Source organism: Petromyzon marinus, unplaced genomic scaffold (genome assembly GCF_048934315.1).
Source record: "Petromyzon marinus isolate PM22_M1 ecotype Great Lakes invasive population unplaced genomic scaffold, UKy_Petmar_22M1.pri1.0 PM_G_Scaffold_2, whole genome shotgun sequence".
NCBI lineage: Eukaryota > Metazoa > Chordata > Hyperoartia > Petromyzontiformes > Petromyzontidae > Petromyzon > Petromyzon marinus.
Window position 1 is genome coordinate 3,107,405 of NW_027422761.1, and position 144,179 is coordinate 3,251,583.

The 144,179-nt window shown below is 47.8% G+C and overlaps 5 protein-coding genes across 5 annotated transcripts; 2 read left to right on the forward strand and 3 right to left on the reverse strand.

Moving 5' to 3' along the window:
- Positions 1 to 14,224: 14,224 nt before the first annotated feature.
- On the reverse strand, positions 14,225 to 19,620 carry LOC142912353 (uncharacterized). The gene is made up of 5 exons (XM_076060522.1): positions 19,578 to 19,620; positions 15,815 to 16,768; positions 14,990 to 15,134; positions 14,490 to 14,715; positions 14,225 to 14,378 (listed from the first exon to the last, which is right to left on the reverse strand). Exons 2-5 carry the CDS (start codon positions 16,745 to 16,747, stop codon positions 14,225 to 14,227), a joined length of 1,458 nt encoding a protein of 485 aa, XP_075916637.1. The 5' UTR covers positions 16,748 to 16,768; positions 19,578 to 19,620.
- A 2,059-nt stretch (positions 19,621 to 21,679) lies between these two features.
- Positions 21,680 to 33,026, reverse strand: LOC142912354 (3'-5' RNA helicase YTHDC2-like). Its single transcript, XM_076060523.1, has 8 exons — positions 32,938 to 33,026; positions 27,418 to 27,567; positions 26,493 to 26,695; positions 26,119 to 26,285; positions 24,138 to 24,243; positions 23,013 to 23,169; positions 22,262 to 22,497; positions 21,680 to 21,736 (listed from the first exon to the last, which is right to left on the reverse strand). The coding sequence occupies exons 2-8, from the start codon at positions 27,551 to 27,553 to the stop codon at positions 21,680 to 21,682; spliced, it is 1,062 nt and encodes a 353-aa protein (XP_075916638.1). The 5' UTR covers positions 27,554 to 27,567; positions 32,938 to 33,026.
- A 768-nt stretch (positions 33,027 to 33,794) lies between these two features.
- Positions 33,795 to 60,882, forward strand: LOC142912355 (TPR and ankyrin repeat-containing protein 1-like). Its single transcript, XM_076060524.1, has 15 exons — positions 33,795 to 34,035; positions 39,219 to 39,367; positions 41,647 to 41,761; positions 42,876 to 43,032; positions 43,838 to 43,962; positions 44,433 to 44,534; positions 47,680 to 47,815; positions 48,479 to 51,111; positions 53,110 to 53,350; positions 54,033 to 54,232; positions 55,454 to 55,591; positions 55,854 to 56,015; positions 58,682 to 58,958; positions 59,864 to 59,952; positions 60,718 to 60,882. The coding sequence occupies exons 1-15, from the start codon at positions 33,991 to 33,993 to the stop codon at positions 60,880 to 60,882; spliced, it is 4,734 nt and encodes a 1,577-aa protein (XP_075916639.1). The 5' UTR covers positions 33,795 to 33,990.
- On the forward strand, positions 59,694 to 74,586 carry LOC142912329 (TPR and ankyrin repeat-containing protein 1-like). The gene is made up of 8 exons (XM_076060494.1): positions 59,694 to 59,952; positions 60,718 to 60,821; positions 61,893 to 62,022; positions 62,904 to 62,971; positions 64,068 to 65,925; positions 67,325 to 68,471; positions 70,682 to 70,771; positions 71,197 to 74,586. Exons 3-8 carry the CDS (start codon positions 61,951 to 61,953, stop codon positions 71,328 to 71,330), a joined length of 3,369 nt encoding a protein of 1,122 aa, XP_075916609.1. The 5' UTR covers positions 59,694 to 59,952; positions 60,718 to 60,821; positions 61,893 to 61,950; the 3' UTR covers positions 71,331 to 74,586.
- A 39,913-nt stretch (positions 74,587 to 114,499) lies between these two features.
- On the reverse strand, positions 114,500 to 133,728 carry LOC142912356 (uncharacterized). Its single transcript, XM_076060525.1, has 2 exons — positions 133,625 to 133,728; positions 114,500 to 116,017 (listed from the first exon to the last, which is right to left on the reverse strand). The coding sequence occupies exons 1-2, from the start codon at positions 133,673 to 133,675 to the stop codon at positions 114,500 to 114,502; spliced, it is 1,569 nt and encodes a 522-aa protein (XP_075916640.1). The 5' UTR covers positions 133,676 to 133,728.
- Positions 133,729 to 144,179: the final 10,451 nt, after the last annotated feature.

Here is a 144,179-nt window from a genome sequence, read left to right on the forward strand (position 1 = left end):
TCGTCCCCGACTCCTCTTGATGTCGAGGGTAAATGGGCAAGGTTTAGGACTGTGACTCATGCAGCTGCAATGGCTGCTTTGGGTACGCGGTCCAGACCTCCCCAGACACCCTGGATGACAGAGGAGTTGTTCACGATGGTTGAGAAAAAGCGACAGGCCCACTGTCATCGGCTACAGAATCCCACGTCAGAGAATGAGGAGGCTTACCGCAGCCTTCGCTCGGAGGTTCGGAGAGCCGTGAGGCGCTGCAAGGATGGGTGGTGGTCGCGGGTTGCTGAGGAGATGGAGTCTGCCTCAGTGGCCCGTGATCACAAATCTCTATTTAACTCCATCAAAAAAGTAACCTGCAGCGCCACACCTATTACCATCATTAGGGGAAAAAACGGTGATCCAATTTCCGACCCCCAGGAACAGGTTCGCAGATTTGCTGAGCATTTCTGTGAGGTCCTGGGTGAGGGAAAATCCCTCAGCCAGGAAAACATCGTGGCACAAAGCGAGGATGACCCTGCTGAGGCTGCGGTGCCTCAAATATTGGATGAAGTCACCCCCTGTGAGTGGCTGGCTGAGGTGCCATCTGCTGAGGAAGTATTGAAGGCGATCCGGAGTCTGAGACCAGGAAAGGCAGCGGGCAGAGATGATCTCCCAAGCGAAATGCTGAGGGAGGGTGGCGTTTGTGCACAGACTGCCCTATATGACATCATAACAACAGTCTGGACCACGGGACGGGTTCCGCAGGATTGGAAGGATGCCCTGGTGGTCCGCCTTTTTAAGAAGGGGGACCGCACAGACTGTAACAACTACAGGGGCATCTCACTCCTCAGTGTGCCGGGAAAGGTCCTGGCAAGGATTATTCAGCATCGCCTTGCCAGGCACGCTGAGGAGAGGCTTGCGGAGCCCCAATGTGGTTTCAGGAAAGGGCGGTCCTGCACAGATGCCATATTTTCTGTCCGTCTGCTACAGCAGAGGTGTAGGGAATTCCAACAAGACCTACATCTCTGCTTTATTGACCTGGTCAAGGCCTATGATACCATCAGTAGGCCTGGGCTCTGGGTCGTTCTTCGTGCTTTTGGAGTACCTGACCCTCTGCTCACGATCATTAAGGACCTTCATGATGGTGAGCGGGCCCGGGTAAAACTACGTGGCCGGGAGTCAGAGCCATTCCCTGTACACCTTGGGGTGCGACAGGGATGTCCTCTGGCTCCCACATTATTTAACATCTATTTTGACCACGTAGTTCGTGAAGCCTTCAATAGCTGTACCGGGGGAATCTCCATATGGTACAGATATAATGGGAGGCTAATCGATGCCCGGGTGCGGTCAAGGGATGGCTCCCTATTGCTCAACCACGTTATGTATGCTGATGACTTGGTAATAGCTGCTCAGTCAGAGGAGGAGTTGGAGACGCTGCTGCTGAGACTGGAGCGTGCCACTAAGAGGTGGGGCCTTACCATCAGCCCCACCAAAACTAAGCACCTGCCTGGGTATTTTGTACCATCGGACACTCCACCCCCACAACTCCCAATCGGTGATGGGGCAGTTGTGGAGAGAGTGGAGAGTTTCCCATACCTGGGCAGTGTGCTTATGACTGGCTCCAGTTTAACAGCAGAGGTCTCACTCCGAATCAGTCGAGCGGCAATATCTTTTCATCGGTTGCGTAACGCTGTGTGGAAGCTACCTGGTCTGTCGCTCCGCACTAAGCTTCAGGTCTTCTCGGCCACGGTCATTCCCTCCCTTCTCTACGCTTGCGAAACGTGGACCCCCCTAATGGAACATCTTCGCCGGTTAGAAACATTTAGGCTGGCCTGCCTACGATCCATCCTGGGTTTAACCAGACTGGATTGTGTGAGGAGCTCACAAATCCTTGAAAGATCTGGGCAGGGTCCCATCGGTGAGCTCCTTCGGCAGGCAAGGCTGCGATGGCTGGGTCATGTAGCCCGCATGCCCAGCCACCGCATGCCGAAACAGCTTTTGTTTGGCCGGATTGAGGGGGCTGGGCGGGCGCGGCACGGGCTAGAGAAGAGATGGAGTGATGTGGTACAGGAGGACGTGGAGCTGAGTGGACTTGCCGATGACTGGTACCAGCGGTGTCAAGATCGGCCTCTGTGGAGGAGGCTCGTGAAGGATGCTACTGGGCAGTTGGAGGCAGTCGCCCTCCAACAACAACGGAGGGCGGAGGAGCGACGCTCACAACAGCGAGCGGAGCGCCGGGTGGCTAAAGCACAGCAGGTTGGCACAGTAGGGGGCACAGGTGGTGCATCAGCCAGTCATCTCAGTCAGTCGACCCGTGGCACCTGGGTCTGCCCCGTGACCTCCTGCCAGCGGGCGTTCGACACTTCACGTGGCCTCAGGGTGCACATAGCCTGGCACAAGCGTCGTGGTGACGTCACCGCCACTTAGTGGCGAATGGCGGTTGTTGTTGTTGTATGTAAGTGTCTGTATGTAAGTGTCTCAGTGTCTGTATGTAAGTGTCTTATGTTAGTGTCTCAGTGTCTGTATGTAAGTGTCTGTATGTAAGTGTCTGTATGTAAGTGTCTGTATGTAAGTGTCTGTATGTAAATGTCTCAGTGTCTGTATGTAAGTGTATGTAAGCGTCTGTATATAAGTGTCTATGTAAGTGTCTCAGTGTCTGTATGTAAGTGTCTGTATGTAAGTGTCTGTATGTAAGTGTCTTAGTGTCTGTATGTAAGTGTCTGTATGTAATTGTCTGTATGTAAGTGTCTGTATGTAAGTGTCTGTATGTAAGTGTCTTCGTGTCTGTATGTAAGTGTCTGTATGTAAGTGTCTGTATGTAAGTGTCTCAGCGTCTATATGTGTCTGTATGTAAGTGTCTGTATGTAAGTGTCTCAGTGTCTGTATGTAAGTGTCTGTATGTAAGCGTCTGTATGTAAGTGTCTATGTAAGTGTCTCAGTGTCTTTATGTAAGTGTCTGTATGTAAGTGTCTCAGTGTCTGTATGTAAGTGTCTCAGTGTCTGTATGTAAGTGTCTGTATGTAAGTGTCTCAGTGTCTGTATGTAAGTGTCTGTATGTAAGTGTCTCAGTGTCTGTATGGAAGTGTCTGTATGTAAGTGTCTCAGTGTCTGTATGTAAGTGTCTGTTTGTAAGTGTCTGTATGTAAGTGTCTGTATGTAAGTGTATGTATGTAAGTGTCTCAGTGTCTCTATGTAAGTGTCTGTATGTAAGTGTCTGTATGTAAGTGTCTTAGTGTCTGTATGTAAGTGTCTGTATGTAATTGTCTGTATGTAAGTGTCTTTATGTAAGAGTCTTATGTAAGTGTCTGTATGTAAGTGTCTAAGTGTCTGTATGTCAGTGTCTGTATGTAAGTGTCTAAGTGTCTGTATGTAAGGGTCTGTATGTAAGTGACTGTATGTAAGTGTCTGTATGTAAGTGTCTGTATGTAAGTGTCTTAGTGTCTGTATGTAAGTGTCTGTATGTAATTGTCTGTATGTAAGTGTCTTTATGTAAGAGTCTATATGTAAGTATCTGTATGTAAGTGTCTAAGTGTCTGTATGTAAGTGTCTTTATGTAAGAGTCTGTATGTAAGTGTCTGTATGTAAGTGTCTAAGTGTCTGTATGTAAGTGTCTGTATGTAAGTGTCTGTATGTAAGTGTCTGTATGTAAGTGTTTGTATGTAAGTGTCTATGTAAGTGTCTCAGTGTCTTTATGTAAGTGTCTGTATGTAAGTGTCTCAGTGTCTGTAAGTGTCTCAGTGTCTGTATGTAAGTGTCTGTATGTAAGTGTCTTAGTGTCTGTATGTAAGTGTCTGTATGTAATTGTCTGTATGTAAGTGTCTTTATGTAAGAGTCTGTATGTAAGTATCTGTATGTAAGTGTCTAAGTGTCTGTATGTAAGTGTCTTTATGTAAGAGTCTGTATGTAAGTGTCTGTATGTAAGTGTCTAAGTGTGTGTATGTAAGGGTCTGTATGTAAGTGTCTGTATGTAAGTGTCTGTATGTAAATGTCTCAGTGTCTGTATGTAAGTGTATGTAAGCGTCTGTATATAAGTGTCTATGTAAGTGTCTCAGTGTCTGTATGTGTCTGTATGTAAGTGTCTGTATGTAAGTGTCTTAGTGTCTGTATGTAAGTGTCTGTATGTAAGTGTATGTATGTAAGTGTCTGTATGTAAGTGTCTTCGTGTCTGTAGGTAAGTGTCTGTATGTAAGTGTCTGTATGTAAGTGTCTCAGTGTCTGTATGTAAGTGTCTGTATGTAAGTGTCTGTATGTAAGTGTATCAGTGTCTGTATGTAAGTGTCTGTATGTAAGTGTCTGTATGTAAGTGTCTGTATGTAAGTGTCTCAGTGTCTGTATGTAAGTGTCTTATGTTAGTGTCTCAGTGTCTGTATGTAAGTGTCTGTATGTAAGTGTCTGTATATAAGTGTCTGTATGTAAATGTCTCAGTGTCTGTATGTAAGTGTATGTAAGCGTCTGTATATAAGTGTCTATGTAAGTGTCTCAGTGTCTGTATGTAAGTGTCTTCGTGTCTGTATGTAAGTGTCTGTATGTAAGTGTCTGTATGTAAGTGTCTCAGCGTCTATATGTGTCTGTATGTAAGTGTCTGTATGTAAGTGTCTCAGTGTCTGTATGTAAGTGTCTGTATGTAAGCGTCTGTATGTAAGTGTCTATGTAAGTGTCTCAGTGTCCTTATGTAAGTGTCTGTATGTAAGTGTCTCAGTGTCTGTATGTAAGTGTCTCAGTGTCTGTATGTAAGTGCCTGTATGTAAGTGTCTCAGTGTCTGTCTGTAAGTGTCTGTATGTAAGTTTCTGTATGTAAGTGTCTGTATGTAAGTGTCTCAGTGTCTGTATGGAAGTGTCTGTATGTAAGTGTCTCAGTGTCTGTATGTAAGTGTCTGTTTGTAAGTGTATGTATGTAAGTGTCTGTATGTAAGTGTATGTATGTAAGTGTCTCAGTGTCTCTATGTAAGTGTCTGTATGTAAGTGTCTGTATGTAAGTGTCTTAGTGTCTGTATGTAAGTGTCTGTATGTAATTGTCTGTATGTAAGTGTCTTTATGTAAGAGTCTTATGTAAGTGTCTGTATGTAAGTGTCTAAGTGTCTGTATGTCAGTGTCTGTATGTAAGTGTCTAAGTGTCTGTATGTAAGGGTCTGTATGTAAGTGACTGTATGTAAGTGTCTGTATGTAAGTGTCTGTATGTAAGTGTCTTAGTGTCTGTATGTAAGTGTCTTATGTAATTGTCTGTATGTAAGTGTCTTTATGTAAGAGTCTGTATGTAAGTATCTGTATGTAAGTGTCTAAGTGTCTGTATGTAAGTGTCTTTATGTAAGAGTCTGTATGTAAGTGGCTGTATGTAAGTGTCTAAGTGTGTGTATGTAAGGGTCTGTATGTAAGTATCTGTATGTAAGTGTCTGTATGTAAGTGTCTGTATGTAAGTGTTTGTATGTAAGTGTCTATGTAAGTGTCTCAGTGTCTTTATGTAAGTGTCTGTATGTAAGTGTCTCAGTGTCTGTATGTAAGTGTCTCAGTGTCTGTATGTAAGTGTCTGTATGTAAGTGTCTCAGTGTTTGTATGTAAGTGTCTGTATGTAAGTTTCTGTATGTAAGTGTCTGTATGTAAGTGTCTGTATGTAATTGTCTGTATGTAAGTGTCTTTATGTAAGAGTCTGTATGTAAGTATCTGTATGTAAGTGTCTAAGTGTCTGTATGTAAGTGTCTTTATGTAAGAGTCTGTATGTAAGTGTCTGTATGTAAGTGTCTAAGTGTGTGTATGTAAGGGTCTGTATGTAAGTGTCTGTATGTAAGTGTCTGTATGTAAATGTCTCAGTGTCTGTATGTAAGTGTATGTAAGCGTCTGTATATAAGTGTCAATGTAAGTGTCTCAGTGTCTGTATGTAAGTGTCTGTATGTAAGTGTCTTATGTAAGTGTCTTAGTGTCTGTATGTAAGTGTCTGTATGTAATTGTCTGTATGTAAGTGTCTGTATGTAAGTGTCTGTATGTAAGTGTCTTCGTGTCTGTATGTAAGTGTCTGTATGTAAGTGTCTGTATGTAAGTGTCTCAGTGTCTGTATGTAAGTGTCTGTATGTAAGTGTCTGTATGTAAGTGTCTCAGTGTCTGTATGTAAGTGTCTGTATGTAAGTGTCTGTATGTAAGTGTCTCAGTGTCTGTATGTAAGTGTCTTATGTTAGTGTCTCAGTGTCTGTATGTAAGTGTCTGTATGTAAGTGTCTGTATGTAAGTGTCTGTATGTAAATGTCTCAGTGTCTGTATGTAAGTGTATGTAAGCGTCTGTATATAAGTGTCTATGTAAGTGTCTCAGTGTCTGTATGTAAGTGTCTGTATGTAAGTGTCTGTATGTAAGTGTCTTAGTGTCTGTATGTAAGTGTCTGTATGTAATTGTCTGTATGTAAGTGTCTGTATGTAAGTGTCTGTATGTAAGTGTCTTCGTGTCTGTATGTAAGTGTCTGTATGTAAGTGTCTGTATGTAAGTGTCTCAGCGTCTATATGTGTCTGTATGTAAGTGTCTGTATGTAAGTGTCTCAGTGTCTGTATGTAAGTGTCTGTATGTAAGCGTCTGTATGTAAGTGTCTATGTAAGTGTCTCAGTGTCTTTATGTAAGTGTCTGTATGTAAGTGTCTCAGTGTCTGTATGTAAGTGTCTCAGTGTCTGTATGTAAGTGTCTGTATGTAAGTGTCTCAGTGTCTGTATGTAAGTGTCTGTATGTAAGTTTCTGTATGTAAGTGTCTGTATGTAAGTGTCTCAGTGTCTGTATGGAAGTGTCTGTATGTAAGTGTCTCAGTGTCTGTATGTAAGTGTCTGTTTGTAAGTGTCTGTATGTAAGTGTCTGTATGTAAGTGTATGTATGTAAGTGTCTCAGTGTCTCTATGTAAGTGTCTGTATGTAAGTGTCTGTATGTAAGTGTCTTAGTGTCTGTATGTAAGTGTCTGTATGTAATTGTCTGTATGTAAGTGTCTTTATGTAAGAGTCTTATGTAAGTGTCTGTATGTAAGTGTCTAAGTGTCTGTATGTCAGTGTCTGTATGTAAGTGTCTAAGTGTCTGTATGTAAGGGTCTGTATGTAAGTGACTGTATGTAAGTGTCTGTATGTAAGTGTCTGTATGTAAGTGTCTTAGTGTCTGTATGTAAGTGTCTGTATGTAATTGTCTGTATGTAAGTGTCTTTATGTAAGAGTCTGTATGTAAGTATCTGTATGTAAGTGTCTAAGTGTCTGTATGCAAGTGTCTTTATGTAAGAGTCTGTATGTAAGTGTCTGTATGTAAGTGTCTAAGTGTGTGTATGTAAGGGTCTGTATGTAAGTGTCTGTATGTAAGTGTCTGTATGTAAGTGTCTGTATGTAAGTGTTTGTATGTAAGTGTCTATGTAAGTGTCTCAGCGTCTTTATGTAAGTGTCTGTATGTAAGTGTCTCAGTGTCTGTATGTAAGTGTCTCAGTGTCTGTATGTAAGTGTCTGTATGTAAGTGTCTCAGTGTCTGTATGTAAGTTTCTGTATGTAAGTGTCTGTATGTAAGTGTCTCAGTGTCTGTATGGAAGTGTCTATATGTAAGTGTCTCAGTGTCTGTATGTAAGTGTCTGTTTGTAAGTGTCTGTTTGTAAGTGTCTGTATGTAAGTGTCTGTATGTAAGTGTATGTATGTAAGTGTCTCAGTGTCTGTATGTAAGTGTATGTAAGCGTCTGTATGTAAGTGTCTATGTAAGTGTCTCAGTGTCTTTACGTAAGTGTCTGTATGTAAGTGTCTCAGTGTCTGTATGTAAGTGTCTCAGTGTCTGTATGTAAGTGTCTGTATGTAAGTGTCTCAGTGTCTGTATGTAAGTGTCTGTATGTAAGTTTCTGTATGTAAGTGTCTGTATGTAAGTGTCTCAGTGTCTGTATGGAAGTGTCTGTATGTAAGTGTCTCAGTGTCTGTATGTAAGTGTCTGTTTGTAAGTGTCTGTATGTAAGTGTCTGTATGATAGTGTATGTATGTAAGTGTCTCAGTGTCTGTATGTAAGTGTATGTAAGCATCTGTATGTAAGTGTCTATGTAAGTGTCTCAGTGTCTCTATGTAAGTGTCTGTATGTAAGTGTCTGTATGTAAGTGTCTTAGTGTCTGTATGTAAGTGTCTGTATGTAATTGTCTGCATGTAAGTGTCTTTATGTAAGAGTCTTATGTAAGTGTCTGTATGTAAGTGTCTAAGTGTCTGTATGTAAGTGTCTTTATGTAAGAGTCTGTATGTCAGTGTCTGTATGTAAGTGTCTAAGTGTCTGTATGTAAGGGTCTGTATGTAAGTGTCTGTATGTAAGTGTCTGTATGTAAGTGTCTGTATGTAAGTGTCTTAGTGTCTGTATGTAAGTGTCTGTATGTAATTGTCTGTATGTAAGTGTCTTTATGTAAGAGTCTGTATTTAAGTGTCTGTATGTAAGTGTCTGTATGTAAGTGTCTCAGTGTCTGTATGTAAGTGTCTGTATGTAAGTGTCTGTATGTAAGTGTCTGTATGTAAGTGTCTCAGTGTCTGAATGTAAGTGTCTGTATGTAAGTGTCTCAGTGTCTGTATGTAAGTGTTTGTATGTAAGTGTCTGTATGTAAGTGTCTGTATGTAAATGTCTCAGTGTCTGTATGTAAGTGTATGTAAGCGTCTGGATATAAGTGTCTATGTAAGTGTCTCAGTGTCTGTATGTAAGTGTCTGTATGTAAGTGTCTGTATGTAAGTGTCTTAGTGTCTGTATGTAAGTGTCTGTATGTAAGTGTCTGTATGTAAGTGTCTGTATGTAAGTGTCTTCGTGTCTGTATGTAAGTGTCTGTATGTAAGTGTCTGTATGTAAGTGTCTCAGCGTCTATATGTGTCTGTATGTAAGTGTCTGTATGTAAGTGTCTCAGTGTCTGTATGTAAGTGTCTGTATGTAAGCATCTGTATGTAAGTGTCTATGTAAGTGTCTCAGTGTCTTTATGTAAGTGTCTGTATGTAAGTGTCTCAGTGTCTGTATGTAAGTGTCTCAGTGTCTGTATGTAAGTGTCTGTATGTAAGTGTCTCAGTGTCTGTATGTAAGTGTCTGTATGTAAGTTTCTGTATGTAAGTGTCTGTATGTAAGTGTCTCAGTGTCTGTATGGAAGTGTCTGTATGTAAGTTTCTGTATGTAAGTGTCTGTATGTAAGTGTCTCAGTGTCTGTATGGAAGTGTCTGTATGTAAGTGTCTCAGTGTCTGTATGTAAGTGTATGTAAGCGTCTGTATGTAAGTGTCTATGTAAGTGTCTCAGTGTCTGTATGTAAGTGTCTGTATGTAAGTGTCTGTATGTAAGTGTCTTAGTGTCTGTATGTAAGTGTCTGTATGTAATTGTCTGTATGTAAGTGTCTTTATGTAAGAGTCTTATGTAAGTCTGTATGTAAGTGTCTAAGTGTCTGTATGTAAGTGTCTTTATGTAAGAGTCTGTATGTCAGTGTTTGTATGTAAGTGTCTAAGTGTCTGTATGTAAGGGTCTGTATGTAAGTGTCTCTATGTAAGTGTCTGTATGTAAGTGTGTGTATGTAAGTGTTTGTATGTAAGTGTCTGTATGTAAGTGTCTCAGTGTCTGTTTGTGTCAGTATGTAAGTGTCTGTATGTAAGTGTCTATGTAAGTGTCTGTATGTAAGTGCCTGTATGTAAGTGTGTGTATGTAAGTGTGTGTATGTAAGTGTCTGTATGTAAGTGTCTGTATGTAAGTGTCTCAGTATCTGTATGTAAATGTCTTTATGTAAGTGTCTGTATGTAAGTGTCTGTATGTAAGTGTCTGTATGTAAGTGTCTCAGTGTCTGAATGTAAGTGTCTGTATGTAAGTGTCTCAGTGTCTGTATGTAAGTGTTTGTATGTAAGTGTCTGTATGTAAGTGTCTGTATGTAAATGTCTCAGTGTCTGTATGTAAGTGTATGTAAGCGTCTGGATATAAGTGTCTATGTAAGTGTCTCAGTGTCTGTATGTAAGTGTCTGTATGTAAGTGTCTGTATGTAAGTGTCTTAGTGTCTGTATGTAAGTGTCTGTATGTAAGTGTCTGTATGTAAGTGTCTGTATGTAAGGGTCTTCGTGTCTGTATGTAAGTGTCTGTATGTAAGTGTCTGTATGTAAGTGTCTCAGCGTCTATATGTGTCTGTATGTAAGTGTCTGTATGTAAGTGTCTCAGTGTCTGTATGTAAGTGTCTGTATGTAAGCATCTGTATGTAAGTGTCTATGTAAGTGTCTCAGTGTCTTTATGTAAGTGTCTGTATGTAAGTGTCTCAGTGTCTGTATGTAAGTGTCTCAGTGTCTGTATGTAAGTGTCTGTATGTAAGTGTCTCAGTGTCTGTATGTAAGTGTCTGTATGTAAGTTTCTGTATGTAAGTGTCTGTATGTAAGTGTCTCAGTGTCTGTATGGAAGTGTCTGTATGTAAGTTTCTGTATGTAAGTGTCTGTATGTAAGTGTCTCAGTGTCTGTATGGAAGTGTCTGTATGTAAGTGTCTCAGTGTCTGTATGTAAGTGTATGTAAGCGTCTGTATGTAAGTGTCTATGTAAGTGTCTCAGTGTCTGTATGTAAGTGTCTGTATGTAAGTGTCTGTATGTAAGTGTCTTAGTGTCTGTATGTAAGTGTCTGTATGTAATTGTCTGTATGTAAGTGTCTTTATGTAAGAGTCTTATGTAAGTCTGTATGTAAGTGTCTAAGTGTCTGTATGTAAGTGTCTTTATGTAAGAGTCTGTATGTCAGTGTTTGTATGTAAGTGTCTAAGTGTCTGTATGTAAGGGTCTGTATGTAAGTGTCTCTATGTAAGTGTCTGTATGTAAGTGTGTGTATGTAAGTGTTTGTATGTAAGTGTCTGTATGTAAGTGTCTCAGTGTCTGTTTGTGTCAGTATGTAAGTGTCTGTATGTAAGTGTCTATGTAAGTGTCTGTATGTAAGTGCCTGTATGTAAGTGTGTGTATGTAAGTGTGTGTATGTAAGTGTCTGTATGTAAGTGTCTGTATGTAAGTGTCTCAGTATCTGTATGTAAATGTCTTTATGTAAGTGTCTGTATGTAAGTGTCTCAGTATCTGTATGTAAATGTCTTTATGTAAGTGTCTGTATGTAAGTGTCTCAGTGTCTGTATGTAAATGTCTGTATGTAAGTGTCTCAGTGTCTGTATGTAAGTGTCTGTATGTAAGCTTCTGTATGTAAGTGTTTGTATTTACGTGTCTCAGTGTCTGTAAGTAAATGTCTAAGTGTCTGTATGTAAGTGTCTGTATGTAAGTGTCTGTATGTTAAGTGTTTGTATGTAAATGTCTGTATGTGAATATCTCAGTATCTGTATGTAAGTGTCTGTATGTAAGTGTCTGTATGTAAGTGTCTCAGTGTCTGTATGTAAGTGTCTGTATGTAAGTGTCTGTAGGAGCCATCCCTTGACCGCACCCGGGCATCGATCAGCCTCCCATTATATCTGTACCATATGGAGATTCCCCCAGTACAGCTATTGAAGGCTTCACGAACTACGTGGTCAAAATAGATGTTATATAATGTGGGAGCCAGAGGACATCCCTGTCGCACCCCAAGGTGTACAGGGAATGGCTCTGACTCCCGGCCACGTAGTTTTACCCGGGCCCGCTCACCATCATGAAGGTCCTTAATGATCGTGAGCAGACGGTCAGGTACTCCAAAAGCACGAAGAACAACCCAGAGCCCAGGCCTACTGATGGTATCATAGGCCTTGACCAGGTCAATAAAGCAGAGATGTAGGTCTTGTTGGAATTCCCTACACCTCTGCTGTAGCAGACGGACAGAAAATATGGCATCTGTGCAGGACCGCCCTTTCCTGAAACCGCATTGGGGCTCCACAAGCCTCTCCTCAGCATGCCTGGCAAGGCGATGCTGAATAATCCTTGCCAGGACCTTTCCCGGCACACTGAGGAGTGAGATGCCCCTGTAGTTGTTACAGTCTGTGCGGTCCCCCTTCTTAAAGAGGGGGACGACCAGGGCATCCTTCCAATCCTGTAGAACCCGTCCAGCGGCCCAGACCGTTGTTATGATGTCATATAGGGCAGTCTGTGCACAAACGCCACCCTCCCTCAGCATTTCGCTTGGGAGATCATCTCTGCCCGCTGCCTTTCCTGGTCTCAGACTTCGGATCGCCTTCAGTACTTCCTCAACAGATGGCACCTCAGCCAGCCACTCACGGGGGGTGACTTCTTCCAATATTTGAGGCACCACAGCCTCAGCAGGGTCATCCTCACTTTGTGCCACGATGTTTTCCTGGCTGAGGGATTTTCCCTTCCCCAGGACCTCACAGAAATGCTCAGCAAATCTGCAAACCTGTTCCTGGGGGTCGGAGATTGGATCACCGTTTTTTCCCCTAATGATGGCAATAGGTGTGGCGCTGCAGGTTACTTTTTTTATGGAGTTAAATAGAGATTTGTGATCACGGGCCACTGAGGCAGACTCCATCTCCTCAGCAACCCGCGACCACCACCCATCCTTGCAGCGCCTCACGGCTCTCCGAACCTCCGAGCGAAGGCTGCGGTAAGCCTCCTCATTCTCTGACGTGGGATTCTGTAGCCGATGACAGTGGGCCTGTCACTTTTTCTCAACCATCCTGAACACCTCCTCTGTCAGCCAGGGTCTCTGTGGAGGTCTGGACCGCGTACCCAAAGCAGCCATTGCAGCTGCATGAGTCACAGTCCTAAACCTCGCCCATTTACCCTCGACATCAGGAGGAGTCGGGGACGATGCCAATCCCAGCCGCAAGCGATGATGAAATTCTCGCTTGCAACTTTCATCAGATAACTGAGACCAGGCCACTTTAGGTCGGAATGGGGTCCTGGGTGTACACCCACCACCGGAGTGGAAGAATGGCAGGCGCATCTTACAGATGACTAGTCGATGGTCAGAGGGCAGATCAGCTCCACGGTAGGTCCTGGTGTCAAGGACATAGGCTCGCATCCGCTGGTCCGTCACTATGTAGTCCAGCAGATGTTCTTGCTTGGACTCGGCATGCATCCATGATGTTGTGTGGATGCGCCGATGCCGGAACAGCGTGTTGGTAATTACAAGCCCATGGGCTGCACAAAAATCTATCAGCCTCTTACCGTTGTTATTGAGCTGATCTGGCCCATGCCCTCCAATCACTTCAGACCAGGTGCTAGCATCATGACCAACTCGGGCATTGAAGTCACCCAACAAGATGACTCTATCCCGAGGGGCCACTTTAGCCAGTATCTTTGACAGGAGGTCATAGAAGCCATCTGACTCATCGGCCTTGCCTGCATCCTTCCAGATGTTCGTCTTCAGTGGGGGCATACATAACCACGACCACCACTCCTTGCCTCTGGTTGATGGGAAGGCGAGCCCAAAGTAGCCTGGGGATTACAGCATCCCACACCTGACCGCCACACTCCCACGCCCCCTTCATTCTTTTGTTCAGAAGAAGAGCCACTCCCTGTTGTTTGGCAGTCTCCTGCCCCGAGTAAAGGACTGTCCACCCCTCATGGTGGCAGGAGCCAGAGCCGGTCCCCTGGACCTCCTGAATACCATAGAGATGCAGGCGGTACCGGTCCAGCTCCCAACAAAAGAATGGAAGCCTCTCCTCCGCAATGAGCGTTCGAACATTCCACGTGGCCATCCGTAGAGGCTTTTTGTTGTTTCTGAAGAAGCCCCGAGGATAAAGATTCAATCTCCTCGCTCCGCCAAATGGGGTTTGGCCAGGAGACGTCATAGACGCCCGTACCCCTGGTGCCTCCGGCACAAACTTAATAAATGCATTACCTCGTATTTTAGTGGTATTTAATTGAAAGTGGAGGGGTTACCAGTCCCTCGCACCGGTCCAAAGCCCCCTTTTGGCCATTGTGGTGGTAACAAATGCCATGAAGGGAAAGGCCAATCTAAATTGGCCCTCCCCCCACGGCACTGCCCACCACAATTTTGCCGTCCGGCACCTCAAGGAGGTAGGGGGTTGTTTTTGCCGGACAATACACACACGGACATACATACACATACACATACATCCACACACGTGTACATACATACACATACATAAACAAAGACCCTCCATATAGCCTCAACAGACTGTAGGGGCAAGTGCTGTTAGCGAGCACCTATGAAGAGACCGGAACGGCACACGAGGGGGTTGGTGGCAAGCACAACGCCCGACCACCTTTGTCTGCTCAGTGGCGATGTTTACACACCACACCAGGTACTCAATTGAGGCTGAGTACACCTAGGGGAGGCCCAGGACCATTTCAGATAATCTTCACCGGTGTTGGCCACGAGCGGGAATTGAACCCGGGTCGCCGGGTTCGTAGCGCTAACCACTACTTTACCACTACCCATCTTGGTGTGGGGGTCACCTGAGTCTCGATGTTGTGCCCTTTGAGTGCCGAGCGGATGAAGTGCAGCACGCAGTCCACCAGCCCCTCGCACTGCCGCATGCTCAGCCGCCTGTCCGGGTCTGCCAAGCTCAACTCCCTGCAACGTCACCGCCGTGACGTGAACCCTGACGTCCCCGTCACGTCAACCACGACATTCCCGTCGCGTCCACCGCAACGTCCCCGTCACGTCTGTCTCGGCGCGCCTTACCGCAGGCACGCCAAGGCGTTGCAGAACGCCGCGGAAGGCGAGGCGGGCGAGCTGAGTGAGGAGGGTGAGACGGGCGAGCTAGGTGAGGACGGTGAGGAGGGTTTGTCTCCAACGTTGCTCCTCCAGCCGCTCTCTGGCACCAGCACGAGCTCCACCAGCGCCGGGAGGCAGAGCTCCACCAGCGCAGCCCTCAGAGGCTCGTGGCACGACAGGTTCCACAGCGTGCCTGGGGTGGCGAGGGTGGGTGGGTGGTGAGTGTGAGTGGTGAGTGTGGGTGGTGAGCATGGCGAGAGTGGTGAGCCTGGTGAGAGTGGTGAGCCTGGTGAGAGTAGTGAGCGTGGTGAGAGTGGTGAGCGTGACGAGCGTGGCGAGCATGGGTGGTGAGTGTGGGTGGTGAGTGTGGGTGGTGAGCGTGGGTGGTGAGTGTGGGTGGCGAGAGTGGGTGGTGAGTGGTGAGTGTGGGTGGCGAGAGTGGGTGGTGAGTGTGGGTGGGTTGCTACCGGTGATCTTCTCCAGGGTGTGAGGGTTGTGAGTGCGTCCCAGCAGGCTGGCGAAGGCCGTGATGCCTCCATTGTTGCAGAGGGCCAATGCGCCAACATGGTTGGAGCTGAGGACTTGCAACACCTCACATGCATATGCACGCACCTGTGGGGGCACGGGGAGATGAGGAGATGCACAAACAACAACCGCCATACGCCACCAAGTGGCGGTGATGTCACCACGACGCTTGTGCCAGGCTATGTGCACCTTGAGGCCACGTGAAGTGTCGAACGCCCGCTGGCAGAAGGTCAAGGGACAGACCCAGGTGCCACGGGTCGACTGAGATGACTGGCTGATGCACCGCCTGTGCCCCCTCCTGTGCCAACCTGCTGTGCTTTAGCCACCCGGCGCTCCGCTCGTTGTTCTGAGCGTCGCTCCTCCGCCCTCCGTTGTTGTTGGAGGGCGACTGCCTCCAACTGCCCAGTAGCGTCCTTCACGAGCCTCCTCCACAGAGGCCGATTTTTACACCGCTGGTACCAGTCATCGGGAAGTCGACTCAGCTCCACATCCTCTTGTACCACGTCACTCCATCTCTTCTCTAGCCCGTGCCGCGCACAGACAAAGATACCCCGTATAGCCTTAACAGACTGTAGGGGCAAGTGCTGTTAGCGAGCGCCTTTAAAGGCCGGCACAGCACACGAGGGGGTGGGTGGCCAGCACCATGCCCGGCCGCCTTTGTCTCCCTAGCGGCGATGTTTACACATCCCTCCAGGTACTCATTTGAGGCTGAGTCGACCTACACACACACAGACACATATCCTTGTGCGCCCCACCCGTGGTCTCACCTGGTCGTCGTCCTCACGGTCAGTGAGCAGCGTGAGGAGTGAGCGCGGCGTCCCAGCCGCCCTCACCACTGCCACCGCCCACTCCTCGGGTTGCTCGCAACCACCACTGCCACCACGGCCACCACCCCCACCAACACCACCACCACCGCCACCACCACCAACACCACCACCCCCACCACCACCAACACCACCACCGCCACCAACACCACCACCGACAACACCACCACCACCAACACCACCGCCACCAACACCACCACCAATAACACCACCACCAACACCACCACCGCCACCACCCCCACCAACACCACCAACACCACCAACACCACCGCCACCACCGCCACCAACACCACCACCCCCACCACCACCAACACCACCAACACCACAGCCAGCGGCGGTGGTGTTGGTGGTGGTGCAGCAGCAGCAGCAGCGTCTGAGAGCGCCCAGGAAGCCGAGCCACCAGCGGCACAGCGGGGAGCTAAGCGGCAGTGCGGCAGTAGCAGCAGGGACAGCAGCAGGAGCAGCAGCAGGGACAGCAGGGGCAGCGGCGGCAGGGGCAGCAGGGGCAGCGGCGGCAGGGGCAGCAGCAGCAGGGACAGCAGCAGCAGGGGCAGCAACAGCAGGGGCAGCAGCAGCAGGGACAGCAGCAGGGACAGCAGGGACAGCAGCAGCAGGGACAGCAACAGCAGGGACAGCGGGGGCAGCAGGGGCAGCAGCAGCAGGGACAGCAGCAGGGGCAGCAGGGACAGCAGGGACAGCAGCAGCAGGGGCAGCAGCAGCAGGGACAGCAGGGGCAGCAACAGGGGCAGCAGGGACAGCGGGGGCAGCAGGGACAGCAGGGGCAGCAGCAGCAGGGACAGCAGGGGCAGCAACAGCAGCAGGGACAGCAGAAGGGTCAGGGCGCAGAGCGTGAGACAGGAAGGCCGCGTTGGCCATGGTGGTGACAAAGTCCTCGTCCTGGGGGGGAGGGAGGGGGAGTGGGGGAGTGGTGAGTGTACTAGTGGTGAGTGTACTAGTGGTGAGTGGTGAGTGTACTAGTGGTGAGTAGTGGTGAGTGTACTAGTGGTGAGTGTACTAGTGGTGAGTGGTGAGTGTACTAGTGGTGAGTAGTGGTGAGTGGTGAGTGTACTAGTGGTCAGTGTACTAGTGGTGAGTGGTGGGTGTACTAGTGGTGAGTAGTGGTGAGTGGTGAGTGTACTAGTGGTGAGTGTACTAGTGGTGAGTGTGCTAGTGGTGAGTGGTGAGTGTACTAGTGGTGAGTGTACTAGTGGTGAGTGTACTAGTGGTAAGTGTACTAGTGGTGAGTAGTGGTGAGTGGTGAGAGTACTAGTGGTGAGTGTACTAGTGGTGAGTAGTGGTGAGTGGTGAGTGTACTAGTGGTGAGTGTACTAGTGGTGAGTGGTGAGTAGTGGTGAGTGGTGGGTGTACTAGTGGTGAGTGTACTAGTGGTGAGTAATGGTGAGTGGTGAGTGTACTAGTGGTGAGTAGTGGTGAGTGTACTAGTGGTGAGTGGTGAGTAGTGGTGAGTGTTGAGTAGTGGTGAGTGTACTAGTGGTGAGTGTACTAGTGGTGAGTAGTGGTGAGTGTACTAGTGGTGAGTAGTGGTGAGTGGTGAGTAGTGGTGAGTGGTGAGTAGTGGTGAGTGTACTAGTGGTGAGTGTACTAGTGGTGAGTGTACTAGTGGTGAGTAGTGGTGAATGTATTAGTGGTGAGTGTACTAGTGGTGAGTGGTGAGTAGTGGTGAGTAGTGGTGAGTGTACTAGTGGTGAGTGGTGAGTAGTGGTGAGTGTTGAGTGTACTAGTGGTGAGTGTACTAGTGGTGGGTAGTGGTGAGTGGAGAGTAGTGGTGAGTGTACTAGTGGTGAGTGTACTAGTGGTGAGTGGTGAGTAGTGGTGAGTGTACTAGTGGTGAGTAGTGGTGAGTGTACTAGTGGTGAGTGGTGAGTGTACTAGTGGTGAGTAGTGGTGAGTGTACTAGTGGTGAGTGGTGAGTGTACTAGTGGTGAGTGTACTAGTGGTGAGTGTACTAGTGGTGAGTGTACTAGTGGTGAGTAGTGGTGAGTGGTGAGTAGTGGTGAGTGGTGAGTGTACTAGTGGTGAGTGGTGAGTGTACTAGTGGTGAGTAGTGGTGAGTGTACTAGTGGTGAGTAGTGGTGAGTGTACTAGTGGTGAGTGTACTAGTGGTGAGTGTACTAGTGGTAAGTAGTGGTGAGTGTTGAGTGTAAACTCACCAGGCGATGCTGAACCCCCCAAACCCGGATCCAACTCCACACGACGAACCGGTTCCAAACACAAGTCGACAAGGTATTGATTCAGACTCTAAGTCGATTTCTCATGCAATTCAATGAGCAATCGAATTCTAATACAACTCTTCAATCCGATTCCCCGTGCAAGTCAATAGGAGTCGATTCTTAATGCGTTTAAAAAGGAGTCGACTCCTCACGAAACAATGTTGAGAATCAATTTATACGGTGGCGTCACGGAGGTAAAATAAAACAAAATAAAATAAACAATTAAATCACGACGTTTCGGAGGCAACACAAGTCTCCTTCTTCAGGTGGAACAGACACAGCGGTGTACTAGTGGTGAGTGGTGAGTAGTGGTGAGTAGTGGTGAGTAGTGGTGAGTGGTGAGTGTACTAGTGGTGAGTGTACTAGTGGTGAGTGTACTAGTGGTGAGTAGTGGTGAGTAGTGGTGAGTGGTGAGTAGTGGTGAGTGGTGAGTGTACTAGTGGTGAGTAGTGGTGAGTGGTGGGTGTACTAGTGGTGAGTGTACTAGTGGTGAGTGTACTAGTGGTGAGTAGTGGTGAGTGTACTAGTGGTGAGTGTACTAGTGGTGAGTGGTGAGTAGTGGTGAGTGGTGAGTGTACTAGTGGTGAGTGTACTAGTGGTGAGTAGTGGTGAGTGGTGAGTAGTGGTGAGTGGTGAGTGTACTAGTGGTGAGTGTACTAGTGGTGAGTAGTGGTGAGTGGTGAGTAGTGGTGAGTGTACTAGTGGTGAGTGTACTAGTGGTGAGTAGTGGTGAGTGGTGAGTAGTGGTGAGTGGTGAGTGTACTAGTGGTGAGTGTACTAGTGGTGAGTGTACTAGTGGTGAGTAGTGGTGAGTAGTGAGTGTACTAGTGGTGAGTGGTGAGTGTACTAGTGGTGAGTGTACTAGTGGTGAGTAGTGGTGAGTGGTAGGTGTACTAGTGGTGAGTGTACTAGTGGTGAGTGTACTAGTGGTGAGTAGTGGTGAGTGTACTAGTGGTGGGTGTACTAGTGGTGAGTGTACTAGTGGTGAGTGTACTAGTGGTGAGTGTTGAGTAGTGGTGAGTAGTGGTGAGTGTACTAGTGGTGAGTGTACTAGTGGTGAGTGGTGAGTGTACTAGTGGTGAGTAGTGGTGAGTAGTGGTGAGTGTACTAGTGGCGAGTGGTGAGTAGTGGTGAGTGGTGAGTAGTGGTGAGTGTACTAGTGGTGAGTGTACTAGTGGTGAGTGTACTAGTGGTGAGTGTACTAGTGGTGAGTAGTGGTGAGTGTACTAGTGGTGAGTGGTGGTGAGTAGTGGTGAGTGTGCTAGTGGTGAGTGTTGAGTAGTGGTGAGTGTACTAGTGGTGAGTGGTAAGTGTGCTAGGGGTGAGTGTACTAGTGGTGAGTGGTGAGTGTACTAGTGGTGAGTGTACTAGTGGTGAGTAGTGGTGAGTGGTGAGTGTACTAGTGGTGAGTGTACTAGTGGTGAGTGTACTAGTGGTGAGTGGTGAGTAGTGGTGAGTGTTGAGTGTAAACTCACCAGGCGATGCTGAACCCCCCAGACCCGGATCCAACTCCACACGACGAACCGGTTCCAAACACAAGTCGACAAGGTATTGATTCAGACGCTAAGTCGATTGCTCATGCAATTCAATGAGCAATCGATTTCTAATACAACTCTACAATCCGATTCCCCGTGCAAGTCAATGGGAGTCGATTCTTAATGCGATTAAAAAGGAGTCGACTCCTCACGAAAGAATGAGAATCAATTTGTACGGTGGAGTCACGGAGGTAAAATAAAATAAAACAAAAGAAAACAATTAAATCACGACGTTTCGGAGGCAACACAAGTCTCCTTCTTCAGGTGGAACAGACACAGCGGAACATCAGTGTCAAGTGGACAGCTCAGTGACACAGAATTAGTAAAGTTGGACTACATGTTTATTTCTCGAAAGCATTTTGGCTGTAGACCAGTGTAACAAGTCAAAAATTTAACTGGAGGCTTTATTTCTTCCAGCACAGGACGCATGATATGGTAGCTGCAGTAAGCCACCCACCGCCGACACACACACACCCACGTGTATTTGTGGATGCACTAAGCCGACACACACACACACCTGTACTTGTGGATGCACTAAGCCAACACACACACACCCACCTGTACTTGTGGATGCACTAAGTCCGACACACACACACACACCTGTACTTGTGAATGCACTAAGTCCGACACACACACACACACCTGTACTTGTGGATGCACTAAGCCGACACACACACACACCTGTACTTGTGGATGCACTAAGCCAACACACACACACCCACCTGTACTTGTGGATGCACTAAGTCCGACACACACACACACCTGTACTTGTGGATGCGTGAAGTCCGACACACACACACCGACCCATCTGTACTGGTGGATGCACTAAGTCCGACACACACACACACCGACCCACCTGTACTTGTGGATGCACTAAGTCCGACACACACACACACCTGTACTTGTGGATGCACTAAGTCTGTGACACACACACCTGTACTTGTGGATGCACAACACGGACGACAGTTTATAAAACAACAACACACAACAATAACTATAACATTCACAGTGTTAATAATAATAACAACAACACGGACGACAGTTTATAAAACAACACACAACAATAACGACAACATTCACAGTGTTAATAATAATAACAACAACACGGACGACAGTTTATAAAACAACAACAACACACAACAATAACGACAACATTCACAGTGTTAATAATAATAACAACAACACGGACGACAGTTTATAAAACAACAACACACAACAATAACGACAACATTCACAGTGTTAATAATAATAACAACACGGACGACAGTTTATAAAACAACAACACACAACAATAACGACAACATTCACAGTGTTAATAATAATAACAACAACACGGACGACAGTTTATAAAACAACAACAACATACTACAATAACGATAACATTCACAGTGTTAATAATAATAACAACAACACGGACGACAGTTTATAAAACAACAACACACAACAATAACGACAACATTCACAGTGTTAATAATAATAACAACAACACGGACGACAGTTTATAAAACAACAACAACACACAACAATAACGACAACATTCACAGTGTTAATAATAATAACAACAACACGGACGACAGTTTATAAAACAACAACACACAACAATAACGATAACATTCACAGTGTTAATAATAATAACAACACGGACGACAGTTTATAAAACAACAACACACAACAATAACGACAACATTCACAGTGTTAATAATAATAACAACACGGACGACAGTTTATAAAACAACAACACACAACAATAACGACAACATTCACAGTGTTAATAATAATAACGACACGGACGACAGTTTATAAAACAACAACAACACACAACAATAACGACAACATTCACAGTGTTAATAATAATAACGACACGGACGACAGTTTATACAACAACAACAACACACAACAATAACGACAACATTCACAGTGTTAATAATAATAATAACGACACGGACGACAGTTTATAAAACAACAACAACACACAACAATAACGACAACATTCACAGTGTTAATAATAACAACACGGCTACTGTGGCGATGCGATTGCACAATCATGATGAAGAAGAAGAGCGACGGAAGAGCCCAGTTGACATTGGCTGATTGGATTCCTCCAATATGAACAAACACATTCTCCTGCGGAGGGAGCCGGTAGGAACGTTGGGTTGCTTGGTCAACGACCAGGGTCAACGGCGGCTCCGTGGTGTATTCCGCAAATATGCCCGACTGTGAGGGCGGGCACAAGCCGGCGTGAGTAGGTTAAACGTTGAGTTTTATAAGGGCACCACGGGGTGACCAGCCCCTGCCCCCCCGGCCCCACCCCTCCCACCCCCACCCCCAGCCCCACCCTCCCCACCCAGCCCCTCCCCACCCTCCCCTCCCCACCCAGCCCCACCCTCCCCTCCCCACCCAGCCCCACCCTCCCCACCCTCCCCACCCTCCCCACCCAGCCCCTTCCTCCCCACCCAGCCCCTCCCCACCCTCCCCTCCCTACCCAGCCCCTCCCTCCCTACCCAGCCCCTCCCCACCCTCCCCTCTCCACCCAGCCCCACCTCTCCCATTTTTGGATGCACGACGGACGGACACAACAACAATAATCCCCGTGTGGGCTGGTGGTGTAACCAGGAGGTTCCTACCACTATCAATATTCTCCTGATTCCGATACAGTTGGAGATCGCCGCCTCAACACAATGGGAGGCTCTCTCAAGCAATGCGGGGGGCGGGTGGGTGGTGGGGGGGGGTGGTTTTTGCCGGCTGTACGTACGTTGATCTTTCTCCTTCTGGCGTCTCTCCATCTCCTTAGACTTGTAACCAGTGGTGGGCAGGATGTCCTCCAGAAAGAACCGCTTCACCTCGAAAAGCCTCCCAGGCACTGGCCCACGGACGAGAGGCAACACGGCGTGCACACCGCCACGTCCAACATCGCCGTTGCGTTTGGCCCGCCGCCGCCACCGCCGCCGCCGACGCACGGTTAGATCGAGTGAATATAAATGTTGTGTCGTTAAACCTGCCACCACCCGACGCAGCAGCCGGTTAGCGAGGTTTGTCAAGTAAACAAAACGTGGCCAACGAGTTGCTAATTCGGCACACACCGGTGTGCTGGAGGAGTAAACCCACAACATTTACCGTTCGGTAATTACAACCGGCAAATGTCGCACTCCAATGGTAAATGTTGTGGGTTTACTCCTCCAACACAACGGTGCGCCGTGCTAGTAACGATATTTTGTTTTACGTGACAAAATCTTACAAATTGGCCGTCGGGTTTAACAACACATTTACATTGACGCGATCAAACCCAAAAAAACCTCTAATACATTATCGATAATATTGGTCGCGAAAGCCTACCGCTACGTGTTCAACCGACGGATGGATTTAGCCGTCTCTCACGTCTGACGACGGGGCAGCCGCCGAAGTACTCTGAAAAGAGTGAGACGTTGAGGGGGGCGCTCATCAGCACGACGCGGAGGTTGCACTGCCGCTCCAGAATGTCGCGCAGCTTGATGAGCAGGATGTCGCAGAAGCGGTCGCGTTCATGGATCTCGTCCTAGTGGATACATCACCGCCAACGCTGCCATCATCATCATCATCGTCAATGTAACCACCACCACCACCGCCATCATCACCATTGCCAATTTCGCCACCACCAGTTAACAAAAATCTATCATGACCAACTGACAAGACAAAGATCCCCCGTATAGCCTTAACAGACTCGTTGGGGCAAGTGCTGTAAGCGAGTAGCTCCTATGAAGGCAGGCACGGTACACAAGGGGGTGGGTGGCAAGCACCACTCTTTAAGAACCACCACCAATACCACCACCAGAACCAACACCAGCACTACCACCATCATCATCACCACCCGTAATCACCACCACCACCACAATTATCACTACCATCATCACCACCCTTAACCATCACCACCACCAGCAGAACCATCAATAACCACCACCCTTAGCAGCAGCAACAACACTACCAGCATCACCACCATCATCACCTTTAACCAACCAGTAGCAACAGCATCAGCACCAGCTTCATAACAATAATTAAACTTCACCATGTACATACAGTCCGTTGTCAATCCAATGATTGAGACACTAAAACCGAACAAAAACTCAGAAACCGGAACTGGCCACATCTTGGGTTAGACCGAATAAAATAAAATAAATTAAAATCACGACGTTTCGAGCGAGCGCACACACAAGGGTCCGTCAGCAGGTGGGACAACCACATCTACAGGCCTCGATAGCCTCTTGTGACAGCAGCAGCAGCCCTTTTGCCCACTTCAGCAATTCTTTCTTGCTGTGGTTGTTCCACCTGCTGACTGACGCTTGCGTGTGCGCGCGCCCGAAACGCCGTGATTTAATTCATTTCATTTTCTACCTACCACGGTGACTTTACCGAGAGAACCCAGGGGCGTGGACCCCTGCAGTCACGAAAACTTCAAATCTAGATTAGACTGAAAAGAAAACTTTTGAGCACCGGTGTGTGGTGGATCGACTGTAGCTCGGCACGTACCACGATGATGTGCGTCACGACGGTAGACGTGGCGCTGTCTCCGGCCATGAGGGTCCTCAGCAGCACGTCGTTGGTGCAGAACGTGAGGAGCGTCTTTGGCGAGACCCTGCGCGCAACGCCGCGTGCGGAACGCGACGGTATGAGGGATACTCTTTGGTTCTATTGGGTAAAGTCACCACGTAGCAGGTTAAAAATAAAATAACAAAAATCACGACGTTTCGGCCACAACACAAGCGGCCTTCATCAGGTGAAGGGACGAGACTGTCTGGAGGACAGCGCTGGAGTGAGAGAAGCCACGCTGAGATCACGACCTTTAATGAGGGATACTCTTTGGTTCTATTGGGTAAAGTCACCACGTAGGTAAAAAATAAAATAACAAAAATCACGACGTTTCGGCCACAACACAAGCGGCCTTCATCAGGTGAAGGGACGAGACTGTCTGGTAGGACAGCGCTGGAGTGAAAAAAGCCACGCTCAGATCACGACCTTTAAGCTGTGTGAGAAGAAAAACACTAAGCGCCTTGACAAAGGAATTATCATATAATTTAGCATTGAAATGGCTCATTGAAATAGCTAAGTTAAAGTATACACATCTGCAGAGGCACCCCTTGACAAAGGAATTAGCATAGAATTTAGCATTGAAATGGCTCATTGAAATAGCTAAGTTAAAGTGTACACATCCGCAGAGGCACCCCTTGACAAAGGAATTAGCATAGAATTTAGCATTGAAATGGCTCATTGAAATAGCTAAGTTAAAGTATACACATCCGCAGAGGTACCCCTTGACAAAGGAATTAGCATATAATTTAGCATTGAAATGGCTCATTGAAATAGCTAAGTTAAAGTATACACATCCGCAGAGGCACCCCTTGACAAAGGAATTAGCATAGAATTTAGCATTGAAATGGCTCATTGAAATAGCTAAGTTAAAGTATACACATCCGCAGAGGCACCCCTTGACAAAGGAATTAGCATAGAATTTAGCATTGAAATGGCTCATTGAAATAGCTAAGTTAAAGTATACACATCCGCAGAGGCACCCCTTGACAAAGGAATTAGCATAGAATTTAGCATTGAAATAGCTGAGTGATAAGCTGAGGTATAAGGGATCTCAAATACATACATGGTGTTTTCCTGTTAACCTAACATCTAGGTTGTCAGTCAATATTACGATTCGTAAATTTAACGTAGGTATGCAAGTTGAACTTCTTTCGCACCACCGTACGTAGCCAACCGTGCTCAATGGTCCAACGTGTGTGAAGTCCTCCCCCCACCAGCCGACACAGCCAAACCAATTAAATTACCACATGGTGGTAAAAGTGTTTCACTGTGCGCCCAACAAGATTGTTTCAGCTCACCACCGACAGTTGAGTTGAAGAACAATTCCATCAACACAAATTCAGCAATCGTATACAATGCCTATAAAGCGATATGCTAAATTTCCTTGTGACAATTGTTCTGCACCCCCACCCATACCCATGGCAAATTGTTGTTTGGCTTGCATCGTGCAGAGGAAGGATTTCACGACAGCTGTTTTTGTCAAGATAATTTCTTCGTTGCCTAACCAAAAATAAATGTGCCGTAAATATTGTTGCACCGGCTCGGTTTTCGTAGAGTTGTGTCACTGCAGAGCTCAGACAGGACGGAGAAACGCAAACCGAACACAACCCTAAAAATCACACAACTCAACGAAAGGACACGGCGCAGGGCAGGGAGAAACACGACAGGACACAGCGGTAAAAGTACACAATAACAAACGTATGTGTGCATGTGCGCGTGTGTACGTTGAACGTCTTTCACACCGTACGCAGCCGACCGCGCTAATCGTGGGGGCGCGACTAGCACAGTTGGAATGAAACGACGAGAAAAATTACAATAGCACACGGCCCAGAGGGAAAACACAACAACAACAACAAAAACAACAGAACACACACACACGCGCACGCGCGCACAACGGAAGCGCCAACACGCGTACACGCACTTGCTCTCCAACCGGATCTGGTAGCCGACGGTCTGGCCGACGCCCTCCCCTCGCTCCTCCGCCACCCTCTCGGCCGCGGCGACGGCAGAGATTCGGCGCGGCTGCGCGCAAATCACGCGGCACGGCGACCCCAGGCGGCTGCCCTCGTCCAGGATGTACTGAGGGATCTGCCGGGGGGGTGGGGGACGACACGGGCGGCGGCGCGCGCCGAGTGTTAAGCGGTGATCGGAGGCAGTCCTCAAGATCGCAATTCGGGGGTAAAAAATAAAATAATAATCCACGTTCACCCCGCTCGTCGTGGTGGTGGTCCTGGGGAAATGAGCCCGACATGCTGAATGAAGGAGCGCCGAGTTCTAGGACTGTGCTGCGAGCACCTGCGTGGTTTTGCCGGAGCCGGTCTCGCCCAGCACCAGCAGGATGTTGGACTTGGCGATGGTGCCCAGCAACTGCTCCCGGAACGCGGCCACGGGGAGGGTCTGGCGGAACGCCTCCAGCTCCGATCGCCCCCGCGGTGGCGGGACCTGAGCGATCCCGTCGTTGAGCCGTCCGCTCGGCCTGCTCGCCTCGCGTCTCGCCCCTGTGAGTGACACGCGTCGAATTGCATCAGCGTCACGGGTGCCACGGTGGCTAGATGTTGACTCCCTCGCCTGGTGTACAGGAGGTCGTGGGTTCGATCCCAACCCCGACATATGCTGCTGTATATTTGGAGTCTGTGTCTCTCTCCCTCATCATCATCATGGTGGCTAGATGTTAACTCCCTCGCCTGGTATACAGGATGTCGTGGGTTCGATCCCAACCCCGACATCTGCTGTATATTTGGAGTCTGTGTCTCTCTCCCTCGTCATCATCATGGTGGCTAGATGTTAACTCCCTCACCTGGTATACAGGAGGTCGTGGGTTCGATCCCAACCCCGATATCTGCTGCTGTATATTTGGAGTCTGTGTCTCTCTCCCTCATCATCATCATGGTGGCTAGGAGATGTTAACTCCCTCGCCTGGTATACAGGAGGTCGTGGGTTCGATCCCAACCACGACATCTGCTGCTGTATATTTGGAGTTTGCGGTGTCTCTCTCGAATCGACGTGCGTTGAGCGTATTTGGCTGCTGCGAACGTCCACGTGATAAGCCACTTCATTCGAGCAATCATTTTGTGGCCAGGTCGCTGCTGATAAATGGCTACGCAGCTCAGCGCAGCCTTACCCGGTAAAATAATGCCTGAATAGATTAGTTGATAGAGGGCACCAATGGAGCACCACGGAAAAAAAAAACGTCGCCGGCAACTCCAAAGCGGGAACGAACCTGGGTCAGAGCCAGTGTCGGGGAAGCGCTGCAGAAGCACACGGGCGGCGTGGCGCGCCCGTTGCGACAGCGCAAATGACATCTCGGCGCCCGCCACCTCCGCTGTCTCCTTCTTGCGCACGGTGAGGCGCTGCATCGGCCCCCCCCTTGCTACCGAAACGCAGCGAGGAACGTGGGGGGCAGCGTTAATTTACCGGTGGGTGGGCGGGTTAGGTGGGTGGGTGGGTGGGTGTGTGGGCGTGTGGGTGTGTGGGTGGGTGGGTGGGTGGGCGAGCGGGTAGACGGATAGGTGTGCATGCAGGCGCACGGGTAGGCGTGTAGGTGGGCAAGTATATGAGTGGGTTTGCGAGTGCGTGACGAGGCAGGCAGGCAGGTAGGTAGGCATGTAGGTGGACATGCATGTGGGCAGGCAGGTGCACAGGTAGATATGGGGACCGGTACTGTAGCGGTTAGCACGCTGCTGCGCTACGAACCCGATTCCCGCTGACGGCCAACACCAGTGACAATTATCTGAACCGATCATATGCCTCTCCTAGGTCGACTCAGCCTCAAATGATTACCGAATGTAGTATGTAAACATCGCCACTCGGGAGACGAAGGCGATCAGGCGTGGTGCCGGCCACCCACCCGTGCCGGCCCTCATAGGTGCTCGCTAACGGCACCTCCTCCAACAGCCTGTTAAGACTACACGGGGGATCTTTGTCTTGTATAGGTTGGGTGGGTAGGTGAGCGGGTACGTAGGTTAGTGCATGCGAATCACAAGCTTAGTCCGTGCTCGCCAGTTGCCTGGGTGAAAGGTTGGGCTCCGTTTTGCCCTAACGCCTGGCCAGCTGGCTTCAAAAAAACGTAACCAATGAATGAGCCGATTTTCATCGCTCCCAACTCGGCAGTGGGATGGTCTCAGGCACGTTTTCTCCTCTTGGCTGGGCCGCTGTCCCGATTAGCACGGGTGGCTACGTGCAGTGCAAAAGAGGTTCTACTAGACGTGCCCACACACTTACATTCTCTGACACTGCCCTTGGCCGTGCCTTAGAACGCCAACGCCCCGCACAATCCCGCTCGCCTCTCTCTTGACAATGTGTCTCTTACCTTTTCGTACGTTCTCTAATCAATGTGCTTTCTCTATGCCGAAAACAAACTTCTTTGAAGCTGATTTTGCGTTGAAGTTCGTTGCCCTTCCCCCACGCCTCTGGTCAGCACGGTTTGGCTACGTACGGTGCGAAAGACGCTCAACATACACACGCTCCTGTCCCTGTCTCTTAGAGTTTAATTCAGAATTTGTTCCATTACAAAGACCCCCTCCCCGTGTAGCCTGTAACAGACTGTCGGGGCAAGTGCTGTTAGGGAAGCACCTATGAAGGCCGGCACAGCAAACAAGGGGGGTGGGTGGCCAACACCACGCCCGGCCACCCTTTGTCTCCTTCGTGGCAATGTTTCCGCATCGCACCAGGTACTCATTTGAGGCTGAGTCGACCTAGGGGAGGCCCGGGAGCAGTTCAGACAATCGTCACTGGTGTTGGCCGTGAGTGGGAATCGAACCCGGGTCGCCAGGTTTGTAGCTCGGCGCACTAACCGCTACACTAACCGCTCCCCACAGGCACTCCTTGGCATACGCGAAAAGCACGCCTATCTCAAAATCGTGTATGTCAAAAGCAATGTTCCCATAAGGGGCCGTCCATAAATGACGTCACACGAGTTTGGCCGATTTTTGACCCCCCCCCCCTGCCCCCCTCGTCACACAGCGTCACAAAGTCAGACGCCCCTGAAATATGACGTCACAAAGTTCTGCCCCCCACACCCCCCAAACCATATTTCCATTTTTAAAATGAAACACGCTTCAAATCGCTTTACACTATTGTCATTGTAGTGCGTATTTAATGTGGCGCTGCACTCTGATGTTGTAGGAGAAAACATTTGTAGAATTATAAAATATTAAAAGTAATTCTATTAAAAAAATACTTGAAACTTTGCAGTAGAACGAAGCAAAATGGAGAGTACAATAATATCAATTACATATTCATTCCACAGAATGAAAAGCCCTGGTAGAATCATTAAAATCAAAATGTTTAATAACAATCATTCAAAATGTTTTTTACTAAATGTATGCATCACCATTCTCCCACGGAGAAGCGAAATGCTCCTTCATGGAATAAATAAAAGGTGACCTTAGTAAATTTAAAACATCAAATAGTTAATAATGAAAATTATTCAAAATTAGTGCCGTTATAACAATTCTATTTAATTAAGTAGATATTTAAATTTTGATTTAAAGCTTTCGTGACTGCAGTAATTCATATTCTTAGCTCTTTCGGTAAAGTCACGTTGAAGGGAAACAATAAAATAACAATATATATAAAACAATAAAAATTCTCACGACGTTTCGACCATAACGCCTGATGACGACCGTTTGTGTTATGGTCGAAACGTCGTGAGAATTTTTATTGTTTTATATATTTTTATTATTTTATTGTTTCCCTTCAACGTGACTTTACCGAAAGAGCTAAGAATATAGATATTTAAAGTTGCGCATTTTGATGTGACGTCACATTTCTCAACCCCTCCTCCCCCCCTACGTCACACATCGTCACAAACGTCTGACGCCCTCCATAGGTGTGTGACGTCATTTATGGGCGGCCCCTAAGTGATAATGATACAGGATTCGTCTTCTTTGCTTCTCTCGGTAAAGTCACCACCACCACGTGAGAGAATGAGAATAAAATAATAAAATCACGCGATACAATTCCCACGACGTTTCACGAGATGAAGGGGGTTAGGGGATTTCACCGAGACTCGCAGAGATAGTCGCCTAAGTTATCCTTGCCCATATCAATACAACGGCACACAATATACAATAGAGGGCTTCAACAAAAATGTTAACACATTACGGGGCTGTCGCTTTTAATAGAAAAAAAGAACGAATTTTGATTTAAAGCTTCCGTGACTGCAGGGATTCATATTCTTGGTTCTTTTGGTAAAGTCACCACCACGTTAGAAGGGAAACAATGAAATAATAAAAATATAACACAATAACAATAAAATCATCTGATGATGATTGCTTGTGTTGCGGTCGAAACGTCGTGAGAATTTTATTGTTTTATATTTTGTATTATTTTATTGGTTCCCTTCTACGTGCAGGTGACTTTACAAAAAGAACCAAGAATAATAATTTTATTGTTTTACAATAATTTTATTGTTTTATATTTTGTATTATGTTATTGGTTCCCTTCTACGTGCAGGTGACTTTACAAAAAGAACCAAGAATAATAATTGTATTGTTTTACAATAATTTTATTGTTTTATATTTTTTATTATTTTATTGTTTCCCTTCTACGTGGTGGTGACTTTACCGAAAGAACCAAGAATAATAATTTTGTTTTACAATAATTTTATTGTTTTATTATTTTTATTATTTTATTGTTTCCCTTCTACGTGGTGGTGACTTTACCGAAAGAACCAAGAATAATAATTTTATTGTTTTACAATAATTTTATTGTTTTATATTTTTATTATTTTATTGTTTCCCTTCTACGTGGTGGTGACTTTACCGAAAGAACCAAGAATAATAACTTTATTGTTTTACAATAATTTTATTGTTTTATATTTTTATTATTTTATTGTTTCCCTTCTACGTGCAGGTGACTTTACCGAATTACCAACAATATGAATCCCTGCAGTCACGAAAGCTTTAAATAAAAAATATATCAATATTCATTAATTATTTCCAAGCAAACTACATTCGTGTGTTTTTCTTAAATGCATTCCGTTTAAACTTGTAACAAATATTTTTTTACGTACTGACAAATTAAAGGTTTTAATTCCACTGTGCGGTGCAATTATTAAACATTCTAACAATAACGTGCCCAACATTGTGTATACATATATTTAAAATGTGATTCACAGCAAAAAAAAATTAAGTATGCTTTTTAATGAAATACTATCAACCCAAATAAATGAACGGTTAACACACTTGCAACATGATAACAAACGTGATGTTAATATCTTCACAAAGTCAAAAAGATTATCTCTCCTCCCCACTTGTCCGCCTTCGTTGGTCAGCGCGTGCCTCTGGAATCCTTCCCCAGAGCCACGTTTCTCGTTGAAAATTCTCACGAGTGTCAACATTTTCTTGTTACTTTACGTTAAAATGTAAACTCTTAATATGCTTAAATTTTGATTTAAAGCTTTCGTGACTGCAGTAATTCATATTCTTTTTATTGTTATATATTTTATTATTTTATTGTTTCCCTTCAACGTGGTGACTTTACCGAAAGAACTAAGAATATATCTTAATATGCTTCCCGTAAAATAAAATTAAGCAACACAGTTGAGGAATACAAAAGCGGTGAACACAAGCAAACCGGACACATGCACAATCACAACGAGACGAGCAAGGGCAAATAAGTGTTGTTGTTATTCTTGCCACGTGTGTGTGTACACGTGTGTGTACACGTGTGTGTGTACACGTGTGTGTGTACACGTGTGTGTGTACACTGTGTGTACACTGTGTGTGTGTACACGTGTGTGTATACACGTGTGTGTACACATGTGTGTGTGTACACTGTGTGTGTGTACACGTGTGTGTGTGTACACTGTGTGTGTACACGTGTGTGTGTACACTGTGTGTGTACACTGTGTGTGTGTACACGTGTGTGTACACGTGTGTGTGTACACGTGTGTGTGTGTGTACACTGTGTGTGTGTACACTGTGTGTGTACACGTGTGTGTGTGTGTACACCTGTGTGTGTGTGTACACTGTGTGTGTGTGTACACATGTGTGTGTGTACACGTGTGTGTACACGTGTGTGTGTGTGTACACTGTGTGTGTGTACACTGTGTGTGTACACGTGTGTACACTGTGTGTGTGTAGACGTGTGTGTACACGTGTGTGTGTACACGTGTGTGTGTGTACACGTGTGTGTGTACACGTGTGTGTGTGTACTGTGTGTGTGTACACGTGTGTGTGTACACGTGTGTGTGTGTACACGTGTGTGTGTACACGTGTGTGTGTGTACACGTGTGTGTACACTGTGTGTGTACACTGTGTGTATACACGTGTGTGTGTGTGTACACGTGTGTGTGTACACGTGTGTGTGTACTGTGTGTGTGTACACGTGTGTGTGTACACTGTGTGTGTGTGTACACTGTGTGTGTATACACGTGTTTATCTTTAGAATGTGAAAGGGGGTCACTAACACCACTTGCCCCCTACAGCCTGCTAAGGCTACACGGGGGATCTTTGTCTTTGTGTTCACGTGGCGTGTTGTTTCACGATGTCCACGCGAACGACGTTAAACACCACCACCACCACGAGTTCGATCGATCATTCGATCGATTGAAGGGAAGAAATCGGCGAAAGGCCCCCAGACTTGCAGGCCCCGAAGCCGGCTTTTTTTTAGTTTCGATCGCTTTTTAAAACGAGGGGTTAATCGATTAATCTCGGTCGGTACATTTTGTATTTTGTTTGTTTTAAATGTTTAAAAGTGCGGGTGGATTAAGATGGAAGTTTAAAAAAAAACTCACTCAGTCGCAAACTCCCTCAGCCGCAAACTCCCAAGGCCAGCCGAGATCTTACAAAGTGAAGTGGAACCAAAATCGTGACGCTGACGGGCGAAACCAAATTGGTGTCAAGCTGAGGGGGGGAGGGCGAAACCAAATTGGTGTCAAGCTGAGGGGTGTGGGCGAAACCAAATTGGTGTCAAGCTGAGGGGTGTGGGCGAAACCAAATTGGTTACAAGCTGGGGGGGAGGGCGAAACCAAATTGGTTACAAGTTGAGGGGTGTGGGCGAAACCAAATTGGTTACAAGCTGGGGGGGTGGGCGAAACCAAATTGGTTACAAGCTGGGGGGGTGGGCGAAACCAACTTGGTGACAAGTTGAGGGGTGTGGGCGAAACCAAATTGGTTACTAGCTGGGGGGGTGGGCGAAACCAAATTGGTTACTAGCTGAGGGGGTGGGCGAAACCAAATTGGTTACTAGCTGAGGGGGTGGACGAAACCAAATTGGTTACAAGCTGAGGGGGGGTGGGCGAAACCAAATTGGTTACAAGCTGAGGGGGTGGGCGAAACCAAATTGATTACAAGCTAAGGGGGTGGGCGAAACCAAATTGGTTACTAGCTAAGGGGGTGGGCGAAACCAAATTGGTTACTAGCTAAGGGGTGGGCGAAACCAAATTGGTTTCAAGCCGGGGGGGTGGGCGAAACCAAATTGGTTACAAGCTGGGGGGGAGGGCGAAACCAAATTGGTTATAAGCTGGGGGGGGTTTGTGGACGACTGTAACAGGGGGGCAGGTACAGTACTCTTGCGCGTGTTAAAGTACAGTGCGTATTAACAGGAGTCTACGGGGGGAGGGGCAGCGCTTATCAGTTCTACGGAATTCTAGCCTCGCTGTCACGTGGTCGCCTTATCCGCGCTACGTTTTCTAAACGTGCCCTGCTAAGGCCTCGCACGTGGTCGCAAACGAGCGTGGGGGTCGCGTCACCCCGGGCCCGGCGGCGCGAAACGTCGGACCTCCCCCTCCTATCAGCCCGCCGGCACCGCCACGCGAGGGAATAGTTTTTCGCGTGTAACCTCGCCAATGGCTGGCATCGGCGGAACCCGTCAGCAGGCAACGATGAGCCAGGTAGGAGGGCGCACACGGGGAGAGAGGAGAGGGGGTGGTGGTGGTGCACCACGTGGTTCACACGGTGGTGTGGTGTGTGGGTGATGTTGTTGTGTGGGTGATGTAGTGTAGGTGATGTTGTGTGTAGGTGATGTTGTTGTGTAGGTGATGTTGTTGTGTAGGTGATGTAGTGTAGGTGATGTTGTGTGTAGGTGATGTTGTTGTGTAGGTGATGTTGTTGTGTAGGTGATGTAGTGTAGGTGATGTAGTGTGTAGGTGATGTAGTGTGTAGGTGATGTAGTGTAGGTGATGTGTGTAGGTGATGTTGTTGTGTAGGTGATGTAGTGTAGGTGATGTAGTGTAGGTGATGTTGTGTGTAGGTGATGTTGTTGTGTAGGTGATGTTGTTGTGTAGGTGATGTAGTGTAGGTGATGTTGTGTGTAGGTGATGTTGTGTGTAGGTGATGTAGTGTGTAGGTGATGTAGTGTGCAGGTGATGTATTGTGTAGGTGATGTATTGTGCAGGTGATGTAGTGTGTAGGTGATGTAGTGTGTAGTTGATGTGTGTAGGTAATGTGTGTAGGTGATGTAGTGTGCAGGTGATGTGTGTAGGTGATGTGTGTAGGTGATGTAGTGTGCAGGTGATGTGTGCTGATGATGTTGTGTGCAGGTGATGTGTTGATGTTGTGTGCAGGTGATGTGTGTAGGTGATGTGTTGATGTTGTGTGCAGGTGTTGTGTGCAGGTGATGTGTGTAGGTGATGTAGTGTGTAGGTGATGTAGTGTGTAGGTGATGTGCTGATGTTGTTTGGTGTAGTGATGTAGTGTGTAGGTGATGTAGTGTGTAGGTGATGTTGTGTGCAGGTGATGTAGTGTGTAGGTGATGTTGTGTGCAGGTGATGTAGTGTGTAGGTGATGTAGTGTGCAGGTGATGTAGTGTGCAGGTGATGTAGTGTGTAGGTGATGTAGTGTGCAGGTGATGTTGTGTGCAGGTGATGTGTGTAGGTGATGTAGTGTGTAGGTGATGTAGTGTGCAGGTGATGTTGTGTGCAGGTGATGTAGTGTGTAGGTGATGTAGTGTGTAGGTGATGTATTGTGTAGGTGATGTAGTGTGTAGGTGATGTAGTGTGTAGGTGTAGTGTGTAGGTGATGTAGTGTGCAGGTGATGTTGTTGTGTGTAGGTGATGTAGTGTGTAGGTGATGTAGTGTGTAGGTGATGTTGTGTGTAGGTGATGTTGTGTGTAGGTGATGTTGTGTGTAGGCGATGTAGTGTGTAGGTGATGTAGTGTAGGTGATGTAGTGTGTAGGTGATGTAGTGTGTAGGTGATGTAGTGTGTAGGTGATGTAGTGTGTAGGTGATGTTGTGTGTAGGTGATGTTGTGTGTAGGTGATGTAGTGTGTAGGTGATGTAGTGTGTAGGTGATGTAGTGTGTAGGTGATGTTGTGTGTAGGTGATGTTGTGTGTAGGTGATGTTGTGTGTAGGCGATGTAGTGTGTAGGTGATGTAGTGTAGGTGATGTAGTGTGTAGGTGATGTAGTGTGTAGGTGATGTAGTGTGTAGGTGATGTAGTGTGTAGGTGATGTTGTGTGTAGGTGATGTAGTGTGTAGGTGATGTTGTTGTGTAGGTGATGTTGTGTGTAGGTGATGTTGTGTGTAGGTGATGTGTGTAGGTGATGTAGTGTGCAGGTGATGTGTGTAGGTGATGTAGTGTGTAGGTGATGTAGTGTGTAGGTGATGTTGTTATGTAGGTGATGTTGTGTGTAGGTGATGCACTGTGTAGGCGATGTAGTGTGTAGGTGATGTAGTGTGTAGGTGATGTAGTGTGTAGGTGATGTTGTGTGCAGGTGATGTGTGTAGGTGATGTAGTGTGTAGGTGATGTAGTGTGTAGGTGATGTTGTGTGTAGGTGATGTGTGTAGGTGATGTAGTGTGTAGGTGATGTAGTGTGCAGGTGATGTTGTTGTGTGTAGGTGATGTAGTGTGTAGGTGATGTAGTGTGTAGGTGATGTTGTTGTGTAGGTGATGTTGTGTGTAGGTGATGTAGTGTGTAGGCGATGTAGTGTGTAGGTGATGTAGTGTGTAGGTGATGTAGTGTGTAGGTGATGTTGTGTGTAGGTGATGTAGTGTGTAGGTGATGTTGTGTGCAGGTGATGTGTGTAGGTGATGTAGTGTGTAGGTGATGTAGTGTGTAGGTGATGTTGTGTGTAGGTGATGTAGTGTGTAGGTGATGTGTGTAGGTGATGTAGTGCAGGTGATGTGTGCTGATGATGTTGTGTGCAGGTGATGTGTTGATGTTGTGTGCAGGTGATGTGTGTAGGTGATGTGTGTAGGTGATGTGTTGATGTTGTGTGCAGGTGTTGTGTGCAGGTGATGTGTGTAGGTGATGTAGTGTGTAGGTGATGTAGTGTGTAGGTGATGTGCTGATGTTGTTGTGTGTAGTGATGTAGTGTGTAGGTGATGTAGTGTGTAGGTGATGTTGTGTGCAGGTGATGTAGTGTGTAGGTGATGTTGTGTGCAGGTGATGTAGTGTAGGTGATGTAGTGTGCAGGTGATGTAGTGTGCAGGTGATGTGTGTAGGTGATGTAGTGTGTAGGTGATGTAGTGTGTAGGTGATGTTGTTATGTAGGTGATGTTGTGTGTAGGTGATGTACTGTGTAGGCGATGTAGTGTGTAGGTGATGTAGTGTGTAGGTGATGTAGTGTGTAGGTGATGTTGTGTGCAGGTGATGTGTGTAGGTGATGTAGTGTGTAGGTGATGTAGTGTGTAGGTGATGTTGTGTGTAGGTGATGTGTGTAGGTGATGTAGTGTGTAGGTGATGTAGTGTGCAGGTGATGTTGTTGTGTGTAGGTGATGTAGTGTGTAGGTGATGTAGTGTGTAGGTGATGTTGTTGTGTAGGTGATGTTGTGTGTAGGTGATGTAGTGTGTAGGCGATGTAGTGTGTAGGTGATGTAGTGTGTAGGTGATGTAGTGTGTAGGTGATGTTGTGTGTAGGTGATGTAGTGTGTAGGTGATGTTGTGTGCAGGTGATGTGTGTAGGTGATGTAGTGTGTAGGTGATGTAGTGTGTAGGTGATGTTGTGTGTAGGTGATGTAGTGTGTAGGTGATGTGTGTAGGTGATGTAGTGCAGGTGATGTGTGCTGATGATGTTGTGTGCAGGTGATGTGTTGATGTTGTGTGCAGGTGATGTGTGTAGGTGATGTGTATAGGTGATGTGTTGATGTTGTGTGCAGGTGTTGTGTGCAGGTGATGTGTGTAGGTGATGTAGTGTGTAGGTGATGTAGTGTGTAGGTGATGTGCTGATGTTGTTGTGTGTAGTGATGTAGTGTGTAGGTGATGTAGTGTGTAGGTGATGTTGTGTGCAGGTGATGTAGTGTGTAGGTGATGTTGTGTGCAGGTGATGTAGTGTGTAGGTGATGTAGTGTGCAGGTGATGTAGTGTGCAGGTGATGTAGTGTGTAGGTGATGTAGTGTGCAGGTGATGTGTGCAGGTGATGTTGTGTGTAGGTGATGTAGTGTGTAGGTGATGTAGTGTGCAGGTGATGTTGTGTGCAGGTGATGTAGTGTGTAGGTGATGTAGTGTGTAGGTGATGTATTGTGTAGGTGATGTAGTGTGCAGGTGATGTAGTGTGTAGGTGATGTGTGTAGGTGATGTAGTGTGTAGGTGATGTAGTGTGTAGGTGATGTAGTGTGCAGGTGATGATGTGTGTAGGTGATGTAGTGTGTAGGTGATGTAGTGTAGGTGATGTTGTGTGTAGGTGATGTAGTGTGTAGGTGATGTGTGTAGGTGATGTTGTGTGTAGGTGATGTAGTGTGTAGGTGATGTTGTGTGCAGGTGATGTTGTGTGCAGGTGATGTAGTGTAGGTGATGTTGTGTGTAGGTGATGTTGTGTGTAGGTGATGTAGTGTGTAGGTGATGTAGTGTGTAGGTGATGTAGTGTGTAGGTGATGTAGTGTGCAGGTGATGTTGTGTGCAGGTGATGTAGTGTGCAGGTGATGTAGTGTGCAGGTGATTTGTGTAGGTGATGTGTGTAGGTGATGTGTGTAGGTGATGTGTGTAGGTGATGTAGTGTGCTGGTGTTGTTGTGTGCAGGTGATGTGTGCAGGTGATGTGTTGATGTTGTGTGCAGGTGATGTGCTGATGTGTGTAGGTGATGTGCTGATGTTGTTGTGTGCAAGTGATGTGCTGATGTTGTGTTGGGTGATGTGTGTAGGTGATGTGTTCAGGTGATGTTGTGTTGGGTGATGTGTGCAGGTGATGTGTGCAGGTGATGTAGTGTTTGGTGATGTGTGTAGGTGATGTACTGATGTGTGCAGGTGATGTGTGCAGGTGATGTGCTGATGTTGTGTGCAGGTGATGTGTGTAGGTGATGTACTGATGTGTGCGGATGATGTGTGTAGGTGATGTGTTGATGTTGTGTGCAGGTGATGTGTGTAGGTGATGTGCTGATGTTGTGTGCAGGTGATGTGTGTAGGTGATGTACTGATGTAGTGTTGGGTGATGTGTGTAGGTGATGTACTGATGTTGTGTGCAGGTGATGTGTGTAGGTGATGTGTTGATGTTGTGTGCAGGTGATGTGTGTAGGTGATGTACTGATGTAGTGTTGGGTGATGTGTGCAGGTGATGTACTGATGTTGTGTGCAGGTGATGTGTGTAGGTGATGTGTTGATGTTGTGTTGGGTGATGTGTGTAGGTGATGTGCTTATGTTGTGTGCAGGTGATGTGTTGATGTTGTGTGCAGGTGATGTGTGTAGGTGATGTACTGATGTAGTGTTGGGTGATGTGTGCAGGTGATGTACTGATGTTGTGTGCAGGTGATGTGTGTAGGTGATGTGTTGATGTTGTGTTGGGTGATGTGTGTAGGTGATGTGCTGATGTTGTGTGCAGGTGATGTGTTGATGTTGTGTGCAGGTGATGTACTGATGTGTGCAGGTGATGTGTGCAGGTGATGTACTGATGTGTGCAGGTGATGTGTGTAGGTGATGTGTTGATGTTGTGTGCAGGTGATGTGCGGATGTAGTGTTGGGTGATGTGTGCAGGTGATGTACTGATGTTGTGTGCAGGTGATGTGTGTAGGTGATGTGTTGATGTTGTGTTGGGTGATGTTTGTCGGTGATGTGCTGATGTTGTGTGCAGGTGATGTGTTGATGTAGTGTTGGGTGATGTGTGCAGGTGATGTGTTGATGTTGTGTTGGGTGATGTGTGCAGGCTGAATTTGTAGAAGAAGTGGATGCGCTCTCCATCGTAATGAATCGGATGGGGAAGGATTTATTTCACATGGGCTACTACCTTGAAGCCCTCAAAATCTACGAGGAGGCTCTGTCCCTGCAACTCTGCCACTCCGCCTCTGTCGGCAGGTATCGTCAAATGCAGACGCATATCGTGACATCTAACGGGCAGGTTCCAAATGGAATTTGTGACATCTCAGCTTGGTCACACGCGTACGTCGTCACGGGATTGCCCCGGCGTTGACAATAATAATAATCAACGTGGTTAAATTTCGATTTGAAGCTTTCGTGACTGCAAGGATTCATCTTCTTTGGTTCTTTCGGTAAAGTCACCACCACCACCACGTAGAATGAGAATAAAATAATAAATTGATAAAATAAAATAACACAATAATAATATTCTCACTACAGCGCTGTCCTACCAGACACAGTCTCGTCCCCTTCGCCTGATGAAGGCCGCTTGTGTTGTGGCCGAAACGTCGTGTTAGAATATTATTATTGTGTTATTTTATTTTATCAATTTATTATTTCATTCTCATTCTACGTGGTGACGGTGGTGACTTTACCGAAAGAACCAAAGAAGAATAATCAATGTGGTGGCGCTGATCGGCTGGAGGTCACAACGTGAGATTGTTACAGGGTCAAGGAACGCGGTCGCGAGGTAGCAGCTGCTGTGCGTTGTGCGATGGAGACTCGGCGCTTGTTGCGCAACCATCCCGAGTCGGGATTTTATTTGAACTTTGATTTGCTGACTCCTCACCCCCCCCTTCCCTCAACCGCCTGGGATAAGAAGGCTCAACTAATCGAGTCTCTCACCTTTCTGAAGAGATGCCGCGACTCTAAGCTGTCTCTCTCCCCCTCCTCTGTTCCGACCATGGATGAACTCGTCCGTCTGAACGGGGCCCGTAGCTATCCGTGGTGCTAAAGTTGAGGGCGCTTTGTTTCCTCTCACACAGCTTAAAAGTCGTGATCTGAACGTGGCTCTTTCACTCCAGCGCTGTCCTACCAGACAGTCTCGTCCCTTCACCTGATGAAGGCCGCTTGTGTTGTGGCCGAAACGTCGTGAGAATTTTATTGTGTTATTTTATTTTATCAATTTATTATTTTATTCTCATTCTACGTGACTTTACCGAAAGAACCAAAGAAGACGCCTGCTTCACGTTTCAGGGCAAGTGCTCCTTTGATCGCTATCAAAGGGGTAACTTATCCCAGCCCCTCCCTTAACCTGTGTATATATAATCCAGGTCGTCTCTAAACTGTGCTCCCGACACAGATATTCTGCGTTGACTTTTACACCCGAAGACGGAAGCTCGTGTTGCCTCCGAAACGTCCGTGATTTAATTGTTTTGTCTTATTTCGTTTTATCTACGCGACTTTACCGAATGAAACCAAAAGAGTTATGAATCCTTGCAGTCACGAAAGCTTCAAATCTAGAATTTGATTTGAAGCTTTCCGTGACTGCAAGGATTCGTGCTCTTTGTTTTTTTGCGGTAAAGTCCCACGTTAGGTAAAAAAATAAAATAATGAAAACGACTAAAAATGAAATCGCGACGTTTCGGAGGCAACACAAGCTTCCGTCTTGTTTATGAATACCACGAAACATTTTAATAGTAATTGTTTTAACAGAAAGTAGTCACTTTTGACTGTTTATTTACCATGCATTAGGCTAGGCCTAGACTTGTACCGATCATTCTTGGCTGAGACCAAAAACAATCAAAGTGTAATTGCATTAAATAAAGTACCCACAGTAAATAACTCGTGAAATTAACTTAAAGTGAAGAGAACTACCAATAGAGACAGGCACCGAGGGTAGACAAAGGAATACAGAGATACAGGAGAGACAGCAAGACAAAATACAAAGGCAAAGATCCCCCGTGTAGCCTTAGCAGACTGTAGTGGCAAGTGCTGTTAGCGAGCACCTACGAAGCCGGCACCGCACAAGAGGGGGTGGGTGGCCAGCACCACGCCCGACCGCCTTTGTCTCCCCAGTGGCGATGTTTACTACACACCACACCAGGTACTCATTTGAGGCTGAGTCGACCTAGGAGAGGCCCAGGACCGGTTCAGATAATCGTCACTGGTGGTGGCCGTGACTGGGAATCGAACCCGGGTAACTGAGTTCATGGCACAGTGCCACCAACCACTACACATAGAGACAGGCATCAGCTGGGTCCGAGATGTAATAACGGGTGATAATGCTTCCCCTTGTAGGCCAGGCCTATGCCAGGAGGTGTTTGTGCTTTCGTGGGATGAACTGTTGCATTGGCAGTAAATGCCCTTTAAAAAAAAAAACTAGAGACCTTTGCTGTAAATCATGACATTCATTCATTAATCGCTGCGAGTGGATTTCAGTGAAACAAACCCCGAGTCGTGGCATTAAGCGACAGCTGACGTGTGACTCCTGGCAGAGTTGTTTCCCTGCTCTTCTGCAACATGGCCATGACTTACGTCAAGTTGGGGAGATTCGAAGATGCTGTGACCATGTCGTGCAAGTCCATCGACGCTGACCGGCAATGGTGCAAGGTATTCATTGCAGGCGGCAAGCCACACCTTTGCACGAGTCATCATCATAGTCAACAACGCGAATTGTCGTCTGTGTAAATATGTACGCTGGTCAGATGCTACGTTAATTCATATTTGGTATAATCCTTTTGGCATTGCCAACTGCTTTTCAAATGCATTTGGAAGTTGTGCCATCATGTGCCCCCCCCCAACGGAATTTGTTTTACAGCCCCCAGGGAGAGATAGGCCCACTCAACAGCAATGTGGGATGTCACGCAGACGGGGAGTTGAGGGAAACACAGCCACACACACACACACAGAGAGAGAGAGACGGGAGGGACACACAGAGACAGACAAAAATCTAGACACGTATCAAATATTTCCTAGATAACCTGCATATGCTGTTGGTGCACGTGCTCCGACCAAGCACCTTCTCTAAGGCTGGCACAGCCCCGGCGAAGGCGATCGTGTTACGTGTGGAGTAAGCGTCTCAGCGGTTTAGCGCGTTGCTCTTAACGACCCCACCACCTGTGTTCAACGTCCACCCACAGTTAAAACTGTCGTGAGAGATATCCACACTTGTCCTGGGCCCTTGCCCCGGTGTACAGGGTAGTCCCCGACTCACGACGGAGATGCGTTACGACGACCCCCCCATCGTAAGTCGAAAAATGGCCTAGCCCTACCCAAGAGTCTCAAGAAATGGTGATAATTTAGCATAACAGAGCAATTTACAGTACCGTACTGTATAAACTATATAGTGTATGTATTTATTAATTACTATACTGTGTTGCACAGTAAAATTAAAAGTAAAAAACAAGGTAAATTCTTTGCCTACCCACATGAACTGCAATTTCATAGAAAGTTTTTTTCAGGAAACAATCCCACACTCATTGCCAACACCAGTGACCATTATCCGAACCGTTCCTGGGCTTCCGCCGAGTTCGATTCGACCTCAAATGAGTACCTGGTGCATTGTGTAAATAATCGCAACTTAGGGAGACACGGGCAGCCCAGCATGGTGCTGGCCACCCACCCCCTCGTGTGCCACGCTGGTCTTCATAGGTGGTTTGCAAAACAGCACTTTCCCCAAAAGTCTGTTGAGGCTCCAAGGGGGGATCTTTGTCTTTGTGTGCAGGGTTACTATCAGCTGGGCACGGCGCTCGCTGGGCTGGGCGAGGCAAAGGAAGCAGTCGCTGCGCTGCAACATGGCCTGGCTGTCCTGCTTGTCTCCTCTGGCCACACCGTCAACCTCACCGTTGAATTCCTCATGGAAATGTTCAAGGCCATGAACCGTTAGTATGCCTTGGGATCATTAGGCGCAATGTCATACGGTTTGTGGGCACACTTACCGCAACACAGGCACGTGTGGTTTTAGATACAGAGGTCACCTCCTAGATGATGTGGATTTGTGTAGCGTGCATCTAAATGTGATTTGATCTCTTAGGCACGTGTGGTTTTATATACAGAGGTCACCTTCTAGATAATGTGGATCTGTGTAGCGTGCATCTAAATGTGATTTGATCTCTTAGGCACGTGTGGTTTTAGACACAGAGAGGTCACCTCCTAGATAATGTGGATCTGTGTAGCGTGCATCTAAATGTGATTTGATCTCTTAGGCACGTGTGGTTTTAGATACAGAGGTCACCTCCTAAATAATGTGGATCTCTGTAGCGTGCATCTAAATGTGATTTGATCTCTTAGGCACGTGTGGTTTTAGACACAGAGGTCACCTCCTAGATAATGTGGATCTGTGTAGCGTGCATCTAAATGTGATTTCATCTCAAGGTTCTGTAAGTGGACGGTGCGCGTTGTTATTTTGTACACATTGGGAACGCACACACACGAACACCGCATTCCTCACTCGAAGCTGACACACACATGGACGTATGATCAACACGCACACGAACGCCACTTTTCTCACCAGCAGCTGATGCACGTTTACACACGCGCACACACGCGCACACACAAATGGTAAGTTTTTTTCACGTAAATGTTCCCTTCGTTTTTACACCCTACGGTGTGACATTGCTACGTTTTTGTCTTTTACGTATGCTCCCACGCTTGACTTGGTGGCCTTTCTGTCTGTGTTGGCCGCAGGCAAGACCGACAACAAGAGCCTGTTCGTAGGGGTTCTCCGCATGCTTCAAGAAGAACCGCTGCTGCACACGGAGAAAGTGTGGCAACAGCTGCTGCGCGAGATGGCAGAGCAGGGCCTCTGGAAGGCACGTGCGGCCGACCGCGAGTCGCGCACGCCAGTCGTGTCTGATGCCCCTACGGGCGCGGCGGCATCTCCCGCTCGGCCTCGTGGGATCGTGTCACGCGTCTGCTGAGAGCAAGGCGACGTTTGCGGGCACCCTGGAGCATCGTACGGCACAACGACGGGGGTTTTACGGCGCTCCGTTCTGCCGTCAGCTTGGCGCGTGTGAATTGGCACGCGCAGCGTTCGCGCCGTCTTGGACGCGCGCGAATGCTCAACGAGCGGCGTTTTAATGTTGCGCGATCCGTTCGATGCACGCGCAGTTCCCGTAGTGATCGTGCCCTGTTCGAATTAACGGCGGTGTTTTCCAACGACTCGTGCTGGTTTTAACCTGGCTGACGTTAATGCTTGGGGGGGGGGGGGGGATAGCCCTCATGTCGTGGAACGTGTGTGGGTGATGTTGGTTTTTATTTGTGTCCGGTGTGCAAATAACAGGAGATGTACATAGTGGCGTGTACGCCCGATGACCTCCGACCCCTAAATTCTGTGGTGGGAGTGGAGCCGGCGTCATTAGTGAGTCTCTACTCCCTCTTTCAGGTGGGTCGATGAGTTTGCGATGTGGCCGTAGAATGTTTCTGGTCATACCCCTGTCATTACCTCCCGTAGCCACCAGTCCCTTCACACTCATAACTGATACCCCTGTCATTATCTCCTGTAGCCACCAGTCCCTTCACACTCATAACTGATACCCCTGTCATTATCTCCTGTAGCCACCAGTCCTTTCACACTCACAACTGATACCACTGTCGTTACCTCCTGTAGCCACCAGTCCCTTCACACTCACAACTGATACCCCTGTCGTTACCTCCCGTAGCCACCAGTCCCTTCACACTCACAACGGATACCCCTGTCATTACCTCCCGTAGCCACCAGTCCCTTCACACTCACAGCTGACTCCCCCTGTCGTTACCTCCCGTAGCCACCAGTCCCTTCACACTCACAACTGATACCCCTGTCGTTACCTCCCGTAGCCACCAGTCCCTTCACACTCACAACTGATACCCCTGTCATTATCTCCCGTAGCCACCAGTCCCTTCACACTCATAACTGATACCCCTGTCATTATCTCCTGTAGCCACCAGTCCCTTCACACTCACAACTGATACCACTGTCGTTACCTCCTGTAGCCACCAGTCCCTTCACACTCACAACTGATACCCCTGTCGTTACCTCCCGTAGCCACCAGTCCCTTCACACTCACAACGGATACCCCTGTCATTACCTCCCGTAGCCACCAGTCCCTTCACACTCACAACGGATACCCCTGTCATTACCTCCCGTAGCCACCAGTCCCTTCACACTCACAGCTGACTCCCCCTGTCGTTACCTCCCGTAGCCACCAGTCCCTTCACACTCACAACTGATACCCCTGTCGTTACCTCCCGTAGCCACCAGTCCCTTCACACTCACAACTGATACCCCTGTCATTATCTCCCGTAGCCACCAGTCCCTTCACACTCATAACTGATACCCCTGTCATTATCTCCTGTAGCCACCAGTCCCTTCACACTCACAACTGATACCACTGTCGTTACCTCCTGTAGCCACCAGTCCCTTCACACTCACAACTGATACCCCTGTCGTTACCTCCCGTAGCCACCAGTCCCTTCACACTCACAACGGATACCCCTGTCATTACCTCCCGTAGCCACCAGTCCCTTCACACTCACAGCTGACTCCCCCTGTCGTTACCTCCCGTAGCCACCAGTCCCTTCACACTCACAACTGATACCCCTGTCGTTACCTCCCGTAGCCACCAGTCCCTTTACACTCATAACTGATACCCCTGTCATTATCTCCTGTAGCCACCAGTCCCTTCACACTCACAACTGATACTACTGTCGTTACCTCCCGTAGCCACCAGTCCCTTCACACTCACAACTGATACCCCTGTCATTACCTCCCGTAGCCACCAGTCCCTTCACACTCATAACTGATACCCCTGTCATTATCTCCTGTAGCCACCAGTCCCTTCACACTCACAACTGATACCACTGTCCTTACCTCCTGTAGCCACCAGTCCCTTCACACTCACAACTGATACCCCTGCCATTACCTCCCGTAGCCACCAGTCCCTTCACACTCACAACTGATACCCCTGTCATTACCTCCCGTAGCCACCAGTCCCTTCACACTCACAACTGATACCCCTGTCATTACCTCCTGTAGCCACCAGTCCCTTCACACTCACAACTGATACCCCTGTCATTACCTCCCGTAGCCACCAGTCCCTTCACACTCACAACTGATACCCCTGTCATTACCTCCTGTAGCCACCAGTCCCTTCACACTCATAACTGATACCCTTGTCATTACCTTCCGTGGCCACTAGTGCATTCGCACTGTAGGCTGACTCAACCTGTCGGTGATTGTTCATAAGGTCATGCAAAATAGTCAAAACCTTTTTTACCCTGAGCTGCATTGCCATGTAGTCGTATGTCCTCGTCAAAGTTAAGTTTAATACCATGATCAAGAATATTCATATGCGGTGGCTGTCATTATCAACGTTTCGACTCCAATCACCAGGATGTATTCTAAATTAATGTTCAGATACTGAGTGTGGCCAGTTCCCTGTCTTGGGCACAGTTCAAACAGCAGGGTATGGCCTCTCTGGTGATGCCTGTGCTCGAGGAAGGAGTTTCCCAGGTTCACGTGAACTTGTTATCATTCCAAGCCACCAAGCCTGTTCGATTTCCAACTACTGTGCTAATTTATTTTTTTCTGCATCTGTTTTTTTTAACTCTTGGAACTCAAAGATAACACACAAATGTCTACAAGGGACAGACAAGATCGCATTTTTTAAATTCTTTTTTGGAAAAGTCAAATATACAGCAGCCTCTAACGCGTGATTATTCTCTAATCGACGTTGTTCCCTCTCCCTGTCTCTCGGTGCATTCCAACGGATGTCTCGCCGTGATTTTTTGCGTAATTTCCAGCTTTTATTTTCCGGTGTTTTCCCAGCGGCTCTCTGCGTTTCTCATCCGTGTCTTATTAGGCGATGATTGTGATCTAAGCAACCTGCCGGGTGGCTCAGTGGCAGAGCAAACGGCTCCCAGTTAGAGGGCTGTGAGTTCTAATCCTGGTTGGGAGTTCACTTCACCCATCATCATCATCACCCCTCAACCGTTTGATAACAAAGCAATCATCATCAGCTGTGAAAACCACAGCAAGAAAATTTGAAAAAAAAAATTCTTGCTGTGGTTTTCACACCTGATGATGATTGCTTCTTGTGTTGCAGTCGAAACGTCGTGAGAATTTTATTTCGATTTAAAGCTTTCGTGACTGCAATGATTCATCTTCTTTGGTTCTTTCGGTAAAGTCACGTATTTTATTGTTTCCCTTCTACGTGGTGGTGACTTTACCGAAAGAACCAAGAATATGAATCTCTCTCTGCAGTCACGAAAGCTTTAAATCAAAACTTTAAAATGAGCAACCACTTTGTGAGGATGTCAGCGGCAGTTGGCGTGTGGATCGACTCGCCCTCCCACCGTAGAAACGCAGAGTTTACACCGCTGGCTAGGGCCGTGAAACAGCAGATGAGCACCGCTTCAACTAATTTGGGGTAGGCAAATCACTTTTGACTTAACCTAAGCGAGAACGGTTTCAAGGGAGGAGACCCGTGGTGAACTGGCGTGTGGAGGGCCCTCCTGTGTACTTTTTGACCAGTGTCATCTTGCCACAGCTGCTGGCCCCGGGTCAAGAGAAGTGGATCGCCGTTATGGTCACGTGGCTCCTCAGCCACGGCGCGAAGCCCGCCTCCATCGGCGCCAACCCCTTGCACGCCGCGATGATCCTCATCCTTCACAAGGGCATTGATGGTAAGTAGCAAGAAGTGCGCGGTGATTCTTCGAGGTGCGCAAGTGGGAAACGCGTAAGAGTGTGTGTTAACCCAGGGGTGCTATTGTATTGCACGTATGTTTAATTAATTTTGCGCCGTTATGTGTGGTGGGTTCTGGAGACACTTTGGATAGGCAACTTCTTTATTACAGTACATAGTTCATAGTTAGTTCATAGTTCATTTATTTGGTATAGCCCTGTGAGCCATTCGGCTCTTGAATCGGGTGCAACCGCAACAAACAAAAAACATGAACAAGAAAACATCTTAAAGTGACTTTGTGTTGACTGTGCAAACAGAAAATTCAGGAACAAAAATATCAAAATATTCCTGAAATAGCACCGTACACCAACGCTGTGTGCAAAAATCCCAGTGGGATGCAAGTCAAATAACAACAACAACAACCACAAGACAACTAAGATTAAGGCCATCAGTCTAACTCCGCCACGTGGCGGTGAGCGGCCGTCTACGGGCAAACTGGCCGGCACGTCGGTTCGCCACCCGGGCCACGTCGCGGGCTCGGCGCCTGCTTAGCTCGCGAGAACCGACAGGGTCGGGAGGCGCGCCTCCGGGCGATTGGCGCAGAGAGCCGCGTTTCTCTGGAGCTGCTTATCGCTTTGCGCCGTGTTTTTTTATCTGTCGCCAGACGAAGAGGGGCTGCGCGTCCTGAAGCTGCTCTTGGAGAAAGCCCCGAACGTCAACGCGAGGGACGCGGGCGGCAACTCCCTGCTGCACCTCGTCTTCTCTTCGCCGCCCTCGAAGCGCCACGACGAGATACTGCGCCTGCTCGCCGCGTGCCGCGTCGACGGCGCGTGCCGCAACAAGGCGGGGAGGCGCGCGTTCTGGGGCGTCGGGCCGAAAGACCCCCGCGTGCGGACGTGGAACAGCCTCGCCCGCGAGCAGAAAGGCGGCGGCGGCGGCGGCGGCGGGAGCGGACGCGACGGCGGGAGACGCAGGCGCCCGCCGGAGCGCAGGAGGGCGGCCGGGCCCGAGGCGCTCGCCTCCGATCCCGTGGGCGAAACGGTCGAGGAGGCGGGGGAGGACGACGACGGCGACGACGGCGACGTGGAAAAAGTGGACGCCGCGAAGGAGGATGCGGTCAGTTTGGCCCGAGACGCCTTGGCCCGAGAAATCGAAGGGCTCATCGAGGAGTACGACCCCGCGGAGACGCGGGCGGCGAGATCCGCGGAGCCGGCGTCTCCCGCGCCGACGGCCGCCGAGCCGCCCCCGAGCGTCGCCGAACGCCAAGCCGGCGGCGGCGGCGGCGGCGGCCCTCCGGACGCGCCCGACGAAGCGGACGGTTTGTCCGACGGCGAAGACGCCCGCGACGAGGACGGTGTCGGGGACGGCGACGACGACGGTGACGACGGCACGGCGGGCCCTGACTTTGAATCGCTGACCTGGGAAATCGAGTGCACTCGCGACGCCCTCAGAACCCTCAACGACAAGAGCCTCCCGCGCGCCGCGAGGAGGAATATCGTGAGGGTGATTTACTCGCTGGGCAACGGTGACTGGCACCTTCACCGCATCAAGAAAGTGAAAGGCGTCGCCGAGTCCAGCGAGATCAGGCTGTTTGAGGCCAGGGTAGACAGGGCCGCCAGGCTGCTTTGGGAATTGGCGATCGACTTTTCGCCACGTTGCAGTGCCAAGCCCGAGAAAATCACCGGCTCCGAAGAGTCTGCTTCGGGAGGAGAGACGACTGGAGAAGTCTACAGCGAGATCATCCGCATTTGGGACATTGTCCTTGATCACAAGCAACTCGACCACAGAATAAAGAGGATCATTTCCTCCTGCGACCGTGGGACGTCCTGCTCGCTCCGCCGCAAGCTGAAGGGCATCGAGCGAGCATCGTTCCCCTCGCAGCAGAACGTGCGGCGGAGGTACCCGCTGCTCTTCGTCAAGGCGGGCGGCTCCGCCGGTGCCCGGCCCGTGTCGGCGGAAGCCCGGGATTACTTTCCTCCGGCGAGCACGACGGAGAACGAGTACAACATCGAGAAGTTCCACACCTTCGGCACGACCGTGGCGCTCAACGTCCTGCGCTGCCCCGAGCAGACGATCGAATACCCGTTCCGCGTGGGAGAGCTGGAGCACGCGGTCATCAACCTGAACCCCATGCCCTCGGAAGCCATCATCCTCGTTGGCCGCTCGGGCACCGGCAAGACCACGTGCCTGATGTACCGGCTGTGGAACACGTTCGACAGGTATTGGCAGACGACCGCGCTCCGGGGAGAGCCGTGGATCCCGAAGGCCGCGCTTCCGCCGCCTCCGTTGCCGGACGACGCGGGAGTCGGGGAGGACGTTGCGTTTGACTGCCCCGTGAAGAACGGCTGTGTGGGTGATACCGGCCGAAAGGGAACGCGCGAGCCGGAACGAGAAGCTTGCCTCCATGCTTCAGAGCTTTTCGACGTCGACCGAGGAAATGATTTCTTGGAACCTGCGGCCGAGCTCGGTGCCGCACGGCTCGCAAGTCACCAGCCCGAGGGAGGCGCCGCTCCAATTTGTGAACATCTTCATCAGCTGTTTGTCACCAAGAACCACGTGCTGTCTCGAGAGGCGCAAAGGAACTTTGTGGAACTGTCCAAATCTACCGCCGGCACCCGGCACTACTCGCCCGTTGACATCAGCGGCGTGTACAGGCTCCAGGACGTCAAAGACGAGAACTTTCCGCTCTTCTTGAACTCGCGACAACTCCTCCTGCTGCTCGACGCGTCGCTCGCGAACCCATTCTTTGCCAGGAACGGAGACGGGAGCTTAAAGGAAGCCGTCCGCGGGTGGTCCATGGACGACGACATTTTGGGCCTCGGCGACACAGAAGACGCGATGGAAGAGGATCCTGACGACGAGGAAGACCACCGGGCGGACATCGGCAAACTTCACGAATCCAAAAAAGAGGACCCCAGGAAGTTCGTGACGTACGAAGTGTTCACGAGCGACATCTGGCCCGCCATGGTGAAGGGGAAGAGCCCGTATAACCCTGCCACAGTGTGGATGGAGATCAAGTCTTTCGTAAAGGGCTCCGTGGAGGCCCTCCAGAGCCCCAACGGGGTCCTCGGTTTGGAGCACTACGAGGAGCTGGGCCGGAAGCGGGCGCCAAACTTCACCGGGGACCGTGGCGAGGTGCATCGGCTGTTCCGCGCCTACCAGCACGTCAAGTCCCAGAGGTGCTTCTTTGACGAGGAGGACCTGGTGTTCCACATCTACTCTCGCCTCTGCCGGCTCGAGGTCACGCCTTGGTCAATACATGAGCTCTACGGGGACGAGATCCAGGACTTCACGCAGGTGCAAAATCAACCGTGCCGGTGCATGCGTTAAGTCGGTCGGAATCGGAACGTTTATTTGCATTGGAGGAATCCGATGAGCTATGAAGCTAAATTTTGATTTAAAGCTTTCGTGACTGCAGGGATTCATATTCTTGGTTCTTTCGATAAAGTCACCACGTTGAAGGGAAACGATAAAATAATAAAAATAAACCATCACGACGTTTCGACTGCAACACAAGCAATCATCATCAGGTGTGAAAACCACAGCAAGAAAATTTGAAAAAAGTGGCGTTTTTTTCTTAACGTCAGCACCACGCAGAGCGATTTGACAAGTTTGTTCAGATGGACGAGTCCATCTATGTTTGGAAAAGAGGAGGGGGGAGACGAAAATAATGGATGCGGTCTGAAAGCCACCGTAAGCGTGAACAATCAATTAAGACCCGAAATGAAAGGACTTTACCGAAAGAACCAAGAATATGAACTATAAAGCTCTTTTTTTTACAGATCTCCAGATCTCAGGGCACATTTGGAGATGTGTTCCTGATTTTTGGATGCATCTGAAAAATTATGAAAATTGGTACCTAGATAAGAATTTCGGACGAGATCAGAATTTACATCATTAGACCTCCTTTGCCAGTACCAAAATAAAATAATAGGGTTTTCCCCTTTTTTTTCTGGCAACAAAACTGAAACCTTTTTTACAAGGATTAATGTTACTGCATTAACCACAATACCTGCAGTCAAAATGCAAACAAAAAACACACACTATGATAATATATGTGGCATTGTCCTTGAAACTAATTGGTCCACACCAAGGGACGAGCTTGATGATTCGCTACCGCCTTAGTGCTGCGTGGTTAGCGAATCATCAAATAACACGTTATTTAAATGCGTGCCTACAAAGAGCAGCGTACTTCAATAGGGATTGCCATTGGTAGGGCTATTTTAATAAACAATGAATAATAAAGAGGAAGGACAAGTTCAAAGGCCTCGCATAATGCACATGCATAATGTACGTTGCCTCAGTAATCCCCCCCCCCCCCCCCCCCGTCAATTGTGCAAGAGCCCAGCTGCGTGGTCAACACATCTATGCCTCTATATAAGGAACGAAACAGTAAGACTTTTCCACAAATCTGGCTGTTGCCTGATGAAGCTAATTGTAATTACTGGCGAAACGTCACGGTACTCAGACTGTAAATGTTGTGGCTTGGCTCTCCAACGCACAACCGGTGTGCTGTACTAGTACACAACACTATACACTACACTACTATACACTACACTATACACTACACTATACACTACTATACACTACAGTATACACTACATTATACACTACACTACTATACATGACACTACACACTAGTGCTGTACTAGTGATGAATTGGCCACGTTCTGTTTACGTGACAATCCTTACTAGTTGGCTGTTTTGACGACACATTTATATATTTACGCGATTTAACCCAAAAACCTCTATTACGGATGATATTGGTCGCGAAAGCCTACGTGACGTGTTAAACTGCATTGCGCACGTGTGGATTCTTGTATTTCACCACGGTGACCCACAGAGCATTAACCGGGTCCATAACTAAATAGCAAGGTTAGGGAGGTGTACAGCACGCCATTGGTGAAAATAACCAGGAGCGACGGGCCAAAGTGTGAAGCAACACTTGGGAATCAAAAAGAGCGGAACAAACGTCTCCCACAAAATAAAAACGCTGAGATAGACCCTGGGCCGGGACATCCGGCTAGGACGTCGGGGGACTGACGGGCGAGACTAACGGCGGAGTAGAGGTTCCAAGGAAGGAGAAAGCGGTGTAGACAGACGACGGCGATTCGGAGAAGCGACGGCGAAGAGCCGCCGACACCGCCGGGAGGCGTTTGCCCAGCAGCGGGAGGACGTTGACGGTGGAGAGACGACGGCAAAGTAGGTGCCGACTGACCGAGCGCCGTCACCTGCGACCGCCGCCCCCCCTTCGCCCCCTCCACCCACCACCACTCCACCGTGTCCCGTGCGCAGGCCGAGCTGGCGTTGCTCATGCGCTGCTGCGCCGACCCCAACGCCATGTTCCTCACGGGGGACACGGCCCAGAGCATCGTGCGCGGCGTGGCGTTCCGTTTCAGCGAGCTGCGTTCGCTCTTCCACTTCGCCAGCCTCCCGCCAAGCGGCGGCGGCGGCGGCGCGGCGCGTCGCTCGCGCATCGACGTGCGCAAGCCCAAGCGTCTGTACGAGCTCTGCCAGAACTACCGCTCGCACTCGGGTGAGCGCCCGCGAACACGTACAGGCCTGCGCCTGGGCGGGGGGGGGGGGGGGGCAGGCGGGTGGCACGCCGAGCCGCCGTCGCTGCCACCGAGGTCCGGGTCTGCGGATGTCCCCGGCGCGAGGTACGCGCCCTTGGGGGGGGCGTCCGCCCGTGTTCGGTGACTCTCCTTGGCTCCGTGTGGCAGAGCGAGCTGGTTGGACTCGGGCTCTGAACCGGCATCTAATGAATCCGCTGTGGTTATTGGGGAAGGGCCCTTTTTTGCCGTACACCGCCGCCCTTCCGTGAATGCAGCCGGGAGCAAAACTAGTCGGGCTCATTGAACGGTGAAGCCTGCAGCAGATAGTTTAACATGGAGGCTTTTCGCAACCATTATTAGATTGCGTAAATGTGAAAATGCGTCATTAAACCCACCACCACCCAACACAGCAAATTGGTAAGGTTTGTCACGTAATCAAAACGTGCCAATTAGTTACTGCTGCTGAGTATCGCCGGTTCTCGTAATGCTATTAAAAACGCGACAACCTCGGCGCAAAGTCAAGTCGCGCCTTCTTCTCAGGTCGGGACCACGAGTTTAAACACTTGGTCCGTTAACACGCGGCCTCCGCACGATCCCCCCCCCCCCACGTAACCACCGCCGGTCCTTCCTCTCCCACGTGCCCCCTGCGTCCCTTCGCGCCAGGCATCCTGGCGTTCGCCTCCAGCGTCGTGGACCTGCTCCAGCACTTCTTCCCCGAGTCGCTGGACTGGCTGCCACGGGACCAGGGGCTGTTCGCGGGGCCGCTGCCCGTCCTGCTCGACTCGTGCAGCTCCGAGGACCTGGCCATCCTGCTGCGAGGCCACCAGCGCCGCGCCCAGCCCATAGAGTTCGGGGCGCACCAGGTTTGTTTGCCATTGGGCGGCGGAGGTCGGCTTTGTTTTTTTTTGTCATCTGTAATCCGTGTACAACCTGGTGGAAACCGGTATGAAACCGGTATAAAGCGGTCTGAACCGGTTTTCGGCACGTGTAGATATCTGCAGCAGTAAACGTAACCTTTTAAACTCGGGAACGAAGGGAGCTGCCTGCCGCGGTGGGTGTCATAGGCAGCACGCTGGACTTGCAATCCAGCGGTCGTTGATTCCGGGGCACAGCAGCTGCAACAATGGAGCAGGTTTTTCAAATCCCTCCCCTCCCCCACTATCCACTCTGCAATACACACGGGCGCACCGCAGTCGACTGGCAGGTTACGCGTGGTGGGATCAAGTGAGGGTACGCCTCCTCCTTCCAAGACGTTAGCTTAGGAGACAATGCCAGATACCCTCTATTGGAAGCCCTTCTTCCGGAAGTGGCATGAGCAATAAATCAATTGCAGGGCTTGCCCCTCTATCTCTTTTCGACCCAGTAACTAGGACAAATGTAACCGAGGGGTGATCTAGGCCGCCGTGAGGTTTGTACGTCCGCGTGTGCGCCAATCGGTGCATTCGTTACTTAAAAGTTCCACTGGAATCGGTTGCCGTTTCCTAGACTTTCATAACCGGTAATCGTTGCTCAAGCCGGTTATCGGATCAGTTACCAGTTAGCAACAGCGGTTTGTACGTGTCTTAGCTTTCCACTCGCGTACGAAGCGCATGGCACCCTCGTTTGAGAAATGGGCCCGAACGATTTGTTACCGAGATACCTCTGGATGTAACGTACGTTGAACTTCTTTCGCCTCCGTACGTAACCAACCGTGCTAGTGTTCAGATGTAGCCTCGCAGTTCCAAGCCGAGCCCGTACTCGAGCGTAAGGAGTGCTCGGTGCAGGTTAGGGCTCGTCTACACGTAGCACATTGTTATCGCCTGCTTGTGAGTGTGCACGTATGCCCCCTTACACGCGAGTCATTACACAGGTAAACACGCATGGTGTAGTGGATATCAGCCGGAAACCTGGGTTCCATTACTGGTCGATTCAGCCTTAAAGGACCATCTTGTGCGGCGTGTAAACTTCAGCGCTTGGGAAACAAAGGCGGCCGGGCGTGGTGCTGGCCACCACCACCACCCCCCTCGTGCTCAGCAGAGCCACTCGCCCCAATAGTCTTGCGTGGTGCCGCTACAGGGGGTACCTTTGCCTCTTGCGCGCGACAGGTGATCCTGGTTTGTAATGAGAAAGCCAAGGAGCAGCTCCCAGAGGAGCTGAGCCTGGGCCTGGTGCTCACCGTCTACGAGGCCAAGGGGCTGGAGTTTGACGACGTTCTCCTCTACAACTTCTTCTCCGACTCGGAGGCGAGCTTCCCCCCCCCCACGGCCTCCGCTTGGTGCCCGTTGCACGTGTCCCCGATATTGCCACCTTTCCCTCCTTGTCAGGGGACTCCTCGGTGCGGCCATCATGCCCTGGCGGCACGTCTTCACCCTCCTTCTGGTCACGCCGGCTCAACTCTTTCCGCTCGTCTCGTTCTCTCGCTCGTGCGTCTGGCGTGCGCGCGTCCCCGCCGACCCTCCTCGCTCCGGCCGCGTTCTTTACGCCCGCGGGGGGGGCCGTGCGCAGGCAACCAAGGAGTGGCGGGTGGTGAACTCGTACGAGGCGCCTGCCCGCAGCGACGACGCCGGCGCCGTGCCCTCGCCGCGGCCGCTGGAGGAGACGTTGCTGGAGGAGGAGGTGCTGCTGCCCGGCTCCCGCCCTCTCAACTTTGACCCCATTGCCCACAAGGTCGGCTCCTCGCTAACGGTCGCTCGCTTGTCTGGCCAGCTATCGCTGCACAACACAAAGCAAGCGGACGATACCTCTCCTTCGTTGATATTTTAAAGATGTTTTTTTTACATAATTAAAAATAAGAAAAGGTTTTAACCCTTTCTGGGAAATTAAACAGGAGGTTTAAAAATAGAAACATTTTGCAAGGCATCAAGTCTGCATTAACCACCACACACAGTACTTGTGGCAAATCATGCCAGGCAAGGCCCACTGAGCTACACAGCTCTTTTTCAGAAGCGGCCTGGCCACAAATCATAGCTCAGTGAATTAGCTTATGATGTGGATTTCATTTTTCCTCAGCCAAATACTCCAAATGCATGTTTCTAAATGTGGAAACGGAGAGAAATCCACGTGCCCACGGGGGAGAAACAGGCAAACTCCAAATACACAGGTGCCAGGCTTGGGGATGGAACCAGTGACCTTCTCTGTACCACGCGAGATAGTTAACATCGCGCCACTGTGGCACCCGCACATCCCTGTCCTCCACGTGAAAGCACTTCTCACATTCCCCATCACGCAACGCTTCTCAGATCGCGCATTCCCAGAGTGCCTTGCGGTAGACAGGAAGTTTTTAAAAGCGACTTTATTTTTCACACGGCGGCAACAGATCTGGTTGAACGGGACGCGTCGTCCGGTTATTGACGTCGTTGCCGCCGCACACAAAGCCGGCTCCACCGACACCGCTGACCGTGCCGAGCGTTCGCCCCCCCACAGGGCCTCTCCACCTGACGTTCACAAACCCGAGTCGACTTCGGAGCAGCGCTTGAACCCCGTGCGCACATTCGGCCGTCTCGTCACTCCGCTGCTGGATGAGGGCCTCCCCATTGGCCAGGCGGGCTGTGGTGGGGGGGGGGTGATTTGACCATACTTCACCACGCCGGTCAACGTCAGTTGACGAAGTCGGGGAGCTTAGACGTGTGAGCATGGAAGCGCAGTATAACAATTTGATGTTGCTACACCTCTCCCACTGCTGCTCATCACGGAGCTCTGCGGCCTCCAGCACATGTTATGCATGGCGGTCACGCGTGGAAGCACTAGCCAGGCCCAAATACCAGCTTAGCTTCTTAGAACTGATGAGCATATTGAGCAAATATTCCAGGCGATTACTCAGTGGCGATTACACGTGGCAGTAATCATCGCCCGCGACTGGCAGACTCATGCCTGTTGGCGGGTCAAGTGCCGAGTCACCTTGTGAATTGGCGCTTGACCTCATCTGAGATTAGATGTAAGATTTTTTATTTAAAGCTTTCGTGACTGCAGGGATTCATATTCTTGGTTCTTTCGGTAAAGTCACCACGTAGAAGGGAAACAATAAAAAAAATAAAACAATAAATTTCTCACGACGTTTCGACTGCAACACAAGCAATCACCATCAGGTGTGAAAACCACAGCAAGAAAATTTGAAACAAGTGGGGGTTATTTTTAACGTTAGCACCACTTTTTTTCAAATTTTCTCGCTGTGGTTTTCACACCTGATGATGATTGTTTGTGCTGCAGTCGAAACGTCATGAGAATTTTATTTTAATTATTTTTTTATAATTTTATTGTTTCCCTTCTACGTGGTGGTGACTTTACTGAAAGAACCAAGAATATAGATAGATGTAAGGTGTACAGCACTCTGGGACGACCCAGCGTACAGGAGGGAGGTGGCACTCTGTCAAACGCAAACCGTTGCCGTCATCGACATTGTTCGATGAAAAGGCATTTGAAGAATCCCCCGGGGTGAAAATTGGCGCGGGGTTTCATTTTTTTGTACCCTCGTGAAAATTGGCAAGCTGGAACGGTTTGTGTCAAAACCATCGCTGATCTCGTCACCGAGCGCAAACCATCGCCGCAAACTCCGCCCCACCCTTGCAGCGGCCTTTGGCTGGCCCGTTGAACAAAGACGGCCGCCGCATCGCGCGCCTTCAGGGTGCGCTTCCACAGCTCTCTGAAACGCCTCTCCTTCTTCAGGACCGCTTCTCGCGTTGTTTAGTTTCGTTGTTCTTCATCCCACGCGCCTCCTACGAAGGTCGGTTGGCTACGTACGGCGTGAAAGACGTTCGACGCTACGCGCCGGGCGCCTCCGCACGCTCGGCGCGTCTCTCGCACACACACACACAGACACACAGACACACACACACAGACACACAGACACACACATACAGACACACACAGACACACAGACACACACACACACAGACACACACAGACACACACACAGACACACACAGACACACACAGACACGCACAGACACACACACACAGACACACAGACACACACACACAGACACACACAGACACACACACACACACAGACACACAGACACACACACAGACACACAGACACACACATACAGACACACACAGACACACACACACAGACACACAGACACACACACACACACAGACACACACACGGACACACAGACACACACACACAGACACACAGACACACACAGACACACGCACAGACACACACACAGACACACACACACAGACACACATACACAGACACGCACACACACGCTGCGGAGGGCGGCGGCTACACCGAGCGGCAGGGTTTCCACTTGCCAAGGGGGTTTTACCGAGGCCACGCGGCGACGCCGGCGCGCCGGCTCACCGCGCCGTATCCATTCCCCCAGGTGCTTGTCGGCGAGCTCAAGCGCCTGTACACGGCGGTGACGCGCGCCCGGGTCAACCTGTGGGTGTTCGATGACCACGAGGAGAAGCGCACGCCCATGTTCCGCTACCTCGTCGGGAGGAACCTCGTCACGCTCGTCCGTGCCACCCCGGGCGAAGAGGAGGGTGGGTGGCGGAGTCGCGTCGCCGCTTCGGCGATAACGCTCCGCCGGCTCCCGAGCCGATCGGCCGTCCAACTTGCGCTCGCACGATCCTGCTTGTCCCAAGAGCCTCCATTCAGCCACTGACTAGCACTCGTCTCACTCCACGGCACTCTCCATTCTCCTGCCTCTCCCCTCTCATCTCACCATACTCATCTCCATGTCCTCTCCTGCCTCTCCCCTCTCATCTCACTCACCTGCAGGCACTCTCCTGCCTCTCCCCTCTCATCTCACCATACTCACCTCCATGTCCTCTCCTGCCTCTCCCCTCTCATCTCACCATAATCATCTCCATGTCCTCTCCTGCCTCTCCCCTCTCATCTCACCATACTCACCTCCATGTCCTCTCCTGCCTCTCCCTCTCATCTCACCATAATCATCTCCATGTCCTCTCCTGCCTCTCCCCTCTCATCTCACCATACTCACCTCCATGTCCTCTCCTGCCTCTCCCCTCTCATCTCACCATACTCACCTCCATGTCCTCTCCTGCCTCTCATCTTACCATACTCACCTCCATGTCCTCTCCCGCCTCTCCCCTCTCATCTCACCATACTCACCTCCATGTCCTCTCCTGCCTCTCCCCTCTCATCTCACCATACTCACCTCCATGTCCTCTCCTGCCTCTCCCTCTCATCTCACCATACTCACCTCCATGTCCTCTCCTGCCTCTCCCTCTCATCTCACCATACTCACCTCCATGTCCTCTCCTGCCTCTCCCCTCTCATCTCACCATACTCACCTCCATGCATTCTCCTCCCTCTCATCTCACTATACTCACCTCCATGTCCTCTCCCGCCTCTCCCCTCTCATCTCACCATACTCACCTCCATGTCCTCTCCCGCCTCTCCCCTCTCATCTCACCCCACCACCCTCCACGCTCTCTCCTGCCTCTCTCCTCTCATTGTAAGATTTAGCTCGCTTAACAGCACTTTCCCCAACAGTCTGTTAAGGCTATACGGGAGACCTTTGTCTTATGCCCTGCAGGCCTGGATGATGGTGTCTTTGTGCGCTCTTCCACGCCGGAGGAGTGGAACGCTCAGGGAGATTTCTTTTTCAAGCATCGTCGCTGGAAGGTGAGTGCCGAGACAGCTCAGTCTGGACACCTGGGCCTCAGCGTAGCAGTCCAGCCGTCGTTTGCCAGTGCTTGTTATTGAATTCACGGTTACCAATTTCACTAAACTGAGCTTTTTTATTTGACCAGGCAAGGCCCACTGAGTTGTAGAGCTCTTTTTCGGAAGCAACCTGGCCACAAATCAAAGCTCAATGCGCTGGCTAATCTAGCAGCCAAATCCTGTTAACGCACATTGATCAACGTGGAGGGAAAAATCGGAGTGCCCGGAGAAAACTCCATGCGTCCACGAATAGAGAGAGAGAGATAGAGGGAGGGAGACATGCAAACTCCAGGCATCAGGGTCGCGATTGAACCCACAACCTCCTGTATCCCAGGCGAGGTATTTAACATCTTGTAACCCAAGGCCTTTGGCAGAGGTGGCCCACTCAGAACATAGCAGAGCTAAAACATTTCCACGGCGACCCTTTTGCCAGTTTTGAGATGATAAAAAAAAAGGTTTTACCCTTGCTGGCATTATACCGGAGGCGTTCATATTTTGCAACGCAAAATAAGACGCGAGGAATCGCACGCACACACACACACACACACGCGCACGTGTGATGACGCAGGCAAACAAACAGAAGCGCTTGCTTCCACGCAAGGAAGTTTCCTCCAGGATAAGGAAACGGCGGCGCGATGGCAACCGGCCTCTCGTGCGCCGTGCCGGAGCTTCGTAGCGCGCTCGCAACCAGCGCTCGCCCCGACAGATTTTTGTCTTTGTGTCCAGGTGGCAGCCAAGTGCTACCGCAAGGGTGGGGTTGCGGCGAAGGAGAAGCTGGCGCTGGCTCACGACGCGGCGCTGCGCACGCAGAGCAGCGGATGGAGCCCCGGGTACGGCCGCACCTGCGCCGCTCCCTCGCGGAGGGCCAGGCGGGGGGTCGGCGCTCGGTAGCGAGGAAGCCGGCGTCGGCGGCGCCTGGGGGGGAAGAGCGCCCGGGGAAGCCGGTTCCGTGCCACCCGCGAGTCGGTTCCACGCTTCCCAATCCTCCAAATGTTTTTTGTTACGAAAGGCGCAAAGAAGTGTGCAGAGGTGCATGGGGGTGGGGGGTGGGGGGTGGGGGGGGAGGAATTACACTGAGAGACTAAAAGGTAAAACGCATGGATCAGAGAAGAGACAGAAATCAGAGACGTCAAGTTGACCGGAAAAGAGTAAATTGTCCCGGGTAGAACGCAACGCCGGTGAAGGGCGACCGCCGTGGGAGACGGAGCCACGATTACCGGCTTTTTGTGCTAGAAGCTGATTTAATTGCTGAATTGTTAGACAATGAGGAATGGCGGCGGCTCGGGGAGGCCTTCATTTAATGGTTGATAGAACACAGCCGGCGATGATATTTAGTTTTGTTTAAACAATGGGACGCACATTAACACTGTAACTCTAACTCGCGAGCCTTTGTCACTGCCCATGACTTTAAAGCAGGGCGTGGGCAAATTTTTTGACTCGCGGGCCACGATGGTTTCTAAAATTTGACAGAGGGGCCGGGCCAGGAACAGATGGATGGAGTGTCTGTGTGAACTGAATAAAAATTACGTGTTAAAAATCATTACGTGAAATGATTTGGCCTTTAACAGGTAGCAAAGCATTTATTTGCAAGGCAGTTTAACAAATTGCACGAACATAGGGCCTATACACCACACTCCCGGTCAAAGTGCGCCATCTAATGGGGAAACTGGGGGCATTACAGGAGAAAGGTAAAATTTAATTTAATAATAATATTTGGACAAGTTCGGCGGGCCGGATTAAAAAGCCCAACGGGCCGTATAGGGCCCGGGGGCCGTACTTTTCCCACGTCTGCTTTAAAGGATACCGAGCCAGGCTTGAGCACCACAGAACGTCGCCGCTTCTCGGTATGCAACGACGCTCCCCCTCTGCTGCTGTTGCTGCTGCCCGCGTGTTGCGAGCAGCAAGGCCCAGGACTACCTTGCCCTGGCCAAAACGTACCTCGAGTGTGGCCTGCCCCACATGGCGCTCAAGTGCCTGCAGAACGCAAAGAGCTACCCCCTCTGCGGCAGGCTGTGCGAGCGTCTCGGCAAGGTGAGCCTCCGGCATCATCACCACCACCACCCCCCCCCCCTTACCATCTTTCATCCCACGCCTGTAAACGTTATTCATCATATTCTTGGTTCTTTTGGTAAAGTCACCACGTAGAAGGGAAACAATAAATGATAAAAATATAAAACAATAAAATTCTCACGACGTTTCGACTGCAATGCAAGCAATCGTCATCAGGTGTGAAAACCACAGCAAGAAAATTTGGAAAAAAATTATTGCTGTGGTTTTCACACCTGATGATGATTGCTTGTGTTGCAGTCGAAACGTCGTGAGAATTTTATTGTTTTATATTTTTACTATTTTATTTTTTCCCTTCTACGTGGTGACTTTACCGAAAGAACCAAGAATATGAATCCCTGCAGTCATGAAAGCTTTAAATCAAAAGTTATTCATCATCTTAAGTACGTCGCCCGTTATTATAAGCCACGACATTGGATCCTGCCACATTATTGATATCGCGACAATTGCCAAGCGACGCAGGAGGCACGTCCTGAAGGACGGCGTGGCTTTGTGTCACGTGCTCACCGAGTGTTGCCTATCCCGAGCTGCCTGGCACGAGCTGGAGCCTCGTTAATGATACAGGGCTAGGGGCCAAGTGGCCGGGTGGCTCAAAGAGTTCCCAAACGCTGCGATGGCCACCCCTGAGAAGAACCGGATTCGAATCCGGGCTGCAGCCACCTGTGAATAATGCGGGTTCTCAAGTGTTAGCGAGCCGATGGGTCGCCCAGTGACCGAACGATGACGTCGAAATGCGAGGACAGCAGCAGCAGCAGCAGCGCTGTCGGACTGCCTCGTGTTGACCCGGCGTTGACCTCGTGTTGACCTCGTGTTGACCTCGCGTGCTGCACGTGGTGTGCGAGTAGGTGCGAGAGGCAGTCGGGTGGTACATGAAGAGCTCGTGCTACGACGAGGCCGCGAGGCTCATTGAACGGTTTGTACTCCGCCCGTGCCCCGGGTTGCATTTCAATCGCGCGACTTTCATCTGCTCAACCAGGTTGCCCTCTTCGCATGTTAAAGTCGTACGACAACCCACCGTCGTCGTCGTCCTCGTGTGTCGCTGCGCGATCTGGTACGCTTCGATTTTGGCGCTGCATCAGTTGTTGTAACGGTTAGACAGTTCGTGAAGTTTCTGAGAGATTGTTTGGCGTGTTTTTACAGCTGGATGATTGAGAAACCACGGTTTGCGCATTATCGCCAAACAATCAGCGTCGTTATTTTTCACTCTTCTCTAAAAACTGACGAATATCCCCTTGCTTACCCTCAACTCCCCTTCCCCATCCATTCCCCATCTTTTACACGATCTCTCTTCCCAACTTCCCTACCCATTCATCACACTCATTCATCATCAACTACTGATTGTCACTTTCATCATCGTTTATTGCACTCATCATATTCACGGGCTACTCATCGCACCGTTCGATTTCCAACACGTAGGCTTTCACGACCAATATCGTTCATAATACAGGGGTTTTTTGGGGTTAAATTGCGTAAATATAAATGTGTCGTTAAACAGAACACGCCAATTCGTTACTAGTACAGCACACCGGTGGTGTGTTGGAGAGTAAATCCACATTTACAATCCAAGTGACGTTTCGCCATTAATTACAACTAGCATCATCAGGCGAAACAGCAGGATTTTTCCATAAATCTGGCTGTCGCCTGATGATGCTAGTTGTAATTGCTGGCGAAACATCGTAGTCAGATTGTAAATGAATGTTGTTTTGGATTTACTCTCCCAACACACCGGTGTGCTGTACTAGTAACCAATTGCCACGTTCCGTTCACGTGCCAAACATTACCAATTGGCTGTGTCAGGTGGTGGCCGGCTTAACGTGGACACGTTTATAATTAAGCGACCTAACCCAAAAAAACACTTGTATGTATCATTGCCAATTCTCCATTGGGCACCTTAGCGAAGGGGCTGTATGGAATCAAAACGTGATCGGCCATACGTTTAAAAGTGTTGAACGGCGTGGTGCCACCGTCACTCTGGACCCCCCCCCCGTGCCACGGTGCGGTGCGCCCAGGTGTGAGGCCGAGCAGAGCCCCGACGGAGGCCTCGCCCCCGTGGACTTCCCGTGGAAGTGGCGCGAGCTCCGCTTCGTGGCCGCCAGGCGTCACGTGGAGCGGGGCAACGAGGGCGCGATGATGAGCTCGCTGTCCCGCGTCGCCTTCGAGGAGCAGCTCGCCTTCCTCAGGATGAACGACTTTTTGGCCCAGGCCGTCGCCCTCCTCGAGCAGAGGGGCAGGGTCGAAGAAGCCGGGAAGATGCTTCGAGAACACGGGATGATTACCGACGCGTTGCGGCTCGCCAGGCCCGGGAGCCAATTCGCTGGCGAGTGCCTCCTGGCGAAGGCCCGTGCCGCGTTGCGGGCGTTGCGGGCACGCGCCAGCCGACGAGACGAGGCGGAGGAGGAGGAAGCTTTGCGCGAAATAAAAGCAGAACTCCAGAGCGTGAGGGAAACGTGCGAGAATAACAACTTTGTGAGCGGGAAGGCCGAAGCCTGCTACATGCTTGGGAAGTTGGAAAGCGACGAAGACCTCCTGCGTGAAGCAATCACGCTCTTTCTCGAGGCCGACGTGGTCGTGGGCGCTGCCGAAGCGACCGCGGCTTTGCTGGACGTCGAGGGCGGGGGGTCGCCGCACGTCGTCCCCATCATACTCGAGGTGCTGCAGCCCCTGCTGCGGCTCGTGGCGAGCTTCCTCGGCGGCGGCGGCGCGAGATCAGGGGAGGCCGCGGCTCATCGGGAGCAGTGGCTGGCGCAGAGCTGCGAGTTTTACGGCTTGAGCCGGAGCGAGGGGACCTGCAGGGTGTTGACGCAGGAGGGCTCCAGGTTCCTCGACGTCCCCGGCGGCCCGAGGCACGGCGACGGCGAGCCGCCGCGCGTGCCCACGCCCGAGGCGGACCGCGTCCTCGCACGGCACCTGCTGGGTCGCTGCGAGCGCCTCGCCCGGGCGGCGGAGTCCCGCGCGCGCCAGACGCCGGGGGTCTGCGGGCGCCACCCGACGGGAGGGGCGTGCCCGCTCCGAGATTGCCGCGGCGCGCACGGCGGCGCGGCCGGCGGGGCGGAATTGAAAAAGTTGGTGGCGAGCAAAGTTCACCTGGTGACGCTGTCCGGAATTCTCCTGGAAGCGATCCCGCAACTGGAGTCCCGGAGCCCCGAAGCGGCAAAATTTGTGGAGGCGCTCCTTCCCAAGCCAGAGCTGGCTGACTGCGAGGACCTCCTCGCCCTGCTGTTCCCCAGCCGTTTCCACCCGCGAGGGCTGTCGGAGAGCCCGGCGTCCTGCGGGGACATCCTGGCGCCGATACGGAGCAACCCTCACGTCGGCTCCGCGATGCGCGAGCTCGTGGCGCGGGAAGTCGCCTCCCGCGGCGAGGAGAGCCGGAGGGAATCGACCGACCTTTGGCTCGAGGCGTACCGCGCGGCGCGCGCCGTCAATTCTCCGACGGAGCCCGGCAGGCTCCTGCGCGCCGAAGAAGAAGAAGAAGAAGCGTTTCGCCGGCGCGTCGAGCGGAAGAGGCCGGGGCCGGGCGGCGCCGCCGGCGTGCTCGACCTGCCCAACGGACGCCTCGCCAGCTTTTTCAACCTCTTCGTGGAATCGGCGGAGAGGGCGTTCGCGCGGGGAGACGTGCTGGGCTCGATCCACGCCTTCTGCCGCTTCCGCAAGCTGATCGGGACGCGGCGGCAGCGTCGCGGCGGCGGCGGTGGCGGCGGCGGCCTCGCGCCCAGCGTGGCCAACGCGGCGGCGATGGCGGAGCTGCAGTTGGTGCTGGTCTGCGCGGTCCACGCGAGCGCGCGCCCCGACGTGAACACGGTCTGCCTGCCGCAGGGCTACCTCGCCGCGCTGAACCTGTGGAGCTGGATGCATCCGCCCAACCCGCGGGTGGGTGCGCCACGCGCGGACCGGGGGGGGCGCCTCGCGGATATTTACCTCCCGGACGTTTTTCCGTGAGGCTTTTCCAACGGAGGGTGAAAGTTAGTCGTGCGTCAACTCTGTCCGGCCGTCCGTCCGTCCGTCTCTCTGTAACGCGGGGGTTGCGGTGGCTCTCTCCTGCTGAGAATGATCCGACATGAACGGAATTTGATCGTGAGAAAACCGTCCCCGTTGATCGAAAAGTTTAAGCGCCCACGATGTGGCTATAACAGCCGGCACCAAGCAGATAGGCGCATGTGTGTGTATGTGTATGTGTGTACGTGTGTGTGTGTATGTGTGTGTGTGTATGTGTGTGTGTGTGGACGGAGTCTTGGCGTGTATTGAATCGTAATCGATTGTTGATCTGGCCAACTGCGTGTCATTAGAAACACCGCACCCGCCGCACACGGCCAAACAAATTGAACGTCGGGCGCGGCACGCAAACTTTTAAAGTTGCGGCTCACCGGTAAGCTGACGGACAATCCGCAACAACCAAATTCAGCAACCGCCTCCGAGCCCAAAACTCAACGAGGAGATTGGCCACGGCAACTCAGGCACAGAGTTGGCGACGCGTTTTGGTGCGATTGTATCATCGTACGGCTCTCGCAACGTGACCCACGCTGACGGAGCACGTGAGCGCGATGCTCCGGACGCTCGCTCTCTCACGCCGTTTAATTGTCACTCTGTGGCTCTTTCGGTAAAGTCCACGTGGTGGTTAGAAAATAAAATAAATTAAATCACGTTTCGTGCGCAACAACAACAACAGGCGTCCGTCAGCAGGTGGGACAACCACAGCAAGAAATAATTGCTGAAGTGGGCGAGAGGCCTGCCGTGACAAGAGGTTATATAGGTAAGAGAAGGGGGAGGAGCAAGGGGGGAGAGAGAGGGGGGGGTGAGTGGGCAGAGTTGGGAGTGGGAGGCTGGCGAAGCTGGAGATGCGGATATGAAGGCAACAACCATAAAGCAGTTAAGGTTTGGATACAAATTGAGCAATCATTGGAAGGATGTTATTAACCAGGTAAAAAACTTAACTGCTTCATGGTTGTTGCCTTCATATCCGCATCTCCAGCTTCCCCAGCCTCCCACTCCCAGCCCTGCCCACTTCCCCCCCGGTCTCAGGTCCTCTCTTCCCCTAGCGCTTCTCTCTCCTCCCCCCTCTCTTACCTATATGACCTCTTGTCACGGCAGACCTCTCGCCCACTTCAGCAATTCTTTCTTGCTGTGGTTGTCCCACCTGTTGTCGCGATTCGTTTTATTTCGTCTTATTTTCTACCTACCACGTGGGCTTTTACCGAAAGAATCAAGGAGTGTGGATTCCTGCAGCCACGAAAGCTTAAAATCAAGATTGTTTCATCGTTCCCCCCTTCAGGCGAAACATCACCGTGACGTCTTCGAGGCTATTAATGAGTTCGGCAGAGGCCAGCAGCAACCTTCCGGCCACGACAGAGTGCTGAGGCACGTCGACCACTTGGCCCTCATGGTGTGCGGCGAGCGCAACGAGTTCCTGCTCGACGCCTGCGGCGATGACCCCTGCGTGGAGTCGGGGGCAGCGGAGCGCCTGGTCGTGCTGTGCCTGGTCATGCTCGTTAACGTCCACATCCTGAGGAGGGCGAAGCTCCAGTCCCGCATCCGCGCGGCCGTCAGGAACGCCGGCGAGGGCCTTCCGCCCGAGAGGCGGGACAGGCTGCCGCCGCGTCTCCTGCGCTGCCTGGAAGCGGCCGACGCGGCCAAAGGACCCGGCGACGTGGCGGCTGTCCTGGACGCGCTTCTGCGGCAGAGGGATGGCGATCGTCTCTACGACTGCGTGTGGAGCTCGCGGAGGTGCGGCTTCTTCCTCCGCCGCGGGTCGTCGGCCTCCCGATTCCCCGAGCGATTTGAGCGCGACCCGGGGGAGCCGGGGATTTCCGCTTCGAGCCCGGGGCGGTTCCCGAACGGCGACGGCGGCGAGGAGAGGGGGGAGGAGGAGGAGGAGGACGAGGACGAGGAGCGGAGCGAGCTGCTCTTGCTGCGTCATCTGGCCGCGCGGCGGGAGACGGAGGAGCGGACGCGGCTGAAGGCTCGGCGCAGGTGGAGAGCGGCACGGCGGGCCCTGCAGTTTGCCGTGGCCCTGAGCGCCGGGCTGAGGGAGGAAGCCACGGGACAGACGGTCCTCAGACCCGCGCGGCTGACCCAGGGGCGCTGCGGCGTGTGCGGCGTGAGCTTCGCCGAGGAGCGGGACGCCGACGCCGACGCCGCCGCCGCCGCCGCCGGCGCGTCCGGCGTCTCGGCGAGCGGCCACTACGGGTCCCGGGGCCACGCGTCCGGGACGGAGCGGTATCACGCCTACGTCGTCGAGTTCCGTCGCCTGGTAGATCCGGCGACGCGGAAGGCGGCGGCGGGGCTCCGGCGGTCGGAAGGGCCGCGCCGCCGGGGGCGCGCCGGCGCGCGGTTGGAGATGCGTCGGGAGGAGCTGAGGGAGGCGATGAAGCGAGTGGAGCTGCTGGAGCGCGAGCAGCGCACCGGCGTGCTTTGGGATGGTAAGGGTCGCTGCTCCTCCTCGTCGCGTGCACGGCTATCGGGGGTTTAAATATCCGCTCGCCTTGATTTGTTTTACCAAGATGTCCTCCTCGGTTTCCTGCTCGCCGCGTCCGATCGGAATCTTAATTTAGACTGCAAGGAGGAATCCGGTGAGCTGTGAAGCTCTTTCCCGCGGATGTCCAGAATGGGGGGGGGGGGGGCTGGGTCAGCCAGTTACAACAGCAATCAATGCAATAAAAACCGATAGGAGTGCAACACTGAGAAGATGGTTAAGCAATTCACTAAATATAAATAAGTGATCATTTGTATTATTGGTTCTTTCGGTAAAGTCACCACATAGAAGGGAAACAATAAAAATATTTTTTAAAAAAATTCTCCCGACGTTTCGACTGCAACACAAGAAGCAATCATCATCAGGTGTGAAAACCACAGCAATAATTTTTTTTTTCAAATGTTCTTGCTGTGGTTTTCACACCTGACGATGATTGCTTGTGTTGCAGTTGAAACGTCGTGAGAATTTTATTGTTTTATATTTTTACTATTTTATTTTTTCCCTTCTATGTGGTGACTTTACCGAAAGAACCAAGAATATGAATTCCTGCAATCACGAAAGCTTTAAATCAAAAGTGATAATTTGTATTTGTATTTATCAAAGCTTGGGCAAAGTATTAAAAAAACACCAGCAAAAGACATCCAAAGTGCTGCTGCTAGGAGAAGCGAGCTTGGGGGGCTTGGGCAGGACGCGTCGTCAACGGACCGGGAGGAACGACGGTTACCCGATGGTCGACGCCGATAACGGAGCAAGCGGCGAAGGGACATTGCGTCCGAGAGAGAGAGAGAGGTCGCGTCCACCGGAGCGACGAGATCGAGATTGTTGCACCGCGGGATTGCGCGGGCGGTGGCAGTGGCCCCGGGAGGCCTTCACTCGGCGGTGGATTGATCACGGCGATCTTTTATTTTCCATTCGTACGGCTGCCGATATGGATGCAGAGCAACGTGCACAATTTGACGTGCATGGGGGGTCAAGCCGGACAATCGCGTCAGGAACACCGGGTGTATCGCTGTAACGATGTCTTCTGCGTATTTGTTGGATGATCGGGAATTGCGTCGTTACGTGTCCACAGTCGCATCCAGGAGAGTTTTTAATATTCCATTTCTGCATCAGGTATCTGCTTCTGCCCCCGCTCTGTGCGGATGCGGTTTATTAATTAATCGCATCCGCTGATGATGGATCTTGGAGAAGCGTCGCTTTGTAATCAAAACTGTATCCTGTCAGAGTGAAGGCTCCTAACTCCTTTTTAAAGAGATTACTTTGAACACCGTTTACTTGATTAACTCCCTAAACATAAATGCGATTTGCGGTCCCATCTTGTGGCAGATGGAACCTTACAGAGCAAATTAATCCGTGTGGTCGTCAATCCGAAGACGGTGAGAGCACCGCATCTTCACATCGGATCACGGACTCCTTGGTGCCGGGTCTCCAGTACCGCATCAGGGCAACACCAAACCCGCGATGCCACTCAGACCCGGTCGCGGTGCCTCGTGATGGGGCGCCTCGGTGGCTAGGAGATGTGAACTACCTCGCCCGGCATACAGGAGGTCGCGGGTTACATCCCGACCCTGACGCCTCTCGGCAATCCCCTCCGCTTATGCGAACGCAACCTTAGAGGCCTCGGATTGACCGAGCGGGCCATCGCGCGCGGCTCTGCCTCCGCGGAGGAGGCTTGCAATGATGAGGCCTTAGAGGTCGGCGCAAGCACCTTGAGGTGGCGGTTCACGCGGGGAGAGGAGAGGAAGCGCCAACCAGGATTTGAACTCGCAGCCATCGCGAGCCTCCCCCCCCTCTCTCCAACACTGAGCCACACGGCCGGTTTGCCACGGTGCGCAGCAGGGTGACGTGCAATTGTTAACGCGACCTCTACCGGCGCTTTCTCAGCGCTGTGAAGGAGGGCCGTTGCCTGAAACGTCGCGTTACGTAGATACGTTTTGAGGCCGTGACTAACGCGAGGTTTTTCTTTGTTAGGCTGTGCTCTGCGCAGCATCGCCAAATAATTCGTCTCGTTCCGGTGCATTGGTGGTTTGTCGCGATGGGAAAACGGCGTTCCGGGCTTCCAGGCTCCGCGGAGGACGATTCCACGAGCATCCCTGATGATCCCCCGCCTGGGCGTGTTTGCGTGTTGGCGTGCGTGTCGGGAATTTCACCATGCAGTCGGCGAGAAGCTGCGATCGGCGGTGGAGCATTTGGACAGGTGCACCACGGAGCTGGAGTCGATCGTGGCCCGCGGAGCGGCCGACGCAGGTTTGTCGCTCGATTTTACCCCGAGGTCGTTTTTTTAATCATCCGGTCGGAGTGACGAGCTCACGGCGGTCAACTCTCTCTCTCTGTCTGCTGCTGGAGTCGGCCAAGTCAGCTCGCGTGAACCGGTTTTGCCGTACGGGGGGGCGTTTCTCCTTTCACCCGTACCCCTCGTGGACAAAGATGGCCAACGCGCGACCGTGTACGACCCATTGAGTCCACATTCCTCGCTCCGCCGTCTCGTGTTCGGCCGCCCCGCGGGGGCGTCCGCGTCGGATTTTGAGTGCGCGGCGGAGGCGGCCGGTGGAGGAGCGGGGCCCCCCGTGCTCGGCGGCGCGTCGATCGGCGGGCCCTGCGTTGTTGGCGGGACGCGCTCTGTGGTTTTGCCCGTTGCGGGCGGTTGACCGGGCCCTGGTGGTGTTCATCAGACGAGGTGCATGAGGATGAAGGAGAGCCAGAGGGGGCGGCGACCTTCAAGGAGCTCGACCCGCTGCACAAGACGGAGCGCAGGCCGGGGCCGCGGCGACGCCGAGGAGTCCCGGCTCCGGCACTCGGGCTTTGAACGGGGACTCCGCCCCTGCTACACACACACACACACACCACCAGATCTACACACATTCACTAACCCCAGCTACACACACACACACACCACCAGATCTACACACATTCACTAACCCCTGCTACACACACACCACCAGATCTACACACATTCACTAACCCCTGCTACACACACACACACACCATCCCCAGATCTACACACATTCACTAACCCCAGCTACACACACACACACCACCAGATCTACACACATTCACTAACCCCAGCTACACACACACACACACACCACCAGATCTACACACATTCACTAACCCCTGCTACACACACACCATCCCCAGATCTACACACATTCACTAACCCCAGCTACACACACACACACCACCAGATCTACACACATTCACTAGCCCCAGCTACACACACACACACACCATCCCCAGATCTACACACATTCACTAGCCCCAGCTACACACACACACACCACCAGATCTACACACATTCACTAGCCCCAGCTACACACACACACACCACCAGATCTACACACATTCACTAACCCCTGCTACACACACACCACCAGATCTACACACATTCACTAACCCCTGCTACACACACACACACACCATCCCCAGATCTACACACATTCACTAACCCCAGCTACACACACACACACCACCAGATCTACACACATTCACTATCCCCAGCTACACACACACACACTACCAGATCTACACACATTCACTAACCCCTGCTACACACACACACCACCAGATCTACACACATTCACTAACCCCAGCTACACACACACACACCACCAGATCTACACACATTCACTAACCCCTGCTACACACACACAGCATCCCCAGATCTACACACATTCACTAACCCCAGCTACACACACACACACCATTCCCAGATCTACACACATTCACTAACCCCAGCTACACACACACCATCCCCAGATCTACACACATTCACTATCCCCAAGCTCCGGCACTCAGGCTTTGAACGGGGACTCCGCCCCTGCTACACACACACACACACACCACCAGATCTACACACATTCACTAACCCCAGCTACACACACACACCACCCCCAGATCTACACACATTCACTAGCCCCAGCTACACACACACACCATCCCCAGATCTACACACATTCACTAACCCCAGCTACACACACACACACCATCCCCAGATCTACACACATTCACTAACCCCTGCTACACACACACACACCATCCCCAGATCTACACACATTCACTAACTCCTGCTACACACACACACACACCATCCCCAGATCTACACACATTCACTAACCCCAGCTACACACACACACACCATCCCCAGATCTACACACATTCACTATCCCCAGCTACACACACACACCATCCCCAGATCTACACACATTCACTAACCCCAGCTACACACACACACACACCACCCACAGATCTACACACATTCACTAGCCCCAGCTACACACACACACCATCCCCAGATCTACACACATTCACTAACCCCAGCTACACACACACACACACCATCCCCAGATCTACACACATTCACTAACCCCTGCTACACACACACACCATCCCCAGATCTACACACATTCACTAACCCCAGCTACACACACGCCATCCCCAGATCTACACACATTCACTAATCCCAGCTACACACACACACCATCCCCAGATCTACACACATTCACTAACCCCAGCTACACACACACACACCATCCCCAGATCTACACACATTCACTAGCCCCAGCTACACACACACAAACACCATCCCCAGATCTACACACATTCACTATCCCCAGCTACACACACACACACACCATCCCCAGATCTACACACATTCACTATCCCCAGCTACACACACACACACACCATCCCCAGATCTACACACATTCACTAACCCCAGCTACACACACACACAATCCCCAGATCTACACACATTCACTATCCCCTGCTACACACACACACCATCCCCAGATCTACACACATTCACTATCCCCAGCTACACACACACACACACCATCCCCAGATCTACACACATTCACTAACCCCAGCTACACACACACACCATCCCCAGATCTACACACATTCACTATCCCCAGCTACACACACACACCATCCCCAGCGCAACACACACACACACCATCTTCCGGACCAGGCAATGTGCGTGGATTCCACGTGCCTGCAACATTTCACATTTGAATACAAATTAGTTTGTGTTAGTACGTTTTGAAGGGTTTGTCTGTTACCTTAATATTTACCAACAGGCAACTAGTTCCTATGCCAATTTAAAGCTGTTCTTTATAACATTTTGCATTTCAAGGCCACGGTTGGTACGGACCAATGCATTTGGCTTTTGTTATTCAGGCTAACGGAGAAAAACGTGCACGGTGCATCTCCTTCGTGTCGCGGTGCAGTGATCAACGAGCGCTCCACTCTCCTCCACGGCGACACCATCACGCTCCACTCTCTACAGTGACACCCTCACGCTCCACTCTCTACAGCGACACCATCACGCTCCACTCTCCTCCATGGCGACACCATCACGCTCCACTCTCTACAGTGACACCATCACGCTCCACTCTCTACAGTGACACCCTCACGCTCCACTCTCTACAGCGACACCATCACGCTCCACTCTCCTCCATGGCGACACCATCACGCTCCACTCTCTACAGTGACACCATCACGCTCCACTCTCTACAGTGACACCCTCACGCTCCACTCTCTACAGCGACACCACCACGCTCCACTCTCTACAGCGACACCATCACGCTCCACTCTCTACAGCGACACCATCACGCTCCACTCTCTACAGCGACATCATCACGCTCCACTCTCCTCCACGGCGACACCATCACGCTCCACTCTCTACAGCGACACCATCACGCTCCACTCTTTACAGTAACACCATCACGCTCCACTCTCTACAGCGACACCCTCACGCTCCACTCTCTACAGCGACACCATCACGCTCCACTCTCTACAGCGACACGCTCCACTCTCTACAGCGACACCATCATGCTCCACTCCCTACAGCGACACCATCACTCTCCACTCTCTACAGCGACACCATCACGCTCCACTCTCTACAGTGACACCATCACGCTCCACTCTCTACAGCGACACCATCACGCTCCACTCTCTACAGTGACACCATCACGCTCCACTCTCTACAGTGACACCATCACGCTCCACTCTCTACAGTGACACCATCACGCTCCACTCTCTACAGTGACACCCTCACGCTCCACTCTCTACAGCGACACCATCACGCTCCACTCTCCTCCACGGCGACACCATCACGCTCCACTCTCTACAGTGACACCCTCACGCTCCACTCTCTACAGTGACACCATCACGCTCCACTCTCTACAGTGACACCATCACGCTCCACTCTCTACAGCGACACCATCACGCTCCACTCTCTACAGCGACACCCTCACGCCCCACTCTCTACAGCGACACCATCATGCTCCACTCTCTACAGTGACACCATCACTCTCCACTCTCTACAGTGACACCATCACGCTCCACTCCCTACAGCGACACCATCACGCTCCACTCTCTACAGCGACACCATCACGCTCCACTCTCTACAGTGACACCATCACGCTCCACTCTCTACAGTGACACCATCACGCTCCACTCTCTACAGTGACACCATCACGCTCCACTCTCTACAGTGACACCCTCACGCTCCACTCTCTACAGTGACACCATCACGCTCCACTCTCTACAGTGACACCATCACGCTCCACTCTCTACAGTGACACCCTCACGCTCCACTCTCTACAGCGACACCATCACGCTCCACTCTCCTCCACGGCGACACCATCACGCTCCACTCTCTACAGTGACACCATCACGCTCCACTCTCTACAGCGACACCCTCACGCTCCACTCTCTACAGCGACACCATCATGCTCCACTCTCTACAGTGACACCATCACTCTCCACTCTCTACAGTGACACCATCACGCTCCACTCCCTACAGCGACACCATCACGCTCCACTCTCTACAGCGACACCATCACGCTCCACTCTCTACAGTGACACCATCACGCTCCACTCTCTACAGTGACACCATCACGCTCCACTCTCTACAGTGACACCATCACGCTCCACTCTCTACAGTGACACCCTCACGCTCCACTCTCTACAGTGACACCATCACGCTCCACTCTCTACAGTGACACCATCACGCTCCACTCTCTACAGTGACACCCTCACGCTCCACTCTCTACAGCGACACCATCACGCTCCACTCTCCTCCACGGCGACACCATCACGCTCCACTCTCTACAGTGACACCATCACGAGCCGAGCTCGCAGTGCCGGAGAGACCGCCGCGTGACATGCACAACTTCGTTTTTTCACGCAGCTACCCAGAATGCCGAGCAGGCCGCGTCCCGCACGTGCTTCTCTTGCCGCTAAACTGAATCGTAGTTTTGTGGACCGTGCCTGGGCCTGTGTCCAGGTCATCATTGACCAAAAGTCGGCGTGATGGACGTGAATGTAGTTTGTTTGTAATAGTTTACGTGGGGTTTAACTAGTTTTGTGTAACCACCGAACGCGTTCATTTTACGTAGCAGGCGCTTCCTGCGATTGACAGAATGACAGCAACGAAAGAACACGGTAGATCATTTAGAAATTCATCTTCACGCATGGGATTCGCATCCCAGATTTCTTCCGCTGTACACGTTAATTTACTTCTCTAACATCTTAAATGGATTTTGTTAGCTGTCAACGCGACGAATATAAATTCGGCATTCCGTTTTGGTAACACTTTTTTGCATCTTGTCTGTATTGTTCTGAAACAAGATGAGTAGCCTTTTATTTACAATAGCAATGTAGACACGTGAATGATGTCATGCCAAAATTGTAATTGTTTTACATTAAAAAGATAATCAGACGATTAAAAGGTCCAATTCATTTTCGATTGTGGTCAACATTCCACCACTTTGTACAGGAATGACGGCCGCATTTGCAATTGAACATCGAACCACTCTGTCTCTAAACTCTTTGGTTCTATTGGGTAAAGTCACGTAGGTAAAAAATAAAATAACAAAAATCACGACGTTTCGGCCACAACACAAGCGGCCTTCATCAGGTGAAGGGACGAGACTGCTTGTGTTGTGGCCGAAACGTCGTGATTTTTGTTATTTTATTTTTGTTACCTATGTGACTTTACCCAATAGAACCAAAGAGTGTGGATCCTTGCAGTCACGAAAGCTTTAAATCTAGAACACTCCAGTGTCTCTACTCACTCCCGCAGACTGAGGGTGGCCCACAGCGGCCGGGGTGAAAGGGCGCAGTGCTACGGTGCCCCTGGGCACTGAGGAGTTGCTCCCGTGCAGTCTTGTCGTGGTGGTGGTGGTTCACGCTGTCAGGTGGGGGTGGGGGTGCCAGGGACATTTTTTTAATCATCATCAGAAAACTTCGGAGCAACAAAAAAAATCGCGTTGCTCAAATCGGTGCAGACGGGTTGACAGAAGAGGCCGCAGTCGCACGTGAAATACGGCGACTGATAAATGATCGCGATGATTGCGATCACGATCTTTGCGTTGGCCGCTGCTGCTGTTTGATGATGATGACGACGATGGTGAGATAGAAATAAAGCGTCGGCTTGATTTAAACAAAGTTTACTCGCCACTTCTTTGTTCCGCCTTTGTTAGTGTAGGGGGTGAAGTGCTCCTGTTACTGCCGCCGCCTCGCTGATGGATTGAGCAGCAAGGCGATTTGTGCCTGAGAACATTTCACGAGGACATGCAGCGAGCACTGACCGCGATCATCCGCGGGGTTCGCTCGAGAATGCCGCTGACCCCATAACATTGATTAGCCCAGTGACCTTTTTTACGGGCCACGTCCTGCAGTTGAGAATCCGAAAATCTAAATTGGTCCAAAGTTTGCTGCTGAAAAAACATCGGTTCACAAAGCCCTTCGGCCATTGCACCTACAAGGCGTCTACTTGATTTACATTGTCAAATAGAGCCTTTAAATTTTGATTTAAAGCTTTCGTGACTGAAGGGATTCATATTCTTGGTCTTTCGGTAAAGTCTCGTAGAAGTTTCCCTTATACGTGACTTTACCGAAAGAACCAAGAATATAAATAGATCCTTGTTTATTATGTGATGAAAAGCTTTGAGTTGTGATTGGAGGGATCTCTGATCAATTCCTGGAGAAACGATGGAGGGCCTGGATTTCGTTTTTTTTTCTATCTGCGAGGGGCCACTGATTGACACAACAGACACTGCTTTAGAGTTGCTCCAGATCTGCCACCAAATGAATTGCTGTCTCTGCAACACGTGTTCATTTCACTGATTGACGTTGGAGAAACTGTCTCCTTTATCTCCCCTTTGCATACAGCAGAGTAAAACCTTGGATTGCGAGTAACTTGGTCTGCAAGACGAGCAAAAATTTTAAGTAAATAATTTGATAAACGAGCGAGGTCTTGCAATACGAGCAGTACGTACAGTACACGCTTTGTCTGCGGAGCGTCACGTGATCACAACTGATATACGAGTGCTTTGATATACGAGTATATGTATATTTTATTGATGGATTACAAACACGTTTCCGGAACGAATTATGCTCGCAATCCAAGGTTTTACTGCATGTATATTTTATTGGTGTAAATTTAGATGTCAACCAAGCACAGGGTGAGCAAGTGGGTTTAGGAAAGGTTTCTCTACAATCCACCACGTGCATACAAACAACCAATCAGATCCTGTAAAAAAACTAATACCAATACAATTATACCTGGCCGTTCTAAACTTATGAAAATGCAGTTGACTTGGCAGGAAACTGACAGCATATACGCTCTAAAGAAACCAAGCCCTGCATATATAATAAGTTTACAGAGATTGCGCGTAAAGAGTTAAATAGATGTTGGATGCGAGCGTCGACCGAGAAGACCCGTAGCGTTATCCGTGGGTACAAAGCGGTCACCCCAGATTCCAGCCACGCCACGCTCGCACGGCCCCGGACCAAGCGCTCGGCCGGCGCGCCTCTCCGCGTGGGGGTTCCGTGGCATCCCCTCCGTGTTTCGCGGGCTGTAGTTGCTACCCGATTTGGTGTCGAGTTACCCCGACAGTCGGTATCCCGTGGACGGAACGGCACTCATTTAACACGCAAAGCGCTTTGCCACGAATTAGCCGCAGTAACCTCGCTGGTCTCGTCAAAGAGCAAAAAACCACCGTCACGCAAACTCCGGTGGTCATCCTCACATCAGCGGCTTCTGGCGGGCCCTTGCGCCGTCTGGAACGCTCTGACTTCCGATAAGCCACCGGAATTATGCACTTTTAAAAATAATTGCCCAACGTGCATTACTTTTACACCTGGCGCACATTATAACATTGCAAATACATCCATCATGTAAACACAATACCTAACAAACCTTTGCCTGTGCTCGCAGAAGGTATCCACTGGTCTTTTTAAACAATTCTAGTTAAAGATAAGCGGGGAATTTACAGGCAAGCGGTAGATGCGGCCCGATTTGGTGTCGAGGTACCCCAACAGTCGGTGTCCTGTGGACGGAACGGCACTCATTGACACACAAAAAGCGATTGCCACAGCGCCGCTGCCATGAGCCCATCTCTCATGAAACAAGAACCGGAAGAAAATGACAACTTCGCTACGTGGCCCGGAGTGATGGTGGAGTGTGAAGAGGAGATAACGGTGGAGCGTGAAGGTCAGGGTTCGACTCCAGGTGGCGACCTCCTGGTGGATGTAGTCGCCGTAAAGCAGGAGGATGAGAACTGAGACTGTCGCTTGTGATCGCCCGGTCAACTTCTGAAAAAGCGGTCATTTAGCTCGGTCGGCATTACCGGGAAAAATTAAAGATTTGTTCGTCTAGTAAACTGGAAAGGGAATTTGGCCACATTCTACGGATCCGTTTGGGCCGCCGTTTTTTTATGGGGGGTGGGGGGAAGTTATTGATCACGTAAATATATTCCCTTAATTTAGAGGCATCCATATAGTTAATTTGTTCTGAAAGGCGGCCTTAGAAAAGTAAACATTGAACAAAATAGTATCATTGCACGCGTCTCCATAACGAGCGTGTAATGACTCTTGATTTTAAGCTTTCGTGACTGCAGGAATCCATGCCGTCTGGTTCTTTCGGCAACGTCGTCGCACAGCAGGTAAGAACAAGACGCTTGCTCGTGTTGCGATGGAAACGTCACGTGATCTATTATTGTGTTTCTACCCACCGTGCGACTTCACCGTGAGAACCACGGCGTGGAGCTGGTGCTGAAAGCGCCAACAACGCCGGCGAACGTGTCGCTGTATTTTCAATACTGAGAGCAAGTAACGCAATTATTATTATTATTACTGTAACCAGTTCTAACGTGTAAAATGCACGCGTAGAATTGCGCCAGTGGGAATTGAAATGCGCGCAAATGTTACGCTGATACATTTTGCGTACTTGGGCAAAATGTAATTCAATGCAGACAATGCAAATGCGACAAATAGATTATTGCATTGTCAAAATTCCAGGGAGTTGGGGTTTGGTAAGGGTGAAACTCTGCAACATCGTTTTTACCGGTAATTTTCCCCACTGTAAAAACCTTTGGCGGTTGCACAATTAATTGTATAGATTTACACTTTGCAACAAATGGGGCACGTTTAAATTCAAGGAGCTACGTTCACACAATTAACTAGACCAACCTCATCCACATTGCTCCTCACAAAAGTGTCATATATACATGAACCAGAAGCTATATATACATGAACCAGAAGCCATATATACATGAACCAGAAGCCATATATACATGAACCAGAAGCCATATATACAAGAACATAGTACTGAACTGCCACCGTACATCGTCAGCGTACTTACCAGACATACGTGAGCAATGTTTTTAATCAAGTGATATCTCCTTCCTACGACGATATATTAATATTTTTTTTTAAAATAAATACACATCATGTACAAACATGCCAATGGCCTGTAACTTTGTTGGCGCCAACATGCTTTTTCTCGTTGCCCCACTAGCAGCGCGAGTAGCCCAAATGTTGTTGTGGGTGAGTCCAGCCACGGTGTTCACCACGGGCCAGCTTCGTGCAAGCGGCAAAACAGCGGCACGTTTCAGACGACGGGATTAGAGCGCTACCCAATTGAGTTTGGGGGGCTTCCTCCGATGTTGGAAAGTCAAGTTCAGGGGCCGTCCATAAATGACGTCACGCACCTATGGGGGGGGGGAGGGGGGTCAGACATTTGTGACGATGTGTGACGAGGTGGAGGGAGGAGGGGGGTTTGAGAAATGTGACGTCACGTAAAAATGCGCAACTTTAAATAAACGTAATTAAATAGAATTGTCACAGCTACTTTTGATTCATTTTCATTATTCACTATTTGATTATTTAAATTGACTAAGGCCACCTTTTATTTCTTCCACGAAGGAGCATTTTGCTTCTCCATGGGAGAATGGGTGAGTGGGTCGTTGAGTGAGTGGGTGGTTGAGTGGGTGGGTGAGTGGATGGGTGAGTGGGTGAGTGGTTGAGTGAGTGGATGGGTGAGTGGGTGGTTTAGTGGATGGGTGAGTGAGTGGTTGAGTGGGTGGTTGAGTGAGTGGGTGGGTGAGTGGTTGAGTGGATGGGTGAGTGAGTGAATGGGTGAGTGGGTGGGTGGTTGAGTGAGTGGGTGGTTGAGTGAGTGGGTGGTTGAGTGGGTGGGTGGATGAGTGGGTGGATGAGTGGGTGGGTGAGTGGGTGAGTGAGTAGTGGGTGGGTGGGCTAAGTGAGTGGGTGAGGTGAGTGGGTGGGTGAGTGAGTGGGTGAGTGAGTGGGTGGGTGAGTGAGTGAGTAGTGGGTGGGTGGGGTAAGTGGGTGTGTGAGGTGAGTGAGTGAGTGGGTGAGTAGTGGGTGGGTGAGGTGAGTGGGTAGGTGAGTGAGTGGGTGGGTGAGTGAGTGGGTGGTTGAGTGAGTGAGTTGCTTCTCTATGGGAGAATGTTGAAGCAAACAATCTCGAGTTGAAGCGTTCGTGACTACAGGAATCCACACTCTTTCGTTCTGTCGGTAAAGTCGTCTCGTTGGTAGGCAGACCATAAAATAATTAAATACGCACTGCAATGACAATAGTTTAAAGTGATTTGCCGCGTGTTTTATTTTCAAAATGAAAATATGGTTTAGGGGGGGAGGGGCAGAGCTTTGTGACGTCATATTTGAAAGGGGGGTCTGACTTTTTGTGACGCCGTGTGACGAGGAGGGGGGGGGGGGTCAAAAATCGGCCAAATCGTGTGACGTCATTTATGGACGTGCCCCCCTTTATATCCCTCCGTACCGGTGTCATCGCTGCTCACGACTCTGTGTGGCGAGCAGATAACGTCGGGGCAAGAGGACGGTAACGTTGTTCAAACTACACGCCACGGGCCCGGCACCATGCGGTGTGACATGCCCCCATGTCACGACACAATTATTTAACGTTCTTACAATAACACGTCCGGCATTGTGTATGCATGTATTTACTTAAATTGTGATTCGCAGCCGACAAAAAATTTCCCAAAAAGTTTTCCTTTTTTAATGAAATACTATTAATCAAAATAAGCAATAGGTCGATTAATTAACAAAAAAAATCTGTTTGTCAAGAAATGTCAACATGCAAATTCGTACAAATTCGTACTGAGGTTTTACATTTGCCAGAAATTGTTAAAAGCTCAGTACGTCAAGCTCACCATACTCACGTCTTCAGCATCATAATTGGTGACCTATGGTGCGTGGTAGTCCGTGACCTTTAGATTACAAACGCAAATATTCCTCACCTGGGTCCTTACAAAACTCGGTAGACACCTACCCGCGGAGATCATCGATAGAGCATCAGGTTTTTAAAAATCTTTATAAATATTCTCCACACGTAGACGGAAGAATGTGCATTTACACGTCAATATTCCCCACATGCGGGGGTTTGCGTTTTAGCAACTGCATAAAAAGTGTTGTGCTGCACTATGCTCCTGCGTCTATGCTCCCTGCCTTCACCAACATTCGCTGAACAGCGTTGAAGTAAAGTGAAATAAGCCCCCACGACCCTGAATGCCATGAGGAGACCCTCATCCATCACTGGATTGAAACAAGGGCGGAACAAGCGCATGCTGAGCCTGCCCACGTGCGTAATCCGCGTTTCAGGTCTACGGACAAATAGATGACGATATTGTTTTAGGCTGGGAACTTCGCATACTGTATATTATATTTTCTAAGTGATTTTAAGTCCATTCCAATCAGGCCAAGCGATTCTAAAATGTTTTTTTTCACAGTAGCCAAACCCCGGTGTAGTTAATAAGAGTTAAAGCGAACTCCATGGACAATTGGCATTCAGTGGACCATGTAAGCCCCACCTGATGTGTGCACTCTGGACAACGTGGATCGATACTCTTTGGTTCTATTGGTAAAGTCACGTAGGTAAAAAATAAAATACCAAAAATCACGACGTTTCGGCCACAACACAAGCGGCCTTCATCAGGTGAAGGGACGAGACTGTCTGGAGGACAGCGCTGGAGTGAAAAAAGCCACGCTCAGATCACGACCTTTAAGCTGTGTGAGAAGAAAACAAAGTGCCTTGACAAAGGAATTAGCATATAATTTAGCATTGAAATGGCTCATTGAAATAGCTAAGTTAAAGTATACACATCCGCAGAGGCACCCCTTGACAAAGGAATTAGCATAGAATTTAGCATTGAAATAGCTGAGTGATTAGCTTGTAACTATTCACAGAAATAGCTATGTTAAAGTCAGAGCATATACATTCACCGAGGCACCTAGTACTAATCAAACAGGAGAATTTAGCGAAACACAACCACGCTCAGACCGCGGACCTTTAAACTGTGTGCGAGCAAACAAGGTGTCCTGACAAAGAAATTAGCATAAAAATTAGCATTTGATTGGCCGATTTTAGAAAAGAGGTGGTGTACGTGCCGGTGGACTTGCCGTTTGGCGCGGGGGGGGGGGGGGGGGGTTTACCTATTGATGGCGTGAAAAGGGAATTTATAAGAGCTGCGAAAGTTTGGGGTACCACTACTTGAAAAATATACTGTACCATTGAAGTAGTTTAATGTGGGTGGACTTAACGTGGATCGACTTAGCGTACACTGCGTGCAAGCTTTCCATTTCCCCCTCCCTCCACGATAGACTTTGCATCTTTTGTTGCCAGAAAAGAAGGGGAAAACCTCTTCTCATACCTAATACTAAACTTTACAACGAAATTAAACTGAAGTGAAGGCTCTTGAATGTTTTTTTTCTTGAACTACTTAGGACCAACTTGGTGTTGTTGTCTCTGTTTCCGCATCAATGTGGAAGATTGAGTTGAGCAGACTGTTTTGTCTAATCCATGCAACGTTCAACCAACATTTTGCAAGTCACAACACAACTATGTCGGCTTCTTCCTTCACACTGGTCAGCATTCAAATTCCTTCCCATCATCACGTTTACCCCAGCACTCATGGAGTGTTTTATCAAATGATGCCTCGGGACATTTGTCCAATTTTTTTTAAACTTAGTTCCCTTGCTTATGAGAAACAAAACCATTACACAGAGACTACCATTGCACTACACAGAGGGTTGATACTCAAACATCTGTATAGATAGTAGGTCACGAACCTACTTAATGTACTTCCATTAACTCGGTGTCTCCATAGCCCAACAGACGGGGTGTTTAGCATGCAGGGCGATGTCTCATCTACTATCCCTGCATTATTAAGAGTGTCCTTAATATACGATTAATATTCATGTTCTTGGTTCTTTGGGTAAAGTCACGTAGAAGGGAAACAATAAAATGAAAATTTTCCCGCTGTGGTTTTTCACGCTTGATGCTGATTGCTTGTGGTTGCAGTCGAAACGTCGTGAGAATTTTGTTGTTTTATATTTTTTATTGTTTCCCTTCTACGTGGCGACTTTACCGAAAGAACCAACAATATGAACCCCTGCAGTTACGAAAGCTTTAAATAAAAATATATTAATATTCATTAATTATTAACAAGCAAACTACATTTGTGTTTTTTTTCTTAAATGCATTCCGTTTTAACTTGTAACAAATATTTTTTTTTTATGTATTGACAAATTATAGGTTTGCATTCCACTGTGTGGTGCAATTATTAAACATTCTAACAATAACATACCCAGCATTGTGTATACATATATTTAAAATGTGATTCACAGCAAAAAAAAATAGTATGCTTTTTAACGAAATACTATTAACCCAAATAAGCAATAGGTCGATTAATTAAAAAAAAAGATCTGTTTGTAAATAAATGTCAACATGCTAAATAAGTAAATGAAATAAGCATAGGAATAAATGCTTATCTTAACATACTTATTACACACGTTCATTTGAAATGTTATGCAGGAGATAAAATCACCGAAGTTGACCAACATAGCAGAGCAATCCGTTCAGACTGGTAGTGAGTGGCAAGTCTACACAACGATGGTTTTTTATGGTAAATCGTCCAAAGAAATGTAACTGAAACCAACACACCAGCATAACACAATGCCCCCCCAAGCATTTTTCTTGACGATTGGCCATTCCCCTGGGCATGCAGCCAGTGGTGTGGGCTTAGTTCATTTCATAGTTAGTTCATTTATTAGGTATAGCCCTGTGAGCCATTCGGCTCTTGAATCGGGTGCAACCGCAACAAACAAAAACATGAACAAGAAAACATCTTAAAGTGATTTTGTGACTGTGCAAACAGAAAATACAGGAACAAAATATCAAAATATTCCTGAAATAGCACCGTACACCAACGCTGTGTGCAAAAAATCCCAGTGGGATGCAAGTCAAATAACAACAACCACAAGAAAACTAAGATTAAAGCCATCAGTCTAACTCTGTACTACAATAAACAAAAACATGCCAAAACAAAAAAAACTTTTCGAAATCACCAAAATAAAAGCCAAAAATCCAATGTAACAGTGATCATAGGGACTGTGACCGAATTTTTAACAATGAACTACGTAAATAAATTATAACACCAAAATCTAGAGCCATATTTTAGGCCACTGAATAGCAGTGGCAGCTAGGGTTTGATTACAGCACCGAGGCTCACCTGTGGTGCAACTTCGCCCTGAGAGGTGCGTGACAGGACCAAGTCTGGATCGTGACTCTGGCTCGACTCGTTGTTTAGCCGTGGCTTGGGGCGAGGAAGGAGATGGTATAGTTATCTCTTGAACGGGGGTCACACCCCTCAAAACTGTACCACCAACAGCCTCATCCCACGCGCACGTGCAGCCACGGGCCACCAATCGCTTCTGCGAACCATTTACTAAAAACCACATGGGATAAAAACCACGTGCTTCATACAGTACACAAGGCAGTGACATATTACCGTGTTAGAGTACTCGAAGGCACCAAATTCGTTATGCGCCGTTTCTGCATGATCCAGAAGCCATATATACATGAACCAGAAGCCATATATACATGAACCAGAAGCCATATATACATGAACCAGAAGCCATATATACATGAACCAGAAGCCAAATATACATGAACCAGAAGCCATATATACATGAACCAGAAGCCTTATATACATGAACCAGAAGCCATAAATACATGAACCAGAAGCCATATATACGTGATCCAGAAGCCATATATACATGAACCAGAAGCCATATAAACATGAACCAGAAGCCATCTAGACATGAACCAGAAGCCATATATACATGAACCAGAAGCCATATATACATGAACCAGAAGCCATATAGACATGAACCAGAAGCCATATAGACATGAACCAGAAGCCATATAAACATGAACCAGAAGCCATATACACATGAACCAGAAGCCATATATACATGAACCAGAAGCCATATATACATGAACCAGAAGCCATATAGACATGAACCAGAAGCCATATAGATATGAACCAGAAGCCATATAGACATGAACCAGAAGCCATATATACATGAACCAGAAGCCATATATACATGAACCAGAAGCCATATATACATGAACCAGAAGCCATATATACATGAACCAGAAGCCATATATATACATGAACCAGAAGCCATATATATACATGAACCAGAAGCCATATATACATGAACCAGAAGCCATATATACATGATCCAGAAGCCATATATACATGAACCAGAAGCCATATATACATGAACCAGAAGCCATATATACATGAACCAGAAGCCATATATACATGAACCAGAAGCCATATATACATGAACCAGAAGCCATATATACAAGAACATAGTACTGAACTGCCACCGTACATCGTCAGCGTACTTACCAGACATACGTGAGCAATGTTTTTAATCAAGTGATATCTCCTTCCTACGACGATATATTAATATTTTTTTTTAAAAATAAATACACATCATGTACAAACATGCCAATGGCCTGTAACTTTGTTGGCGCCAACATGCTTTTTCTCGTTGCCCCACTAGCAGCGCGAGTAGCCCAAATGTTGTTGTGGGTGAGTCCAGCCACGGTGTTCACCACGGGCCAGCTTCGTGCAAGCGGCAAAACAGCGGCACGTTTCAGACGACGGGATTAGAGCGCTACCCAATTGAGTTTGGGGGGCTTCCTCCGATGTTGGAAAGTCAAGTTCAGGGGCCGTCCATAAATTACGTCACGCACCTATGGGGGGGGGGGGGGAGGGGGGTCAGACATTTGTGACGATGTGTGACGAGGTGGCGGGAGGAGGGGGGTTTGAGAAATGTGACGTCACGTAAAAATGCGCAACTTTAAATAAACGTAATTAAATATAATTGTCACAGGGGCGGTGCCGAGGGGTGCCGGGGGGTAGGTCCAGGGGCGGTGCCGAGGGGTGCCGAGGGGTGGGTCCAGGGGCGGTGCCGAGGGGTGCCGAGGGGTGGGTCCAGGGGCGGTGCCGAGGGGTGCCGAGGGGTGGGTCCAGGGGCGGTGTCGAGGGGTGCCGAGGGGTGGGTCCAGGGGTGGTGCCGAGGGGTGCCGAGGGGTGGATCCAGGGGCGGTGCCGAGAGGTGCCGAGGGGTGGGTCCAGGGGCGGTGCCGAGGGGTGCCGAGGGGTGGGTCCAGGGGCGGTGCCGAGGGGTGCCGAGGGGTGGGTCCAGGGGCGGTGCCGAGGGGTGCCAAGGGCTGGGTCCAGGGGCGGTGCCGATAGGTGCCGAGGGGTGCCGAGGGGTGGGTCCAGGGGCACTGCCGAGGGGTGCCGAGGGGTGGGTCCAGGGGCGGTGCCGAGGGGTGCCGAGGAGTGGGTCCAGGGACGGTGCCGAGGGGTGCCGAGGGGTGGGTCCAGGGGCAGTGCCGAGGGGTGCCAAGGGGTGGGTCCAGGGGCGGTGCCGAGGGGTGCCGAGGGGTGGGTCCAGGGGCGGTGTCGAGGGGTGCCGAGGGGTGGGTCCAGGGGCGGTGCCGAGGGGTGGGTCCAGGGGCGGTGCCGAGGGGTGCCGAGGGGTGGGTCCAGGGGCGGTGCCGAGGGGTGCCGAGGGGTGGGTCCAGGGGCGGTGCCGAGGGGTGCCGAGGAGTGGGTCCAGGGACGGTGCCGAGGGGTGCCGAGGGGTGGGTCCAGGGGCAGTGCCGAGGGGTGGGTCCAGGGGCGGTGCCGAGGGGTGCCGAGGGGTGGGTCCAGGGGCGGTGTCGAGGGGTGCCGAGGGGTGGGTCCAGGGGCGGTGCCGAGGGGTGGGTCCAGGGGCGGTGCCGAGGGGTGCCGAGGGGCGGGTCCAGCGGCGGTGCCGAGGGGTGCCGAGCGGTGCCGAGGGGCGGGTCCAGGGGCGGTGCCGACGGGTGCCGAGGGGCCGGTCCAGGGGCGGTGCCGAGGGGTGCCGAGGGGCGGGTCCAGGGGCGGTGCCGAGGGGTGCCGAGGGGCGGGTCCAGGGGCGATGCCGAGGGGTGCCGAGGGGCAGGTCCAGGGCCGGTGCCGAGGGGTGCCGAGGGGCGGGTCCAGGGGCGGTGCCGAGGGGTGCCGAGGGGCGGGTCCAAGGGCGGTTCCGAGGGGTGCCGAGGGGCGGGTCCAGCGGCGGTGTCGAGGGGTGCCGAGGGGGAGGTCCAGGGGCGGTGCCGAGGGGTGCCGAGGGGCGGGTCCAGGGGCGGTGCCGAAGGGTGCCGAGGGGCGGGTCCAGGGGCGGTGCCGAGGGGTGCCGAGGGGCGGGTCCAGCGGCGGTGCCGAGGGGTGCCGAGCGGTGCCGAGGGGCGGGTCCAGGGGCGGTGCCGAGGGGTGCCGAGGGGCGGGTCCAGGGGCGGTGCCGAGGGGTGCCGAGGGGCGGGTCCAGGGACGGTGCCGAGGGGTGGGTCCAGGGGCGGTGTCGTGGAGTGGGTCCAGAGGCGCTGCCGAGGGGTGCCGAGGGATGGGTCCAGGGGCGGTGCCAAGGGGTGCCGAGGGGTGGCTCCAGGGGCGGTGCCGAGGGGTGGGTCCAGGGGCGGTTCCGAGGGGTGCTGAGGGGTGGGTCCAGGGGTGGGTCCAGGGGCGGTGCCGAGGGGTGCCAAGGGATGGGTCCAGGGGCGGTGCCGAGGGGTGCCGAGGGGTGGGTCCAGGGGCGGTGCCGAGGGGTGCCAAGGGGTGGGTCCAGGAGCAGTGCATAGGGGTGCCGAGGGGTGGGTCCAGGGGCGGTGCCGAGGGGTGCCGAGGGGTGGGTCCAGGGGCGGTGCCGAGGGGTGGGTCCAGGGGCGGTGCCGAGGGGTTCCAAGGGGTGGGTCCAGGGGCGGTGCCGAGGGGTTCCGAGGGGTGGGTCCAGGGGCGGTGCCGAGGGGTTCCGAAGGGTGGGTCCAGGGGCGGTGCCGAGGGGTGCCGAGGGGTGGGTCCAGGGGCGGTGCCGAGGGGTGCCGGGGGGTAGGTCCAGGGGCGGTGCCGAGGGGTGCCGAGGGGTGGGTCCAGGGGCGGTGCCGAGGGGTGCCGAGGGGTGGGTCCAGGGGCGGTGCCGAGGGGTGCCGAGGGGTGGGTCCAGGGGCGGTGCCGAGGGGTGCCGAGGGGCGGGTCCAGGGCGGGTCCAGAGGTGGGTCCAGGGGCGATGCCGAGGGGTGCCAAGGGGTGGGTCCAGGAGCAGTGCATAGGGGTGCCGAGGGGTGGGTCCAGGGGCGGTGCCGAGGGGTGCCGAGGGGTGGGTCCAGGGGCGGTGCCGAGGGGTGGGTCCAGGGGCGGTGCCGAGGGGTTCCAAGGGGTGGGTCCAGGGGCGGTGCCGAGGGGTTCCGAGGGGTGGGTCCAGGGGCGGTGCCGAGGGGTTCCGAAGGGTGGGTCCAGGGGCGGTGCCGAGGGGTGCCGAGGGGTGGGTCCAGGGGCGGTGCCGAGGGGTGCCGGGGAGTAGGTCCAGGGGCGGTGCCGAGGGGTGCCGAGGGGTGGGTCCAGGGGCGGTGCCGAGGGGTTCCGAGGGGTGGGTCCAGGGGCGGTGCCGAGGGGTGCCGAGGGGCGGGTCCAGGGGCGGTGCCGAGGGGTGCCGAGGGGCGGGTCCAGGGGCCGTGCCGAGAGATGCCGAGGGGCGGGTCCAGGGGCGGTGCCGAGGGGTGCCGAGGGGTGCCGAGGTAGTTAACATCTTTCAGAGACATGATCTAACCCACGACCTCCTGTATACCAGGCGAGGTAGTTAACATCTCTCAGAGACATGATCTAACCCACGAGGGTCCTCCTCTACCGGAGCAGATAGTTTTTCCCGTATTTGCTCAACTAAATGTTGGTCACCTAATATACAAACCTATAGCCCATATTTTCAACCTGTCCATCAAATAAGCATCAGTTCCTCTAGAATGGAAAGATTCCTATGTCCGTCCACTTTACAAAGGGGGCCCTAAAGATGATCCCAATAACTACCGACCTATCTCAATTTTGTCCCCATTGATGAAAATTTTTGAAAAATTATTGAACTACCAAATTATCAGTTTCCTGTCCACCAACAATCTACTACATCTAAAACAATCCATGTTCCTAAAAAAAATACAGCACCACATCTGCTGCATTAGACTCTTTGAATAAAATTCACAACAGCCTTGATAATAAGCAGTACTGTGCCTGTCTTTTTCTTGACCTGTCCAAAGCTTTTGATACAGTAGACCACAACACCCTGCTTAGTAAACTAAGTTGCCTCGGTTTTTCCGAGAACACAGTACAATGGTTAAAAAATTACCTCTTTTCTCGCACACAAACTGTATTCACAGATGGTTGGAGGTCAAACAGTGTTAAGATAACAAAAGGGGTTTCACAGGGTTCCATCCTCGGCCCCCTCTTGTTCTCTCTTTATGTCAATGTCTTGGGCACTGACCTGGATCATTCCAGGGTAAATCTTTTTGCAGATCACACGATACTGATTATTGCTGGCCGCTCTCCAGATGACGTGATTGCTAAGTTCCAGGGTGATTTCAACAAACTACAACATCAGCTAGTTTCTCTTAAACTAGTCTTGAATACCTCCAAAACCAAGGTGCTATGCTTTTCACCGGAACTAAAGCAGGAAGTTATTTTTCCCCAATTACATTCCTTGAATAATTATCCAATAGAGCAAGTTAAGATCTATAAGTATCTTGGGGTCATCCTGGATTCAAAACTTAATTTTGAAGATCACATTGATTATATTGGTAAAAAGACAAAAAATGTTTTTCTGTATTGACACAAGCATTGCTTCCCCCCAATGTTCCGTTTGGAATTGATAAAAGCTACCATACTGCCTCTACTTGACTACTGTGACATCGTGTATAAATCAGCCCCAAGTACTGTACTGAAGAAGCTTGATTCCATCTATCACTCGGCCTTAAGATTTGCATTGAACTGCCCATATAGGACTCACCACTATGATCTCTACATTGGGTCAAACTTAACATATCTTAATGTTCGACGGCTTGTGCACCAGATCTTATTTATTCACGATGTACTTACAAAACATTCCGCAGACTACCTACTGGATCTCCTCTCAGTTTCAAAGAACAAATTTGACCTCAGGTCTTCGCTCATTTACCAGCTTCACATTCCCTATTGCCGTACAAAAACTGGATGAAGGGCCTTTGCTATTGATGCCCCCAGGGTCTGGAATGCTATTGCCAATAAACTGCAACTTGAATCACTACCTATGAGATCTTCACTCAAAACTGCTCTAGAGGAGTTGTACAACCCTAACTGCCACTGCTATTCAGTGGCCTAAAATATGGCTCTAGATTTTGGTGTTATAATTTATTTATGTAGTTTATTGTTAAAAATTCGGTCACAGTCCCTATGATCACTGTTACATATGATCACTGTTACATTGGATTTATGGCTTTTATTTTGGTGATTTCGAAAAGTTTTTTTGTTTGTTTTGGCCATGTTAATGTTTATTGTAGTACGGAGTTAGACTGATGGCCTTAATCTTAGTTGTCTTGTGGTTGTTGTTGTTATTTGGCTTGCATCCCACTGGGATTTTTGCACACAGCGTTGGTGTACGGTGCTATTTCAGGAATATTTTGATATTTTTTTCCTGTATTTTCTGTTTGCACAGTCACACAAAGTCACTTTAAGATGTTTTCTTGTTCATGTTTTTTGTTTGTTGCGGTTGCACCCAATTCAAGAGCCGAATGGCTCACAGGGCTATACCAAATAAATGAACTATGAACTATGAGTGTTGAGTCTATGGTGCAGTGTTGAGTCTATGGGCAGTGTTGAGTCTATGGGCAGTGTTGAGTCTATGGGCAGTGTTGAGTCTATGGTGCAGCGTTGAGGCTATGGGCAGTGTTGAGTCTATGGGCAGTGCTTATCAGTTCTACGGAATTTTAGCCTCGCTGTCACGTGGTCGCCTATCCGCGCTACGTTTTATAAACGCGCCCTGCTAAAGCCACACGTGGTCGCGACAGCGGACAAGTCACCCGCCCGTGTTAGCGGCACGAAACGTCGGACCTCCTTCACCACCACACGAGGGAATAGTTTCGTGTGTAACCTCGCCACGACGTGGTAAAGAGCTGAAGACCCCCCCCCCCACCCCCACAGACATCTACGGAGCGTTGTGCCGGTAAGTGAGGCCTGGTCCTGGTGAGTGTCCCCGGCCTGGGCTAGATGGCCCGGCCTGCCGGGGCTGGGCTGGGCTGGGCTGGTACCACCCCCCCCTCCCTCCCACCATTCCCCTGTCGTCTTTGTGGAATAGCTGAGGGGGTCTAAACTGTGTTTGTTAATCCGCCCGTGGATTTTTAACATTCGTGTAAATATCTCAATAGAGATCATTTACATTTTGATTTCAAGCTTTCGTGGCTGGTCTGCGTGTACAGCTTCCTAGGGGACACTGGGAGACAGCGGAGAGAGATTAAACGGACAGTGGTCAGTATTGTAAACACAGGCAAAGCGATGATTGCATCGATGTTCAAAATACCTTTTGGTAAACGTTAGAATTTTCTTTGTTATGGTTTCCCGATTCAAGAGCCGAATGGCTCACAGGGCTATACCAAATAAATAAACTATGAAACTATGAAAACCTAATTCCTACCCCAAACCTAGCTCAGTCGATTCACCACGAAGCAATTTAATTGATTGCTGCGACGATCATTGATTCATGCCAGCCATCCTGTCGTTCATTGGCTTCCTCATCAATAATGGATAGTTATTACCAGGACCATAGTTCTAATAAATGTCATATCTTGATACCTCTGCAAATGTCAAGGACTCAATTAGCTAGGTTGACCGTTACATACATGTTATGTATATCGTTTATTGTTACATTTGAATCGCAGTTACTTTGATTGCTGTTGTTAGATTGTATTTTACATCTTTATTTTGGTGATTTTGAAAACATGGTTAAGCCATGTTTCTTGCGGAAGTGCGGAGTTGGGCCTGATAACTTGAATCTAAATTGTCTTATGGTTGTTATTGTTTGACTTGCATCACACTGGGAATTTTACACACAGCGTTGTAATACGGTGGGGTTTTTTTCTGTAAGATTTGCGGGTTTATCCAGGTTGCTTCTGTTGCACGTCGTCACTTTAAGATGTTTCTCTGTTCATATTTTGTGCGCGTGTAAAGTATTTGTATCTGCCACGGTTGGTTGGGCGGGGGGGGGGCAGTGCAGTTGTGCAACCTCGTGTGGTTCATAAACATGTCACAAAGGTTTTTGGGGTCAGAGCGCATTAAGTATAAATGTTGTGTCATAACCCTCCACCAGCCGACACAGCCAGTAAGGTTTGTCACGTAAACAACGCGCCAAGTAGTTACGAGTATAGTAGTGTAGCGTATAGTGTAATGTATAGTGTATAGTAGTGTATATAGTAGTGTAGTGTATAGTAGTGTATAGTATAGTGTATAGTGTGTAGTGTAGTGTATAGTGTAGTGTATAGTAGTGTATAGTGTAGTGTATAGTAGTGTAGCGTATAGTAGTGTAGAGTATAGTGTAGTGTATAGTGTAATGTATAGTGTATAGTAGTGTATATAGTAGTGTAGTGTATAGTAGTGTATAGTGTAGTGTATAGTGTGTAGTGTATAGTATTGTAGTGTATAGTGGCGTGTATAGTAGTGTAGAGTATAGTGTAGTGTATAGTAGTGTAGTGTATAGTAGTGTAGTATATAGTGTAGTGTATAGTAGTGTAGAGTATAGTGTAGTGGATAGTAGTCTAGTGTATAGTGGTGTGTATAGTAGTGTAGAGTATAGTAGTGTAGTGTATAGTGTAGTGTATAGTGGCATGTATAGTAGTGTAGAGTGTAGTGTAGTGTATAGTAGTGTAGTGTATAGTGTAGTGGATAGTAGTGTAGTGTATAGTGGTGTGTATAGTAGTGTATAGTGTGTAGTGTATAGTAGTGTAGTGGATAGTAGTGTAGTGTATAGTGTAGTGTATAGTAGTGTAGTATATAGTAGTGTAGTGTATAGTAGTGTAGTGTATAGTGTGTAGTGTAGTGTATAGTGTAGTGTAGTAAATAGTAGTGTAGTGTATAGTAGTGTAGTGTATAGTGTGTAGTGTATAGTGTAGTGTATAGTAGTGTAGTAAATAGTAGTGTAGTGTATAGTAGTGTAGTGTATAGTGTGTAGTGTAGTGTATAGTGTAGTGTATAGTAGTGTAGTGTATAGTGTAGTGTATAGTGTAGTGTATAGTAGTGTAGTGTATAGTAGTGTATAGTGTGTAGTGTAGTGTATAGTGTGTAGTGTATAGTGTAGTGTAGTAGTGTATAGTATAGTAGTGTAGTGTATAGTGTAGTGTATAGTAGTGTAGTATATAGTAGTGTAGTGTATAGTAGTGTAGTGTATAGTGTAGTGCATAGTGTAGTGTATAGTGTAGTGTATAGTAGTGTATAGTGTAGTGTATAGTAGTGTAGTGTATATTGTGTAGTAGTGTAGTGTATAGTGTAGTGTAGAGTAGTGTAGTGTATAGTAGTGTAGTATATAGTAGTGTAGTGTATAGTGTAGTGTATAGTGTATAATGTAGTGTGTAGTGTATAGTGTAGTGTATAGTGTAGTGTATAGTGTATAGTCGTGTAGTGTATAGTGTGTAGTGTATAGTGTATCGTACTGTACAGTTGTCCCTCACTATAACGCGGTTCACCTTTCACGGCCTCGCTGTTTCGCGGATTTTTTTTAGTGTAATTTTGCATGCTTTCTTTTCCTGCATACAGTATGAACGCGCATTGTGTTCGGCGTCCTGATTGGCTAAGGGAGAACCGCACATGTGTTCTGCGTCCTGATTAGCTAAGGGAGTACAGAATGCGTTCGGCTAGCCAGATTTACAAAAATGTTTGGGCTTGAAAACAGGTTTTGATCTTTGGTTTCATTTACTAATATTGTACTTATTTTTTTAAATCTGCAAAAGTTTGAACTTTGAGAGTGTTTAAATAAGAGAGAAATGTGAGAAAATGTTAATGCCTGTCTGAGAAAAGGGGTACCTCTGCGGATGTGTATACTTTAACTTAGCTATTTCAATGAGCCATTTCAATGCTAAATTATATGCGAATTCCTTTGTCAAGGCACGTGGTCTTTTTCTTCTCACATAGCTTAAAGGTCGTGATCTAAGCGTGGCTTCTTCCACTCCAGCGCTGTCCTTCAGACAGTCTCGTCCCTTCACCTGATGAAGGCTGCTTGTGTTGTGGCCGAAACGTCGTGATTTTTTGTTATTTTATTTTCACCTACGTGACTTTACCCAATAGAACCAAAGAGTATGAATCCTAGCAGTCACGAAAGCTTTAAATCTAGAGCTTGAGACAGGTTCAACCTGCAGAGTAAGAGCGAGCGGCCAGTCTTTGTGGACCTGTGGGTTGGGGAGATCTCTGACCAGGAGCGAGAGCCAATACGCCCCCAAGCATTCACTATGTTATCATGATAATTGCTTTTACACGGTGCTTGATAAATCGCCTCAGCAACTCGGAGTTTTGTATCTCGTCTGAGACGCTCGAAGAGCATCCCCAAGTAGCAGCTGCCCCTGTGTGGCACAAGGTGGTGGCCCTGCATGAAATAAAATAAAGATTCATCTGTTTGTGCGAAGTGGCAAAAACTCTCGAACGCTGACACTCCGACATCATTAAATTTCTTCTTTGGTTCTTTCGGTAAAGTCACCGCGTAGAATGATAATAAATTAATAAATTAATAAAATAACGCAATAAAATTCTCACGACGTTTCGGCCACAACACAAGTGGCCCTCTTCAGGTCGGACGACAGGTCTGTTCCTTTCACCTGAAGAGGGCCACTTGTGTTGTGGCCGAAACGTCGTGAGAATTTTATTGTTATTTTTTTATTATTTTATTCTCATTCTACGTGGTGACTTTACCGAAAGAACCAAAGAAGATGAATCCTTGCAGTCACGAAAGCTTTAAATCGTCATGAAATTTGCACAGCTTACGCCGTCTGGAATTTCTAAGGGAACGCGACAATTTTCAGCTCGCCACGTCATTCCCCTTCCGAGTTGCCTGGTTAAGGTTCAATTTCCTTGAGTGAAAGACATAATTGATTTGTTTCGGATGTTTTTCCTTCTTGCAGGCATCAATGTTTTTTCAGGGTTTTCCACTGAAATAAAAGGGAATATTAAATTAATCCAAGACGATAATCCAAGTCCCGGCGAAGCCGGGTAGTAAAGCTCGTTCATAATAAAGGCTGTCACAAGTCCTACCTGCCTCATGTGGATTTACAATTCCATTTACGTACGAATAAGGTGCGCAGAGGTTGATCAAATACAACTGTAAAAGCGAGGTATTGTTGTATAAGCTGAGCAGGATTAACTTCGTATTGTCTTACTCGGGGCCAAGAGGTTGATCAAATACAAATGTAAAAGCGAGGTGTTGTTGTATAGCTGAGCGGTATTAACTGCGTATAGTCTTACTCGGGGTCAAGAGGTTGATCAAACACAACTGTAAAAGCGAGGTGTTGTTGTATAAGCTGAGCCGTATTAACTGCGTATAGTCTTACTCGGGGTCAAGAGGTTGATCAAATGCAACTGTAAAAGCGAGGCTATTGTTGTTTAAGCTGAGCGGGATTAACTGTGTATAGTCTTACTCGGGGTCAAGAGGTTGATCAAATGCAACTGTAAAAGCGAGGTGTTGTTGTTTAAGCTGAGCAAGATTAACTGTGTATAGTCTTACTCGGGGTCAAGAGGTTGATCAAATACAACTGTAAAATCGAGGTGTTGTTATACAAGCTGAGCGGTATTAACTGCGTATAGTCTTACTCGGGGTCAAGAGGTTGATCAAACACAACTGTAAAAGCGAGGCTATTGTTGTATAAGCTGAGCGGTATTAACTGTGTATAGCCTTCCTCGGGGTCAAGAGGTTGAACATTCAAATGAAAGTCGAAGGTCGACTTAGGCCATAATCCGTCAGAGGCGATAACAAAAAAACCGAGCACCACAAAGGCCCTTCTCTCTTAAAACACACATCCCGAGTAGGCGTGTGTATTAATATATAACGCGAGACTACGGTCGTGCACACATCAAACTCTCCCGTACCGCAGCCTGAGCTGCCAATGCGTCCAGTCGCCGCTGTCCACATCTTCAGTTGCATTGTCGTCGTAAGACGCTGTTTGTAATCGTGGTCGTCTTTCGCGTCGCAGCAATGAGGGATCTTCACGACGAGCTCGCAGCTGCCGATCTGGGAAGGGTGGCGGCAATGCTTGGGTGAGCAGCAGCAGAAGAAGAAGAGACGCTTTGAAATGGGTTCCATTGGCAAAGAAGTCAGCGGCTCTCGTCTGGTACGGCCACCGAGGGAGGAGGAAGTGGGGCAAGCCCCCCCAAGTTTCGGGTTTGCTCCGACAAGCCCACAGCTGCGAGCCACAGCGGTCTCCACCGCTGGCAGCAAACTCTGAGTCTGAACCGACGACGTTCCACAAATACGCAGCCCCCTACGCGCCAACACCGCCGTCGCATCGAACAAACATCCACTGAATTAATCTTTGTTTTTTTCGGTAAAGTTACGTAGAAATAAGAAAAAATATAATTACATAATATACGACTTTTCGATTGCAACACAAGCAATCATCATTAGGTAGAGGACACACGTAACCGCAGATATATACAGCCCTTAAGGAGAAGGAATTAACACAGATATACCAGGGGATATAGAGAGACGGAGCATCACACTAAATCAAACAGGGTTTAGCAAAATTTGGAAACTTTGTAAAGCAACACAGACGGTCAGTTAAAACACAACGCATGGTCTAGTTGAATACGCTATTTCAAAGATTGTTAAACTGTAAGTTGAGTGTGAAATTTACGAGTGATAGAATACATACCATAGAGAGACCTATGGGGGGAGACACGCACACAGTTAAGAGGTGAAGCAGCTCTGTACCGAGCCCTTAAATAGCCAGAGATGGAGGGACTGGGTTTCAGAGACAATGGGACACAAATTAGCATGTACCGAGGCGCAAACCGTTTAGCTATTGCGAATCGTGTGTTGTGTTTCACATCGATATTCTCGGTTCTTTCGGTAAAGTCACGTAGACGTAGACGGCAAATGAGGAATATTTTAATTCCTGCAGCCGCGAAAGTTTTCGGTGAAAATTTCGTCTTTCAATAACGCGTGGGGTGGAGCGGTTGTTGCCGCGGTGAGCGCGGTGCGCGATGAACTCCACCGCCCGAGTTTGATTCTCCGTCACGGCTAACCGTCAAGTGGCAGAGTGACACCTGAGCCAGACCTGGACACTGCCTCATTCAGTCAACCTGCACACTGTGTGTACAGTGAGGGAATGTATGTATGTACAGTGAGGGAAAAAAGTATTTGATCCCCTGCTGATTTTGTACGTTTTCCCGCAGACAAAGAAATGATCAGTCTAGGATTTTAATGGTAGGTTTATTTGAACAGTGAGAGACAGAATGACAACAAAAAAATCCGGAAAAACGCATGTTAAAAATGTTATAAATTGATTTGCATTTTAATGAGGGAAATAAGTATTTGACCCCTCTGTAATTTGTCGGTAATGTTTAGAATTCGCCAGCGTGCAATGGCCTACTCGTTTTGAATGACACTACAATAGTATGTTTTACATCCACTGTTAAGCAGATGCTGCATATTTTTTTAAAGAGCTTCTTAATCAGATGTTATCTGATGCAGTATATTTCACTGCAGTAATTAAATTTTGTTAAAATGCCTGTCAATTATTTCGATTAAACACTTGTCTGATTTTGTGTGTACATGCAGCATTTTATTTATAAGGGTCAAACATTGAATAAGTGATGTTAGGACAAAGTGTGTGTGTGTTTGGAAGTAACCTGTACAGAGAACTCAGGTGAGACCCGTTGTTCTTGTGATACAGGTCAAAGGGTACTTTTGTGTTTCACGAAGCGTCTGCCTCTGGAGCAACTCATTGTCTTTGAAATAGGGAGCACGCTCGGATCATTCATCAGTTACAAGGCATACCACTTGAAAGTTACACGTACAGGAGATACATACACACAGTGTACACACAGTGTACACACACACAGTGTACACAGTGTACACACACACACAGTGTACACACACAGTGTGCACACACACAGTGTACACACACACAGTGTATACACAGTGTATGTCCACAGTGTATATACGTACACACAGTGTACACACACACACAGTGTATATACACAGTGTACACACACACACAGTGTACACACACACAGTGTATACACAATAATGTCCACGTTGTTGTAGCTGAGCCCACGCACCCAAGGGAGGTAGCAATGTAAAATGAATCTAAATCAACTTAAACTCCAATCCCGCTGTGTGACGTCACCACTCAGCATTACTTCATCGGCGTGAAAGGCCAGGGGGAGGTGTACCTCGCTAGTGACGTCATGTCACCAAGGTATTCATCCGTCCATCGCGCTCTTGAACGTGACGTCACCTCCGCTTGGGTCACTGCCGATATCGGTCCAGTGCCAATCCTTATTTGGGCAAAGCTACGCCCAGTGACTGGCGGCTCATTAACATAATGTATCCGTTAAAGCCGTCGCGAGTTTATTGCGACGGGTTCAGCACCCACGACATAACGGGAGGCACATTAACATAATTTATTTACCCTATAATTTATTTATTTACGGAGCAGCTCATGGGAGGAGCGCGTCTCGTGACCCGGAAGTGACGTCACGTCACCTGCTACCGCGTGACGTCACGAGGTAACAGGAAGCTATCGCTTCCTGCACTGAAATCTGAGGTGAGAAATTCTCATTGCGATTGTGGTTGTTGTGGTGGTGGTTGTTGTGGTGGTTGTTGTTGTTTACCAAGGTAGAGCTTCGCTCTCTCTCTCAGGGATGTCAGTTGAGTAGCAGCGAGCATGGGAATCGATGTCCAGGTTGGAACTTTACAACGCGGGGCCTAGCCACGCGGGGCCTTGCCTCCTGCCCTCGCCTGATTGCATTCACTTTAATTATCTCGCTTAAGTTTAATTTGTATTCACCCGGCTCGCCACTTTGTAACTTTGTTTTATTGTAAATATTCACGCAGTTTTTATTTTCGTTCTTTTGTTAGCAGGCCAATCCCGCTTGAGCTGCTATACCGCTCTTGTTATCAGAAGCGACCTGCCCACAACAACACAAGGTGAGGCTTTGTCAACGTGTGTGAATGTTTTGACTTAAAACTTTCGTGACTGCATGAAGTGCCAGCGGGAGGTGTAACTCGCTAATTAATATTCATGGTTTATTCGGTAAAGCCACGTAGATAGAAAATAAAATAATACAAATAAATGAAAAATATTTTTTTTTAAATAAAGCAATAAACCCACGACGTTTTGATCGCAACACAAGTGGTCTTTATTTATTAAATTTGATCTGTTATCTTTATTTTCTATCTACGTGACTTTACTGAAAGAACCAACAATACGTGCGTCAATGTCTATCGGTCAAAGACGCTAAGCGCGTGCCGCTGTTGACTCTGAATGTGTGGAGGGGAACACCTTCACCACGGGGAGAGAGAGACAGAGACACGGATAGCCTCGGCTATGTTGATTGATCCTCGATTCATTACTTGGTGGAGTGAGGAAGAATTAATGCTGAGCAGATGAAGGTGGCCAGGCATGGTTCTGGTCACACCGCCACCTGTTTACCCATGGCAGTGTGTGACAGTGTCAAGTTTGTGTTTGCAGTAAAGTCTATTAACTCTGTTGAACACGGAGGTTATATCAAAACAATAGTTTATTTTTGTTTTCCTCTGGAACTCTTTATAAGAATGGAAACAGGAGGTGAACACAGCACACACATTCAGCTGAAGTCGGAACTGTTCATCCCCAGCATTCAAGGACATCTGAGCCTGGATTCACACCTCTAAGTTGCGATTGAACGTTAATTTATGCATTTCTGCATAACACAAATAGTATTGTTTTCAACACCATTTGCTATGTCAGCTGAATTTAGCTTTTATAAATATTCATTTTGTAGTCAGACAGCCGAAATTGTGTGCTTAGAGTTTTGGGTTAACATTCGTCTTGAAGATATGAAGGCTTCCAGGCATATTCATGACATTTTCCCTCTCACTGTGTCCCATAACAGCCCGTGGAGAGAAACCCTTCAGGTGCACTCTGTGTGGGAAGGCGTTTGCACGTTCATCAAATCTGATGAATTTGGGAAACTTTTTCACTACATCATGAATATATTAATAAGTATAAACGTGTAAGTCACGTGTGCATTCCTCTGTGCCTGACGTGTAGATGGTGTGGATATTCTTTTTTTCTGTCTGCAGCTGACGCTTCCTCTGCAGATTTGGTCTGATGGAGCAAAGGCAGTCAGCGCAGCTCGGTACAACAAGTCAACAATGCGACCAGTGTGCATACAGCACAGACCGGACTGGAAATTTGACACGGCACCAGAGAACTCATACAGGAGAGAAACCCTTCAAATGTACTGTGTGTAACAAGGCATTTGCATTGCCATCAGTTTTTCAGAACCACCAGAGAACACACACAGGAGAGAAACCCTTCAGGTGCACGATGTGCGGGATGGCGTTTACACAGTCATGTAATCTTGTAACACACCAGAGAACACACACGGGAGAGAAACCCTTCAAGTGCAGTGTGTGCGTGAAGGCATTTGCACAGTCATCTGATCTTGTAAAACACCAGAGAACACACACGGGAGAGAAACCCTTCAAGTGCAGTGTGTGTGGGAAGGCATTTTCAGATTTATCTACTCTTAAAAAACACCAGAGAACACACACAGGAGAGAAACCCTTCAAGTGCAGTGTGTGCGTGAAGGCATTTGCACAGTCATCTGATCTTGTAAAACACCAGAGAACACACACGGGAGAGAAACCCTTCAAGTGCAGTGTTTGTGGGAAGACATTTTCACGGTCATCTGCTCTTAAAAAACACCAGAGAACACACACGGGAGAGAAACCCTTCTTGTGCAGTGTGTGTGGGAAGACATTTTCTGATTCATCTGCTCTTAAAAAACACCAGAGAACACACACGGGAGAGAAACCCTTCAAGTGCAGTGTTTGTGGGAAGGCATTTTCACGGTCATCTGCTCTTAAAAAACACCAGAGAACACACACGGGAGAGAAACCTTTCACGTGCACTCTGTGCGGGAAGGCGTTTGCACGTTCATCAAATCTTGAAGTACACCAGAGAACACACACGGGAGAGAAACCCTTCAAGTGCAGTGTGTGTGGGAAGGCGTTTGCAGATTCATCAAATCTTCAAGTACACCAGAGAACACACACAGGAGAGAAACCCTTCAGGTGCACTCCGTGCGGGAAGGCGTTTGCACAGCAACAACAACTTAAAGTACACCAGAGAACACAGAAGCATCAGAAGATCCACAAGGAGCGGAGTCTGAAATCAGCTTGTGAAAGTCAATGTGCCGCAATGAGCCCATCCCTCATGAAACACGAACCGGAAGAAAATCCCAGCTTGGACACTTTTAAAGGTATCGAGGTGAAATATGAAGAAGTGATGGTGAAGAGGGAAGATGTGAAGATGAAGAGGGAAGAAGTGACGGTGAAGAGTGAAGAAGTGAAGGTGAAATATGAAGAGGTGATGGTGAAATGTGAAGAAGTGAAGGTGAAATGTGAAGAAGTGAAGGTGAAATGTGAAGAAGTGATGGTGAAGAGGGAAGAAGTGAAGGTGAAATGTGAAGATGAATATTCAACTCCAAAATGGGACCTTCACATCGATGGAGGCAACGTGAAGCAGGAGGTGAATTCTGACTGTGAGGCAGAGCGAAGCAACTCCCAGCAGTTTGTGGAAGTGGAGGTGTGGGTGGACTTCCTCCGAGACAATACAAAGTCAAGTGGAGACCCGGTAGATGTGTAAGCTTGAGATGATGTCGCTACAATGGATGCACCTTTGTCACAGGCCTTTAATGACAAGAACGTGAAGTTGGACACTCAGTTGCTAGGTTCAACCTGCAGAATAAGGGCGGCCAGTCTTTGTGGACCTGTGGGTTGGGTAGATCTTTAACCAGGAGCGAGAGACAATAAGCCCCCAAGCATTCACTATGTTATAATAATTGCATTTACACGGTACTTGCTTAACCGCCTCAGCAACTCGGAGTTTAGTGTCTCGTCTGAAACACTCGAAGAGCAACCCCAAGTAGCAGCTGCCCCTGTGTGGCACAAGGTGGTGGCCCTGCACCAGCTTGCATGTGGACAAGAGCCTGTCAGTAGGGGGCGATGATTGATGCGTTATCTCAGTTGTGTAGTTTGTAGGTAATGTTTAGAATTTGCTACATTTTCACTCAGATGCCAGCATGCAATGGCCTACTCGTTTTGAATGACACAATAATGGTTTACATACACTGAAGCAGACTGTGCAACTTTTTTTTAAAAGCTTCTTGTTAATACGATGTAACGTGATGCAGTATATTTAACTGCAGTAATCAAATTTTGTTAATATGCCTGTCAATAATTTAGAATGAATACTTATTTGATTTTGTGCATACTTGTAACATTTGATCTGTAAGGGTCAAACATTGAATAAGTGATGTTAGGACAAAGTGTGCGTGTGTTTGAAAGTAACCTGTACAGAGAACTCAGGTGAGACCCGTTGTTCTTGTGATACAGGTCAAACGGTGTTTTTGTGTTCCACGAAGCATCTGGAGCAACGCATTGTCTTTGAAATAGGGAGCACGCTCGGATCATTCATCAATTACAAGGCATACCACTTGAAAGTTACACGTATAGGAGGAGGTACATTCTCTACAACACGAATTATAGTTTTGTCTTACGTGTTGAGGCCACGTGATATGTCGAAGGCTCTCTGCCAGCTCACAGGACAGACCCAAGTTGCCATGTGCTCAATAAGATGACTGACAGGCACCTCTGCACCGACTTGGTGTGGTAGACGCTCCGCTCGTCGTGAGCGTCGCTCATCCGCCCTCCGTTGTTACTGGAGGGCGACTGCCTCCAACTGCCCAGCAGCGTGCTTCACGAGCCTCCTCCACAGAGGCCTATCTTAACACCACTGGTACCGGTCATCGGCAAGTCCACTCAGCTCCACATCTTTATGTACAGCATAAGTCCATACATCTTTAAGAGGGTTATCGAAATGCCATGCAACAGACAGATGGGCAGATATGAACGAACAGAGCTAATGCATGAACATCTCAACCTTGGTTGGAAAGCGTTAAAAAGGAATGTCTTATTTGACCTGAACTGCATATTGTTTGATTTGAGTTAAGGACAATAAAAAAACTAATACAGAGATCGTGCACTCACATCAGTCTGGGTTAGCGCGTGAGAGGACCTGTAATACTATGATCTTACCAGATACGGAGACAAATTGGCATTAATGCAGATTTGAGGCTATGCGGATTGTTTTGAACCCAATGCACCCTTCAATGGTAATGCACATAATAGAGACATGCTTTGTTCTCTTTCCTAAACCCATGCTTTTAAAACATTCTCAAGCAATTTTCTCTGCCAGTCATGTTGCCTGATCTTTTTGCACTCACACAAAGACAAAGATCCCCCATATAGCCTTAACAGACAGTAGGAGCAAGTGCTGTTAGCGAGCACCTATGAAGGCCAGAACGGTACACGAGGTGGTGGGTGGCCAGCACCACGCCCGACCGCCTTTTCTCCCTAGTGGCAATGTTTACACTGTACCAGGTACTCACACACACACACAAAGAGCCCCCGTACAGCCTTCAACAGACTGCTGGGGCAAGTGCTGTTGGTGAGCTCCTATAAACGCCGGCACGCACGGCACTCGAGGGGGAGGGTGGCCAACACCGCACCGGGCCGCCTTTGTCTCCCCTGATATTTACACAGCACACTAGGAAGTCATTCAAGACTACATCGATGTAGGGAAAACCCAGGACTGGTTTAAATATCTGCCACTGTTGTGTGTCATGAGCAGGAATCCAATTTGGGTCACCGAGTTTCGGAGTGCAGTGCGATAGCCACTAAATTACCGCTCCCCACTCGTACACAACGACAAGAACAAAGATCCCCGGTAGAGCATTAGCAGACTCTAGGGGCAAGTGCTGTTAGCGAGCACCTATGAAGGATGGCACGGCACACGTGGGGGGTGGGTAGCCAGCACCGCGCCCGGCCGCCTTTGTATCCCGAGTGGCGATGCTCACATCACACGAAGTACTCATTTTTAGGCTGAGACGACCTAGGGAAGGCCCAGGACCGGTTCAGATAATCGTCACTGGCGGTGTTGGCCGTGAGCGGGAAACGAACCCGGGTCTCCGGGTTCGTAGCGCAGCGTAGCGCTAACCGCTGCCCTACTGCTCGTACAAAGATACGTTTAAACACGCGCACGCAAATACACATTCTGTTTGACTAACACTTCTTTCAAACCTTACGTAGCCAAACATTTCCGTTGTAGAGTTTCTGGATAATGTCTGGAATTAACCACAATTTTGACTGTGACACCAGCATGCAATGACCTGTGCGTTGTGAGTGACACAATACTCTGTTTTACATCCGCCGTGAAGCAGAACAGCGCATATTGTGGTGAATGTTACAGGGGTAGCCAGGTGTGCCTGTCGGATTTGAACTTTGAACCTCTGCAACAAATAGAGAATGCGCTACCATATTCCTGGTTCTTTCGGTAGAGCCACGTAAAGAGAATACAAAAAAATAAACAATAAAAGATTAAAAAGATGCAAATAAATAAAAATAATACATTTAAAAAAATAAATTGATGAGAAGATGCCATGGGTCGACTGACTGAGATGACTGGCCAATGCTCCGCCTTTGCCCACCACTACACACACACAGTGTGTACGTACACACACTGTGTGTGTGTACATACACTGTGTGTGTATGTACACACTGTGAGTGTGTACGTATACACAATAATGTCCAGGTTGCTGAGATCACACACCCAAGGGAGGGGGCAATGGAAAATGAATCTAAATCAACTTAAACTCCATCCCCGCTCTGTGACGTCACCACTCAGCATGACCTCATCGCCATGAAGTGTTAGCGGGAGGTGTACCTCGCTAGTGACGTCATGTCACCAAGGTATTCACACTACCCCCAACCCCGTCCACAGCGCTCTTGAGCGTGACGTCACCTCCGCTTGGGTCACTGCCGATATCAATCCAGTGGCAATCCTTATTTGGCCAAAGGTACGCCCAGTGACTGGCGGTCATTAACATAATGTATTCGTTGAAACCGTCGAGTGTTCATTGCGACGGGTTCAGCAGCCACGCCCCATCCCATGGACATATGGCCCGAACTCATTAACATAATTTATTCTGTTACAGAGCCGCTCCTTATGGGAGGGGCGTGTCTCTTAACCCGGAAGTGACGTCATGTTACCTGATTTACGCGCGTGACGTCGCGAGGTAACAGGAGGCTGCCGATCCGCGCTTGCACTGAAATCCGAGGTGAGAAATTCTCATGGTGGTGGTGGTAGTGGTGGTTGTTGTTTACCAAGGTAGAGCCTCTCTCTCTCTCGTAGGGATGTCAGTTGAGTAGCAGCGAGCATGGGAATCGATGTCCAGGTTGGAACTTTACAACGCGGGGCCTAGCCACATGGGGCCTTGCCTCTTGCCCTCGCCTGATTGCGTTTACTTTAATTATCTCGCTTAAGTTTAATTTGTCTTCACCCGGCTCGCCACTTTGTAACTTTGTTTTATTGTCAATATTCACGCAGTTTTTATTTCTTTCACCAGGCCAAGCCCGCTTGAGCTGCTATACCGCTCTTGTTATCAGAAGCGACCTGCCCACAACAACACAAGGTGAGGCTGTGTGTGTGAATGTTTTGACTTAAAATTTTGGTGACTGCAGGAATTAATATTCTTGGTTCTTTCGGTAAAGTCACGTAGATAGAAAATTAAATGAAAATAACAATAAAATAAATGAATAATTCCAAATAAAGCAAAAAAACGTCGTTTTGATCGCAACACAAATGGTCTTTATTTAATGTAATTGTATTATCAGTTATTGTTATTTTCTATCTACGTAACTTTACCGAAAGAAACAAGAATACGTGTGTCAATGTCTATCGGTCAAAGACGCTAAACGGAGAAACGCGCAAACTCCAAATATACAGCAGGCGTCAGGGTCGGGATCGAACCCACAACTTCCTGTATACCAGGTGAGGTAGTTAACATCTCACCACGGAGAGAGATACGCAAACTCCAGTTAGCCTCGGCTATGTTCGTTGATCCTCAATTAATTACTTGGTGTAGTGAGGAAGCATTCATGCCAAGCAGATGAAGGTGGCCAGGCATGATTCTAGACACGCCACCGCCAGTGTGTGACAGTGACAAAGTTTGTATTTGCAGTAAAGTCTATCAACTCTATTGAACACGGAGGTTATATCAAAACAATAGTTTATTTTAGTTTTCCTATGGAACTCTTTATATGAATGGAAACAGGAGGTGAACACAGCACACACATTCAGCTGAAGTCGGAACAGTTCATCCCCAGCATTCAAGGACATCTGAGCCTGGATTCACACCTCTAAGTTGCGATTGAACATTAATTTATGCATTTCTGCATAACACAAATAGTTTTGTTTTCAACACCCTTTGCTATGTCAGCTGAATTTAGCTCTCATAAATATTCCTTTTGTAGCCAGACAGCCGAAATTGTGTGCTTAGAGTTTTGGGTGAACATTCATTTTGAGGATACGAGGACTTCCAGGCATATTTATGACATTTGCCCTCTCATTGTGTGCCATAACAACCCTGTGATGAATTTATGAATATATGAATAAGTATAGACGTGTAAGTCACATGTGACTGTATATATGCATTCCTCTGTGCCTCGATACTGACGTGTAGATGATGTGGATATTATTTTTTTCTGTCTGCAGCTGATGCTTCCTCTGACGCTTCCTCTGCAGAATTGGTCTGATGGAGCAAATGCACTCAGCGCAGCTCGGTACGACAAGTCAACATTGCGACCAGCGTGCATACAGCACGGATCGGACTGGAAATTTGACACAGCACCAGAGAACACACACAGGAGAGAAACCCTTCAAGTGCAGTGTGTGTAACAAGGCATTTGCACGGTCATTTGCTCTTAAAATACACCATAGAACACACACGGGAGAGAAACCCTTCAAGTGCACTGTGTGTGGGAAGGTGTTTGCACGTTCATCTACTCTTGTAATACACCAGAGAACACACACGGGAGAGAAACCCTTCAAGTGCAGTGTGTGTGGGAAGGCGTTTCCACATTAATCTACTCTTGTAGAACACCAGAGAACACACACGGGAGAGAAACCCTTCAAGTGCAGTGTGTGCGTGAAGGCGTTTGCACTTTCATCACATCTTCAAGTATACCAGAGAACACACACGGGAGAGAAACCCTTCAAGTGCAGTGTGTGTGGGAAGGCGTTTGCACAGTCATCTGCTCTTAAAATACACCAGAGAACTCACACAGGAGAGAAACCCTTCAAGTGCAGTGTGTGTGGGAAGGCGTTTGCACAGTCATCTCCTCTTGTAACACACCGGAGAACACACACGGGAGAGAAACCCTTCAGGTGCACTCCGTGCGGGATAGCATTTGCACAGCAACAACAACTTCAAGTACACCAGAGAACACAAAAGCATCAGAAGATCCACAAGGAGTGGAGTCTGAAATCAGCTTGTGAAAGTCAAAGTGCCACCATGAGCCCATCCCTCATGAAACAAGAATCGGAAGAAAATCCCAGCTTGGACACTTTTAAAGGTATCGGGGTGAAATATGAAGAGGTGATGGTGAAGAGGGAAGAAGTGATGGTGAAGAGCGAAGAAGTGAAGGTGAAATGTGAAGAAGTGATGGTGAATAGCGAAGAAGTGAAGGTGAAATGTGAAGATGAAGATTCAACTCCAAAATCGGACCTTCACATCGATGGAGGCAACGTGAAGCAGGAGGAGAATTCTGACTGTGAGGCAGAGCGAGACAACTCCCAGCAGTTTGTGGAAGTGGGGGTGTGGGTGGACTTCCTAGACAATACAAAGTGAAGTGGAGAACCGGTAGATGTGTAAGCCAGAGACGATGTCGCTACAATAGATGCACCTTTGTCACAGGCCTTTAATGACAAGAATGTGAAGTTGAACACTCAGTTCTTAGGTTCAACCTGCAGAGTAAGAGCGGCCAGTCTTTGTGGACCTGTGGGTTGGGTCAATCTCTCACCAGGAGCGAGAGCCAATAAGCTCCCAAGCATTCACGATGTTCTCATGATAATTGCTTTTACGCTTTGCTCGCTTAATCGCCTCGGCAACTCGGAGTTTTGTGTCGTATCTCGTCTGAGACACTCGAAGAGCATCCCAAAGTAGCAGCTGCTCCTGTGTGACACAAGGTGGTGGCCCTGCACCAGCTTGCATGTGGACAAGAGCCTGTCAGTAGGGGGCGATGATTGATGCGTCATCTCGGTTGTGTAGTTTGTAGGCAATCTTGATTCGAAGCTTTTGTGACTGCAGGAATCCACACTGTCTAGTTATTTCGGTAAAGTCATCACGTGGGTAGAAACATAACAGACCACGGCGTTTAGATCACAACACAAGCAATCGTCATCAGGTGGGACAACCACAGCAAGAAGAAGATGCTGAAGTAGGCGCCTACTCCAGCAGTTTTGTCTTCTTGCTGCTGTGGTTGTCCCACCTGATGTCGATTGCTTGTGTTGCGATCTAAACTCCGTGATCTATTATTTGTAGCTAATGTTTAGAATTTGCTACATTTTGACCAGGACGCCAGCATGCAATGGCCTACTCCTTTTGAATGACACTACAATAGTACGTTGTACATACACTGTTAAGCAGGCGGTGCATATTTTAAAAATAGCTTCTTGTTAATACGATGTAACCTGATGCAGTATATTTCACTGCAGTAATTTTTGTTAATATGCCTGTCAATAATTCCGAATGAATACTTGTCTGTGCGTATTTTAAATGTTATTCTTTTATAAGGTGATGTTGATATGGAAAACTGACACATAACCGGCATGCCATAAATAGGAAATTAACTCTGCTTATTCGAATCAATGTATTCATATATGTTGATAAACTGTTTTCAAGCAGATTTTGTCTCTAACGGCGACTACAGGGACCACGTGATTGTTTAAAAATGTATTTGATTATAACTATAATTGCCTACAATTCGTCATGTGTAGCTTATTTAGACTAATTTATTCACTACCCAAACTGTATTGACTTGAAAACATAGAGCTGATATTTGTAAGCAATGTCTTTTTTATTTTTACGTTTGGAAAAAAATATTTGCACAAATTTAACTTGTTCAGATACAAGGTGAATTCACAAGGCTTTGTAAAAAATCCAATATTTTAGAATTTTGCCTTAACGGAGAATATTTTTTTTTTAATGTTGGTAAAAATAAAGATTCAGAAATATATATTGTGCCGTGTCTACAATTTTATTGTAAAGTGGAATTGGTAAAAAAAAATGATGGTTCAATGAGCCACTCTGTCTACGGGAAAGCTACCCATATGGATGCTTAGCTGAAACCGGATTCCCACCACCATCCCAGAATTCCCTCATCAAGACTCTAAACCATAGAGCCCAATACATATCCGACCAGGAACACATAGCCAGTGAACTCAAGCACGTACACCAAGCTCTTAAGGCTAATGGTTACTCCGACTACAATCCGCAAAGCTATCACTCCAACCATGAAGGACCCTCTTGAGGAGCCTTTCAAAACCATCACTTTGCCCTACATTGCGGGGATCACAAAAAAGATCTCCAAAATCTTGAATAAACACAAGATCCAGGTCCGATTCAACACATTACATAAACTCCGTGATCTGGTTCCGTCTGTAAAAGATGTGATTCCGGACATACAGTACCCTGGTGTCTACAAACTAAGTTGCCTCTGTGGTAGTAGTTACATTGGAGAAACCAAACGCCATGTCTCGGACCGCATTCGTGAACACAAAGCAGACCTGAAACACTGTAGGACCAACACCCCGGCCGTGGCAGATTATTGTTATAATTCAGTAGGCTTACATGACATTGACTTCTCCAAGACAGAGGTTGTTTGTAAGCCATCTGGCTACCATGAGAGATTCGTTCATGAGGCTATCCACATATACAGAGACAATTTCAGCTGGGAAGATGGATTCTGGCTTAGCAATCATTGGAAAGATTTGATAAACCATTTCAGGTCTTAATTGATTGTTCACGCTTATGGTGGCTTTCAGACACCATCCATTATTTTCGTCTCCCCCCTCCTCTATTCCGAACTTAGATGGACTCGTCCATCTGAACAAACTGTCAAATCGCTCTCCGTGGTGCTAACGTTAAAAAAAACCCGCCAATTTTTTCAAAATTTCTTGCTGTGGTTTTCACACCTGATGACGATTGCTCGTGTTGCAGTCGAAACGTCGTGAGAATTTTATTGTTTTATATTTTTATTATTTTATTGTTTCCCTTCTACGTGGTGGTGACTTTACCGAAAGAACCAAGAACATTAATTCCTCGCAGTCACGAAAGCTTTAAATCAAAATTGATTATTACTTCGTTAACACCTTTCACTTTCGCACGCCGCTAATTTTTTGCGACAAGAGGTTTCATTACCATAGGTGACACGTGCAGTGGGTCCAAGACGAGGCGAGACGGTTCGCTAGAGGAAACACGTTTATTCAACAAGGGAACCACAGCACAGAGGGGTGATGACCCCTCACAGCCGATAACCTCAGGAGGCAGTCCCTCCACACTACGGTGCCCTTACTCTGGTTCGAGCGCTAACCCTACACTGGTTATGTCTGAACTCGACCCTAGCCAGGGTCACTGGGCTCTTCGCTTCAGGGTCTTCAGGGTCTTCAGGGTAGCGCTCAGAGTCTTCTTCAGAGCTTCAGGTGGACGAGGACCACCAAACCCGTTCAGGGGTCCGGCTTTTATCCCTGTTCCAGGGTCTCTCCGCCCCTGGCCAAGCCTTCTGGAACTCTCTAGGGGGCCCAGGAACATCCCCCAGCCCCGCCCCCCCCCCACGGTCTTGGGGTCTGGGGGCCCTGTTAGTCCCACCTGGTCTGTATACCACCCCGTTGACGCATGTCCGCTATTACAGGTCAGCTCCCGTGGTAATACGCATACAGCCCAACAATGGCACTACATCATCCCCCCCCCCCCCCCCCTTGTAGCATCCAGGCGTCTGCTACGTTCACAGGAAGCCCTAGACGCATGCACGAATATGCTCAAGGTGCCATGTCATACGTTCGAGCGTAGGGATGTCCCCGACTTATTTATTACCTTTACATGTAATCCAACTTGGCCTCAGATAAAACAAAAAAGTAATAACTTTCATTCGGCCAGACACCCAGCCGTCGATACGACTTCACAGCCAGGGTGTTCAGACGAAAGCAAGTCAAATTCATCGAGAGCATTCACTGAGAGTCGTGTTTTTTGGAGAAACAAGATGCTGGATGTACTCAACTGAGTGGCAGAAACGAGGACTTACACATCATAGGGGTTTCCCCATTTTTTCTGGCCACAAAACTGAAACCTTTTGGCGTCCTCTGCTCGAGCACCAATTGGGTCGAGGCTCTCAAGAAAGCCGTCCCTTGGTGTGGACCAATCGGTTTCAAGGACAATGCCACATATTATCATAGTGCGTGTGTTTTGTTTGCATTTTGACTGCAGGTATTGTGGTTAATGCAGTAACATGAATCCTTGTAAAAAGGTTTCAGTTTTGTTGCCAGAAAAAAGGGGAAAAACCCCTATTATTATATTTTGGTACCGCCAAAGGTGGTCTAATGATGTAGATGACTTCCCCACGCTCATATTTTAATCTGGCTGAAAGAATAAAATCATCCAATCCAAATCGATGTTATATCTGCCGAGTTTCCAAATCCAGAGGAAGACCCAAAATCTGTTTGCAGTAGTGACCGCAAATATGATTCATGGACCATGCGGAAACCTTAATGTCAATGCAGCAGCATGTATGAAGGACATAGAGAGCAGCAAGAAATATCCGAGACAATTTATTAAAGACACACAAACTGGAGATGATGGATATCCTCGCTATAGAAGGTGAGCTCCAGCAGACGGTGGATACACAGCAAGACTGAAGATTAGAGGCAACACGGAAATCGAAATGGACAACAGGTGGGTTGTTCCGTATTCTCCGCTTCTTACTAAAATGTTTCAGGCGTAGATGTGTTGACCACGCTCCACCTCCTCCAGTCAGTGTGTGTATCATGGTGTGTGTGTCAGTGTGTGTGTCAGTGTGTGTAGGTGCTCGCTAACAGCACTTGCCCCTACAGTCTGTTAAGGCTATACGGGGGATCTTTGTTTTTTGCTTTGTCAGTGTGTGTCAGTGTGTGTGTCAGTGTGTGTGTGTCAGTGTGTCAGTGTGTGTCTGAGTGACTGATTGTCTGAGTGAGTGACTGAGTGACTGTCTGAGTGAGTGACTGAGTGTCTGAGTACGTGTCTGAGTGACTGAGTGTCTGAGTGAGTGACTGAGTGACTGAGTGAGTGACTGAGTGTCTGAGTACGTGTCTGAGTGACTGAGTGTCTGAGTGAGTGTCTGAGTGAGTGACTGAGTGAGTGACTGTCTGAGTGTCTGAGTAAGTGTCTGAGTGAGTGACTGAGTGAGTGACTGAGTGTCTGAGTGAGTGACTGAGTGAGTGACTGAGTGAGTGTCTAAGTAAGTGTCTGAGTGAGTGAGTGACTGAGTGAGTGTCTGAGTGAGTGTCTGAGTGAGTGACTGAGTGAGTGACTGAGTGTCTGAGTGAGTGACTGAATGTCTGAGTGAGTGACTGAGTGTCAGAGTACGTGTCTGAGTGACTGAGTATCTGAGTGAGTGTCTGAGTGACTGAGTGAGTGACTGTCTGAGTAAGTGTCTGAGTGAGTGACTGAGTGAGTGACTGAGTGTCTGAGTGAGTGACTAAGTGAGTGACTGAGTGTCTGAGTGAGTGACTGAGTGTCTGAGTGAGTGACTGAGTGAGTGACTGAGTGTCTGAGTGAGTGACTGAGTGAGTGACTGTCTGAGTGAGTGTCTAAGTAAGTGTCTGAGTGAGTGACTGAGTGAGTGACTGAGTAAGTGTATGAGTGAGTGACTGAGTGAGTGACTGAGTGAGTGACTGAGTGTTCGAGTGAGCGAGTGAGTGACTGAGTGAGTGTCTAAGTGAGTGACTGAGTGAGCGAGTGAGTGTCTGAGTGAGTGACTGAGTGAGTGACTGAGTGAGTGACTGAGTGAGCGACTGAGTGTCTGAGTGAGTGTCTGAGTGAGTGACTGAGTGAGTGACTGAGTGAGTGTCTGAGTGAGTGACTGAGTGAGTGAGTGACTGAGTGAGCCACTCCCAACGCCCTCACCCGCTGCCCGGTAGTCTCCTCACCCTCCTCCTCTCCACCCTACACCTCACCACCCAGCCCCTCCTCACCACCCTACACCTCACCACCCAGCCCCTCCTCACCACCCTACACCTCTCCACTCAGCCCCTCCTCACCACCCAGCCCCTCCTCACCACCCAGCCCCTCCTCACCACCCTACACCTCACCACCCAGCCCCTCCTCACCACCCTACACCTCATCTCCTCCTCCTCACCCTGCATCTCCCCTCCAGCTGGGGTATCTCAGCCATGATGTCGTCTATCTGCTTGAGAATCCGGCACTCCTCCACCCTCTTGAGACTCGCCACCCTCTCCTCCTCCTCCTCCTTCTCCTCCACCTCGTCGCCCGACTTGTAGTCGCCATCATCGACTGCACTGCGTGATCTCCGTAGTCCCCTCCTCCTCCTCCTCGTCCTCTTCTTCTTCTTCCTCCTCCTCGTCTTCCTCTCCTCCTCCTCGTTCTCCTCCTCCTCGTTGTCCGCCGCCTCCTCCTCGTCTCGTGCTCTGTCGACGCTCGGCTGCAGGCGGCTGGCGCGAAACTTCAGCAGCAGCCTGCGGACGCCCCCCGTAGACTCCACCACCTCCTCCTTCTCGCCCCTCCGCTCCTTCACCTCGTTACCCTCCACCACCTCCTCCTCGCCCCTCCGCTCCTTCGCCTCGTCACCCTCCACCACCTCCTCCGGCGATGAAGACGATGACGACGATGCGTCCGAGAACGACCAACAGCTGGACGACGATGACAACGCTCTCTGCTGCCGGTATTGTTGCTGAATTTGTCTCCGTCGCTGCCGCTGCTTCTCCAGAGCGCAACCCCGGCGCCTCCCGGTGGGCGGTGGTGGCGGCTCAGCCAGCGGCCGCGGCATCAGCGAGCAGAAGTGGAACGTCGCCCCACGCGGGGCCGTCTCCTCCGTCTCCTCCGCCGCCAGCGGCGGCGGAGGAGACGGAGGAGACGGAGGAGCGCGGCAGGTAGAGGAGCCCGGGCAGGGATCGGGATTCGGTCCCGCCGGGCAATCCGCCGCCGCCGCCTCCCGCCGCTTGCTTAGCGGCGACCGCCCGGCCAAAACCTCCTCCTCCTCTTCCTCCTCCGCCTTCATCGCCGCCTCGGCCTCCTCTTCCCCTCCTCCTCCTCTCGCTCCTCCTCCTCCTCCGCCCCTCCTGCTGCTCCCCCTCCTGCCCATGCCCTGCCACCAAAAGTCGAAGTGTCTCTTCCGCACCGCACGCGGTCCAACCGCGGCCTCCCTGCGTCTCTCCGCCTCCTCCGCATCCGCCTCCGCCGCGCCCGCCGCCTCGTCGGCGCCGAGCGCCGGCCCCGACTCTCCGCCGCCGTCTCCGCGCTCCGGGGCGACCCTCGGGCCGATTCCCGGCGGCGGCGTCGGCCGGGCGCCGCCGCCGCTGCCGCAGGAGCTCTCCTGGGGGGGCGCCGTCGCCGGAGTCTCCCGGCGACACCGCCCCCCCCCCTCGAGAGCCCGGAACGTCACGGGGCGACGAAGACGACGGCCGCGGCGGGGAGGCCCCGGCGCGAGCCCCGGCCCCCCGGCGTCGTCATCGCCGCCGCCGCCGGCGTTGAGCGGGCGAGCGACCTTGGAGGGCGCCGCGTGGGACTCGGCTCCTTCTCCTCCGGCGTCCGCGGAGCAAGCCCTCGAGGAGGGGGCGGCCGTGGCCGTGGTCGTGGTCGGGGTCGGGGCCCGGGTTGGGGGAGGCCGTCTGGGAGGCCGCTGGTGAGGGGGGAGGGCCGGAGGAGAGGGAGGAGACGCGGGATCAGATTCCAGCATTCAGCACGCAAACGTCCCGGTAGTGGTATTGGTGGTAGCGGTGGTGGTAGTGATTGTAGTGATGTTGGTAATGGTGGTGGTAGTGATGGTAGTGTATAGTAGTAGTGGTGGTGGTGGTAGTGATGGCAGTGTATGGTAGTGGTGGTAATGGTGGTGGTGATGGTGCTAGTGGTGGTGGTAGTAGTGGTGGTGTAATGGTGGTGGTAGTGGTGGTAATGGTGGTGGTGGTGGTAGTGTTGGTAGTGTATGGTAGTGGTGGTAATGGTGGAAGTGGTGGTGGTGGTGATGATGCTAGTGGTGGTGGTAGTGTTGGTGGTAGTAGTGGTGGTAATGGTGGTGGTGTCCGGCAAAACAACCCCCTACCTCCTTGTGGTGCCGGACGGGCAACGCTGTACAATAAAATAGAAAAACTAGTTTATAGTTTAAGAAGAGAGATGAGTTAGATCTGTCACGTGGGTTATTAAAAAAAAAGGTTATTCGTTTCATCAGGTCATGTGCACAGATTACAATAACATTTGGAGGGGAAAAAAACATGCTGGCCGTTATGTGACTTCACCGAAAAAGCCAAAGAGTACGTTATGGTCACATTCACTGCATTGTCTTGGTGAATGCGAGGCATCGCGTGGTCATAACCCACCGGGATATTTTCCCCTTACGCGTCAAGAGATTGACATTCTCATGGAAATCATTTCAGGTATTCACTGAAAGTGTCAGAGATGAATGTTCAGGATAAAACTGAACATTCGTGCTAAAGATTGGTGCCATATTGTACGATTATAATTGTGCAAAATGCAACCAGAACACAATTAGCACGATTAGCTACGTACCGCTACAGTCTACATTATAGACTGTCAGTACACTCACTCAGCTTAATAACCAGGCTACAGTCTACATTATAGACTGCCAGTACACTCACCATACTTAATAACCATTACTACAGTCTACATTATAGACTGTCAGTACACTCACTCAGCTTAATAACCATTACTACAGTCTACATTATAGACTGTCAGTACACTCACCATACTTAATAACCATTACTACAGTCTACATTATAGACTGTCAGTACACTCACTCAGCTTAATAACCATTACTACAGTCTACATTATAGACTGTCAGTACACTCACCATACTTAATAACCAGGCTACAGTCTACATTATAGACTGTCAGTACACTCACCATACTTAATAACCATTACTAGTCTACATTATAGACTGTCAGTACACTCACCATACTTAATAACCAGGCTACAGTCTACATTATAGACTGCCAGTAAACTCACCATACTTAATAACCATTACTACAGTCTACATTATAGACTGTCAGTACACTCGCCATACTAAATAATCATTACTACAGTCTACATTATAGACTGTCAGTACACTCACCATACTTAATAACCAGGCTACAGTCTACATTATAGACTGTCAGTACACTCACCATACTTAATAACCATTACTACAGTCTACATTATAGACTGTCAGTACACTCACCATACTTAACCATTACTACAGTCTACATTATAGACTGTCAGTACACTCACCATACTTAATAACCATTACTACAGTCTACATTATAGACTGTCAGTACACTCACCATACTTAATAACCAGGCTACAGTCTACATTATAGACTGTCAGTACACTCACCATACTTAATAACCAGGCTACAGTCTACATTATAGACTGTCAGTACACTCACTATACTTAATAACCATTACTACAGTCTACATTATAGACTGTCAGTACACTCACCATACTTAATAACCAGGCTACAGTCTACATTATAGACTGTCAGTACACTCACCATACTTAATAACCAGGCTACAGTCTACATTATAGACTGTCAGCACACTCACCATACTTAACCATTACTACAGTCTACATTATAGACTGTCAGTACACTCACCATACTTAATAACCATTACTACAGTCTACATTATAGACTGTCAGTACACTCACCATACTTAATAACCATTACTACAGTCTACATTATAGACTGTCAGTACACTCACCATACTTAATAACCATTACTACAGTCTACATTATAGACTGTCAGTACACTCACTCAGCTTAATAACCAGGCTACAGTCTACATTATAGAATGTCAGTACACTCACCATATTTAATAACCAGGCTACAGTCTACATTATAGACTGTCAGTACACTCACCAAACTTAATAACCAGGCTACAGTCTACATTATAGACTGTCAGTACACTCACCATACTTAATAACCATTACTACAGTCTACATTATAGACTGTCAGTACACTCACCATACTTAATAACCATTACTACAGTCTACATTATAGACTGTCAGTACACTCACCATACTTAATAACCAGGCTACAGTCTACATTATAGACTGCCAGTAAACTCACCATACTTAATAACCATTACTACAGTCTACATTATAGACTGTCAGTACACTCGCCATACTAAATAATCATTACTACAGTCTACATTATAGACTGTCAGTACACTCACCATACTTAACCATTACTACAGTCTACATTATAGACTGTCAGTACACTCACCATACTTAATAACCATTACTACAGTCTACATTATAGACTGTCAGTACACTCACTCAGCTTAATAACCAGGCTACAGTCTACATTATAGACTGTCAGTACACTCACCATACTTAATAACCAGGCTACAGTCTACATTATAGACTGTCAGTACACTCACTATACTTAATAACCATTACTACAGTCTACATTATAGACTGTCAGTACACTCACCATACTTAATAACCAGGCTACAGTCTACATTATAGACTGTCAGTACACTCACCATACTTAATAACCAGGCTACAGTCTACATTATAGACTGTCAGCACACTCACCATACTTAACCATTACTACAGTCTACATTATAGACTGTCAGTACACTCACCATACTTAATAACCATTACTACAGTCTACATTATAGACTGTCAGTACACTCACCATACTTAATAACCATTACTACAGTCTACATTATAGACTGTCAGTACACTCACCATACTTAATAACCATTACTACAGTCTACATTATAGACTGTCAGTACACTCACTCAGCTTAATAACCAGGCTACAGTCTACATTATAGAATGTCAGTACACTCACCATATTTAATAACCAGGCTACAGTCTACATTATAGACTGTCAGTACACTCACCAAACTTAATAACCAGGCTACAGTCTACATTATAGACTGTCAGTACACTCACCATACTTAATAACCAGGCTACAGTCTACATTATAGACTGCCAGTAAACTCACCATACTTAATAACCATTACTACAGTCTACATTATAGACTGTCAGTACACTCGCCATACTAAATAATCATTACTACAGTCTACATTATAGACTGTCAGTACACTCACCATACTTAACCATTACTACAGTCTACATTATAGACTGTCAGTACACTCACCATACTTAATAACCATTACTACAGTCTACATTATAGACTGTCAGTACACTCACTCAGCTTAATAACCAGGCTACAGTCTACATTATAGACTGTCAGTACACTCACCATACTTAATAACCATTACTACAGTCTACATTATAGACTGTCAGTACACTCACCATACTTAACCATTACTACAGTCTACATTATAGACTGTCAGTACACTCACCATACTTAATAACCATTACTACAGTCTACATTATAGACTGTCAGTACACTCACCATACTTAATAACCAGGCTACAGTCTACATTATAGACTGTCAGTACACTCACCATACTTAATAACCAGGCTACAGTCTACATTATAGACTGTCAGTACACTCACTATACTTAATAACCATTACTACAGTCTACATTATAGACTGTCAGTACACTCACCATACTTAATAACCAGGCTACAGTCTACATTATAGACTGTCAGTACACTCACCATACTTAATAACCAGGCTACAGTCTACATTATAGACTGTCAGCACACTCACCATACTTAACCATTACTACAGTCTACATTATAGACTGTCAGTACACTCACCATACTTAATAACCATTACTACAGTCTACATTATAGACTGTCAGTACACTCACCATACTTAATAACCATTACTACAGTCTACATTATAGACTGTCAGTACACTCACCATACTTAATAACCATTACTACAGTCTACATTATAGACTGTCAGTACACTCACTCAGCTTAATAACCAGGCTACAGTCTACATTATAGAATGTCAGTACACTCACCATATTTAATAACCAGGCTACAGTCTACATTATAGACTGTCAGTACACTCACCAAACTTAATAACCAGGCTACAGTCTACATTATAGACTGTCAGTACACTCACCATACTTAATAACAATTACTACAGTCTACATTATAGACTGTCAGTACACTCACCATACTTAATAACCATTACTACAGTCTACATTATAGACTGTCAGTACACTCACCATACTTAATAACCAGGCTACAGTCTACATTATAGACTGCCAGTAAACTCACCATACTTAATAACCATTACTACAGTCTACATTATAGACTGTCAGTACACTCGCCATACTAAATAATCATTACTACAGTCTACATTATAGACTGTCAGTACACTCACCATACTTAACCATTACTACAGTCTACATTATAGACTGTCAGTACACTCACCATACTTAATAACCATTACTACAGTCTACATTATAGACTGTCAGTACACTCACTCAGCTTAATAACCAGGCTACAGTCTACATTATAGACTGTCAGTACACTCACCATACTTAATAACCAGGCTACAGTCTACATTATAGACTGTCAGTACACTCACCATACTTAATAACCAGGCTACAGTCTACATTATAGACTGTCAGTACACTCACCATACTTAATAACCAGGCTACAGTCTACATTATAGACTGTCAGTACACTCACCATACTTAATAACCATTACTACAGTCTACATTATAGACTGTCAGTACACTCACTCAGCTTAATAACCAGGCTACAGTCTACATTATAGACTGTCAGTACACTCACCATACTTAATAACCAGGCTACAGTCTACATTATAGACTGTCAGTACACTCACCATACTTAATAACCAGGCTACAGTCTACATTATAGACTGTCAGTACACTCACCATACTTAATAACCAGGCTACAGTCTACATTATAGACTGTCAGTACACTCACCATACTTAATAACCAGGCTACAGTCTACATTATAGACTGTCAGTACACTCACCATACTTAATAACCAGGCTACAGTCTACATTATAGACTGTCAGTACACTCACCATACTTAATAACCATTACTACAGTCTACATTATAGACTGTCAGTACACTCACCATACTTAACCATTACTACAGTCTACATTATAGACTGTCAGTACACTCACCATACTTAATAACCAGGCTACAGTCTACATTATAGACTGTCAGTACACTCACCATACTTAATAACCATTACTACAGTCTACATTATAGACTGTCAGTACACTCACCATACTTAACCATTACTACAGTCTACATTATAGACTGTCAGTACACTCACCATACTTAATAACCAGGCTACAGTCTACATTATAGACTGTCAGTACACTCACCATACTTAATAACCATTACTACAGTCTACATTATAGACTGTCAGTACACTCACCATACTTAATAACCAGGCTACAGTCTACATTATAGACTGTCAGTACACTAACCATACTTAATAACCATTACTCCAGTCTACATTATAGACTGCCAGTAAACTCACCATACTTAATAACCATTACTACAGTCTACATTATAGACTGTCAGTACACTCGCCATACTAAATAATCATTACTACAGTCTACATTATAGACTGTCAGTACACTCACCAAACTTAATAACCAGGCTACAGTCTACATTATAGACTGTCAGTACACTCACCATACTTAATAACCATTACTACAGTGTACATTATAGACTGTCAGTACACTCACCATACTTAATAACCAGGCTACAGTCTACATTATAGACTGTCAGTACACTCACCAAACTTAATAACCAGGCTACAGTCTACATTATAGACTGTCAGTACACTCACCATACTTAATAACCATTACTACAGTCTACATTATAGACTGTCAGTACACTCACCATACTTAATAACCAGGCTACAGTCTACATTATAGACTGTCAGTACACTAACCATACTTAATAACCATTACTCCAGTCTACATTATAGACTGCCAGTAAACTCACCATACTTAATAACCATTACTACAGTCTACATTATAGACTGTCAGTACACTCACCATACTTAATAACCATTACTACAGTCTACATTATAGACTGTCAGTACACTCACCATACTTAATAATCATTACTACAGTCTACATTATAGACTGTCAGCACAGTCACCATACTTAATAACCATTACTACAGTCTACATTATAGACTGTCAGTACACTCACTCAGCTTAATAACCATTACTACAGTCTACATTATAGACTGTCAGTACACTCACCATACTTAATAACCAGGCTACAGTCTACATTATAGACTGTCAGTACACTCACTCAGGTTAATAACCATTACTACAGTCTACATTATAGACTGCCAGTACACTCACCATACTTAATAACAAGGCTACAGTCTACATTATAGACTGTCAGTATACTCACCCAGCTGAATAACCAGGCTACAGTCTACATTATAGACTGTCAGTACACTCACCATACTTAATAACCATTACTACAGTCTACATTATAGACTGTCAGTACACTCACCATACTTAATAACCATTACTACAGTCTACATTATAGACTGTCAGTACACTCACCATACTTAATAACCATTACTACAGTCTACATTATAGACTGTCAGTACACTCACCATACTTAATAATCATTACTACAGTCTACATTATAGACTGTCAGCACAGTCACCATACTTAATAACCATTACTACAGTCTACATTATAGACTGTCAGTACACTCACTCAGCTTAATAACCATTACTACAGTCTACATTATAGACTGTCAGTACACTCACCATACTTAATAACCAGGCTACAGTCTACATTATAGACTGTCAGTACACTCACCATACTTAATAACCATTACTACAGTCTACATTATAGACTGTCAGTACACTCACCATACTTAATAACCATTACTACAGTCTACATTATAGACTGTCAGTACACTCACCATACTTAATAACCATTACTACAGTCTACATTATAGACTGTCAGAACACTCACCATACTTAATAACCATTACTACAGTCTACATTATAGACTGTCAGTACACTCACCATACTTAATAACCAGGCTACAGTCTACATTATAGACTGTCAGTACACTCACCATACTTAATAACCATTACTACAGTCTACATTATAGACTGTCAGTACACTCACCATACTTAACCATTACTACAGTCTACATTATAGACTGTCAGTACACTCACTCAGCTTAATAACCAGGCTACAGTCTACATTATAGAATGTCAGTACACTCACCATACTTAATAACCAGGCTACAGTCTACATTATAGACTGTCAGTACACTCACCATACTTAATAACCATTACTACAGTCTACATTATAGACTGTCAGTACACTCACCATACTTAATAACCATTACTACAGTCTACATTATAGACTGTCAGTACACTCACTCAGCTTAATAACCAGGCTACAGTCTACATTATAGAATGTCAGTACACTCACCATATTTAATAACCAGGCTACAGTCTACATTATAGACTGTCAGTACACTCACCAAACTTAATAACCAGGCTACAGTCTACATTATAGACTGTCAGTACACTCACCATACTTAATAACCATTACTACAGTCTACATTATAGACTGTCAGTACACTCACCATACTTAATAACCATTACTACAGTCTACATTATAGACTGTCAGTACACTCACCATACTTAATAACCAGGCTACAGTCTACATTATAGACTGCCAGTAAACTCACCATACTTAATAACCATTACTACAGTCTACATTATAGACTGTCAGTACACTCGCCATACTAAATAATCATTACTACAGTCTACATTATAGACTGTCAGTACACTCACCATACTTAACCATTACTACAGTCTACATTATAGACTGTCAGTACACTCACCATACTTAATAACCATTACTACAGTCTACATTATAGACTGTCAGTACACTCACTCAGCTTAATAACCAGGCTACAGTCTACATTATAGACTGTCAGTACACTCACCATACTTAATAACCAGGCTACAGTCTACATTATAGACTGTCAGTACACTCACCATACTTAATAACCAGGCTACAGTCTACATTATAGACTGTCAGTACACTCACCATACTTAATAACCAGGCTACAGTCTACATTATAGACTGTCAGTACACTCACCATACTTAATAACCAGGCTACAGTCTACATTATAGACTGTCAGTACACTCACCATACTTAATAACCAGGCTACAGTCTACATTATAGACTGTCAGTACACTCACCATACTTAATAACCATTACTACAGTCTACATTATAGACTGTCAGTACACTCACCATACTTAACCATTACTACAGTCTACATTATAGACTGTCAGTACACTCACCATACTTAATAACCAGGCTACAGTCTACATTATAGACTGTCAGTACACTCACCATACTTAATAACCAGGCTACAGTCTACATTATAGACTGTCAGTACACTCACCATACTTAACCATTACTACAGTCTACATTATAGACTGTCAGTACACTCACCATAATTAATAACCAGGCTACAGTCTACATTATAGACTGTCAGTACACTCACCATACTTAATAACCAGGCTACAGTCTACATTATAGACTGTCAGTACACTCACCATACTTAATAACCATTACTACAGTCTACATTATAGACTGTCAGTACACTCACCATACTTAGCCATTACTACAGTCTACATTATAGACTGTCAGTACACTCACCATACTTAATAACCATTACTACAGTCTACATTATAGACTGTCAGTACACTCACCATACTTAATAACCATTACTACAGTCTACATTATAGACTGTCAGTACACTCACCATACTTAATAACCAGGCTACAGTCTACATTATAGACTGTCAGTACACTCACCAAACTTAATAACCAGGCTACAGTCTACATTATAGACTGTCAGTACACTCACCATACTTAATAACCATTACTACAGTCTACATTATAGACTGTCAGTACACTCACCATACTTAATAACCAGGCTACAGTCTACATTATAGACTGTCAGTACACTAACCATACTTAATAACCATTACTCCAGTCTACATTATAGACTGCCAGTAAACTCACCATACTTAATAACCATTACTACAGTCTACATTATAGACTGTCAGTACACTCGCCATACTAAATAATCATTACTACAGTCTACATTATAGACTGTCAGTACACTCACCATACTTAATAACCATTACTACAGTCTACATTATAGACTGTCAGTACACTCACCATACTTAATAACCAGGCTACAGTCTACATTATAGACTGTCAGTACACTAACCATACTTAATAACCATTACTCCAGTCTACATTATAGACTGCCAGTAAACTCACCATACTTAATAACCATTACTACAGTCTACATTATAGACTGTCAGTACACTCGCCATACTAAATAATCATTACTACAGTCTACATTATAGACTGTCAGTACACTCACCAAACTTCATAACCAGGCTACAGTCTACATTATAGACTGTCAGTACACTCACCATACTTAATAACCATTACTACAGTGTACATTATAGACTGTCAGTACACTCACCATACTTAATAACCAGGCTACAGTCTACATTATAGACTGTCAGTACACTCACCAAACTTAATAACCAGGCTACAGTCTACATTATAGACTGTCAGTACACTAACCATACTTAATAACCATTACTCCAGTCTACATTATAGACTGCCAGTAAACTCACCATACTTAATAACCATTACTACAGTCTACATTATAGACTGTCAGTACACTCACCATACTTAATAACCATTACTACAGTCTACATTATAGACTGTCAGTACACTCACCATACTTAACCATTACTACAGTCTACATTATAGACTGTCAGTACACTCACCATACTTAATAACCAGGCTACAGTCTACATTATAGACTGTCAGTACACTAACCATACTTAATAACCATTACTCCAGTCTACATTATAGACTGCCAGTACACTCACCATACTTAATAACCAGGCTACAGTCTACATTATAGACTGTCAGTACACTCACCATACTTAATAACCAGGCTACAGTCTACATTATAGACTGTCAGTACACTCACCATACTTAATAACCAGGCTACAGTCTACATTATAGACTGTCAGTACACTCACCATACTTAATAACCAGGCTACAGTCTACATTATAGACTGTCAGTACACTCACCATACTTAATAACCAGGCTACAGTCTACATTATAGACTGTCAGTACACTCACCATACTTAATAACCATTACTACAGTCTACATTATAGACTGTCAGTACACTCACCATACTTAACCATTACTACAGTCTACATTATAGACTGTCAGTACACTCACCATACTTAATAACCAGGCTACAGTCTACATTATAGACTGTCAGTACACTCACCATACTTAATAACCAGGCTACAGTCTACATTATAGACTGTCAGTACACTCACCATACTTAACCATTACTACAGTCTACATTATAGACTGTCAGTACACTCACCATAATTAATAACCAGGCTACAGTCTACATTATAGACTGTCAGTACACTCACCATACTTAATAACCAGGCTACAGTCTACATTATAGACTGTCAGTACACTCACCATACTTAATAACCATTACTACAGTCTACATTATAGACTGTCAGTACACTCACCATACTTAGCCATTACTACAGTCTACATTATAGACTGTCAGTACACTCACCATACTTAATAACCATTACTACAGTCTACATTATAGACTGTCAGTACACTCACCATACTTAATAACCATTACTACAGTCTACATTATAGACTGTCAGTACACTCACCATACTTAATAACCAGGCTACAGTCTACATTATAGACTGTCAGTACACTCACCAAACTTAATAACCAGGCTACAGTCTACATTATAGACTGTCAGTACACTCACCATACTTAATAACCATTACTACAGTCTACATTATAGACTGTCAGTACACTCACCATACTTAATAACCAGGCTACAGTCTACATTATAGACTGTCAGTACACTCACCAAACTTAATAACCAGGCTACAGTCTACATTATAGACTGTCAGTACACTCACCATACTTAATAACCATTACTACAGTCTACATTATAGACTGTCAGTACACTCACCATACTTAATAACCAGGCTACAGTCTACATTATAGACTGTCAGTACACTCACCAAACTTAATAACCAGGCTACAGTCTACATTATAGACTGTCAGTACACTCACCATACTTAATAACCATTACTACAGTCTACATTATAGACTGTCAGTACACTCACCATACTTAATAACCAGGCTACAGTCTACATTATAGACTGTCAGTACACTAACCATACTTAATAACCATTACTCCAGTCTACATTATAGACTGCCAGTAAACTCACCATACTTAATAACCATTACTACAGTCTACATTATAGACTGTCAGTACACTCGCCATACTAAATAATCATTACTACAGTCTACATTATAGACTGTCAGTACACTCACCAAACTTAATAACCAGGCTACAGTCTACATTATAGACTGTCAGTACACTCACCATACTTAATAACCATTACTACAGTGTACATTATAGACTGTCAGTACACTCACCATACTTAATAACCAGGCTACAGTCTACATTATAGACTGTCAGTACACTCACCAAACTTAATAACCAGGCTACAGTCTACATTATAGACTGTCAGTACACTAACCATACTTAATAACCATTACTCCAGTCTACATTATAGACTGCCAGTAAACTCACCATACTTAATAACCATTACTACAGTCTACATTATAGACTGTCAGTACACTCACCATACTTAATAACCATTACTACAGTCTACATTATAGACTGTCAGTACACTCACCATACTTAATAATCATTACTACAGTCTACATTATAGACTGTCAGCACACTCACCATACTTAATAACCATTACTACAGTCTACATTATAGACTGTCAGTACACTCACTCAGCTTAATAACCATTACTACAGTCTACATTATAGACTGTCAGTACACTCACCATACTTAATAACCAGGCTACAGTCTACATTATAGACTGTCAGTACACTCACCATACTTAATAACCATTACTACAGTCTACATTATAGACTGTCAGTACACTCACCATACTTAATAACCATTACTACAGTCTACATTATAGACTGTCAGAACACTCACCATACTTAATAACCATTACTACAGTCTACATTATAGACTGTCAGTACACTCACCATACTTAATAACCATTACTACAGTCTACATTATAGACTGTCAGTACACTCACCATACTTAATAACCATTACTACAGTCTACATTATAGACTGCCAGTACACTCACCATACTTAATAACCATTACTACAGTCTACATTATAGACTGTCAGAACACTCACCATACTTAATAACCAGGCTACAGTCTACATTATAGACTGTCAGTACACTCACCATACTTAATAACCATTACTACAGTCTACATTATAGACTGTCAGTACACTCACCATACTTAACCATTACTACAGTCTACATTATAGACTGTCAGTACACTCACCATACTTAATAACCATTACTACAGTCTACATTATAGACTGTCAGTACACTCACCATACTTAACCATTACTACAGTCTACATTATAGACTGTCAGTACACTCACTCAGCTTAATAACCAGGCTACAGTCTACATTATAGAATGTCAGTACACTCACCATACTTAATAACCAGGCTACAGTCTACATTATAGACTGTCAGTACACTCACCATACTTAATAACCATTACTACAGTCTACATTATAGACTGTCAGTACACTCACCATACTTAATAACCATTACTACAGTCTACATTATAGACTGTCAGTACACTCACCATACTTAACCATTACTACAGTCTACATTATAGACTGTCAGTACACTCACTCAGCTTAATAACCAGGCTACAGTCTACATTATAGAATGTCAGTACACTCACCATACTTAATAACCAGGCTACAGTCTACATTATAGACTGTCAGTACACTCACCATACTTAATAACCATTACTACAGTCTACATTATAGACTGTCAGTACACTCACCATACTTAATAACCATTACTACAGTCTACATTATAGACTGTCAGTACACTCACCATACTTAATAACCATTACTACAGTCTACATTATAGACTGTCAGTACACTCACCATACTTAATAACCAGGCTACAGTCTACATTATAGACTGTCAGTACACTCACCATACTTAATAACCATTACTCCAGTCTACATTATAGACTGCCAGTAAACTCACCATACTTAATAACCATTACTACAGTCTACATTATAGACTGTCAGTACACTCGCCATACTAAATAATCATTACTACAGTCTACATTATAGACTGTCAGTACACTCACCATACTTAACCATTACTACAATCTACATTATAGACTGTCAGTACACTCACCATACTTAATAACCATTACTACAGTCTACATTATAGACTGTCAGTACACTCACTCAGCTTAATAACCATTACTACAGTCTACATTATAGACTGTCAGTACACTCACCACACTTAATAACCAGGCTACAGTCTACATTATAGACTGTCAGTACACTCACTCAGGTTAATAACCATTACTACAGTCTACATTATAGACTGCCAGTACACTCACCATACTTAATAACAAGGCTACAGTCTACATTATAGACTGTCAGTATACTCACCCAGCTGAATAACCAGGCTACAGTCTACATTATAGACTGTCAGTACACTCACCATACTTAATAACCATTACTACAGTCTACATTATAGACTGTCAGTACACTCACCATACTTAATAACCATTACTACAGTCTACATTATAGACTGTCAGTACACTCACCATACTTAATAACCATTACTACAGTCTACATTATAGACTGTCAGAACACTCACCATACTTAATAACCATTACTACAGTCTACATTATAGACTGTCAGTACACTCACCATACTTAATAACCATTACTACAGTCTACATTATAGACTGCCAGTACACTCACCATACTTAATAACCATTACTACAGTCTACATTATAGACTGTCAGAACACTCACCATACTTAATAACCAGGCTACAGTCTACATTATAGACTGTCAGTACACTCACCATACTTAATAACCATTACTACAGTCTACATTATAGACTGTCAGTACACTCACCATACTTAACCATTACTACAGTCTACATTATAGACTGTCAGTACACTCACCATACTTAATAACCATTACTACAGTCTACATTATAGACTGTCAGTACACTCACCATACTTAACCATTACTACAGTCTACATTATAGACTGTCAGTACACTCACTCAGCTTAATAACCAGGCTACAGTCTACATTATAGAATGTCAGTACACTCACCATACTTAATAACCAGGCTACAGTCTACATTATAGACTGTCAGTACACTCACCATACTTAATAACCATTACTACAGTCTACATTATAGACTGTCAGTACACTCACCATACTTAATAACCATTACTACAGTCTACATTATAGACTGTCAGTACACTCACCATACTTAATAACCAGGCTACAGTCTACATTATAGACTGTCAGTACACTCACCATACTTAACCATTACTCCAGTCTACATTATAGACTGCCAGTAAACTCACCATACTTAATAACCATTACTACAGTCTACATTATAGACTGTCAGTACACTCGCCATACTAAATAATCATTACTACAGTCTACATTATAGACTGTCAGTACACTCACCATACTTAACCATTACTACAATCTACATTATAGACTGTCAGTACACTCACCATACTTAATAACCATTACTACAGTCTACATTATAGACTGTCAGTACACTCACTCAGCTTAATAACCATTACTACAGTCTACATTATAGACTGTCAGTACACTCACCACACTTAATAACCAGGCTACAGTCTACATTATAGACTGTCAGTACACTCACCAAACTTAACCATTACTACAGTCTACATTATAGACTGTCAATACACTCACCATACTTAATAAGCATTACTACAGTCTAAATTATAGACTGTCAGTACACTCACTCAGCTTAATAACCATTACTACAGTCTACATTATAGACTGTCAGTACACTCACTCAGGTTAATAACCATTACTAGTCTACATTATAGACTGTCAGTACACTCACCATACTTAATAACCATTACTACAGTCTACATTATAGACTGTCAGTACACTCACTCAGCTTAATAACCATTACTACAGTCTACATTATAGACTGTCAGTACACTCACCATACTTAATAACCAGGCTACAGTCTACATTATAGACTGTCAGTATACTCACCCAGCTGAATAACCAGGCTACAGTCTACATTATAGACTGTCAGTAAACTCACCATACTTAATAACCATTACTACAGTCTACATTATAGACTGTCAGTACACTCACCATACTTAATAACCATTACTACAGTCTACATTATAGACTGTCTACATTATAGACTGTCAGTACACTCACCATACTTAATAACCATTACTACAGTCTACATTATAGACTGTCAGTACACTCACCATACTTAATAACCATTACTACTGTCTACATTATAGACTGTCAGTACACTCACCATACTTAATAACCCTTACTACAGTCTACATTATAGACTGTCAGTACACTCACCATACTTAATAACCATTACTACAGTCTACATTATAGACTGTCAGTACACTCACTCAGCTTAATAACCATTACTACAGTCTACATTATAGACTGTCAGTACACTCACCATACTTAATAACCAGGCTACAGTCTACATTATAGACTGTCAGTATACTCACCCAGCTGAATAACCAGGCTACAGTCTACATTATAGACTGTCAGTAAACTCACCATACTTAATAACCATTACTACAGTCTACATTATAGACTGTCAGTACACTCACCATACTTAATAACCATTACTACAGTCTACATTATAGACTGTCTACATTATAGACTGTCAGTACACTCACCATACTTAATAACCATTACTACAGTCTACATTATAGACTGTCAGTACACTCACCATACTTAATAACCATTACTACTGTCTACATTATAGACTGTCAGTACACTCACCATACTTAATAACCCTTACTACAGTCTACATTATAGACTGTCAGTACACTCACCATACTTAATAACCATTACTACAGTCTACATTATAGACTGCCAGTACACTCACCATACTTAATAACCATTACTACAGTCTACATTATAGACTGTCAGTAAACTCATTCAGCTTAATAACCATTACTACAGTCTACATTATAGACTGTCAGTACACTCACCATACTTAATAACCAGGCTACAGTCTACATTATAGACTGTCAGTACACTCAGCATACTTAATAACCATTACTACAGTCTACATTATAGACTGTCAGTACACTCACCCAGCTTAATAACCATTACTACAGTCTACATTATAGACTGTCAGTACACTCACCATACTTAATAACCATTACTACAGTCTACATTATAGACTGTCAGTACACTCACCATACTTAATAACCATTACTACAGTCTACATTATAGACTGTCAGTACACTCACCATACTTAATAACCATTACTACAGTCTACATTATAGACTGTCAGTACACTCACCATACTTAATAACCAGGCTACAGTCTACATTATAGACTGTCAGTACACTCAGCATACTTAATAACCATTACTACAGTCTACATTATAGACTGTCAGTACACTCACCATACTTAATAACCAGGCTACATTATTCACAAATTGAATCGTTTGTATTTTGTCAATGGCCATAGACTCAACACTGCCCCATAGACTCAGCACTGCCCCATAGACTCAGCACTGCCCCATAGACTCAGCACTGCCCCATAGACTCAGCACTGTCCCATAGACTCAGCACTGCCCCATAGACTCAGCACTGTCCATAGACTCAGCACTGTCTCATAGACTCAGCCCTGCCCCATAGACTCAACACTGCCCCATAGACTCAGCACTGCCCCATAGACTCAGCACTGCCCCATAGACTCAGCACTGCCCCATAGACTCAGCACTGTCCCATAGACTCAACACTGCACCATAGACTCAACACTACCCATAGACTCAGCACTGTCCCATAGACTCAGCACCGCCCCATAGACTCAGCACTGTCTCATAGACACAACACTGCCCCATAGACTCAGCACTGCCCCATAGACTCAACACTACACCATAGACTCAGCACTGCCCCATAGACTCAACACTACACCATAGACTCAGCACTGCCCCATAGATTCAGCACCGCCCCATAGACCCAACACTGCCCATAAATTCAACAGTGCATATTTAAACTATCTGCGAATCACGGGCTGGACATTTGAGGCCACTTTTTACCTCACGTTTTCCCTCACGAGAGGCGATCTCGCACCCCTGGGGGGTGGTCATCGTCGTTAATTTCTGCTCCGAAATAAAAAAAATTCAAATCCGCACCTCACGACTCTCAAAATGGCGCCTGGCCGAGGAGGAGCCTCAAAAATTTGGCGGGAAAAAAAAATCCCGCGTCACGTGGCTAGGGAGGAACCAAATCTGATTGGCTCCAAGTCGCCGCTTGGACCAATCAGAGAGCTCCAAGCGCCTCGCCTCACAGCAGCTCCGCTCCTGCACTGACAGATCACTGAAGAAGGTCTCTCGTCTGTAGTTGAATAGTGTAATAGTGTGTGTATCTGTGTGTATGTGTGTGTATGTGTGTATCTGTGTCTCTGTGTGTGTGTATCTGTGTGTGTATCTGTGTGTGTGTATGTATGTATGTCAATGACTTGGCCACTGAACTGGATAATTCCAGGGTAAATCTTTTTGCAGATGACACGATACTGATTACTGCTGGCCGCTCTCCGGATGACGTGATTGCTAAGCTCCAGGGTGATTTCAACAAACTACAACATCAGCTAGTTTCTCTTAAACTAGTCCTGAATACCTCCAAAACCAAGGTGCTATGCTTCTCTCCGGGACTAAAGCAGGAAGTTATTTTCCCCCAATTACATTCCTTGAATAATTATCAAATAGAGCATGTTAATATCTATAAGTATCTTGGGGTCATCCTGGATTCAAAACTTAGTTTTGAAGATCACATTGATTATATTGGTAAAAAGACACAAGTAAAAATTGGTTTTCTGTATCGACACAAGCACTGCTTCCCCCCAATGTTCCGTTTGGAATTGATAAAAGCTACCATACTGCCTCTACTTGACTACTGTGACATCGTGTATAAATCAGCCCCAAGTACTGTACTGAAGAAGCTTGATTCCATCTATCACTCGGCCTTAAGATTTACATTGAACTGCCCATATAGCACTCACCACTGTGATCTCTACATTGGGTCAAACTTAACATCTCTTAATGTTTGACAGCTTGTGCACCAGATCTTATTTATTCACGATGTACTTACAAAAAAATCTGCAGACTACCTACTGGATCTCCTCTCTGTTTCAAAGAACAAATTTGACCTCATTTACCAGCTTCACATTCCCTATTGCCGTACAAAAACCGGAGGAAGGGCCTTTGCTATTGATGCCCCCAGGGTTTGGAATGCTATTGCCAATAAACTGCAACTTGAATCACTACCTATGAGATCAAAACTGCTCTAGAGGAGTTGTACACCCCTAGCTGCCACTGCTATTCAGTGGCCTAAAATATGGCTCTAGATTTTGGTGTTATAATTTATTTATGTAGTTTATTGTTAAAAATTCGGTCACAGTCCCTATGATCACTGTTACATTGCATTTATGGCTTTTATTTTGGTGATTTCGAAAAGTTTTTATTTTATTTTTGGCCATGTTTTTGTTTATTGTAGTACGGAGTTAGACTGATGGCCTTAATCTTAGTTGTCTTGTGGTTGTTGTTGTTATTTTGACTTGCATCCCACTGGGATTTTTTGCACACAGCGTTGGTGTACGGTGCTATTTCAGGAATATTTTTGATGTTTTTTTTCCTGTATTTTCTGTTTGCACAGTCACACATAATCACTTTAAGATGTTTTCATGTTCATGTTTTTTTGTTTGTTGAGGTTGCACCCGATTCAAGAGCCGAATGGCTCACAGGGCTATACCAAATAAATGAAACTATGAACTACGACCTCCTGTATACCAGGCGAGGTTTATCAAATTTCCCGCGCTTTTTGTGACTCCGGGTCACGTGGCCCCGGCTGCCTCCCCCCCCCCTCGCGCCCTCGGCAGCGCCTCTCAGTCCCTGAAGGCCACCGCGAGGTTGTTTTGTTAACAAAGTAAATAATCTCCTCATCGTGTACATGTACACACATGTGTGTGTGTATAGAGAGAGAGTGAGTCACGAGTGATAGATAATTAATAATTAAGCTGAAGTTAGCCGTCCAAGTGGGAACGTGAAGAGTTTGCGGTGTTGGTTTTGGTGACGGTTTGTTTTTGGCGGGAAAAGTGAAACCGGCTGCGCTGGGGGCTCGCGTGAGGTAAACTTTTAATTATACACAACTCTTAAATTACTCGCCTAATGTTTATTTTATCATCGTAATATACACGGCGTTTAATATTTGCGCAGGTTGACCAGCGTGGTGAAGTATGGTCAGGTCACATTGACCAGAGTGGTGAAGTATGGTCAGGTCACATTGACCAGGGTGGTGAAGTATGGTCAGTACACATTGACCAGCATGGTGAAGTATGGTCAGGTCACATTGACCAGGGTGGTGAAGTATGGTCAGGTCACATTGACCAGGGTGATGAAGTATGGTCAGGTCACATTGACCAGAGTGGTGAAGTATGGTCAGTACACATTGACCAGCGTGGTGAAGTATGGTCAGTACACATTGACCAGGGTGGTGAAGTGTGGTCAGTACACATTGACCAGGGTGGTGAAGTATGGTCAGTACACATTGACCAGGGTGGTGAAGTATGGTCAGTACACATTGACCAGCGTGGTGAAGTATGGTCAGTACACATTGACCAGGGTGGTGAAGTATGGTCAGTACACATTGACCAGGGTGGTGAAGTATGGTCAGGTCACATTGACCAGCGTGGTGAAGTATGGTCAGTCCACATTGACCAGCGTGGTGAAGTATGGTCAGTACACATTGACCAGGGTGGTGAAGTATGGTCAGGTCACATTGACCAGCGTGGTGAAGTATGGTCAGTACACATTGACCAGGGTGGTGAAGTATGGTCAGTACACATTGACCAGCGTGGTGAAGTATGGTCAGTACACATTGACCAGGGTGGTGAAGTATGGTCAGTACACATTGACCAGAGTGGTGAAGTATGGTCAGGTCACATTGACCAGGGTGGTGAAGTATGGTCAGTACACATTGACCAGCGTGGTGAAGTATGGTCAGTACACATTGACCAGGGTGGTGAAGTATGGTCAGTACACATTGACCAGGGTGGTGAAGTATGGTCAGTACACATTGACCAGAGTGGTGAAGTATGGTCAGGTCACATTGACCAGGGTGGTGAAGTATGGTCAGTACACATTGACCAGCGTGGTGAAGTATGGTCAGTACACATTGACCAGGGTGGTGAAGTATGGTCAGTACACATTGACCAGGGTGGTGAAGTATGGTCAGTACACATTGACCAGGGTGGTGAAGCATGGTCAGTACACATTGACCAGCGTGGTGAAGTATGGTCAGTACACATTGACAAGCGTGGTGAAGTATGGTCAGTACACATTGACCAGTGGTGAAGTATGGTCAGTACACATTGACCAGCGTGGTGAAGTATGGTCAGTACACATTGACCAGCGTGGTGAAGTATGGTCAGGTCACATTGACCAGAGTGGTGAAGTATGGTCAGTACACATTGACCAGCGTGGTGAAGTATGGTCAGTACACATTGACCAGCGTGGTGAAGTATGGTCAGTACACATTGACCAGCGTGGTGAAGTATGGTCAGGTCACATTGACCAGCGTGGTGAAGTATGGTCAGTACACATTGACCAGCGTGGTGAAGTATGGTCAGTACACATTGACCAGCGTGGTGAAGTATGGTCAGGTCACATTGACCAGCGTGGTGAAGTATGGTCAGGTCACATTGACCAGAGTGGTGAAGTATGGTCAGTACACATTGACCAGCGTGGTGAAGTATGGTCAGTACACATTGACCAGCGTGGTGAAGTATGGTCAGGTCACATTGACCATCGTGGTGAAGTATGGTCAGTACACATTGACCAGCGTGGTGAAGTATGGTCAGTCCACATTGACCAGCGTGAAGTATGGTCAGTACACATTAACCAGAGTGGTGAAGTATGGTCAGTCCACATTAACCAGAGTGGTGAAGTATGGTCAGGTCACATTGACCAGGGTGGTGAAGTATGGTCAGTACACATTGACCAGGGTGGTGAAGTATGGTCAGGTCACATTGACCAGGGTGGTGAAGTATGGTCAGTACACATTGACCAGGGTGGTGAAGTATGATCAGGTCACATTGACCAGGGTGATGAAGTATGGTCAGGTCACATTGACCAGAGTGGTGAAGTATGGTCAGGTCACATTGACCAGAGTGGTGAAGTATGGTCAGGTCACATTGACCAGCGTGGTGAAGTATGGTCAGTACACATTGACCAGGGTGGTGAAGTATGGTCAGTACACATTGACCAGGGTGGTGAAGTATGGTCAGTACACATTGACCAGGGTGGTGAAGTATGGTCAGTACACATTGACCAGCGTGGTGAAGTATGGTCAGTACACATTGACAAGCGTGGTGAAGTATGGTCAGTACACATTGACCAGTGGTGAAGTATGGTCAGTACACATTGACCAGCGTGGTGAAGTATGGTCAGTACACATTGACCAGCGTGGTGAAGTATGGTCAGGTCACATTGACCAGAGTGGTGAAGTATGGTCAGTACACATTGACCAGCGTGGTGAAGTATGGTCAGTACACATTGACCAGCGTGGTGAAGTATGGTCAGTACACATTGACCAGCGTGGTGAAGTATGGTCAGGTCACATTGACCAGCGTGGTGAAGTATGGTCAGTACACATTGACCAGCGTGGTGAAGTATGGTCAGTACACATTGACCAGCGTGGTGAAGTATGGTCAGGTCACATTGACCAGCGTGGTGAAGTATGGTCAGGTCACATTGACCAGAGTGGTGAAGTATGGTCAGTACACATTGACCAGCGTGGTGAAGTATGGTCAGTACACATTGACCAGCGTGGTGAAGTATGGTCAGGTCACATTGACCATCGTGGTGAAGTATGGTCAGTACACATTGACCAGCGTGGTGAAGTATGGTCAGTCCACATTGACCAGCGTGAAGTATGGTCAGTACACATTAACCAGAGTGGTGAAGTATGGTCAGTCCACATTAACCAGAGTGGTGAAGTATGGTCAGGTCACATTGACCAGGGTGGTGAAGTATGGTCAGTACACATTGACCAGGGTGGTGAAGTATGGTCAGGTCACATTGACCAGGGTGGTGAAGTATGGTCAGTACACATTGACCAGGGTGGTGAAGTATGATCAGGTCACATTGACCAGGGTGATGAAGTATGGTCAGGTCACATTGACCATAGTGGTGAAGTATGGTCAGGTCACATTGACCAGAGTGGTGAAGTATGGTCAGGTCACATTGACCAGCGTGGTGAAGTATGGTCAGTCCACATTGACCAGCGTGGTGAAGTATGGTCAGTACACATTGACCAGGGTGGTGAAGTATGGTCAGGTCACATTGACCAGCGTGGTGAAGTATGGTCAGTACACATTGACCAGGGTGGTGAAGTATGGTCAGGTCACATTGACCAGCGTGGTGAAGTATGGTCAGTACACATTGACCAGGGTGGTGAAGTATGGTCAGTACACATTGACCAGCGTGGTGAAGTATGGTCAGTACACATTGACCAGGGTGGTGAAGTATGGTCAGTACACATTGACCAGAGTGGTGAAGTATGGTCAGGTCACATTGACCAGCGTGGTGAAGTAGGGTCAGTACACATTGACCAGGGTGGTGAAGTATGGTCAGTACACATTGACCAGGGTGGTGAAGTATGGTCAGTACACATTGACCAGAGTGGTGAAGTATGGTCAGGTCACATTGACCAGGGTGGTGAAGTATGGTCAGTACACATTGACCAGCGTGGTGAAGTATGGTCAGTACACATTGACCAGGGTGGTGAAGTATGATCAGGTCACATTGACCAGGGTGATGAAGTATGGTCAGGTCACATTGACCAGAGTGGTGAAGTATGGTCAGGTCACATTGACCAGAGTGGTGAAGTATGGTCAGTTCACATTGACCAGCGTGGTGAAGTATGGTCAGTCCACATTGACCAGCGTGGTGAAGTATGGTCAGTACACATTGACCAGGGTGGTGAAGTATGGTCAGGTCACATTGACCAGCGTGGTGAAGTATGGTCAGTACACATTGACCAGGGTGGTGAAGTATGGTCAGTACACATTGACCAGCGTGGTGAAGTATGGTCAGTACACATTGACCAGGGTGGTGAAGTATGGTCAGTACACATTGACCAGAGTGGTGAAGTATGGTCAGGTCACATTGACCAGGGTGGTGAAGTATGGTCAGTACACATTGACCAGCGTGGTGAAGTATGGTCAGTACACATTGACCAGGGTGGTGAAGTATGGTCAGTACACATTGACCAGGGTGGTGAAGTATGGTCAGGTCACATTGACCAGCGTGGTGAAGTATGGTCAGTCCACATTGACCAGCGTGGTGAAGTATGGTCAGTACACATTGACCAGGGTGGTGAAGTATGGTCAGGTCACATTGACCAGCGTGGTGAAGTATGGTCAGTACACATTGACCAGGGTGGTGAAGTATGGTCAGTACACATTGACCAGCGTGGTGAAGTATGGTCAGTACACATTGACCAGGGTGGTGAAGTATGGTCAGTACACATTGACCAGAGTGGTGAAGTATGGTCAGTACACATTGACCAGGGTGGTGAAGTATGGTCAGTACACATTGACCAGGGTGGTGAAGTATGGTCAGTACACATTGACCAGCGTGGTGAAGTATGGTCAGTACACATTGACCAGGGTGGTGAAGTATGGTCAGTACACATTGACCAGGGTGGTGAAGTATGGTCAGTACACATTGACCAGGGTGGTGAAGTATGGTCAGTACACATTGACCAGGGTGGTGAAGTATGGTCAGTACACATTGACCAGCGTGGTGAAGTATGGTCAGTACACATTGACAAGCGTGGTGAAGTATGGTCAGTACACATTGACCAGTGGTGAAGTATGGTCAGTACACATTGACCAGCGTGGTGAAGTATGGTCAGTACACATTGACCAGCGTGGTGAAGTATGGTCAGGTCACATTGACCAGAGTGGTGAAGTATGGTCAGTACACATTGACCAGCGTGGTGAAGTATGGTCAGTACACATTGACCAGCGTGGTGAAGTATGGTCAGTACACATTGACCAGCGTGGTGAAGTATGGTCAGGTCACATTGACCAGCGTGGTGAAGTATGGTCAGTACACATTGACCAGCGTGGTGAAGTATGGTCAGTACACATTGACCAGCGTGGTGAAGTATGGTCAGGTCACATTGACCAGCGTGGTGAAGTATGGTCAGGTCACATTGACCAGAGTGGTGAAGTATGGTCAGTACACATTGACCAGCGTGGTGAAGTATGGTCAGTACACATTGACCGGCGTGGTGAAGTATGGTCAGTACACATTGACCAGCGTGGTGAAGTATGGTCAGGTCACATTGACCATCGTGGTGAAGTATGGTCAGTACACATTGACCAGCGTGGTGAAGTATGGTCAGTCCACATTGACCAGCGTGAAGTATGGTCAGTACACATTAACCAGAGTGGTGAAGTATGGTCAGTCCACATTAACCAGAGTGGTGAAGTATGGTCAGGTCACATTGACCAGCGTGGTGAAGTATGGTCAGTCCACATTGACCAGCGTGGTGAAGTATGGTCAGTCCACATTGACCAGAGTGGTGAAGTATGGTCAGGTCACATTGACCAGCGTGGTGAAGTATGGTCAGGTCACATTGACCAGGGTGGTGAAGTATGGTCAGTACACATTGACCAGAGTGGTGAAGTATGGTCAGGTCACATTGACCAGGGTGGTGAAGTATGGTCAGTACACATTGACCAGCGTGGTGAAGTATGGTCAGTACACATTGACCAGGGTGGTGAAGTATGGTCAGTACACATTGACCAGGGTGGTGAAGTATGGTCAGTACACATTGACCAGGGTGGTGAAGTATGGTCAGTACACATTGACCAGGGTGGTGAAGTATGGTCAGTACACATTGACCAGGGTGGTGAAGTATGGTCAGTACACATTGACCAGGGTGGTAAAGTATGGTCAGTACACATTGACCAGCGTGGTGAAGTATGGTCAGTCCACATTGACCAGAGTGGTGAAGTATGGTCAGGTCACATTGACCAGCGTGGTGAAGTATGGTCAGGTGACATTGACCAGGGTGGTGAAGTATGGTCAGTAAACATTGACCAGAGTGGTGAAGTATGGTCAGGTCACATTGACCAGGGTGGTGAAGTATGGTCAGTACACATTGACCAGCGTGGTGAAGTATGGTCAGTACACATTGACCAGCGTGGTGAAGTATGGTCAGTACACATTGACCAGCGTGGTGAAGTATGGTCAGGTCACATTGACCAGCGTGGTGAAGTATGGTCAGTACACATTGACCAGCGTGGTGAAGTATGGTCAGTACACATTGACCAGCGTGGTGAAGTATTGTCAGGTCACATTGACCAGCGTGGTGAAGTATGGTCAGGTCACATTGACCAGAGTGGTGAAGTATTTCAGTACACATTGACCAGCGTGGTGAAGTATGGTCAGTACACATTGACCAGCGTGGTGAAGTAGGGTCAGTACACATTGACCAGCGTGGTGAAGTATGGTCAGGTCACATTGACCATCGTGGTGAAGTATGGTCAGTACACATTGACCAGGGTGGTGAAGTATGGTCAGTCCACATTGACCAGCGTGAGGTATGGTCAGTACACATTAACCAGAGTGGTGAAGTATGGTCAGTCCACATTAACCAGAGTGGTGAAGTATGGTCAGGTCACATTGACCAGCGTGGTGAAGTATGGTCAGTCCACATTGACCAGCGTGGTGAAGTATGGTCAGTACACATTGACCAGCGTGGTGAAGTATGGTCAGTCCACATTGACCAGAGTGGTGAAGTATGGTCAGGTCACATTGACCAGCGTGGTGAAGTATGGTCAGGTCATATTGACCAGGGTGGTGAAGTATGGTCAGTACACATTGACCAGAGTGGTCAAGTATGGTCAGGTCACATTGACCAGGGTGGTGAAGTATGGTCAGTACACATTGACCAGCGTGGTGAAGTATGGTCAGTACACATTGACCAGGGTGGTGAAGTATGGTCAGTACACATTGACCAGGGTGGTGAAGTATGGTCAGTACACATTGACCAGGGTGGTGAAGTATGGTCAGTACACATTGACCAGGGTGGTAAAGTATGGTCAGTACACATTGACCAGCGTGGTGAAGTATGGCCAGTCCACATTGACCAGAGTGGTGAAGTATGGTCAGGTCACATTGACCAGCGTGGTGAAGTATGGTCAGGTCACATTGACCAGGGTGGTGAAGTATGGTCAGTACACATTGACCAGAGTGGTGAAGTATGGTCAGGTCACATTGACCAGGGTGGTGAAGTATGGTCAGTACACATTGACCAGCGTGGTGAAGTATGGTCAGTACACATTGACCAGGGTGGTGAAGTATGGTCAGTACACATTGACCAGGGTGGTGAAGTATGGTCAGTACACATTGACCAGGGTGGTGAAGAATGGTCAGTACACATTGACCAGCGTGGTGAAGTATGGTCAGTCCACATTGACCAGCGTGGTGAAGTATGGTCAGTACACATTGACCAGAGTGGTGAAGTATGGTCAGTACACATTGACCAGCGTGGTGAAGTATGGTCAGTACACATTGACCAGCGTGGTGAAGTATGGTCAGGTCACATTGACCAGAGTGGTGAAGTATGGTCAGTACACATTGACCAGCGTGGTGAAGTATGGTCAGTACACATTGACCAGCGTGGTGAAGTATGGTCAGTACACATTGACCAGCGTGGTGAAGTATGGTCAGGTCACATTGACCAGCGTGGTGAAGTATGGTCAGGTCACATTGACCAGAGTGGTGAATTATGGTCAGTACACATTGACCAGCGTGGTGAAGTATGGTCAGTACACATTGACCAGCGTGGTGAATTATGGTCAGTACACATTGACCAGCGTGGTGAAGTATGGTCAGGTCACATTGACCAGCGTGGTGAAGTATGGTCAGTACACATTGACCAGCGTGGTGAAGTATGGTCAGTACACATTGACCAGCGTGGTGAAGTATGGTCAGTACACATTGACCAGCGTGGTGAAGTATGGTCAGTACACATTGACCAGCGTGGTGAAGTATGGTCAGTACACATTGACCAGCGTGGTGAAGTATGGTCAGTACACATTGACCAGGGTGGTGAAGTATGGTCAGTACACATTGACCAGGGTGGTGAAGTATGGTCAGTACACATTGACCAGGGTGGTGAAGTATGGTCAGTACACATTGACCAGGGTGGTGAAGTATGGTCAGTACACATTGACCAGCGTGGTGAAGTATGGTCAGTCCACATTGACCAGAGTGGTGAAGTATGGTCAGGTCACATTGACCAGCGTGGTGAAGTATGGTCAGGTCACATTGACCAGGGTGGTGAAGTATGGTCAGTACACATTGACCAGAGTGGTGAAGTATGGTCAGGTCACATTGACCAGGGTGGTGAAGTATGGTCAGTACACATTGACCAGCGTGGTGAAGTATGGTCAGTACACATTGACCAGGGTGGTGAAGTATGGTCAGTACACATTGACCAGGGTGGTGAAGTATGGTCAGTCCACATTGACCAGCGTGGTGAAGTATGGTCAGTACACATTGACCAGAGTGGTGA

What these genes read in the sequence shown, in the direction of transcription:
- LOC142912353 (XM_076060522.1), bottom strand. Translation starts at nt 16,747, where the DNA reads ATGGCCAACGCGGCCTTCCTGTCTCACGCTCTGCGCCCTGACCCTTCT. An exon ending in ACCGTGAGGACGACGACCAG is followed by an intron (nt 15,135 to 15,814) that starts GTGAGACCACGG and finishes GTGCCCCCACAG; the next exon opens with GTGCGTGCATATGCATGTGA. An exon ending in AACGCCTTGGCGTGCCTGCG is followed by an intron (nt 14,379 to 14,489) that starts GTAAGGCGCGCC and finishes GTGACGTTGCAG; the next exon opens with GGAGTTGAGCTTGGCAGACC.
- LOC142912354 (XM_076060523.1), bottom strand. Translation starts at nt 27,553, where the DNA reads ATGCAGCGCCTCACCGTGCGCAAGAAGGAGACAGCGGAGGTGGCGGGC. An exon ending in CAGATCCGGTTGGAGAGCAA is followed by an intron (nt 24,244 to 26,118) that starts GTGCGTGTACGC and finishes CGTTGCGCGCAG; the next exon opens with GGTCTCGCCAAAGACGCTCC. An exon ending in TCGTGACGCACATCATCGTG is followed by an intron (nt 23,170 to 24,137) that starts GTACGTGCCGAG and finishes TGTATCCACTAG; the next exon opens with GACGAGATCCATGAACGCGA.
- LOC142912355 (XM_076060524.1), top strand. Translation starts at nt 33,991, where the DNA reads ATGGCTGGCATCGGCGGAACCCGTCAGCAGGCAACGATGAGCCAG. An exon ending in GTCTCTACTCCCTCTTTCAG is followed by an intron (nt 44,535 to 47,679) that starts GTGGGTCGATGA and finishes ATCTTGCCACAG; the next exon opens with CTGCTGGCCCCGGGTCAAGA. An exon ending in GTCCCAAGAGCCTCCATTCA is followed by an intron (nt 58,959 to 59,863) that starts GCCACTGACTAG and finishes TATGCCCTGCAG; the next exon opens with GCCTGGATGATGGTGTCTTT.
- LOC142912329 (XM_076060494.1), top strand. Translation starts at nt 61,951, where the DNA reads ATGGCGCTCAAGTGCCTGCAGAACGCAAAGAGCTACCCCCTCTGCGGC. An exon ending in CACCGGCGTGCTTTGGGATG is followed by an intron (nt 68,472 to 70,681) that starts GTAAGGGTCGCT and finishes TTCACCATGCAG; the next exon opens with TCGGCGAGAAGCTGCGATCG. An exon ending in CCGCGGAGCGGCCGACGCAG is followed by an intron (nt 70,772 to 71,196) that starts GTTTGTCGCTCG and finishes GGTGTTCATCAG; the next exon opens with ACGAGGTGCATGAGGATGAA.
- LOC142912356 (XM_076060525.1), bottom strand. Translation starts at nt 133,675, where the DNA reads ATGACCACCCCCCAGGGGTGCGAGATCGCCTCTCGTGAGGGAAAACGT. An exon ending in CTCGTGAGGGAAAACGTGAG is followed by an intron (nt 116,018 to 133,624) that starts GTAAAAAGTGGC and finishes CCCCCTCACCAG; the next exon opens with CGGCCTCCCAGACGGCCTCC.